Source organism: Macaca fascicularis, chromosome X, assembly GCF_037993035.2.
Source record: "Macaca fascicularis isolate 582-1 chromosome X, T2T-MFA8v1.1".
Taxonomy (NCBI): Eukaryota; Metazoa; Chordata; class Mammalia; order Primates; family Cercopithecidae; genus Macaca; species Macaca fascicularis.
In genome coordinates, this window is record NC_088395.1 from 3,551,297 (window position 1) to 3,695,475 (window position 144,179).

The 144,179-nt window shown below is 42.6% G+C and overlaps 1 protein-coding gene, 2 long non-coding RNA genes, 5 other non-coding genes and 2 pseudogenes across 9 annotated transcripts; 4 read left to right on the top strand and 6 right to left on the bottom strand.

Moving 5' to 3' along the window:
• Positions 1-5,786: 5,786 nt before the first annotated feature.
• On the bottom strand, positions 5,787-32,283 carry LOC141409473 (uncharacterized; annotated as a pseudogene).
• On the bottom strand, positions 12,987-13,060 carry TRNAI-GAU (transfer RNA isoleucine (anticodon GAU)). The gene has a single exon. It is a non-coding gene; the product is annotated as a tRNA-Ile (tRNA).
• Positions 13,393-13,466, bottom strand: TRNAM-CAU (transfer RNA methionine (anticodon CAU)). The gene has a single exon. It is a non-coding gene; the product is annotated as a tRNA-Ile (tRNA).
• On the bottom strand, positions 18,276-18,349 carry TRNAI-GAU (transfer RNA isoleucine (anticodon GAU)). The gene has a single exon. It is a non-coding gene; the product is annotated as a tRNA-Ile (tRNA).
• Positions 18,682-18,755, bottom strand: TRNAI-GAU (transfer RNA isoleucine (anticodon GAU)). Its single transcript has one exon. It is a non-coding gene; the product is annotated as a tRNA-Ile (tRNA).
• TRNAI-GAU (transfer RNA isoleucine (anticodon GAU)) lies at positions 19,081-19,154 on the bottom strand. Its single transcript has one exon. It is a non-coding gene; the product is annotated as a tRNA-Ile (tRNA).
• Positions 32,284-35,575: 3,292 nt separating the features above from the next.
• LOC135969079 (uncharacterized) lies at positions 35,576-92,272 on the top strand. 2 transcript variants are annotated; one of them, XR_012429958.1, is made up of 3 exons: positions 35,576-35,716; positions 48,774-48,889; positions 92,090-92,272. It is a non-coding gene; the product is annotated as an uncharacterized lncRNA (long non-coding RNA). The 2 variants fall into 2 exon arrangements; XR_012429957.1 differs by lacking the exon at positions 35,576-35,716 and adding an exon at positions 39,056-39,226.
• On the top strand, positions 50,233-51,524 carry LOC141409406 (uncharacterized). Its single transcript, XR_012429959.1, has 2 exons — positions 50,233-50,368; positions 51,376-51,524. It is a non-coding gene; the product is annotated as an uncharacterized lncRNA (long non-coding RNA).
• Positions 68,418-69,141, top strand: LOC102144034 (large ribosomal subunit protein eL24-like; annotated as a pseudogene).
• Positions 70,014-71,079, top strand: LOC135969352 (protein-S-isoprenylcysteine O-methyltransferase). The gene has a single exon (XM_065538844.2). The coding sequence runs from the start codon at positions 70,019-70,021 to the stop codon at positions 70,871-70,873; it is 855 nt and encodes a 284-aa protein (XP_065394916.1). The 5' UTR covers positions 70,014-70,018; the 3' UTR covers positions 70,874-71,079.
• Positions 92,273-144,179: the final 51,907 nt, after the last annotated feature.

Genomic DNA, 144,179 nt, shown 5'->3' on the forward strand with positions numbered 1-144,179 from the left:
GAGGGTTAGTGACCAAATGCGCAGGATATGTGTGTGTGCATGGAACACTGTCAGTGTGTGTGTGGCAAGTGTGTAGGCATGTGAGGACAGGCAGAAGTGTGTCAGTGTTGTGATGGGAGTGTGAATGTGTGCACAAGGGTGTGGAGTCAATGAGTGTATAGGAATGTGTGTTACCTATGAAGGCATGTAATGTGTCAGTGTGTGTGCGTGTGTGGGAATGAGCACTTGTGGGTGTGTCCATGTGTGTGCCAGTGGGTATATGTGAAAGCATGTAAGAGTGTGTCATGTGATGGTGTGTGTGGATGTGTGTATAAATGTGAGAGCATGTAAATGAGTGTATGAGTGTGCATATGTGAGGCTGTGTGTGAATGTGTGTAAGTGTATGTGCATGTGACAGTGGAAGTGTAGGGGTGTGATGCATGTGTGGGTGTGAGTGCCAGTGTATGAGTGTACGTGGTGTGGATCTGAGTGTGCACAGTGTAAAGGGCATGTGTACAAGTGTGCAAGGGCAAGTGTAAAGGGCATGAGTGCAAGTGTGTGTGAGGGTATGTGAATGAGTGGTCATGTGCATGCATGTGTGAGTGCACGCTCAAAAGCATGGATGGGTGCAAGCCTCCCCTACTAACTCCTGTGGTCAAAAGAGGATGTGTTTTCTGTGTTTCAACAATGTTTTAAGATTATGTACTGTATTTAATACGTCTTAAATACGTCTTAAATATTAATACGTCTTAATACTGCAGTGTTTTTCTCTGTTTAAAGCGCAGCAGGGGGCTGGGCGCAGTGGCTCACACCCGTAATCCCAGCACTTAGGGAGGCCGAGGCAAGTGGATCACTTGAGATCAGGAGTTCAAGACCAGCCTGGACAACATGGTGAAACCCCATCTCTACTAAAAATACAAAAACTAGCCGGGCATGGTAGTGGGTGTCTGTAAATCCCAGCTAATGGGGAGGCTGAGGATGGATAATCACTTGAGCTCAGGAGGCGGAGGTTGCAGTGAGCCGAGATTGCACCACTGCACTCCAGCCTGGGCAACAGAGCGAGACTCTATGCAAAAAAACCCAAAAAATCCAATGTAGCTAAAGGCAATTTGATAATAACAATGGCATCGACATGAGAATGGTGTCAGAAAAACCAAAAACAATAATGAAATGGCTCCTCTATAACCCATCCCCCAAAACCCACGTAGAGAAGAAGACAGGGCTGGGCGTGGTGGTTCATGCCTGTAATTCCCGCACTTTGAGAGGCCCAGAAGGAAGGATTGCTTGAGCCTGGGAAATCAAGGTACAGTGAGCTGTATTTGCCCCACTGTACTTCAGCCTGGGAGTCAGAGTGAAACCTTGTCTCAAAAACAAAAAGAAGAAAAGGATACCTGAGTTACTAACTCTGATCATCACTGAGTGCAAAGATTCTGGTATTCTGGTGTTTTCCATTTTCTTTTAGCTTATCTTCATTTTGAGTTTTCTGGAAGAGCATTTATTGCTTTTTTTTTTGAGATGGAGTCTCACTGTGTTGCCCAGGCTGGAGTGCAGTGGCGTGATCTCGGCTCACTGCAGCCTCCACCTCCCGGGTTCAACCAGTTTTCCTGCCTCAGCCTCCTGAGTAGTTGGGACTACAGGCGCATGCCACTTCGCCTGGCTAATTTTTTGTATCATTTTTAGTAGAGACAGAGTTTCATACTGTGTTAGCCAGGATGGTCTTGATCTCCTGACCTTGTGATCCACATGCCTTGGCCTCCCAAAGTGCTGGGATTATAGGCATGAACCACTGTGCCCGGCCACATTTATTGCTTTAAGAAAAAAAAATTTCACTTGATGGAAAAAAGCTAAAATGAGGTTGCCTAGAAAAGTATCATTACTAAAAACATTCTTCTTCTTTCATGGTTTTTTTTTTTTTTTTTTTTTTTTGAGACAGAGTCTCGTTCTGTTGCATACGCTGGAGTACAGTGGTACAATCTCAGCTCACTGCAACCTTCGCCTCCCAGGTTCAAATGAATTCTTGTGCCTCAGCCTCCTGTATAACTGGGATTAGAGGCATGCACCACCACGCCCGGCTAATTTTTGTATTAGGGTTTTGTCATGTTGGCCAGGCTGGTCTCGAACTCCTGACCTCGAGTGATCCACCAGCCTCAGCCTCCCAGAGTGCTGGGATTACAAGTGTAAGCCCCTGCACCTGGCCCTTGTTTTGGCTAACTCTATGAGTGAAACTCTTTCTGCCATGGGAGATTGTACCTTACCATTGTTTATTTCCAGGGTCTCCTGAGAACACAGACCAGAATTACTGAGGTAATCCTGGCACATTTTCTTAACCATTTTATGCGACTTTCAAATTCTTTATATGTAGCTGGGAAAAAAGGCTTTGCTAGATGATCTTTTTCAGCCTTTGTGAAGATAAAGATTAAGAAAAAAGTTTAAACCCGAGGCACTGATAAGGAAAATAAAGAAAACCTAAACAAAGTTTCAGTTCTCAGCCCCTGAGCAGCCACTTGGTGGGCGTTTCCTTCAGTCCCCAGTGAGCACCTACTGTGTGCTCTGTATGGCGCAGGGCAGGGAGGAGCAGGCCAAGAAACAAGCCTTGGGTCAGGGCCACAGAGGGCACAGTGAGCTCTCAGGACAGGGCGGGAAGGGAAGGCAGAAAGGCCCTGGGCACGGGCTGGGCTGTCAGCTCCCGAGGGGCGCACTGAGCCTGCATCCATGGGAAGTGTGAGGCACAGGCAGCCTGGACTGCAGCCTCAGAGCGGAGCAGAACCTGGGGTGGAAGAGGCCAGCTGGGGCGAGTGGGCACCAGGAGAGCTCAGGCTGGCCATTATTTGTGGCTGCCATTTCCATTTCCAAAAAAGTATGATTATTTCAGTTAACGGAGAAAAAGCACTGACAAAATTCAACACCCTTTCATGATTAAAAACACTCAACAAAGAATAGAGAAAACTACCTCAACATAATAAAAGTATATATGAAAAACCCACATCACACTCAATGGTGAAAAACTGAAAGCTTTTCCTCTAAAATCAGGAACAAGACAAGGATGCCTGCACTCATTACTTCTATTCAACACAATGCTGGAAGTTCTAGCCGGCACACTTAGTCAAGAAAAAGAAATAAAAGGCATCAAAATTGAAAAGAAAGAAGTAAAATTATCTCTATTTGCAGATAGGATTTTATAAGTAGAAATGCCTGAAGAGTGCGTGCACGCACACACACACACTGACACTCACACTCAGGAACTAATAAACGAGGCCAGGCACGGTGGCTCATGCCTATAATCCTAGCACTTTGGGAGGCAGAGGTGGGCGGATCACTTGAGGTCAGGAGTTCGAGACCAGCCTGGTCAACATGGCAAAACTCCATCTCTATAAAAAATACAAAAATTAGCCAGGCATGGTGGTGGGAGCCTGTGGTCCCAGCTACTTGGGAGGCTGAGGCACAAGAATCACTTGAACCCTGGAGGCAGAGGTTGCAGTGAGCCAAGATTGTGCCACTGCCCTCCAGCCTGGGTGACACAGCAAGAGAGTGAGACTCTGTCTCTTTTAAAAAAGAAAAAATAATAATAATTAAAAAAAAAACTAATAAATGAAATCAGCAATGTAGTAGCATACAAAGTAAATACACAGGTCAGGTGTGGTGGCTCACACCTGTAATCCCAGTACTTTGGGAGGCCGAGGTGAACGGATCACTTGAGGTCAGGAGTTCAAGACCAGCCTGGCCAACATGGTGAAATTCTGTTTCTACTAAAAATATAAAAAGTTACTGATGGTGTGTGACTGTAGTCCTAGCTACTCGGGAGGCTGAGGCAGGAGAATCACTTGAACCTGGGAGGCGGAGGTTGCAGTGAACTCAGACTGTGCCACTATACTCCAGCCTGGGCGACAGAGTGAGACTGGAAAAAAAAAATCAATACACAAAAATCAGCTGCATCTCTAAATACTAACAATGAATAGTCTGAAAAGGAACTAAAGAAAATGAAAATTCCACTTAAAATCTAGCAATTCCACTTCTGGATATATACTCCCAAAAACTGAAAGGAGGGTTTCAGGGAGGTAGTTGAACACCCATGTTCATAGCAGCATTATTCCGAATAGCCAAAAGGTGGAAGAACCTAAGTGTCCATTGATAGATGAATGAATACGCAAAATGTGGTATACGCACAACAGCGAGATTTTACTCAGCCTTGCAGAGGAAGGACATGCAGACACTTCCTGCAACATGAACCTTGAGGATATTGTGCTAAGTGAAATAAGCCAGTCACAGAAAGACAAATATTCTGTGATTCCACTTCTGTGAGGAAAGTAGCATAGTGAAAATCATAGAGACAGAAACTAGAATAGTGGCTGCCGGGGTTGCGGAAAAAGGGAATGGAGAGTTGGTGTTTATGGGGACAGTTTTAGTTTTCTTTTGTTTGTTTTTTCCCCCCTTACCCCACCTTGAAGCTCAGAGTTTTAGCTGTAGATGAAAAGAGTTCTGGAAATGTGTGGGGGTGATGGCTGTACAACATTGTGAATGTATTTAATACCCCTGAACCACACACTTCAATATGGCTAAGATGGTAAATGTTATGTGTATTTTATTACAATATTTTGGAAAAAAAATTTTGATGTGATAATGCAAACTTACAGCGACTCATACCTGCTTTACTGGGAGTTTCAGAAGGGGCAGGAGGGAGAGGACACGCTAAGCAGCCAGGGGCTACTGACACTCCAGAAGCACCCCCAGGGACTGCCTTTCTCAACATCACCCTCTGGAATGGCAGCGCCAGCCAAGAGCGCACTGCCATTGGTTTTCCTGACCAAACCTCAAGAAACAGCTGCGTTCCCATCAGATGTGCTCACTAAATCATGCCGACACACAGACACGCAGCTTCCAGCCTGTTCGGCAGCAGTGCAAACATGGGGGGTCTCAGATCCTCCACTAGAATGATTCTGGTCCTGCTTGAGCCTTCGCCTGAGTCCCCATCACACATTGTAAAGGTCAACTTAAGGATGATGGGCAGGCAGAGGCAGGAATAAGGACTGATACGGTTTGAATCCATCCCCACCCAATCTCACATTGGTTTAGCACCATCCCCTTGGTGCTGTTCTCATGAGAGCTGGTGGTTTAAAAGTGTGTGGTACCTACCCCAACCCCTTGTCCCTGCTGTGGCCATGTGATGTGCCTGCTCCCACTCTGCCTTCACCGTGACTGTTTGTGAAGCATCCCCAGAAGCTGAGCAGATGCCAGCACCATGCTTCCTGTACAGCCTGTGCAACTGTGAGCCAACTAAACCTCTTTTCTTTATAAAATACCCGGTCTCAGGTATTTCTTTATAACAGTGTGAGAATGGCCGGAAACACCACTCAGACGCAAACATTACCTGCAGGCCACCGCATGCTGACTGTCACCAAGCAGGAGCCGGCCCCTCCCTCATGCGGAGCCGCTGGCATGGACAGCCCCGGGGAGCTCAGGCCGAGCGTCCTTTCCGCCGTGCACCCCCGGACGGTGCTCTCATTGGCTTTCTCAGACAGCACCATCTCAGGGTCCAGCTGGCCATGGCCTGGATTAAGTTTAAAAGGCTGCGCCAGTCCCCACCTCCCTACATATGACTTTTTACAAGTCTGACACTTAAAGCTTTGGGACCTCAGGGAGCAGCTTGATAAGTCGAAGAGCACCTGCCTCTCCCTCTGATCTTCTTCCACGCTGAGTTCTGAATCATCATCAGAATCTGACAGATGACCGTCCGCCAAATCATCCCTTTTTATGAACTTATCTTTAGCTTTATACTTGGCAGGTCGAGATACCCGTCTCAATGTGTCTTCACTTTTAACGATGGTTTTAGTTTCTCAGTATGTTTTATATGCAAGTTGGAAATAAATAAATGTGCTGAACTGGATTAAACATGTTACAGCCGGCCGATTGGAGGCCGACAAAGGGGTCAACATGGAGCCCTGTCCATTTGGAGCCTTGAGGGCTGGGACTCTCTTTGCAGGGACCACCTGGAAGGCTGGCAGTGGTCTCTATACAAACCCCTGAGCAGGAGGCTGATGTAGGTCACTTAGGAAACATGACTGTAGCTCGGTTCTCACGAGGGGCCGTACCCTGAGCAGCTGAAGGCTGGTGATGTGGAGCCCCACCAGGTGGGAATTCCCCCAGGGCGGCTGGCTGTCTTGCAGATTGGGGCTGGATTGTGGCCAGTAGGGACGTTGGCCGTTCCTGACCTTTTGTTTCTCCAGACGTTACCTTGACACAAATGGCGTCTAGTTGCTTTCCTACAGAAAGACAAGTAAGGGAAAAGAAGCATTGTGCTTATCAACATGTCTGCAATTTTGCTCTCATAGTAAATCCATTATTGACATTTTTTTCTAAATTACATCTTAACATATACAATTTATGTAACGTGTTTGTATTAAGTGTTTTTCAGACCTTTCTGACCAGAAACCACAGTGATACAGGCTGGGTGCAGTGGCTCATGCCTGTAATCCCAGCACTTCGGGAGGCCAAGGTGGGCAGATCACTTGAGGTCAGGAGTTTGAGGCCAACGTGGTGAAACCCTTTCTCTATTAAGGATACAAAAATTAGCCAAGTGTGGTGGTGCACGCCTGTAATCCCAGCTACTTTGGAGGCTGAGGCATGAGAATCGCTTGAACCTCGAGGCGGAGGTTGCAGTGAGCCAAGATCGCGCCATTGCTCTCCAGCCTGGGTGACAGAGCAAGACTCCATCTCAGAAAACAAATAAAAAGTCCAGGCATGGTGGCTCACGCCCGTTATCCCAACACTTTGGGAGGCCGAGGAGGGTGGATCACTTGAGGCCAGGAGTTCGAGACCAGCCTGGCCAACATGGTGAAACCCCATCTCTACTAAAAATACAAAAGTTGGCCAGGTGTGGTGGCGTATTCCTGTACTCCCAGCTACTTGGGAGGCTGAGGCAGGATAATTGCTTGAGCCTGGGAGGCGGAGAGGCTGCAGTGAGCTGAGATCGTGCCACTGCATTCCAGCCTGGGCGATAGAGCTAAGCTCAGTCTCAAAAACAAAAAACCAAAAACAGACCACAGTGACACATTTTACATTACGACCTAGTACACATGAATATAAATATTTGCATACATAAACGAAGTGAGAAGTTGATGGAACTACTTAGCATTCCTATGTAAATGCCTGCTGATTGTATCTATTCTACGTCACTTTTTTTTCTTTTTTTTTTTTTTTGAGATAGGGTCTCATACTCAGTCGCCCAGACTGGAGTGCAGTGGCGTGATCTCAGCTCATGGCAACCTCCGCCCCCAGGTTCAAGTGATTCTCCTGCCTCTGCCTCCTGAGTAGCTGGGATTACAGGTGCCCGCCACTGTGCCTGGCTAAGTTTTATATTCTTAGTAGAGATAGGGGTTTCATCATGTTGGACGGGCTGGTGTCAAACTTCTGACCTCAAGTGATCCACCCGCTTCGGCCTCCCAAAGTGCTGGGATTACAGGTGTGAGCCACTGCACTTGGCCCTAATCTACATCACTTTTAAAAAAATGTTAGTCATAATCCACTAAGTTGGTTTCATGATGAATTAAGAGATAATAAAAGCCTTCTTAACAGTTTTACCCATGTGTTTTTGCTTGGAGTTTTCAGTACTCTAAAATCAGATGTAATTCATAATGTGGCCCCATGTTTTTAAAAAAGTTTCTAATGAAATTCTAGAAGCCACAAGAAAGCCATAAAGAACAATGTTACCCAGGATCCTCCTGCCCAACGTGCATGCCCGATTCTTCACCCTGTCCTGAACGTGCTGTTCAGCATTCTTACGCTTTTTAAATATTTACATGGCATATGCAGATATTTCTAAAAATATATAGTTCAGTTCTGAAATGCTTTAAAACTTTATAGAAATGATATCTCCTGCAACTTGATAGGGCTTTTTCAGGTTTCTTTACTCCATTTTGCTTTGTGAATTTTATCCTCATTGACATGTGTAGCTCTTGGGTTGATTTTCTCTGCAGTATGAGTACACCAATCTCCTATTGATGGACAGGTACTTTCCAACAGACTTTTTCTGCTCTAAAGTCTGCTCTGAATCTCCATGGATGTATGTGTGGACATGTGTCAGTTTCTCCAGGGGCACGTATCTAGGAGTAGGGCTGAATATCTTTTCTTGTTTTGAGAGAGGGTCTTCCTCTGTTGTCCAGGCTGGAGTGCAATGGCATGATCTCAGCTCACTGCAACCTCCACCTCCCAGGTACAAGTGATTCTCCTTCCGCAGCCTCCTGGGTAGCTGGGATTACAGACACATGCTACTACGCCTGGCTAATTTTTGTATTTTTAGTAGAGATGGGGTTTCACTATGTTGTCCAGGCTGGTCTCAAACTCCTGACCTCAACTGATTTGCCCCACTCAGCCTCCCGAAGTGTTGGAATTACAGGCATGAGCCACCGAGCCTGGCCGGGCTGAATATCTTCAACAACTTTTTACAAATATATCTAACAAAATTTCAAATACATGTGCTTTTTGACCCAGTAATTCCACTTCCTGGATTCCAAAATTTAAAAAAAACTCAGCCATAAAGATGTTATGTTCTACGAGGATCCAGGCAGCACTGTCTGTAATAGCAAAACACCTACCAAAGGGGAGAGCTACCTTCAACAACATCCCACAAATATTTATTGAGTACTGACCATGGGCATGAGACACTGCTACAGGTGTCAGGGAAACAGCTCTCATACAGCTCAGGGGAGAAGGTCGGGAAGCAAAAGAAACAAGGCTCCTGCCCTCACAGAGCAGAAATAATGAGCATTTTCCTCCACAGAGAAAAAGAGGCAAACCTCATCATCCAGAGCACGATTTCCCAACCAACATTTCAGAACATAATCCTTTGACATGAGTGGCTGGAGGATGCCCAGCAGCATCTCTGCCTCTACCCACTAGATGCCAGTAGTGATCCCAAGTCCTGACAAGATATTGCCAAGTGTCCTTTGTGGGGCAAAACTGCCCTCGGTTGAGAACCACTTATTTGGGACCACCAACTGGCTCTCTTTGGACTCAGCCTTCTGGTGTGACCCGAAAACAGTAGAAAGTCAATAAAAATGTCAAACAGGACAGAATAAAGACCGTCGCTGAGATCAGGCTGGAGTGTGTCTCTCGCCTGTCTCTTGTTATACACTAGTACAAATAACAGAGGTCACGTGTACCGAGCTGGCACCACAGCCCTGGGAGTCCCCATTTCTGGGCTACTTGTGAATCAAATGACAACTAGATTGTACATAATGTCTGTTTGATTTTACTAAGTCACATAGAATCTCTCTCTCTGGGCCAAACACATATCACACCTGTAATAGCAGTGCTTTGGGATGCTGAGGCGGGAGGATTGCTTGAGGCCAGGAGTTCAGGGCCAGCCTGGGCAACAGAGCAAGACCCTGTCCCTACAAAACATTAAAAACCAAAACCCAAAAAAAAAAAAAACAACCCGCAAAAAACAAACTCTCACTCTGTTGCCTCGGCTGGACTGCAGCGGCACGAAATTCTTGGCTCACTGAAACCTCCACCTCCCGAGTTCCAGTGATTTTCCTGACTTGGCCTTGCTGGTAGCTAGGCTTGCAGACATGCGCCACCACGACTGGCTAACTTTTGTATTTTTAAGTAGAGACAGGGTTTCACCATGTTGGCCAGACTGGCCTCAAATTCCTGATCTCAGGTGATGCACGCGCCTCAGCCTCCCAAAGTGCTGGGATTACAGCTGGGATTACAGGCGTCAGCCACCGTGCCCCACCTACAAAACATTTTAAAATTAGTCTTCATGGTACATGCCTGTAGCCCCAGCTGCTCCGGAGGCTGAGGGGGAAGGATCGTTTCAGTCTGGGAGTTTGAGGCTGTGCCGTAGTGAGGTATGATCAGTCCAGCCTGGGTGAGAAGGCAAGACTTTGTCTCAACAAAACTACAAAACAACAAAATACATATACACACAGACAACCTAAACCCTATTGTTTTAGGATAACCACAGCAGCAAAGCTGGCCTAATATTCATCCTCTATCCTGACTGGCTTACCCTGTGGGTATTATGCTTTGTGCTTGCTTGTGTGTTTATTTCATTCAGCGAACGTTTACTACATATTTCTGGATAAATACGTATACACCAGCCAAGACCTAGCCTCACCCTTGAGATGGTGGGAAGTTTCCCTGCCATGCCTTAGTCCTCGAAGACCTGCTGAATCAGATCTCCCGGGGCGGAGACCCCATCTGCCTTTCAAAAGCTCCACTGATTCTGAAGGCAGACAAGGTTCCCTATGGAATGCAGACAGGTGAGGCAGCCAGGAAAAATGTCATCATGGTACCACAGGTGCAATAAAGAGGCAGAGTGGCCCAGAGGTGGTGCGCTGCCCAGAAGCAGTGATCTCTGAGAGGCATTTTGAAGGCTGGGAATTGTTGCCAGGTAGGGCATTCTGAGTATAAAGAAAAACATGTAAATGCATGGATGCATGAAAAGGGGCAGGCATGTTGGATGGAACTGGACATTTCTAGGGGGTGGGAAGAGGGAGGATGGGGAGAGACACGGGCCTCCATCTGACCCAAGTGTGTACACTGGTCCGTGCTTCTGATCCACAGCAGGCCACTGGGCCTTCTGCTGTGGTTGCTGAAATGCACCCCACCACCTGCCCCAGAACCTGCCTCTCCTCTTCTGCATTTTCAACTCAGACTCACCCTTTCAAATCTAGTTCCGATACCGCTTCTTCCACAAAGCTGCTTCTGATCGCCTCAGCCAGAAACAGTCTCCCTTCCGCGAACTACATTTAGTTCTTCATCACTATCTTTAGCTTTCTGGCCTTGATTAGAAGGTATCTGGGTCGTGTTTTATCTCCTGTTAGTTCATAAGCTACTGAGGGGCAAAGTACACATCCAGTTTGCCTTCGTGGCCTCCATGACACAGCTGGGGCTGAAAAAGTATTAGCAGAATGTGCTACAAAGGTACATTATTGGAGGTAGAACTGATATCATCTCCATCAGATTAGCTACAGAATAAGTCCCATCGTGCTGCCTAACCCTGACTAAGTTTGCTTTTACTTTATGAAAAATATGTCATTTTTTGACTCCATTCCAAACCCAAAAAGCTGTGGTCACATTCAGCAGGGTGTGCTGGGGAGAACAAGGGCTCTGGAGAGCAGCCACACCTGAGGGACCTTGGGCAAAGCCACTCAACCTCCCTGAGCTTGTTTCCCACCTGCAAAATGCTGGCACGGAAACACTGCGGCAAGCTAAGCAACGCAGCACGGTGCCCGGCACAGAGCAGAGGCTCTGCAGATGGCTGTCCCGGGATGGCATCTTGCAGCCTTCTGACCCAGACCAAAGTCCAAGAAGGTCGAGTTACCCAAGGTCACACCTCTAGAGAGTGTGGCATCTGGGCAGGATCATACGCGTCTTCCTAAACCTTAGTAAGACAACTCTCCACTCTTGATGATCAACTGGATACGACCACCCCAGGCAGCTAAAAGCACGAGTGAAGTCAAAAAAACTCAGGAGTGAAGATGGCCGATTCTCTTCTCTAATGCATCGCTTCTAGTGGAAAAAGCTCTCTTCTTTTGGCAGTTTTGGGATGAGACTAATTTTATTTACAACCTCAGTACTGAAATGAGATGGAATTGTACAGGCGCCTTGTAGAACTGCTGGGTGGACAACGAGAATACCCACCCCAAAAGCATACTATCTGTATGCAAAAATAGAGAGACAGATAAGAAAATGCTGAGAAGCAGCAATGAAAAAAAAAATGCTGGGCTGTGGCACTCGCTGTGCCTCAGCCCTGAAAAGCTCAGTTGGTTCCTTTGAATTCATTCAGGTCTCAGCTGCGGTGTCTGGCCTAAGGGACCGCCCATTCTAAAGTGGCCCCGTCACACGCAGAACCTGCCTGATGTTCGTTCTTCGAGTGTGTTGAAGGCTGCACCTCCTGCATTTAGGTGGGAGTGCCGGATACCCCGTCTCTGAGCGCTCCACAAAGGCTGAACGAGTGGTCAAAAGCGTGTAAGAAGAGCCAGGCAGCACAGAGGAGCCCTGGGCAGGGCTGTGGAGGCAGAGAGGACACGACGGCGTCCCAGGCAGAGGGCCCAGCGTGAGCATCGGCTCATCAAGTGAGGCTCCTGCAGTGAAAACGCCAGGGTGGTGGCAGGTGGGGGCTGAACGCCGTCCCTAAGGAACTCAGCTTCGGGACACCCTAAGTCTTGACTGGGTCCAGATACTGGCCTCCCCGGCCAAGCAGCTAACCCCGCCGCGGGACCTCAGCCCCCTCCGGGCCTCAGTTTCCCCATGTCCCTCCCGGAGCCTCACCTGGGACAGCAGCAGGCGCGGTGGGCGAGGGGCCTCAGCGCCAGGGTCCCGCTGGAGGGCAACCTACTGGGCCTCGGAGGCAGCAGCTGCGCCTTCGTCACCTGCTTCAGGACCCGCCGCAGCTGCTCAGGGCCCAGCGGGGTCACATGTGCGATGCTGCCCTGGCCCAGAGAAGGCTGGCGGGTCCAGAGAGGTTCAAGAGATCCTGCAATTCGTTCCTACCCGGACGCTACTCACAGTATCTGAAAGGGGCATTTTTCAGAAACAGTTGTATAGAGTTCCTTGTGGGGTGGCGGTGAAAAAAAAAGCTAAAACCGTAGTGGATGCAGCAATTGAGCCCGCGACCTTGGTGTTATCAGCACCACGGTGTTACCAACTGAGCTAACCGACTGCCCGACCCAACACTGCCGCTGGAGCGTATAAAAGGGCTCCATGTTCGCGCCCGTCCACGAGTCATTCCTTGCCAAGCCCGCGCGCAGCTGGCTGCCTCCCACTTTCCCCAAGTTGCGGAGACACTGGTGAGGAGCCACCGCCCTAGCGCTGGCCGGGTTCCTCCCACTCTTCCCTGCCAGGGTGCCCTAAACAACCTCTGGGCCGAGACCGAGAGATCCCTCAATTCGCTCCCACCTGCAAGCGGCTCACAGTACTTGAAAGGCGCATTTTTCAGAAACAGTTGTGTAAAGAGTTCCTTGCGGGGTGGCGGCGGAAAAAAAAAAAACAACCTGAGACCATGGCCGGTGGGGGAATCGAGCCCACGACCTTGGCGTTATCAGCACCACGCTCTTACCAACTGAGCTAACCGACAGCTGATGCCATACCCCTACCGGAGCATATAAAAAGGCTCTACGTTCGCGCCCGTCCCCAAGCGATTCCCTACCAAACCTGCGTGCAGTTGGCTGCCTCTCACTTTCCCCGAGTTGGGGACTCTGGTGAGGAGCCACCACCCCAGTGCTGACCGGGTTCCTCCTGCTCTTCCCTGCCAGGCTGCCCTCGACAACCTCTGGGTGGAGACCAAGAGATCCCGCAGTTCGCTCCCACCCCCACGCAGCTCACAATACTTGAAAGGTGTATTTTCCACAAACAGTTATATAAAGAGTACCCTGTGGGGTGGCGGTGGGAAAAAAAAAGCTAAAATTGTGGCCGGTGCGGGAATCGAGCCCACGACCTTGGCGTTATCAGCACCACACTCTTACCAACTGAGCTAACAGACCACCTGACCAGGCAATGCCGCTGGAGCTTATAAAAGGGCTCCACATTCGCGTCCGTCCACGAGCGATTCCTTGCCAAGCCCGCGCGCCTCTGGCTGCCTCCCGCTTTCCTGGAGCTGCGGGGACTCTGGTGAGGACCCAACGCCCCAGCACTGGCCTGGTCCCTCCTGCTCTTCCCTGCCAGGTTGCCCTTGACAACCTCTGGGCCGAGTCCAAGAGATTCCACAAGTCGCTCCTGTCCGCATGGGGCTTACAGAACCTGAAAGGCACACTTTGAAAAAAAGTTGCATAAACAGTTCATGGGAAATAAACAAGAAACAAACAAACAAAAACCTGGGACTACGGCCGATGCGTGGATCAAGCCCACCACCATGGCATTATCAGCACCTAGCGCCCACCAACTGAGCTAACCGACCACCCGACCACCTGACCACCTAGTGTTGCCCCAGCGTCTAAAAGGGCTGCATGTTCGCGCCGGCCCGCGACTGACTCCTTACAGACCCCACGCCACTGGCTGCCTCCCGTGTGGCCCCAGCTGCGACTTTTGACCTCCTCACTGTCATCCCCATTGGGTGGATGCAGAAACTGACACCTAGGGGACTTCAAGGAGAAGGGAGGCGGCTTCCTACAGGGAACCGCACGCTTTCACAGGGAAAATGCAAATTGCACATGGGAGGTTTGGCTCTGCAGTGAGGTTTTCAAACATTCCAATTCAATGCTGTTTTTAACTCTGAAAATCCTGCGGCCTGGCAACTTCATGTATCAAGAGCCTTTTAGCATGGTTAAATCAAGCTCAGAAAACACAGAAAACCAAAGGCCAAAAGAACCACCGAATTCCCTATCGCCCAAAAAATAATGGCTGCAGGGGTCTTGACTTCCTTCTTGTCGATTGTTTTTTCTTTCACTGTCCACGTGTATTTCAATATATATACATGGAATCCTTGGGCCGGAAGCGGTGGCTCATGCCTGTAATCCCAGCACTCTGGGATAAATTAATAAAAGGAACCCAAAGTCTTGCTTGAAACAGTGTATTTTGTCTTTCTTTTTGCTTTTAATAGTCTATCATTAAGCATATGCCTAAATAATTGCAAATGTCATTTTAAATGATTCCTGGGTGTTTTGAGTGGACAAACTATAGCTATCTCTCCTTTTTTCTTTTACTTATTTATTTTTAAGTGTCGGAAAACTATTCATTTGCTGTTGCTTGTTAAGTGAGCACATGAATAAATCACATGGTACATGGTAGAAGAGTTGAAACAGACTCTGGGTTGACAACGATAGTATCTGTATGCGAAAATGAGAGACAGACAGAGAGAGAGAGAGAGGAGAGAGAGACAGAGAGAGACAGAGACAGACAGAGATAGAAAATGCTGAGAAGCAGCAATGAAGAGAAGAAAATGCTGGGCCGTGGCACTTGCTGTGCGCCTTAGACCTGAAAAGCTCCGTTGGTTCCTTTGAATTCATTCAGGTCTCAGCTGCGGTGTCTGGCCTAAGGGACCACTGACTCTAAAGCGGCCCCGTCACACCCAGAACCTACCTGATGTAGGTTCTTCCAGTGTGTTGAAGGCTGCACCTCCTGCATTTAGGTGGGAGTGCCGGATACCCCGTCTCTGAGCACTCCACAAAGGCTGAACGAGTGGTCAAAGGCGTTTAAGAAGAGCCAGGCAACACAGAGTGGCCCCGGGCAGGGCTGTGGAGGCAGAGAGGACACGATGGCGTCCCAGGCAGAGGGCCCAGCGTGAGCATCGGCTCATCAAGTGAGGCTCCTGCAGTGAAAACGCCAGGGTGGTGGCAGGTGGGGACTGAACGCCGTCCCTAAGGAACTCAGCTTCGGGAAGCCCTGAATCGTGACCGGGTCCGGATACTGGCCTCCCCAGCTAAGCAGCTAACCCCGCCGCATGGCCTCAGCCCCCTCTGGGCCTCAGTTTCCCCATGTCCCTCCCGGAGCCTTTGCTGGGGCGGCAGCAGGTGCGGCATGGGGGCTCGGCGCCAGTGTCCCGTTGGAAGTTAGCCTGCTGGGCCGAGGCGTCAGCAGCTGCGCCTTCATCACCTGCTTCGGGACCCGCCGCAGCTGCTCAGGGCCCAGCGGGGCCACATATGCGACGCTGCCCGGGCCCGGAGAAGGCTGGCCGCCGCATCCGCCATGGCGAACAAGGCGGGGACTCGAACCTGCGTCACTGGGCGATGACACTTCCAACATACCTCACCTGGTAAAGCGGCGGGCTAGGAGTGCCCGCAGGCCAAGACACCTTGGAAGGCGACCGTGCCCGGCCGGGAAGGTCCGGGAGCCAGCCCTGCCATCGCTGACAGCCACCGCGGCGCCTAGAGTTGATCAGCATAGCGGACTCACCTTATTTTCTCATTGCCTGTCACGGATGTGTTTAACACTCAGATGTCACCTCTGGAAGCTGTCCCGGATCTCCCAGGCGGAGGTCTTTGAGGTCCCAAAGTCCCTGGCCCTAAAGTTATCACATTATCCACGTGCTCTGATGTCATCATGCATCCCAATCAGCGGAGGATCCTGTCTGGACATGCGGAGTCCTGAGAGGGGGTGCAAAGTTTGAATTTTTAAGAAGAGTGCTTCCCAACTCCCCACATTATTCCCATGTCACCCTACTGTCTCTCTCCTCACCCACCCAGACTGCGTGTACCTTGAAGAGAGACATGATATGTTACTCATTCGGTGCCCAGCACAGGCCCTGCCCAGAACGCACGCTCAAGGCATGAAAGATGGACGGATGCATAGAAACCAATAAATGAATGAGTGAACGAATGAATGAACCCACCCTCTCCACATGTGCGTCCTAACCATCCAGCTCCACTGCCCCATCTTAGTCAGAATGATCGCCTGTCTTACAGGGTCCAGGCTCTGGGCACCCTCCCCATCGAGTCTTGTAGCTGCAGGTGTGTACACATGTCCCAGTTCCTCTCCCCAGGAAGGGTAGGAGGTCCAATGGTCAACAAACACATATTAAGCACCTGGTGGGTGAGTTGCCATTCCTGCCCTGTGGGGTACACAGGTCTAGGTGGCGAAACTGGCATTTGAAGCACAGTATGATGAGTACCATGAAGCCAGGAAAGGCTGGGGGGCCAGGCTGGTGTCAGAGAAAGTTGTAGAACATCATCATCATCGTCGTCATCAATATATTGAATTCACGATGCTCCCTGCTATTTTTTAATCATGAATTTCCTATTACGGGTATCTTACAGCATTTTTATTTATTTATTTATTTTTTGAGACAGGGTCTCACTCTGTTGTCCAGGCTGGAGTGCAGTGGCGCGATCTCAGCTCACTACAACCTTGATCCTCCAGGCTCAGGTGATCCTCCCACCTCAGCCCCTGGAATAGCTTGGACTACATGCATGTGCTCCATGCCCAGCTAATTTTGTGTTTTTTTTTTTTAGTAGAGAGAGGATCTCACCATGTTGCCTGGGCTGGTCTCCCAACTCCTGGGCTCAGATGATCCGCTTGCCTGGGCCTCCCAAAGTGCTGGCATTACAGGCATGAACCACTGCACCTGGCCCGAGTCAATCTTTCCTAGCTGCTTCCCAAGAAGGGATTTATGACAACTGAGTTCTTTTGAGATCTTTTGGAAGCTCTGCTTTTCAGCAGGTAAGAAATTTCAGCAATTCAAATGCCTTCTGCTCAAAATAATTTTCATGCCACCGTGGCACATTCTAAACCCCTTCAAGTTCAGGAAACTTGAGGGCAGCAACCTCCACCGACTCCTCCGTGCTCTGTCCCTTCATCTAACCCGGCACGACTATTACAAGATGTGACATCCAACTTGTGTACAGGCTTCTATTTTAGTTGTCAGCCTACCCAGGCTCTCCTAACTTTGCTTATAATAACAGCAGCGCCATCAGCTGGCATTTGTTGAGAACTTTTACTACACCCTGGCACTTACCAAGGTTTTAAGCCAGTAGTCTGTAGATTTTGAGCAGCTACTGATTTAGGTCAGAGCTGGTAGATGTTTCCACTGGAGAATTTTCAAAAACAGGTGGAGCCCCCGCTGGATCCTGACAGAAAACGGCACTGACCCTACACAACTGGCTTTGTTCAACTGAGCACACCTGAACATCCTGGAAACTTGAACCACCAGTGGGAAATTCATCCACTTGCTCTGGCTGCAAAATGCAGAACCAACAGGAAAAAATGTGAAGCCTAAGATGTCTCTGAAAAGAAACGAGGGGGAAAAAAAAAAGAGCAAGAGAAGGTTTCCAGAGGCTTCCACAACCACAACGCCTCTCTAAAAATATGGCAGTCATCTACTGGCTGGTCACTTTCTCCACGTGGCTTGGGATTTGTGTCTCACTTACCGTTTTGCTCCTCACCTAGAACGGTGCTGGACATGCCGCAGCCTTAGATACCATCTGTGGAATGCATTCATTCCAGACCTGGATTTACAATCCTAAGACTTCCCCGCAAGGCGACCAAGGGAACACGGTGACATATGGGAGCACCTGTCTTCACTGGGCGATTCCACAGCCTCAGGAACCGCGGGGATGGCAGCGGGTGGGGACTGAGGGCCAGAGATATGGATGGCTTTGGATGTCCTGAGTGCCCTGCAGGTGGCGGATGGTGCAGGGACTCGGGTGGGGGGGGGGGGACCGCCCCAGCGCATGCCCGGTACCTCCCGATCTCCCCAGTAGTCTGCCCTCCACAACCTCTGGGCGGGGAGTCCAAGAGATCCCGCAATTCGCTCCTACCCGGACGCTGCTCACAGTACCTGAATGGGCATTTTTCACAAACGGTTGTATAAAGAGTTCCTTGTGGGGTGGCGGCAGAAAAAAAAGGCTAAGATAAGACTATGGCCGGTGCGGGAATCGAGCCCGCGACCTTGGCGTTATCAGCACCACGCTCTTACCAACTGAGCTAACCGACCTCCTGACGCCACAGTGCCGCTGGAGCGTATAAAAAGGCTCCACGTTCGCGCCCCTCCACGAGCGATTCCTTGTGAAGCCAGCGCGCAGCTGGCTGCCTCCCGCTTTCCCCGAGTTGAGGACTCTGGTGAGGAGCCACTGCCCCAGCCCTGACCGGGTTCCTCCTGCTCTTCCCTGCCAGGCTGCCCTGGACAACCAATGGGCGGAGACGGAGAGATCCCGCAATTCGCTCCCACCTGCACGCCGCTCACAATACTTGAAAGGCGTATTTTCCACAAACAGTTATATAAAGAGTTCCTTGCGGGGTGGCAGCGGGGGGAAAAACGTAAGACCATGGCCGGTGCGGGAATCGAGCCCACGACCTTGGCGTTATCAGCACCACGCTCTTACCAACTGAGCTAACCGACCTCCTGACGCCATAATTCCGCTGGAGCATATAAGAGGGCTCCACGTTCGCGCCCGTCCACGAGCGATTCCTTGTGAAGCCAGCGCGCAGCTGGCTGCCTCCAGCTTTCCCCGAGTTGGGGACTCTGGTGAGGAGCCACCACCCCAGCGCTGACCGGGTTCCTCCCGCTCTTCCCTGCCAGGCTGCCCTCGACAACCCCTGGCCGGAGACGGAGAGATCCCGCAATTCGCTCCCACCTGCATGCCGCTCACAGTACTTGAAACGCGTATTTTTCACAGTTATATAAAGAGTTCCTTGCGGGGTGGCGAGAAAAAAATGCTAAAATTATGGCCGGTGCGGGAATCGAGCCCACGACTTTGGCGTTATCAGCACCACGCTCTTACCAACTGAGCTAACCGACCACCTGACGCCACGGTGCCGTTGGAGCTTATAAAAGGGCTCCACGTTCACGCCCGTCCACGAGCGATTCCTTGCCAAGCCCGCACGCCTCTGGCTGCCTGCTGCTTTCCTGGAGCTGCGGGGACTCTGGTGAGGAGCCATCGTCCCAGCGCTGGCCGGGTGCCTCCCACTCTTCCCTGCCAGGCTGCCCTCGACAACCTATAGAGTCCAAGAAATTCCGCAAGTCGCTCCTGCCTTCACGGGGCTTACAGAACCTGAAAAGCACATTTTGAAAAAGAGTTGCATAAACAGTTCATGGGAAAGAAACAAGAAACAAACAAACAAAAAACTGGGACTACGGCCGATGCGTGGATCAAGCCCACCACCATGGCATTATCAGCACCACGCGCCCACCAACTGAGCTAACCGACCACCCGACCACCTAGTGTTGCCCCAGCGTCTAAAAGGGCTGCATGTTCGCGCCGGCCCGCGACTGACTCCTTACAGACCCCACGCCACTGGCTGCCTCCCGTGTGGCCCCAGCTGCGACTTTTGACCTCCTCACTGTCATCCCCATTGGGTGGATGCAGAAACTGACACCTAGGGGACTTCAAGGAGAAGGGAGGCGGCTTCCTACAGGGAACCGCACGCTTTTCACAGGGAAAATGCAAATTGCACATGGGAGGTTTGGCTCTGCAGTGAGGTTTTCAAACATTCCAATTCAATGCTGTTTTTAACTCTGAAAATCCTGCGGCCTGGCAACTTCATGTATCAAGAGCCTTTTAGCATGGTTAAATCAAGCTCAGAAAACACAGAAAACCAAAGGCCAAAAGAACCACCGAATTCCCTATCGCCAAAAAATAACGGCTGCAGGGGGTCTTGACCTCCTTCTGGTTGATTTTTTTTTTCTTTCACTGTCCATGTGTATTTCAATATATATACATGGAATCCTTGGGCTGGGAGCAGTGGCTCATGCCTGTAATCCCAGCACTCCGGAATAAATTAATAAATTGATGGAATCCGAGGCCTTGCTTGAAACAGTGTATTTTGTCTTCCTTTTTGCACTTAGTAGTCTATCATTAAGCATATGCCTAAATAATTTCAAATGTCATTTTAAATGATTCCTGAGTGTTTTGAGTGGACAAACTATAGCTATCTCTCCTTTCATTTTTCGTCTTTTCTTTCAGTATTGGAAAATGTATTCATTTTGCTCTCAGTTGTAAACTGACAACATGAATGAATCATATGGAATAAGGTAGAAGGGTTGCAACAGCTGCTGGGTGGACAATGACAGTACCCACCGTAAAAGCATAGTATCTGTATGCAAAAATATATAGAGAGAGACAAAGAAAATGCTGAGAAGACAAACCACCACCGTGTCCACTACCCAGACTGTATGACCCAGGGGCATGCTGGTCTCTTAGAGGGCCTGACTATAGTATGCTGCTGTGGCCCTCCCACTCCAGGAACACAAGAAGGGACCACTAGCTTTCTAACACTGTACATTCTGCCCTGATTATTCCACTAAACTGCTTGGACTGATGTATCATCAGGGTTCCCTGTCACAAGCGGCAGAAACTGAATCTACCTGATTTCAAGTTTTTATATAAAGGATATTAGGCTAGTCAACCTACCACGAGCGAGGCTAGAGGACACTCGGTTAAGAAAAATGGACACTCAGTCAAGACATACCCATTCAGCCTGGCAGTGCCCTGGCCCCCAATTAGCTGTGAGTCAAAGAAACCTAATCCCTATCCTCATGGAGCTCACCGCACAGCAAAGCAGGCAGGTATTACAGTGAAGAGAGAAGTTTAGGTGTTGTGCTGGGAGGCTGGGCTAGTTTCCTGAAGTCTGGGACACGTACTGTGTGCAAAGGACAAGGATGGATGGATGAGCAGGCCAAAGGGGTGCAGCCCTCTCAGTGTACTGGTGGGGGTGCAGACATCCTTTCCATTTTGCTTACAGCTGAATGAACATTCAGAGCCTAGCACACTCTCTGGCATAGCATGCCTCCAATAGGTAAGAGTCATGCGTTTAAACCCGGCAGATCAAGTCATTTCTCTGTTCACACTCTCCCCTTTTGGACCAGCCCTAACAGGTCTGCCAAATTTAGCAAATAGAGATCAAGATGTCAAGTTAAAATTTAATTGCAGAAAAACAATGAAGCATTGTTTTAGTGTATGTCCCATGCCATATTTGGGCCATATTTATACTAAAAGAGTATCTGTGCTGTATCTGACCTCTTCCTGTTGGGAGCAGTCCTCATGTCCAAGTCTGACCTGTGGTGGGCTGTTCACCGGGACTTGAACCCCATAGGGCTTGCAAAAATGCCTCTGTAAAATGGTCATGGGCTCAGTGATTTCATGTATCACTCTGCTTTAAAGCTTTAATTGGCAAAGAGCCAAAAAAGTCCACAAATACTACATTTCTCCATGAAAAGTGTCCACAACAGTGTCTTCCTCTGAAAAAGGTGTGTCTTTTACATTTTAATGCAGGAAAGACTCCAGCAATAATGATCAGCAGAAAAAAAGATAAAAGAAAGAGACATTTTGCAGAAACAGATGCAGAAGACAGAGTGTAAGGTACACAGATGTGCTTTGGTCAAGGATAGGGCAAGGTAAACATCCTGCATGACTCGGCGAGTTTGGTGTGCAAGTGCATAACTCCACTTGTTATATAATCACAGCTATGTAGCCATAACATGGGAAGGCTCATCACCTGGCTCAGAGCCACTATTGTTTGCAAAAGGTATGACTGTCCTGCTGACACTGGGCATATGGAGGCACACCCAGAGAAAGAGAGAGATACAGCCAGAACTGCCCACCTTGCAGAGGGACATGGGGGAGCCAGAACACAGCACAGCTTGTGCCCACAGAAAGAGTCATGCGGCTGACCCTGTAGGGAAACTCAGCCATGCAGCTGTGCGTGGAACGACAGAAGCCATAGAGCTGAAGCAGACAGCCAAGACAGACACAGACAGTGTGAGAGAGCTGCTGATGAGAAAGCTAGTGTAAGAGAGCTGCTGAATAAAATATACTTCATCTGCCAACGGCCCTGAGTGTTCCTTCAGCTATCCACCCACTCCCCTCTGACCTCAACCTGACCCTGAACCTGACAGTCTTCCTCTAAAAAAGGAGTCTTTTTAATTTTAATGCTGCAGGAAAGACCCCAGCAATTGATGAGCAGTGGAAAAGAGACCATTTTGCTTAAACAGATGCAGAAGACAAGGGGTAAAGTGTTTAGGTCAGATCTGCCCCTCAGATAATGTATTTTAAGAAAAGTCAGTTTTGGGGCCAAGCATGGTGGCTCACGCCTGCAATCCCAGCACTTTGGGAGGCCGGCAAAGAGACAAAATGAAAGAGACATTTTGCTGAAACATGTGAGGAAGATGGACAAGGAGTAAAGTGTTTAAGTCAGTTTTGCCTGCCAGATTAGCTATTTTAAGAAAAGTCAGCTTTGGGGCCAAGCACAGTGGCTCACACCTGCAATCCCAGCACTTTGAGAGGTCGATGTAGTAGGATTGCTTGGGGCCAGGAGTTTGAGACCAGCCTGGGCAACACAGCAAGACCCAACCCTATTAAAAAATAATAATAGAAAGGGGGGGAAAAAAAAACCAGCGAGCAAACAAAATGAAAAGGTACAACTATGAATGGTAGGGATTTAAAGCCATTCTTCACAGAGGAAAATGAACCAAGCAGTGTCTCTTCATCCAGAGTCCTTCTGGAAGGTTCCAAGGGGTAGGGTTTGTGATATGATTAGCCCAGGACAGTTTTCCAGGGGGGATGAAGAGAAGAAGGAAGAGAGAGAGAAGGGAGTGGGTAAGGAGAGAGAGATGAAGAGACAGAGACAGGAAGGGAGAGACTTCAAAATAGAAGGAGGAAGGGAGGAGAGACAGAGAAAGAGGAACAGAGAGAGAGAAATAGAGATACGGAGAGAGATCCAAAGAGAGAAAGAGGGAGAGACATATAGACAGAAGAAATAGAGACAGGGGGAGGACGGACATGGTGGCTCACGCCTGTGATCCCAGCACTTTGGGAGGCCGAGGTGGGTGGATCATTTGAGGTCAAGAGTTCGAGACCAGCCTGGATAACATGGTGAAACCCCATCTCTACTAAAAAAACAAAACAAAACATACACACTCATACAAATTAGCTGGGTGTGGCAGTGCTCACCTGTAACCCCAGCAACTCAGGAGGCTGAGGCAGGAGAATCACTTGAACCTGGGAGGTGGAAGTTGCAGTGAGTTGAGGTCCCGCCACTGTACTCCAGCCTGGGCCTCAGAGTAAGACTTGTCTCAAAAACAAAACAAAAAAACTGTATCTGTTTCATCTACCAGTCACACTGTTTCATTTTCATTTTACTACCAGTAACATAAAATATTTCTCTATGGGCCAGAGACAGTAGATCACACCTGTAATCCCAGTGCTTTGGGATGCTGAGACGGGAGGATTGCTTGTGGCCAGGAGTTCAGGGCAGCCTGGGAAACATAGCGAGACCCTGTCTCCACAAAACATTTAAAAATTAGTCAGGCATAATGGTGCATGACTGTAGCCCCAGGTACTCTGGAGGCTAAGGCCGGAGGATCGTTTGTGCCTGGGAGTTCGACGCTGCCATGAGCTGTGATCAGTTCGGCCTGGGTGAGAAAGCAAGACTTCGTCTCAACAAAACCCCAAAACAACAACAAAATATGTATACACACAGACAGACAACCTAAACCCTATTGTTTTAGGATAACCACAGCAGCAAAGCTGGCCTAATATTCATCCTCTATCCTGACTGGCTTACCCTGTGGGTATTATGCTTTGTGCTTGCTTGTGTGTTTATTTCATTCAGCGAACGTTTACTACATATTTCTGGATAAATACGTATACACCAGCCAAGACCTAGCCTCACCCTTGAGATGGTGGGAAGTTTCCCTGCCATGCCTTAGTCCTCGAAGACCTGCTGAATCAGATCTCCCGGGGCGGAGACCCCATCTGCCTTTCAAAAGCTCCACTGATTCTGAAGGCAGACAAGGTTCCCTATGGAATGCAGACAGGTGAGGCAGCCAGGAAAAATGTCATCATGGTACCACAGGTGCAATAAAGAGGCAGAGTGGCCCAGAGGTGGTGCGCTGCCCAGAAGCAGTGATCTCTGAGAGGCATTTTGAAGGCTGGGAATTGTTGCCAGGTAGGGCATTCTGAGTATAAAGAAAAACATGTAAATGCATGGATGCATGAAAAGGGGCAGGCATGTTGGATGGAACTGGACATTTCTAGGGGGTGGGAAGAGGGAGGATGGGGAGAGACACGGGCCTCCATCTGACCCAAGTGTGTACACTGGTCCGTGCTTCTGATCCACAGCAGGCCACTGGGCCTTCTGCTGTGGTTGCTGAAATGCACCCCACCACCTGCCCCAGAACCTGCCTCTCCTCTTCTGCATTTTCAACTCAGACTCACCCTTTCAAATCTAGTTCCGATACCGCTTCTTCCACAAAGCTGCTTCTGATCGCCTCAGCCAGAAACAGTCTCCCTTCCGCGAACTACATTTAGTTCTTCATCACTATCTTTAGCTTTCTGGCCTTGATTAGAAGGTATCTGGGTCGTGTTTTATCTCCTGTTAGTTCATAAGCTACTGAGGGGCAAAGTACACATCCAGTTTGCCTTCGTGGCCTCCATGACACAGCTGGGGCTGAAAAAGTATTAGCAGAATGTGCTACAAAGGTACATTATTGGAGGTAGAACTGATATCATCTCCATCAGATTAGCTACAGAATAAGTCCCATCGTGCTGCCTAACCCTGACTAAGTTTGCTTTTACTTTATGAAAAATATGTCATTTTTTGACTCCATTCCAAACCCAAAAAGCTGTGGTCACATTCAGCAGGGTGTGCTGGGGAGAACAAGGGCTCTGGAGAGCAGCCACACCTGAGGGACCTTGGGCAAAGCCACTCAACCTCCCTGAGCTTGTTTCCCACCTGCAAAATGCTGGCACGGAAACACTGCGGCAAGCTAAGCAACGCAGCACGGTGCCCGGCACAGAGCAGAGGCTCTGCAGATGGCTGTCCCGGGATGGCATCTTGCAGCCTTCTGACCCAGACCAAAGTCCAAGAAGGTCGAGTTACCCAAGGTCACACCTCTAGAGAGTGTGGCATCTGGGCAGGATCATACGCGTCTTCCTAAACCTTAGTAAGACAACTCTCCACTCTTGATGATCAACTGGATACAACCACCCCAGGCAGCTAAAAGCACGAGTGAAGTCAAAAAAACTCAGGAGTGAAGATGGCCGATTCTCTTCTCTAATGCATCGCTTCTAGTGGAAAAAGCTCTCTTCTTTTGGCAGTTTTGGGATGAGACTAATTTTATTTACAACCCCAGCACTGAAATGACACGGAATTTTACAGATGCCATGTAGGACCTGTGGCTTCAGGTGCTATGCTACACCCTCTGGACTTGGGAGACCATGCTGTAGTTCCAAGTCCCCCAGCAGCTGAAAGCTGTGTGGCCCAGGAAGTAAACCTACTGAGAAACGATGTATTGTGTGTACACAGGGTGCTTTCACATATCCCAAACATTCAGTGTGTATTCAGGCACTGTGCTGGCCATTGTGGTTACAAATCAGTCATCACCACTCAGGGTGGTAAGTCCTGCAGTGAACTAGTATATTGTGCTTAACCATGTTCTTAGCCTGGGCTGCGGGCGCATTTTCACAAATAGTTGCATAAAGAGCTCATGGAATTAAAAAAAAAAAAAAAAAAAGGCTATGTGTGTGGCTGATGCGGGAACCGAGTCCACCACACCACATCAGCAACCACCTTAGGACCAGCACGGTGGCTCACGCCTGAAATCCCAGCAGTTTTGGAGGCCGAGGTCGACAGATCACAAGGTCAAAAGTTTGAGACCAGCTTGGCCAATATGGTGAAACCCCGTCTCTAGTAAAAATACAAAAAAAATTAGCTGCCTGGTGGCAGGCGCCTGTATTCCCAGCTACTTGGGAGGCTGAGGCAGGAGAATTGCATGAGAATTGCTTGAATATGGGAGGCAGAGGATGCAGTGAGCCAAGATCACGCCACTGCACTCCAGCCTGGGCAACAGAGCCAGACACCGTTTCAAAAACAAAACAGGAAGAAATAGAGACCAGGGAGGCTGGACACGGTGGCTAACACCTGTAATCCCAGCACTTTGGGAGGCCTAGGCAGGCGGATCATCTGAGGTCAGGAGTTGAAGACCAGCCTGGACAACATGGCGAAAGCCTACTGAAAGTCCAAAAATTAAATGGGCATGCTGGCAGGCGCCTGTAATCCCAGCAACTCAGGAGGCTGAGGTGGAAGAACTGCTTGAACTCGGGAGGCAGAGGTTGCAGTGAGCCGAGATCGCGCATTGCACTCCAGCCTGGGCAACAAGAGCAAGACTCCGTATCAAAAAAAAAAAATAAAGAAAGAAAAGAAAAAAAAATAGAGACAAGGAAAGACAGAAATAGAGAAACAGAAAATGATATGGTTTGGCCATGTCCCCACTGAAATCTCAACTTGAATTGTATCTCCCAGAATCCCTCGTGCTGTGAGAGGGGTCCAGGATAGGTAATTGAATCATGGTGGCCAGTCTTTCATGTGCTATTCTGGTGATAGTAAGTCTTACGAGATCTGATGGGTTTATCAGGGGTTTCCGCTTTTGCTTTCTCCTCATTCTCTCATGCTGTCACCATGTAAGAAGCGCCTTTCACCCGCTGCCATGATTACGAGACTTCCTCAGCCATGTGGAACTGTAAGTCAAATTAAACCTCCTTTTCTTCCCAGTCTTTTTTGTATCAGCAGCGTAAAAACAGACTAATACAGTTAATTGGTACCGGGAGTGGGGCATCGCTGAAAAGATACCCAACAATGTGGCAGCAACTTTGGAAACGGGTAATAGGCAGAGGTTGGAACAGTTTGGAGGGCTTAGAATAAGGCAGGAAAATGTGGAAATGTTTGGAACTTCCTAGAGACTTACTGAACGGCTTTGGCCAAAACGCTGATAGCGATATGACAATAAGGTCCAGGCTGAGGTGGTCTCAGATAGAGATGAGCAACTTCTTGGGAACTAGAGCAAAGGTGACTCTTGTTATGTTTTAGCGAAGAGACTGGCGGCATTTTGCCTCTGCCCTAGAGATTTGTGGAACTTTGAACTTGAGAGAGATGACTTAGGATATCTAGCGGAAGAAATTTCTAAGCAGCAAAGTATTCAAAATGTGCCTTGGGTGCTGTTGAAAGTATTCTGTTTTAAAAGGGATACAAGCATAAAAGTTCAGAAAATGTGCAGCCTGATGATGCAGTAGAAAAGAAAAATCCATTTTCTGGGGAGAAATTCAAGCCAGCTGCAGAAATTTGCATAAGTAGCAAAGAGCCTAATGTCACTCCCCAAGACCATGGGGTAAATATCTCCAGGCCCTGTCACAGACCTTCACAGCAGCCCCTCCCATCACAGGCCCAGAGGTCCAGGAGGAAAAAGTGGTTTTGTGGGCTAGGCCCAGGGTCTCTACGCTGTGTGCAGCCTAGGAACTTGGTGCCCTGTGTCCCAGCTGCTCCATCTGTGACTGAAAGGAGCCAATGTAGAGCTCGGGCTGTGGCTTCAGAGGGTGGAAGCCCCAAGTCTGGGCAGCTTCCATGTGGTGTTGAGCCTGCAGATGCACAGAAGTCAAGAACTGAGGTTTGAGAACCTCTGCCTAGATTTCAGAAGATGTATGGAAATGCCTGGATGTCCAGGCAAAAGTCTGTGGCGGGGCGAGGCCCTCATGGAGAACCTCTGCTAGCGCAGTGCAGAAGGAAAATGTGGGGTCGGAGGCCCCACACAGAGTCCCTACTGGGGCACTGCCTAATAGAGCTGTGAGAAGAGGACCACTGTCTTCCAAATCCCAGAAAAGTAGATCCACCAACAGCTTGCACCTTAGGCCTGGAAACACAACAGACACTCAATGTCAGCCCATGAAAGCAGCTGGGAGGGAGGTTGTAACCTGCAAAACCACAGGGGCGGAGCTGCCCAAGACCATAGGAATCCACCTCTTGCACCTGATTTGAGACCTGGAGTCAAAGGAGATCATGTTGGAGCTTTAAGATCTGACTGCCCTGCTGGACTTTGGACTTGAATGGGCCCTGTAACCCCTTTGTTTTGGCCTATTTCTCCCATTTGGAACAGCTGTATTGACCCAATACCTGTATCCCTATCGTATCTAAGAAGTAACTGGCTTGCTTTTGATTTTACAGGCTCATAGGTGGAAGGGACTTGCCTTGTCTGACTGTGGACTTTTGGGTTAATGCTGAAATGAGTTAAGTCTTTGGCGGGACTGTTGGGAAGGCACAATTGGTTTTGAAATGTGAGGACATGAGATTTGGAGGGGCCGGGGTGGAATTATATGGTTTGGCTGTGTCCCCACCGAAATGTCAACTTGAGTTGTATCTCCCAGAATACCCACGTGTTGCGGGAGGGACTCAGGGGGAGGTAATTGAATCATAGGGGCCAGTCTTTCCCGTGTTATTCTCATGATAGTGAGTAAGTCTCACGAGATCTGATGGGTTTTCAGGGGTTTCCGCTGTTACTTTCTCCTCATTCTCTCTTGCTGCTGCCATGTAAGAAGTACCCTTCGCCCTCCGCCATGATTATGGGACTTACCCAGCCATGTGGAACTGTAAGTCAAATTAAACCTCCTGGCCCAGCATGGTGGCTTATGCCTGTAATCTCAACACTTTGGGAGGATGAGGCGGGTGGATCACCTGAGGTCAGGAGTTCCAGACCAGCCTGGCCAACATGGTGAAACCCCGTCTCTACCAACAGTACAAAAATTAGCCAGGCGTTGGGGCACGCACCTGTAATCCCAGCTACTCAGGAGGCTGAGGCAGGAGAATTGCTTGAACCCGGGAGGTGGAGGTTGCAGTGAGCCTAGATCATGCCACTGCACTTCAGCCTGGGTGACAGGAGCAAGATTCCGTCTCAAAAAAAAAAAAAAAAAAAAAGAAATTCAACCTCCTTTTCTTCCAAGTCTAGGGTATGTCTTTGTCAGCAGCATAAAAACGACTAATACAGAGAGTAATGCACAGAGACACAGAAAGAGGGAAAGACAAAAAGAGAAACACAGAGAGGGAGACAGAGAGAATGAGATAGAAGGAGGAAGGGAGGGAGAGGAGAAAAAGAGAGGGCACTCTTCCCACTATCCTTCCAAAATCAGGGTTTCCTCGCAACCCCTTCCTCAAGGCCTAGGTGCCAAAGAGGTCACTGAAGGAAGCAGAGTCTCCTCTTCCTCAGCAGGCCTGAAGGTTCCTGGGCTATGCCCGCTGGTCTTCCTAAGCCAGAAGCTATGACCCTGAGCCATTGGGCTTCCCAGCCCAGCTTCCTCTTGTCCAGAACGAGAGGACAAACAGGAGTTAGAGGGTCTGAGAAGTCCTGTTCCAGCAACACCGCCCTGCCCTAAGAAGGCACAGGCTGACCACTGACAACTGTTTAAATCCAGCGCCCATGTCCGGTTGGGATATTCTGACCCACTCAGGGCTGCCCCATAAGCCAGCGCGTGTCCGGATCCCAGCGCACCGAGAACTCGAAACCTGTCAAGCTGCCCATTCGGGATTAAGTTCAAAGGCAGAGGACAAAGGACACGGATAAAGCGTCCAATACAAGAATTACCCATTTCAGACGCACAAGACGAAGAGCACAGGCGGTGTCAGGACATGTTAGGATGCGTCCCCAACTCCGCCGTCTTCATCCCCACAAAGCCACGGAACACCTATGCCCCGGAGCCCAGCTGCTCCTGCAGCCCCTGGAGGAATCTGTACATTTCCCGCCGAGGACCCTGCCGCTGGGCACTCGGGGAGGCTGGCCTGGGGGAGGCCCGCAGGGATCTTCGGATCCCGCGCCCGTGTCCCTGGGGCCGCTGCCTGGGAGGGCGCACGAGGTAGCCCAGGCGAGGTGACCCACAGGAAATCTGGTGACGTCGGACGGCCCAGGTCCCAGAGTGCTGTGTGTGCTGGGGGTGGAGGGTGGTCTGCGAGAGGAGCCGTCGGCGTTCCAGGGAAGGCACCCGGTCGGTCAGGGGTACTCGCCGGGGCTGGGGGGTGCGCTCCACTTCCCCGAGCGCCCCCCAGGGAGACCCAGGGCACAGGGGCAGCCCCGCGCTGGGATCCCGAGCCGGAGCGGCGGGGCAGGGCCCTCCCCAGGAGGCCGGCACCCGGGGCCCTTTGTCCTACGACAGCGTCCCGGCCGCGCCGCGCACCCCTATGGGCCGAGTCCCCGCGCACACTCACTCACCCACGGTGAACAGCGTGTAAAGTCCTGCAGGCGGTAGGCAGGCGGCTCCGGCGACCGCGCCTCGGGGCTGGGGCAGAGCGCGGGCGCCTAGTCGGGGGTGTCCTCCGCCACCGCCGCCTGGGCCAGCCCGGGCGCCTCCATGGGGACGCACTCAGGTTCATGGCACCGAGCCGGGCCGGAGGGCTCGGGGAGCCGGGCTTCTGGGGACGCAGCCTAGGAGGGCGGCGCGGCGGCATCAACTGAGGCTCCCTATGCGCGCCATGCGGCTTGTGGAGGCCAGGACTCGGCCCACGCGGCCCGGAGCCCCCAGGACGCCGAAGCGCCTTCCGTTACGCCCGCGGCCCGGCGCGGCTGACGGCGCGGCGGGGACAATGGCGGTGCGGCGCTCAGGGTACGAGCAGCAACGGCCCCACGTGGGAGCAGCCGCACGCCTCGGGGGGCGGGAACCGAGCGCCAGCTGGCGGCGGGGAAGGCGGAGGCCGCGGCCCGGGCTTGTAGAGCGAGGCAGGGGCCCTGCGCATTCCCAGTCTCGCGCCCGCTGCCTCCTCCAGCTCGGTAGCCGCGGGCGCGTTGAAGAGGCGAGCGGAAGCCGCCTGGGAGAGGCCTAGGGGCTGGGGGCGTCGCCTTCGCACCCGCTCCGCCCCTGCCGCGACCCAGCCCAGGAGCCGGAGACCTGGGCGTGCCCCGCCATCGTGGGCAGGCGCGGCGCTGGGGAGGTGCTCACGCCCCCTCCGCGCCCGAGGCGCCCCTCGGGTGGTACCCAGGACGACCTCTGACCGCGACCGAGCGCCCCGACCCTCTTAGGCGCAGAGGCGCACAGGTCCACACCCGGCTACTCAGGAGGGAGAAAACATTTTACAACCTATTCTCTCTTGTCTTTGAAGCCTGCTAGCTAAAAGCTTCATCTGCATGGTAAAACTTTGGTCTCCACCACCTCTTATCACAACCCAGACATTCCTTTCTGTTATCCCAGATCTTTAGATAAACTCAACCAATTGTCAACCAGAAAATGTTTAAATTCACCCACAGCCTGGAACCCCCCCTTCACCCACATCCCTCCCCCCTGCCCCCGGCCCGGCGCACCACTTCTACTTGTCTCTTTTCTGGACCAAACCAATGTATTTCTCAAATGTATTTGATTGCTGTCTCATGCCTCCCTAAAATGTATAAAACCAAGCTGCACCCCAACCACCTTGGACACATGTTCTCAGGACCTCCTGAGGGCTGTGTCATGGGCCATGGTCACTCGTATTTGGCTCAGAATAAATTTCTTCAAATATTTTACAGAGTTTGACTCTTTTTGTTAACACCTTTTCTTAGACAGCTACTACAATATGTTCTTCAGAAAAAGGATGGCGCAAACTGAGAACAAGTAAGACGTGGATGCAGAAAATTAGGAGATCCAGTGGAGGAGAGAAGTGCAGTTGGTGGCCAGGGTGACAGCCATTCACCAGGTTCTGTAGGCAAACAGTTCATGTTGGAGATGGGGTTCAAAAGATGCTCCCTGGATGGGGGAGCCATCCAGGAAGAAAGAGCAGGAATGAATGGACAAAAAGTGTGCGAGTTAGAAAAACTGATGAATTGAGGGGCACATGGCAGGCCTTTTGGAGCACTGGGATAAAATAATTTCAGGCACTAAGTAATTTGTATATAAAAAGAAGGCAGCCCAGTGCAGTGGCTAATGCCTGTAATCTCAGCAACTCCAGAGGCTGAGTTGGGAGGATCACTTGAGCTCAGCAGTTTGAGGCTGCAGTGAGCTATAATTGCACCACTGCATTCCAGCCTTCTAGCTTGGGTGACAGACCCTGTATCAAAAAAAAAAAAAAAAAAAAAAAAAAAAAAAAATCACTAACTCCAGGAAAAAGGAAAGAAAGAAGACATAATCATTATAGTCACTGGTTCATCTTTGAATATCATTGCAATTGTCATGCGCGTCCATTGAAGAGACCACCAAACAGGCTTCGTGTGAGCAACACGGTAGCTTATTTCACCTGGGCGCAGGCGGGCTGAATCGGAAAAGAGTCAGCGAAGGGAAATAAGGGTGGGGCCGTTTTATAGGATTTGGGTAGGTAAAGGAAAACTACAGTCAAAGGGGGGTTGTTCTCTGGCGGCAGGAGTGGGGGTTACAAGGTGCTCAGTAGGGGGGCTTTTTGAGCCAGGATGAGCCAGGAAGAGGAATTTCACAAGATAATATCATCGCTTAAGGCAAGGACCGGCCATTTTCACTTCTTTTGTGGTGGAATGTCATCAGTTAAGGCAGGCAGGGTATTTGCACTTCTTTTGTGATTCTTCAGTTACTTCAGGCCATCTGGGCGTATAAGTGCAAGTCACAGGGGAAGCGATGGCTTGGCTTGGGCTCAGAGGCCTGACAGCAATGGTCATTATAATGGAAACACTGATGATTTCTTAAACCAAATATTGTGACCTAAATGTTTAAGGAATGTGGTAGGAGGGAAAGGACATTTGTGATTGGATGGAAAGGCAGGCAGGAGAGTGTCACAGTCTGAGGGGTTCTACTTTCCTGCAGCCCCCCAAAAACCCAATGCACTGAGAACAGCAGATGTTGCAGCAAAGAGGGAGGTTAGTAATTGCAGGGACAGCTAATTGAGGAGAATAGGAGAGCTTTCTCAAATCTGTCTCCCTGAAAAGTTGGAAACTATGGTTTTTCAAGGTACTTTTGTGGGCAGAAGGCTGGGGAACTGCAACAATTGATTGGCTAGGGATGAAATGTCAGGGGTGTCTAAAACTGTCTTTGTGCAGGTGAGTTAGCTCCCAGGAGAGGGTATCTCAGGACCAGGTGGCATCTCTTGGTCTGCCAAAATGCTAAATCTGAAAAATATTTCAAAGACCATTGTTTAGGCTTTACAATAGTAATGTTATCTACAGGAGTAGTTTGGGAAGTTATACATCTTGTGATCACTGGTTACATGACTCTGGTGCAGTGGAAAACTTACAGGAAAACACACTAAGTGATGGCAGGTCATTGATTATGCCTATTCTTTAGCAAAGTTCAAGACCCTACAGTAATTCTAACCTTGTTTTCTGAATGTGGCTTTAATCTGCAGTCAAGGAGTGGGGTCAGTTTCCTTGCCTCAAAGTTTAACTCTCTCTCTCTCTCTCTCTCTCTCTCTCTCTCTCTCTGTGTGTGTATATAAATATATACACATTTATTTATTTATTTATTATTATTTTTTGAGACATGATCTTGCTCTGTTGTCCAGGTTGGAGTGCAGTGGTGTGATCTCGGTTCACTGCAGCCTCAACTTCCTGGGCTCAAGTGATCCTCTCACCTCAGCCTCCTGAGTAGCTGGGACTACAGGTACACACCACCATGCCTGGCTAATTTTTGTAAATTTTTTGTTGAGAAGGGGTTTCACTATGTTCCTGAGGCTGGTCTCCAATTCCTGGGCTCAAGCAATCCTCTCCTACCTCGGTCTCCCAAGGTGCTGGGTGGCACCACACCTGGCTTCAAAGTTTAACTATAAACTAACTTCCTTACACAGTTATCTTGGCTGCCACACTAGAATAAGCAAAAACAAAACAAAACAATGTAGCATGTGAGGTTTGAAGGAAAATAGAGTCAGTCACGTTAGATTTCTCACATTTCTTTTTTTTTTTTTTAGATGGAGTTTTGCTATTGTTGCCCAGACTGGAGTGCAATGGCGTGATCTCAGCTCATTGCAACCTCCGCCTCCTGGGTTTAAGTGATACTCCTGCCTCAGCCTCCCGAGTAGCTGGGATTACAGGCACCTGCCACCATGCCCGGCTAATTATTTTTTTCTTTTTTTTTAAATAGAGACAGGGTTGCACCATGTTGGCCAGCTGGTTTTGAACTCTGACCTCAAGTGATCTGCCCGCCTCAGCCTCCCAAAGTGCTAGGATTACAGGCGTGAGCCACCGCGCCTGGCCAAGATTTCTCACATTTCTTATAATTCTGCAATCTCAGTGTCAAGACCAAATCCTCAATAACCATAAGACATAAAATTGACAAATCTTGAAACTGTAGTATAAGAATATTACATAGGACCATGACTGGAAATATGAAAACAAACATTTAAAGGATTGAAATTGAATAGAGGCTGGGAATGGGACATTTTGATACAAGGAGGTTTTTTTTAAGTACTAACTTCTTCATATTTCCTTTACAATAATCTGCTGAAACTTTAAGAACATTTGGAAAAGAAGGTGTCACAGATGTTCCCTTCCAGGCAGACACATCTTCCCTTCTTTGGTTTTACTCCTCTTCTCTGGAGAGCTCATGGCAGAGCTTGGCACCATATGTATACTCATGGGGCACTGATGGCAGTGGACATTTGAGTGAGGCAGTTTTTGTTTTTTGCTTTTGGAGGGTGATTGTGAAGATAAAATGAAATAACCCACAAGGCAATGCCCATAATTCACAAGGTGCATAAACAGGGTGTCAGGAAATATTAGCTCAGTGGAGATTCTACATTCATCTTTTCCCTGAGAATGATAATGAGGAATGTCTAGTACTAAACTCAGAAAGAATCAAAACACAGGTGTATCTACCTATTCTTAGATACAGCAGAAGGGTGTTAATTTTTCTCTGTCCTGGAACAGAAGCAGATGCAGAGATGCAAGTGTTAGAAACTGCATGGTAAAATAAATACTCCATGCACTTGGAGTGGCCACATTGAGCAAATAAAAATTGTAATCAATTTAAATTTCAGATAAATAACACATTTTTAAAAGTTTTGAATTTTTATTCTATTTATTCTACTTTTTCATTTTTATTTTTTGAGACAGGGTCTCACTCTGTTGCCCAGGCTGGAGTACGGTGGGTGTGATCACAGCTCACTGCAGCCTCTACCTCTTCGGGTTCAGACGATCCCCACACCTCAGCCTCCTGAGTAGTTGGACTACAGGTGTGCACCATTTCACTCAGCTAATTTTTGTATTTTTGTAAAGACAGGGTTTCACCATGTTGCCTAGGCTGGTCTTGTACTCCTGGGATCAACAATCCCCCAACCTCAGCCTCCCAAAGTCCTAGGATTCCAGGTGTGAGCCACTGCACTTGGCCAAGTAACACATTTTTAAGTATCAGTATGCCCCATGTCATACTGGGGGCATATGGATACTAAAAAATTATTCAGTATTTATCTGAAATTCACATTTAATTGGTATTGTGTCTTTTATCTGGAAACCTTATAGATTGCTGAATTCGCAGCTGTCATGTCACCGTTTGTGGCTTAATGAAGGAATTCATTTGCCATTTACAAAAATTCACTACCCAGAAGGAGAAAGGGGATGCTGTTTGGAAGAACATGATGTCACTGCCAATGCTGAATTAACTTGGCGGTCTGAAATACATAATCTGTGAGTGTCAGTGTCTGGTTTTTTTGTTTGTTTTTTTTTTTTGTTTTTTGTTTTTTTTTTTTTGAGACAGAGTCTTGCTCAGTCATCCAGGCTGGAATGCAGTGGCACAATCTCTGTTCACTGCAACCTCTGCCTCCCGGGTTCAAGCGATCCTCCTGTCTCAGCCTCCCAAGTAGCTTGGACCACAGGTGTGCACCACCATGCCCAGATAAATTTTGTATGTTTAGTAGAGATAGGGTTTCACCATGTTGGCCAGACTGAGCCTTCAGAGGGAGTGTGTCTCAGCCCGCACATTGATTTCAGACTTCTGGTCTCTAGAAATGTGAGAACACACATTTATTGAGACCCATTCAGCATCTCGATTTATGGTACTTTGTTAAAACAGACCTAGGAAAATAATACTCCCAATCAGAAGGACAGAACAAACAAGTGAATTTTCAACACAACACAAAATTGGAGGTATGTACCTTCTTTAGCAGTAATTGTATATTAACTTGCTCTTCCAAAGTAGTGGTTTGGAGAATGGATAAGCCCAAGTGTCAAGGATGAAAATAATGGTCAATTGAACTTTAAATGGAATATAAACCAATTTCTGCCTGTCAATATAAAGGGTAATTATTTACTCTTCATGTTGATTTAATATTTGCTTTTATAAAATGAAAAAACATAGGTACACTCACGACTAGGGGCCCTAATCAATGATCATTTATCATGAGCATCTGATTTTCAACACATTATGAATCACATGGTGGTATAGTCAATGCGGCTCACAATAGTGGCTTTGAATCTGCATTGCCCCTGGCCATATGACCTCCAACATGTATTTTGAGGTTGGGGGAACAGGAAGAATATTTTTTACGGATTTTGTGTTTGATCCAATATGGCTGTTTTTGAAAGGGCTATGTGACCCTCTGTGGAAATAAAGTTGATTTATAGCTGAACTGGACAAGCTCTATCTATCTCTTGGAAATGCTAGAGGTATGGTCTTTGACCCCTGGTCAGTGGGTTTTATGAGATGTTGCTTAAAGTCTCATACTGGGCTTGGTAATTGTAGAATAGAGTGGTTCCATGCTTTGCATGGTGGGATAAGATTTCTTTCTCTAAATTTTTAATTTTAATTTTTAATCTTTGCAGATACATAGTAGGTGTATATATTTATGGGGTACATGAGTTGTTTTTGTTTTGTTTTTTGGTTTTTTTTTGAAACAGAGTCTGGCTCCGTCACCCAGGCTGGAGTGCAATAATGTGGCCTTAGCTCACTACAACCACTGACTCCTGGGTTCCAGCGATTCTCCTACCGCCTCCTGAGTAGCCGGGACTACAGGTGTGCACCATCATGCCAGGCTAATTCTTGTATTTTTAGTAGAAATGAGGTTTCGCCATGTTGGCCAGGCTGGTCTCGAACTCCTGGCCTCAAGTGATCCGCTGGCTTTGGCCTCCCAAAGTGCTGGAATTACATGCATGGGTCACCGTGCGCAGCCTTACATGAGATGTTTCGATACAGGCATGCAATGTGAAAGAAGCACATCATGGGGAATGGGGTATCCATCCCCTGAAGCATTTATCCTTTGAGCTACAAACAATTCAGTGACATTCTTTAAGTTCTTTTAAAATGTACAATTAAGAAATCCCTTGGTCAGGCTGGGTGGCTCAGGTCTGTAATACCAGCACTTTGGGAGGCCAAGGCTAGCAGATCACCTGAGGTCAGGATATCAAGATCAGCCTGGCCAACATGGTGAAACTCCATCTCTACTAAAAATACAAAAAATTAGTCGGACGTTGTTGCATGCACCTGTTGTCCCAGCTACTCAGTAGGAGGCTGAGGCAGGAGAATTGCTTGAACCCAGGAGGCAGAGGTTACAGTGAGCCGAGATCATGCCACAGCACTACAGCCTGGGAAACTCCATCTCAAAAAAAAAAAAAAAAAAAGAAATCCTTTGAGGGTCAATTTCTTTACTTATAGCTTGCAACTGGCCTAACCACTTGTGAAGTCAGTATGGTTTCACCATTTGTCCAACAATCTGGAAAGGTCTGCTTTTGAGCCCTCCTGAAGAAGCCAAGATTCTGCATACAGATCTAGGTGGTTCAATTCATGCATCAATACGAACCCTGGGAGCTTGCACAAGGGTGTCTCTGTACCCCAATGCTGGCCTGCACACACACTTTTTCTCTCTCTTGCTGTGCTGTGTCCTTCAGTGTTAAATAAAAGCTCTACCACTTCATACCCACTAGGATGGCTACGATTCACAAAATCCAGAAAATAGCAGGTGTCAGCCAGGATGTAGAGAAATGGGAATCTCTGTGCACTGTTGGTGAAAACGCCCAATGGTGCAGCCCCTGTGCAAAACAGTGTGGTGGTTTCTCCAATAATTAAACACAGAGTTGGCATAGGATCCAGCAATTCTACTTCTGGGTATATACTCAAAAGAATTGAAAGCAGGGTCTCAAAGAGATACTTGTAAACCTATGTCCGTAACAGCATTATTCACTGTAGCCAGGAGGTGGGAGCAACCCAAGTGTCTGTCAGCAGAGGAACGGATAAACGAAGTGTGGTCCATCCACACAGTGAGACACTGTTCAGCCTTAAAAAAGGAGGAAATTCTGACACATGCTACAACATAGATCAACCTTGAGGACATTATGCTAAGCAAAATAAGCCAGGCTCAAAAAGGCTAATACTCTATGAGTCCATTCATATGAGGTCCCTAGAGTCATCCAATACATAGAGACAGAAAGCAGAATGGTGGGTACTGGGCACTGGGGGAAAGGAACATGAGGAGTTAGTGTTTAATGGAGACAGAATTTCACTGAAGATATTTAAAAAGTTCCGGAGATAGGTGGTGGTGATGGTTGCATAACAGTGTGAATCCACTTAATGCCATTGAACCGTGCACTTAAAAATGGTGAAAATGGTGAGTTTTATATTATGTATATTTGACCAAGATAACAGACAGATAGGTAGATACACAGATGATAGATACATCATAGATGATAGATAGGTCATAGATAGGTGATGACGATACAAAAATACATAGATAAATGATAGGTGAGACAGATAGATGATAGATAGGTGATAGATGATAGGTAGATAGATAGATGACAGATGATAGATGGCTAGATGATAGGTAGGTAGATAGATACATAGATGGTAGATAGATGATAGATAAATAGAAAGATGATAGGTAGATGACAAGTAGATAGATGGATGATAGGTAGATTATACATAGATGATAGATGGGTAGATAGATGATACATAGGTAGATAGATAGCCTCCAGGACAGTGGGAGAATAAATGTCTGTTGTTTAAGCCCCCTAGCCTATGGTATTCTGTTATAGCAGCTTGAAATGGACTAAGACACCTCATAAGAAGAGATGAGGACACAGACACACACAGAGAGATGACTGTGTAAGGACAAAGGGAGAACACCGAGTCTACAAGCCAAGGAGAGTGGCCTCAGGAGGAACTAGCCCTGCCCACACCTTGATCTCAGACTTCCAACCTCCAGGATTGTAAGGAAATAAATTTCTGTTGTTTAAGCCCCTCAGTCTATGGTTCTTTGTTATGGCAACTCTAGCAAATGCATATACCTTCTCCATCCCCTCTCCTCTGATAAATACCAATATCTCAAGAGAACTGGGAGGCAGCTGTTGAAGAGAGCTGAGCCACAATGTTGAAAGTTACTGGGTCCCTGATTCAGGACTTGAAAGAGCATCACCAGCCAACCAGGAACACACACTTTGGGCTTAACAACAGCTATTTGTTAAACAAAACAAAACAAAACAAAAACTGAGATTTGGTGTTCATTCATCAGTTTAAGCAGCTTAGCATGGCCCTAACTAACAAAGCGTGTTTTACATAACAGGTACTTTGCCCACAGTCAAGTGCCTCAAGATCAAATGATGATGTGCTACACCTTTGCTGTACATTTCTTATCAACACACTCTTTCCTTGTGTCCTCTGAGAGTCAACTTCACTGCAGGGCTGCTGCTACCAGCTGCTGTGGTCATAGCCTTGGTGCTCTTGTCTAATAAATGAGGGTTCCCATTAAACTAGACTCCGGCTGTCTTTGACTTCCAGAATTGCTTTAGGAGAGTCTCTGTGGTCATTAATAAGGTGAGACCTTTTGGTTCCCAATGCAAAGAGGGAAGATAATTTATTTTCTACAGCATTTTTTCCCATAAAGCTCTATATTCCATTACATTTTAAAGGGCATTTCAACAAATGATGTATGAAATGGAGAGCAAAATCTGTATGGTTCTGCAATAAAGGGCATGCATAACTAGAGAACAACTCTGAAATGATATGGAAAAACAACAATCTACTTTTCTTTAAAAAAATTAAAGGCTTATGCTTCACATAAATTCATGTCGATTTTCCAGGCATTATGTGGTTATAATGTCTGAGGCATTGCATGGATTTACTGGTACCTAAAGTGTAGATTTATTCCTTTTTTTTTGGTTTATTTTATTTTATTTTTTTGAGATGGAGTCTCGCTTTGAGGCCCAGGCTGGAGTGCAGTGGCGAGATCTCGGCTCACTGCAAACTCCGCCTCCCAGGTTCATGCCATTCTCCTGCCTCAGCCTCCCCAGTAGCTGGGACTACAGGCGCCCGCCAATACACCCGGCTAATTTTTTGTATTTTTAGTAGAGACGGGGTTTCACCGTGTCAGCCAGGATGGTCTCCATCTCCTGACCTCATGATCCGCCCGCCTCAGCCTCCCAGAGTGCTGGAATTACAGGCGTGAACCACCGCGCCCGGCCAGATTTATTCTTAAGAAGGATGTAGCTCTACAATCTAGTCCAGTGAAAAGTCGGGCACTCACAAAGTTATGCAAGACAGGTTATGATGTGGGCTTAAGAAAGGTGTTGAGAGCTATGAGTAGAGATATAGAAGAAAAAAAGTGTAATATTTTCAAGAAAGAGTAATTAGTTTTTTTTTTATTGCTTTTTTATTTTGATGTTTTAGTCTTGTTTTTTTTTGAGACAGAGTCCAGCTCTGTTGCCCAGGATGGAGTGTAGTGGTGTGAGCATAGCTCACTGCCATCTTGAACCCCCAGGCTCAAGTGATCCTCTCACCTCAGTTTCCTGAATAGCTAGGACCACAGGCATGCACCATCATGCCTGGCTAATTTTTAAATATTCTGTAGAAACTGGGTCTCCCTATGTTACCCAGGCTGGTCTCCAACTCCTGGGCTCAAGTGATCCTCCTGCCTTGGCTTCCCAAAATGTTGAGATTACAGGCATGAGCCACTGTGTTAGGCCAACACTGTGGGTTTTTTTGTTTGTTTGTTTTTGTTTTTTTTTTGAGACGGAGTCTCGCTCTGTCACCCAGGCTGGAGTAGTGCAGTGGCCAGATCTCAGCTCCACTGCAAGCTCTGCCTCCCGGGTTTATGCCATTCTCCTGCCTCAGCCTCCCGAGTAGCTGGGACCACAGACGCCCACCACCTCGCCCGGCTAGTTTTTTTGTATTTTTTAGTAGAGACAGGGTTTCACCGTGTTAGCCAGGATGATCTCGATCTCCTGACCTCGTGATCCACCCGTCTCGGCCTCCCAGAGTGCTGGGATTACAGGCTTGAGCCACTGCACCCAGCCACCAACACTGTTTTTAATATATGACTTGTAAGGCAAGTTGGGGAGCATTCGTTCCTTATTAAGATGTACTGAGTTGAATAAAAGCCCCTCCAACCACCAACCCCCGAAAATATATGCCCAAGTACTAAACTCCAGAATTTGTGAATGCACACTAATTTGGATAAAGAGTATTTGCATGTAATTAAGGTAAGATTATTGAGATTAGATCACTCTAAATTACCCAGGTGGCCTTTAAATCCAATGACCAGTGAGTGTCCTTCTAAGAGACAGAAGAGGAGACACAGACACAGAGGAAAAGGTCACGTGGAGACAGAGGCAGAGACTGTAGTGATGTGGCCACAAGCCCAGGGACACCTGGAGCCACCAGGAGCTGAAAGAGGCAGGAAGGATCCTCTCTTAGAGCCTCCAGGGGGAGCAAACCCCTGCCCACACCTTGATCTCAGATTCCTGGTCTCCAATACTGGAAAAAAATAAACATCTGTTACTTTAAGCCATCCAAATTGTTGTTATTTGCTACAGCATCCATAAGAATTAAAACCTATAGGTATGAATTTTATGTTGCTGTCAAAAGGCTTCTTCTAGGATAAGTAGATATTTTACCTAGATAGCTGTAGCTTTTTCTCCTCTTCATTGGGATTGGAACTCAGTTGATGTCCTCCATCCTCCTATCTCAATATTGATTTTACTTACTCCTTAATCCTAACAATGAGCCTTTTTATATTGCTTAATTAAATATCAGTGTCTTTCTGGTCAACATGAGACCAAAAACCTTTTTACCTTGGGTCTGAGAAAGAGCAGTATTTCCCCTCGTCTTCCTCTTCCTCTTCTTCCTCCTCCTTCCTTCTTCTCCCTCTTTTTAGAGATGGAGTCTCTCTCTGTTGCCCAGGCTAGAGTGCAGTGGCATAATCCTAGCTCACTGCAACCTCAAACTCCTGGGCTCAAGTGATCTTCCGGCCTCAACCTGCTAAGTAAATGGGACCACACACGTGTGCCATTATGCCCTATTTTTTTTTTTTTTTTTTTACTTATTTGTAGAAATGAGGTCTCGCTATGTTGCCCAGGCTGGTCTCATACTTCTGGCCTCAAGTGTTCCTTCTCTTTGGCCTCCCAAAGCACTGGGATTACAGGTGTGAGCCACCATTCTTTGGCATGGTGGGGTATGCAGTAGGAGAGCAGCAGTGGTGGTAGTGTCTCCATACGGACTCTCACAAAAAGTGGTGTGGGCGGATATTGGATGCCTACTTATTTAGGGGCATCTAAATTCCTGTGCTAAATTAGAAAATAGTGGCAGCTCTTGAAAGGAGTGATGGCGTGAAGAAGAGATACCTGGACCAACCACCACACAACCCTTATAAATAATTGATACCCTTGGTTTTGATGCCACGTCCTCTTCCATAGTTATTGGTTGAAATGACACGTGATTCCAGGTGAGCTTTTCCAGATAAATTGCCCTGGAACTTCAGACTTTGTCGGGTAAATCGATGTGGAATTTCAGAATGGGCTGGAATGTCTAAGATGGGCATGTCCAATATTCAGCTCAGTGTGGGGAAACTGGTGGTGGCCAGGGCCGGTTGCAAGCTGACTTGTAGGGGTGACAGTTCACCTGAGAAACAAAAAGACATGCAAGTCCTGGTTGATAAGGAGTGATTTCACAGACAAATAGTGACCGTGGAAGTCAATGTTGAAAACACAAATAGATTCAGGGCATAAGGGTGCAGGTTTGTTACACGGATATATTGCCCAGTGGTGGGGATTGGCCTTCTCTCCCCCAAACAGTGAACATAATACCAGATAGGTAATTTCTCAACCCTCGTCCACTCCCACCTTCCCCCTTTTAAAGGTGTCCAGTGTCTGTTATTCCATTCTATAGGTCCATGTGTACCCATTTCTTTTAGCTCCCACTTATAAGTGAGAACATGTGGTATTTGATTTTCTGTTTCTAAGTTATCTCACTTCGGATATTGACCTGCAGCTCCATTTATGTTGCTGCAAAAGATATAGTTTCATTCTTTTTCATAGATGCATAGTACTCCTTGGTGTGTGTATACCACATTTTCTTCATCCAATGAACACTTAGATTCATTCCATGATTTTGCTATTGTGAATTGAGGTGCAATAAACATGTAAGTATAGGCATCTTTTTTGATAACTTATTTTCCTTTGCATAGATAATCATTAGTGGAGTTGCTGGGTCAAAGGAGTAGATCTATTTTTAGTTCTTTGGGAAATCTACATACTGTTTCCTACAGAGGTTGTACAATTTACTTCTTAGCAACAGTGTATAAGCGTTCCCTTCTCTCTGCACTCTTGCTATAACATTCATCTGTTGTTTTTGGAAGTCAATGTTTTTCTACAAGACCTTCATATTGGCAATAAATAAAAGTGATACCTTGGAAGAGAGGCTATTTCTGGACAGCCAGAGAGGGAAATGGGAATGGTCAGCAAACATACTGGGATTATAAGAGAGCTTTGTTATTTTGGTATGGCTTGAGTCCATAAATGGAGTAGCCTTTTAGTGGAACAAAATTTCCTCCATTATAATGGCAGTTGCCAGAGGCAATAACAGTGAAAGAGCCATTTAAAAAGTCAAAAACAGAGGAATCAGTTGACTAGAACCTTCAATGGCTTTGAGTCACTATGCCAGACAGCTCAATTATCTTATCTCTGCCGTGAAAAGCTGTCTTTTTCTTGTACTTACATCTGTTGAACAGAATCTCACATAAAACATGCCCTAATTACACAGTCCCTATTAGACACTACACCAGGGACTGCTTGGCTTTGATGGTGCCCAGATTCTCTGAAGTCTGCAGAAATCCACTGCGGGCAGAGGCATTTGGGTGGACCATGTTCCCAAGATTATCACTTTGTAAAATACGGCTCTTGGGAGAGCAAATTTGCATGTAGGATGTTCTGAGGAACCAGTGTCGTACTGCCATCCTAAGGCTCCCTTATGGCAATGCCCGAGTTATGTGTAATTACAGCAGCCATGGGTCTAGAGCTTAAGCCTCCTGCTTCCATGGAACCAATGCATTCAAAGGTTGTAAGGCACCTTTGAGATTTTCTAGGCTGGCGACCTGGTCCTATGTAGGAGAAAGATGAAGTCTAACAAAGCCAAGTGATTTTCAGCCACACAATGTGTACCTTGATCTGGGGTCAGGTTATTCAGCCTTCTACTACACCAAGTTTTAGAATACAGTTTTTATTAGGTGGGATTTAATTAATGTCACTGTTGTATAAAAGTAAAAATAAATATGTTACAGATGTAAAATATATAGATTATATATGTATCTCTAAACATAAGAGAAATAGATGGACAGATGGATAGATAGACAGATGGATAACTAGAAGATAGAAAATTACACACATACATTCATAAATACATATATACATAGATAGATGATTGACAGAGAGAACAATATAGGTAAATGTAGATAGATGATAGATGATAGAAAGATAGATAATAGGTAGATAGATGTTAGATGGAATAGATGACAGAGTAATGATAGGTAGATAGAATAGATAGATAATGAATAGATGATAGAAAGATAGATAGACAATAATAGGTAGGCAGATAGATGATAGGTGGAATAGATAGATGATGGATAGATGTATGGAATAGATGATAGATTATAGATGGAATGAACGGATAGATAGAATATAGTAATAGAATGCATCTACCTGAAAATACACAAGAGAAGAAAAAGAGATTGAGAGTTTTTCCACTCTATAACTTTGCGGCAAAGAAAATAGCATTAATGAAAAAGCAAAGAATGGGAAAATAAAAAATTTTTATTCAGAACCATCCTTCCAGCAAAAGAGAATGTAGGGCAAGCAAAATATTAAGCATTTTATACTCATTTGTGTAGGCTGTGGGAACTACTACGAAAAGGTGGATGTTGCATGTTTCAGTACTTTTGTTTGTTTGTTTTTGAGACAGACTCTCTCTCTGTTGCCCAGGTTGGAGTGCAATGGCACCATCTCAGCTCACTGCAACCTCCGCCTCCTGGGTTCAAGCGATTCTCCTGTCTCAGCCTCCTGAGTAGCTGAGATTACAGGTGCACGCTGCCACGCCCAGCTAATTTTTTGCACTTCAGTTAAAGATGGGGTTTCACCGTGTTGCCCAGGCTAGTCTTGAACCCCTGAGCTCAGGCAATCCACCTGCCTCGGCCTCCCAAAGTGCTGAGATTATAGGTGTAAGCCACCACGCCTGACCTCAGTACATTTTTAATATACACAGAGCTTTGCCACATTTTGGAGGGTTGCTTGCTATTGCAATTTCTGGATTTTTATTTTACTTTTTATGTTTGCGTCTCTCCCTTTTAGTTTGATGTAATGCAATTCAAGATATTTTCCTACTAAAATAAAATCTCAGCCTCTCTCCATTGCATAGGATGAAGCAGGCATCACGCAGGACAAGCTCACTGGCTGGATTCAGACGCTTGAAGGAGGCCTGGCGTGGTGGCTTATGCCTGTAATCCCAGCACTTTGGGAGGCTGAGGTGGGCAGATCACTTGAGGTCAGGAGTTTGAGACCAGCCTGGCTAACATGATAAAACTCTGTCTCTACCAAAAAAAGCCCCAAAAAACAAAATACAAAAATTAACTGAGTGTGATGGTGCGTGCCTGTAGTCCCAGCTACTCAGGAGGTTGAAGTGGGAGAATCCCTTGAACCTGGGAGGTGGAGGTTACAGTGAGCCGAGATCACGCCACTGCACTCCAGCCTGTGTGACAGAGACCCTGTCTCAAAAAAACAAAACAAAACAAACAAAAAACAAAAACAAAAACAAAACAGAAAAACAAACCCAAAACAGACCCTTGAGAAGTGAGCATTCTGCAGTGTTCCATTTGGGAGCTGGCTGTTCTGCTTCCTCCTAACATCCCAAAGGACAAAGGATGGCCCGAGCTCCCGGGTACCCTGGGTTTCCCAGTGAGAATTTCAGGGGTGGTGAGAGAAATGCAAATTGTCTCTGTAGAGCAGCAGATCCCAGAGCTTTTTTTTTTTTTTTTTGAGACGGAGTCTCGCTCTGTCACCCAGGCTGGAGTGCAGTGGCCGGATCTCAGCTCACTGCAAGCTCCGCCTCCCAGGTTTATGCCATTCTTCTGCCTCAGCCTCCCAAGTAGCTGGGACTACAGGCGCCCGCCACCGTGCCCGGCTAGTTTTTTGTATTTTTTAGTAGAGACGGGGTTTCACCGTGTTAGCCAGGATGGTCTCAATCTCCTGACCTTGTGATCCGCCTGTCTCAGCCTCCCAAAGTGCTGGGATTACAGGCTTGAGCCACCGCGCCCGGCCAAGATCCCAGAGCTTAAAGGCTTCTCTCTGTTCACAGATTGCTGCATGGGGATGAGAGGAAATAGAGGGTGAACAGATCTCCTGCTACTGCACAGGCCACTGTTGATTTCCCAGCTGGTGTTTGAAGGCTGTGCAAGGTGTTGGGTTGCAGCATGATGGAGACTCAGATCATTGTGAATCCATGACTGTGTGGCCGTTTGCATCACCTCAGCCTTACTGCAGATACTAGCCTTCATTTCCCTCTCCAGCTATGCATTGGTTTTCTGCCTACCACTTGGAATTTATGTTGACTCTGAGTCATCCGACTCTCACATGAGAAAGAACCAAATAATGACCTGTTATTTTAAAAGAATGTATCTGCATATGGCTTCTTGTCTGCTGAATGTTACATTAGGCCTTTATATTGAGTTTCAAATAAACCCCTGAATTAATTCTGCAGGCAAAGGCATTGATGTTAGCACTGTTTCATCACTTGAATGCATGTCATAACAGCATTTTAATGTGCTTACAGCAAGGAGGATGAGACCATATCAAGGATGCACTTGGTCGTTATTAAGGTTAAAAACACAAAGATAGCTGGGTGCGGTGGCTCACACCTGTAATCCCAGCACTTTGGGAGGCCGAGATGGGTGGATCACTTGAGTCCAGGAGTTTGAGACTAGCCTGGCCAACATGGCGAAACACTGTCTCTACAAAAAATACAAAAATTAGCCAGGTGTGGTGGTGCGTGCCTGTGGCCCCATACTCAAGAGACTAAGGTGGGTGGATCTCTGGAGCCGGGGAAGTCAAGGCTGCAGTAAGTGGAGATCATGCCATTGCACTCCAGCCTGGTTGACTGAGCGAGACTCTGTCTCAAAAAAAAAAAAAAAAAAAAAAGAAAGAAAGAAAGAAAGAAAAGAAAAAAAGAAATGTACAATAGATTATTGTAAACTACAGTCACTTGCTGATCTATTGAACACTATGTCTTTTTTCTTTTATCGAAGTGTATATTTGCAAAGTGGGAGGATTTTTTGAGCCCAGGAGCTCGAGACCAGCCTGGGCAACCTAGTGAGACCCTGTCTCTACAAAAAAAAGAAAAGCCAGCCTGGTATGGTGGCACACACCTGTAGTCCTAGCTACTGGGGAGGCTGAGGTAGGAGGATTACTCGAGTCCAGAAGTTCCAGGTTACTGTGAGCGATGATCACAGCACTGTACTCCAGAGAGAATCCTGTCTCCAAAAAATAAAACAAAAAACCTGGTATTTGTACCCATTAATCAAACTATTTTTATCTCCCTTCTCTGCCCCCTTCCCAGCCTCTGGTAGCCACCAATCTACTCTCTGTCTCCATGAGATCCAGGTTTTAAGCTCCCACCTGTGAGAACACGCAGTATTTTTCTTCTGTGCCTGGCTTATTTCACTTAACATAATGACCTCCAGCTCCATCCATCAGGCCTCCTTTGTCACGGAGGATTTATTTTAGGAAACTTGCAATTGTGAGTTCTTTCTCTACCTCTTTGAGATGCAAATCTTCTCCCAAATTTTCTTCTAGCCTCTTGCTAGTTTTGCAACCCAGGAATGTCTTTCTCAAGACCTCAGAGCCATCCCTTTAAAATGTAATTATTGAAGATGATACATCTGTCTCTCAGTCTTTGCAGAAGGGCAGGTTCCTAGTTTTGAAAAATTCCAATAAGCCAACACATAGCTTTACTGCATTTCCTAACCTCTTCCTTATGTCTCCAGTTCCTTCTCAGCATCTCACCCCAGCACTTAAAAACTCCAGCCTTTTGTTTCAACGAAGTGAAGCTCCTTCTCTCTTGCGTATTGCAGTAGTCCTGACTGAGGCCTTCCTTGAAGGGTTAACTTGTCTGGTGCAATGTTTTCTTTGACAATGTCCAGATCAAAGGATCCCACAGAAACACTGAGTATGATTTTCGCCTGAGAAAGGGGAGGGTGAGAAGATAGATTGGGAGGCAGCTGTGTAGGCAGGGGACTTGGCCACTCCCTAAAGCTCTCCCAGTCTCACCTGTGAGTGGAGTGCATCGGCAGCAGTTCTTCTCCCCCGAGGCTGGGGGATGGAATCAGTTAGACTATTGAGGGCATCCGGAAGGGCAGCTGCCTCAGGGTTAGTCCTCAGGGTAAGGTGGCCAATGGGTTTCTTTTGATCGACTGTTGACAACGTGTTTGTTGAATGGCAGCCTGCACTAGGCGAAGCTGAAGCCACAGAAGACACCGCAGTGGGAAAACCAGCATGAGCCGCTGCCCCAAGGAACCTCAAAGCGCAGGCAGAGGACCAGCCATCCCAGCCGCACAGGTAAAGTGTGTCACCTGTCAGGTGGGCTTGGGGTGAGCGGGGGTGTGTGTGTGCGCGCCAAGGGGTGTGTGTATGCGTGTGAACACATGTGAGTGTGACGGCTAGTGTGACTGCATGTGAGGGAGTGTGAACAAGCGTGCGAGGGTGTGTGTAAGTGTGTATGCAAATGAGAATATGTGTTTGTGAATGAGTGCATTTGAAAGCCCGTGTGTGTGTGTGTGTGTGTGTGTGTGTGTGTGGTCATGAGGGTTAGTGACCAAATGCGCAGGATATGTGAGTGTGCATGGAACACTGTCAGTGTGTGTGTGGCAAGTGTGTAGGTGTGTAAGGACAGGCAGAAGTGTGTCAGTGTTGTGATGATGGGAGTGTGAATGAGTGTATGGGTGTGCAGAAAGGTATGGAGTGAATGTGCATGGAAGTGTGTGTGTAAACTATGAAGTCATGTAATGTGTCAGCGTGTGAGTGTGCAGTGCATGTGTGTGGGAGGGTGAGCGTGTGAGTTAGTGTGACTGCTTGTGGGTGTGTTCATGACTGTGTGCCAATGGGTCTGAGTGTGAGAGTGTGGAAAAGTGTGTGGGTAGTGTGACAGTGTGTGTAGTGTGACATTGTGTGGCTGTGTGTCAGTGTTTATGAATGACAGCATGTGGAAGTATGCATGTGTATGTGTGAGTGTTGAGTATGTGTGAGTGTATAAGTGAGAGTGTGCATGTGTGAGGCTGAGTGTGTGAGTGTAACCGTATGAGGGTGTGAATGTGTGTAAGTGTATGCGTGTGCATGTGATGGTGTAAGTGTAGGGTTGTGATGCATGAGTGTGAGTGTGGGTGTGTTTTTCAGTGTATGACTGTGTATGTGTATTGTGTGTGGACCTGAGTGTGCTAGTGTGCAAGGGCAAGTGTAAAGGGCATGAGAATGCAAGTGTGTGTGTACATGAATGAGTGGGAGTGTGTGCATGGGAGTGAGTGCATGTGCCTGTGTGAGTGCACTCTCAAAAGCGTGGACGGGCGCAAGCCTCCCCCTCTAACTCCTGTTCCCTGCTGAAATAATCTTTCCCACCTCCTTCCCTGCCACCCCCACAGTGTACCCCATAAAAGCGCTGGCTTTCCTTCCCAGCACTCTGCCTTCTCCCCATTTCAGGCATCCCTGCACACCCGTTCCGTACAAGAAGGATGTACCTCTTCTCTGCATCCGTGGGTCCTGCACTCCAGGGGTAGCTCCCCACAGCTGGTCCACAGACCAATTGTCGCCTGGAGAGATGAAAGGGCTTACAACAGTGGGGACAGCTGGTGCCAGCCCCTAACCCTACTAAACTTCCATCGAGACCCTTACAGGGCTTTCCACTGGGAAACGTTGGGGAAAACCCAGGAACATTCAGAAGTGCAGCGACACCATGTCTTGGATGGCTTAGGAAGGATGCCGTTTATCCCGGGAGGCAGGATTGGGTGCTAGAAGTCTGGGCAGGGGGCTGTTTGAATAGCTGAGGTGAGAAAGTGGGGGGAAAAGTGACATAGCAGGTAAAATACAAGGTAAAATAAAGCATAGCCATCTGAAGAAACAATGTTGGACTATACTGGGCAGATTTAAAGATTATTCTGTGTGGGCAGTCATGTTATCTACCATGCCTCCCATTTTAAATTCATATTTTCTTAGAATGTTATTATTCTAACGTACATTTAACTATTTCCAAGCACAGAATTCGGTGGCATTTAGTACACAGCATGCATAATATTGTACAACCATCATGTCCATCTAGTCCCTGAACGTTTTTATCACCCTCAAAAAAGAATATCACCCCCATATTCAGCAAGCAAAAGTTAATTACTAAAAAAAAAGACAGGCATCAGAATTTTGAGCCCTAGTCCACACTTTTTGTTTTGTTTGTTTTTTGTTTTTTATTTTTTGAGACAGAGTGTCGCTCTCTCATCCAGGCTGGGGTGCAGTGGCGCGATCTTGGCTCACTCCAACCTCCACCTCCCGGGTTCAAGCGATTCTTGTGCCTCAGCCTCCTGAGTAGCTGGGACTACAGGCGCCCACCACCATCCCGGCTAATTTTTGTATTTTCAGTGGATATGGGGTTTTATCATGTTAACTAGGCTGTTCTTGAACTCCTGATCTGAGGTGATCCACCCGCCTCAGCCTCCCAAAGTGCTAAGATTACAGGCATGAGCTACCACACCCGGCCCACTCTTATTTTTGAAAAGCAATTCTTTATTTCATTTATTTTAAAAGGATCCTTTCTCTTCCCTCTGTTATGGTGATTTTTTTGTGTGGCTTAAATAGTAAATTGAACCCACTAGATGGCACCAAACACCAGCATTAAAAAAAAAACTTAACTCAGAAATCAGTGATTTTTGACACATTCTAGTGTTCTTTCTTAGACCTTCATGTGAGGTTTAGCTGGGGGGTGAAAATGCATGAATGGCAATGTTTTTGCAATGGAAGGAGCTATCTGGTGCAGAGAACTCATCTATGTAATTATTGCATCATAGGTCAACCAGGTGTTCTTAGAATGTGAGAAAAATACAATTTCCCCATCATTTCCAGGTGAGGTCAACCAAAGGTGAGTGAAACTGGCTCAGTCACCTGCTTGGGGCACTTCCAAGGTAAATGCTGCAGGCTCCCAGAGAAGAAAATCAAATACACAGGGATAATGAGACTGTGCAAATTAAAAAAAAATTCATAATCATAGTGGAATAGCTTAATATTTTTTTACAATGGAGGTATCCCTGTCTGAGCTATTATGAATAAAAATGCATGGTATCAGTGAACACATCTTTGTCTACAGGCTATTTCTATTTTTTTTCCTGGTTACATGTTTAGGTTCATATGCTGCACTGTTTTTCAAAAGTTGTTTCACTTTGCACCTGAGAATGTAGGAGGGTTGTAGCTGCTTTATATTCATTGCTTGTTATTGTCAAGCTTGAAAATGTTATTTGTGCTCGTGGTCATGAGTCTTTAATTTGCATTGCTCTGATCACTGATAATAGTGGGGATCTTTGTTTATATACCTATTGGCTTCGTGTGTGTGTGTGTGTGTGTGTGTGTGTGTGTGTGTGTGTGTATTATTGTTCTGTGAAGTATTCATATACTTTGTATATTTTGTCAGTAGTCTATTGGGTTGCTTGTCTTTTGTAATCGAGTTGTTTATATATTCTGAATATATAATAAATATATTTTATGTAATATTTTCTCCCAGTGTATGGCTTATCTTTTATTAATGATGTTGTTTGAAGAGAATTTTGAATTTTGATAAAGTCCACTTCATCAATTTTTAAAAATATTATGGTTCATGCTTTTTGTGTCCTATCTAAACAATCTTTTCTTTTCTTTTTTTTTTGGCAACCTCCACCTCCCGGGTTCAAGCAATTCTCCTGCCTCAGCCTCCCAAGGAGCTGGGATTAGGCTAATTTTTTTTTTTTTTTTTGCATTATTTTTGTAGAGACGGGGTTTCATCATTGTTTGCCAGGCTATTCTCAAACTCCTGACCTCAAGTAATCTGCCCGCCTCAGCCTCCCAGATTGCTGGGATTACAGGCATGAGCCACCACTGAGCCTTAAACAATCTTTTCTATACCAAATTCAAGAAGAGTTGTTCATGTGTTTTCAGCTAGATGCTTAATAGTTCAGCTTTTTCATTTAGGCCTATGATACATTTTGATACAACCTTCTAAATAGTGTGAAAAAAGGGTATTTTTTTAACTCCTAAAAGAATACTCAGTTATCCTTACACCATTTCTTGAAAAGCTTATTCTTTCCACATTGAGTCAATTGACCATGGATGTGTGGTTCTATTTTATATCATTGTTTTCCCTGTCTGTCCTACTGCCTCTGACACATGATATTGATACTGTTGCCTTCTAGTAAGTCTTGAACTTAAGAAGCATATGTACTCTAATTTTGTTGTTCTTTATCTAAATTACTTTGCTATTCTCGGTCCTTGGCATTTGCAGGTAAATTTTGGAGTTAGCTTGTCAATATAAAAAAAATCCTAATGAAACACTGATTTGCATTTTGTTGAATCAGTAGATCAAGTAAGAGGAAATTATCACCTTAACAATGCCAATACTTTCAAATAATAAAGATGATATATCTGTCTATGTATTGGTCTTCATAAATTTCTCTCATCAACATATATATTTAAAAAATTTCAGTGTTCAGGTGTTGCATAGATTTGCTAAATCTGTCTCTCAGTACTACTTGCTATTGTAAATGACATTTAACATAATTTGTTTTCCAACTTTTTGTTACTAGTATAATTTAACTTTTTTTTTTTTTGAGATGGAGTCTTGCTCAACATGTTGCCCAGGCTGGAGTGCAGTGGTGCGATCTCGGCTCACTGCAAGCTCCGCCTCCCAGGTTCACGCCATTCTCCTGCCTCAGCCTCCCAAGTAGCTGGGATTACAGGCGCCCGCCACCATGCCCGGCTAATTTTTTGTAGTTTTAGTAGAGACGGAGTTTTTTCACCATGTTAGCCAGAATGGTCTCCATCTCCTGACCTCATGATCTGCCTGCCTCGGCCTCCCAAAGCACTGGGATTACAGGCGTGAGCCACCATGCCTGGCCTAATTTAATTTTTAAAATGAGCAATGTATTCTGTGACCTTCTAAATCCACTTATTATTCTGGTAGCTTTTCTGCAGATACTAGACAATTTTCTACTTGCAAGATCATGTCATTATGAATACAAATATTTTACTTCATTCCAATACATGCCCTTCCTTCCTTCCTTCCTTCCTTCCTTCCTTCCTTCCTTCCTTCCTTCCTTCCTTCCTTCCTTCCTTCCTTCCTTCCTTCCTTCCTTCCACTGAATAGGATTCCCAGTAATATCTTTAACCTTTTTGTTTTACCCAAAAAGCTAGGCAGCTGCACCCTGCATTCGTGTTTCATCCTTGGTCTGCCTCAGTGATGAATGCTTCCTACAAATATGGCTGTCTCTGTGATTTCTCATTCAACACCATTTTCTCTTAATGTTGAATTTAGACTGGTTGCAGAGGAGCTCTTACCATGAGTCCATAGAACACTTTCCTCATTATTGCCAACAAGAAATATTTGTCTTGGACTTCTGGTTCCTCCTTCCACAGAGAACTGATTTTTCCTGGATATTAGAATTTGCAGCCAGGGTTATTTTCTCTGTCTTTTTTCACAGCCCTGTGTGGCTTCCACTGCTTGTGATTCTGAATATCTTCTATCTCTTATTCTCATAAAAAGGAAGTTAGTGTTTCTGTTTTTCACCTCTATTGTGTTTTTTGAAATGATTTCCAAGTAGAGGAGAGTTCAAGATGGACTTTATTACACCATTTCTAACCAGAAATATTTCTCTTAAATAAGCGTTGTAGTAACATGGTCTTGAGTCAGCTAGGAATAGTGGGTGAAGATGTAAAAAGACTTACACTGTTTCCATTTAGTAATGGGGCTGACTTGGTGACATAAGAGGATTTCTTGATGAAGAAGAAGAAAATCAGAAAGGTTGTATTTGTGAATTTCATATGCTAACTAGCTCTTTGTAACTTTTAGTAATATATGTTAATGTTTAAGCATAACATGTAGCTATTTTAACCATCAGGAATTTTAGAACTAGTTTTCTTCCTGAATTGTAGTAAAAATCAACTATTTATGGAATGGGAACCTTTGTCTAAATCAAAAAAAAAAAAAAAAAAAGAAAAATCAGCGATTTAAAACTAAAATAGTATTATTTTTGCCTCTTTTCAGTGATTTCTGGTCTCTTTTTGTAACTTTAAAAAATTGTACTGTCTCATCTGTGCTATTATATACTGCTGGTCGGTTCTTTGAATAGTTTTTAGATTCAGATTGAGAACTTACATTTTATGGAAAGTCTATTCCAAACTATTCATAAATGCAAAAGCGATGGAGAATAGAAATCATCATAATAGGACATTAAAATTATATTAATTTTCTGTTAAGTACTGAGTTTATGTTCTGTCTATATTGCAATAATATTTCTAAAATGAAAAATAAATAGTTTCAGGCCATTTTTGCTTTTTATTAAGCATGAGAGCCTACTCTGTCTTACACATTTTGAGGGAAAAAATTGCTTCTGCTGGCAAGCATTAGAAATGTGAATATTAAATTATTTATATTCAGTGAGGGTACAGTTGAATAATAGCACATTATATGGGATCATTTAAAAGTAAATGGAAAACATTATCTGAATACAAATATACAAATATATGCAAGTGGCATGCTATTGTGTTTCGGTTAAATAAACGCCCCTAGGAATTTTAAGAAAATGTGGGTTGCCAAATCAATTTGTGTTTGGATATTGAAAAGAACATAATAAGACCTAGAAGAGGGGGCACAGTTTTTTCAAGTTTTCAAAATTGTGTTTTCTTTCAGTTTGGTTATGTACAAATCCAGATTGCGTCTTGAAGAGAGGCTATTGTAAGTGTGTGTGGCGAGTGCGGTGGGTGGTGTGGGGTGGGACGCTCCCCATGGACACTCCCCATGGACTAATTTAGAGTTTAAAAATAAGGCAACATTTCCTCCCATTATTTTGGTCCATTTTAAAGGTTTTAATGCATTTTTAAATTTAATTATATTTGCTCTTCTGTTTGCCAGGCACCATGCGAGGTGCCGAGGATGCAAAATTGAATAGAGTCTTCCATCATGAGATTTCGAAACTAAAGAACACAGCAGGCAGACAGACAAATGAAAAGTCAGCAGTGGCTGAATGGTGATGTGTGTAACACACACATGTGATGTGTGATTGCTTGCAGACCATGCAGATTTGCATGCAATACCCAGGAAGCCCATCAAAATAAAAGGACCTGTGAAATGGAGTCACGCATTTTCTTTGTTTTTTACGTGTTATTTATTTCTTCAGTATTTCCAATACTCTCTCCTTCCTGTTTTTGCTTATTGCACTCTCTCCTTTTCATTCCTTCCTCCCTCCCTCCCCTCCTTGCTCCCTCCATGCCTCTCTCTCTCTCTCCCCTACCCCTTGTCTATCTTTGTACATACATATAGGGAAGTATGCATAAAACATATAATGGATTGAGTTTAAAGAATAATTTATAAAATTAACTTCCATTACCCAGGTTGAAAAACAAAACAAAAAATGCCAAACCAATAATGAAATGTTTAGTCATTCTATCTTTTGTATTATTTTATTGTCTATGTAAATATCCCTCAACAATACATTGTTTAGTTTTGCCTGTTTTTGAACTTCACATAAATGGTATCATAGGGCATATAGTTTTGTCTGACTTGGTTCTTTCACTATCATGATTTTGAAATGCATTCATGTCGATACATGTAAACGAAGTTTATTCATATTCATTGCAGTTTTATTGTGTGAATCTACCCTATTTTATTCATCGAGCCCAATGTTGATGAGGGCGTAGGTTGTTTTCAGTATTCTCTGGTCATGGGCAATGTGGGTATGAATATTTGCTCATGGGCTTTGGCCTTTTTTTTTAATTGCAGGACCCTAGAGAAAGAGCGTGTTCAAGTTTACTAGAAAATTCTCACTGATTCCAAGGTGGTTGTGGGACTATTTTATTCTCACCAAAAAAAATGTATATGAGAGCTTGACTGTTTTCTATTCATACCAATACTTGGTGCAGCCAGACTATTAATTTTTGCCATCTCTTGGCAAGCAATTTTTTTAAAATTTGCATTTCTCTCATTATTATTGAGGTTAAGCATTGTTTTATAGATAGTCTGGCCAATGTTTATTCAGTCTCTCAATAAGCGGGTGTGTTTTTCAAGTTTCTGGATGTTGTGACAAAACAATTTATAGTTTGTACAGATAGTTTTAAACATTTCTGCTTCCTTAAGTGGTCAAGAGATGTATCATATGCTTTTTATTAATTTGTATAAGTTTAAGAGGTACGGGTACAATTTTGTTATAGATATATTACCTACTGCCTTCTGGGCTTTCAGTGTATCCATCACCTGAATAATGCACATTGTATTCATGACAGAATTTCTCTTCCCTCACCCCCTTCCACTCTCCCACCCTTTGGAGTCTCCAATGTCTATTTTTCCACTCTCTATGTCCATGAGTGCACATTCTTTAGCTCCCACTACAAATGAGAACATCTGGCATTTAACTTTCCAAGTTATTTTACTTAAGATAATGGCCTTCAGTTCCATCCATGTTGTTGCAAAAGACATGATTTCATTTACTTTTAGGGCTGGATAGTATTCCACTGTGTAGATATACCGCATTTTCTTTTTCAATTTTTTTATTTTCATAGATTTTATTTATTTTATTTTATTATTATTATTTTTGTTGGATATGAAGGCTCATTCTGTTGCCCAGGCTGGAGTGCAGTGGCATGATCTCGGCTCACTGCAACCTCTGCCTCCTGGGTTCAAGCGATCTTCCTGCCTCAGTCTCCAGAATAGCTGAGACTACAGGCGTGAGTCACCATGCCTGGCTAATTTTGTACTTTTAGCAGAGAGGGGGTTTCACCATGTTGACCAAGCTGGTCTCAAATTCCTGACCTCAGATGATCCACCTGCCTCAGCCTCCCAAAGTATTGGGATTACAGGCGTGAGCCACTGCCCGGCCTGGCCTATGCTTTTCGACCAGCAAAAACAGCCAATGATTTCAACCCTTAGACAGGGCTCCACTCCAAGGAAGACTTCCTATTTCTGCCTGGCCAGTATTAAATCAAACAATAGCCCTCAGCAATTTAATAGGCAAATCACTCCTCTGCTATTAGCCAATCTATCATTTGAGAGATCAGCTATTATTCTGTTCTTGGAACGACTCAACTTTTGTAAAACACAGAAGGCTGTCCGTATACCATCCCAAAGCCACCTGTCAATTGGGTTAACTGATTAAGTGTCTTCTCTTTTTCTTCTTTCCTGGCCTGGCCCTAGCCAAGTGTCTTCTCAGACAATTGATTAGTGAAGTGTAAATATAAGTCATTCAGCTGACTCTTTCAATTGCCTTTTGAGAGTATCTTTTTAGAGTATGCAGATGGAGTTTGAAAATGATCTACTGAAGTTTTTGTTGCTATGAGGAAGAATATAAAAGGACAATGGCAACGCTTCACTTTCTTATTCTTTCTGATCCATTGGCTAAAAATTATCTTTTGAAAATTGTTTTTCAATTCCCTACCAGAATTGTAAAGCTTACTTACTTACTATATCTTGTATAACAGCCGCTCAAGTCCAGGCGTGGTGACTGATGCCTGTAATCCCAGCACTTTGGGAGGCTGAGGCAGGAGGATGGCTTGAGTTCAGGAGCTCAAGAGCAGCCTGGGCCACATAGTGAGATCCTATCTCTACAAAAATTTTTAAAAAGTTAGCCATATGTGGTGCTGTGTGCCTTTAGTCCCAACTACTCAGGAGGCTGATGGGGGAGGATTCCTTGAGCCCAGGAGTTCAGGGCTGCAGTGAGCTGTGATTGCACTGCTGCACTCCAGCCTGGGTGACAGTGTGAGATCCTGTACCTAAAACACAAAACAAAACAAACAACAAAACTCACTCAAAATGTTGCCAAAACCCAGATCAGTTTGGAAAGGGTGAAGATTTGTGTCTGTGGAGATGTTCTCAATAATGCATTTAGTGAAGCAACAGTCTCGTGGAAAGGAATGCAGGCATGAAAGAACACACTCTAGGTTCTGAAAGCATTTCTGGAAGTCACAACTGTGTTCGATCAAGAACAGCACCTATGAGTATACGGATAGCTCTAAGGAGATTACCTTGAAAGAGTCAAGATTCTTTATCTGTGTACTTTCACAGATTTAAATAAAACACGTGTATTTTAGAATCGTCAGTGTTGCCCTTAAATGTCATGCTTGGTACTCCCCAGTACTAGTAGTTTCTGCAGCTCTATGTGCAGAAAACACAGGTCTTAAAATGGAAGTTTTGGGGCTGGGTGCAAGTGGCTCACGCCCATAATCCCAGCACTTTGGGAGGCTGAAGCAGGAGGATGACTTGAGTCCGGGAGTTTGAGACCAGCCTGGGCAATATAGGGAGATCCTGTCTCTACAAAAAAAAATTTAAAAAATTAGCTGCATGTGGTGATGCACACCTGTAGTCTCAAGTACAGCTATGTGGAGGCTGAGATGGGAGGACTGCTTGCGTCCAGGAGGTTGAGGCTGAAGTGAGCCATGATCGTACCACTGCCCCCCAGCCAAAGCGATAGAGCAAGGCCCTGTCTCAAAAAAAGGAAGTTTAAACGAATACATTTCTGCATTCTTTTTATTCATCTCATACCACCAAATGGCAAATGCAGATGCTTCATTTTCTTTACTCAATCCTTCAATAAAAGCACGCTGGAGAATCAGATGCCTTTGTGTTCGTCAGTTTTGATTGGGGATAAATAAAACATTCTGGCCCCTCTATGCTCATTGCCCAAGAGTATTTGATGTATGGAATTTGCTTGAATTATTCTGAATTAATGACTTGCTTTTTTATGTACAAATATGTTGAGCATAGGTCTAAGCTAGGTAGTATAATTTTTTCTGGCCTCCTAAAAATTCAAAAGTTTTAAGAATATTTTTATTTTTTCTTGATTATGAAAATAACATGAATGCCCTTTGGAACTGGTGATCTCCTGGGGAAGATAAAGTTATATACTTATAAATAAATAATAACTCAGGTTCAAGGATCACATAAACTTTCTACAGAGAAAATAGCACGAGAAGTCAACACAAGACAAAATTGAGCTGTATCTATAAAGTATCAAAAGTCACTAAGTGAAAAAAGCCAATTATGAATGTTTAATCAATGTTTTAAAAATTTTCATTTTTTAGCCTGTACACCTGGCTTTCTTTCTCGTTTCACAAATTTGAGCAACTGTATATCTGTAGTACATAAATAACTGGGTGAGAAGCATAACTAGGCAATACAATATTATCTCCAACAATATTTTGACTGTTTTGCCAAGTAGAATGAGCACTTTCATGGCGTATAGTCATAGATCAATAATTTTTCTCTTTGCATTTAAAAGACATTCAAAGAAATTTAGATAGAGTGCATGAATAGAAGGCCTTAATATTTTCTCATTTTCCTACTTCTTGAGAACAACTTGTTAAACACTTGCACTGTATTGACCTTTAAAGATGCCCTTATGAGGGAGAAGTTTTTTGTTTTTTGTTTTCGAAAGGGTCTTGCTCTGTTGCTCAGGCTGGAGTGCAGCAGCACAATCACAGCTCACTGCAGCCTCCACCTCCTGGGCTCAAATGATCCTCCTGCCTTAGCCTCCTGAGTAGCTGGGTCTACAGACTGTGCTACCATGCCCGGCTAATTTATTTTATTTTATTTTACTTTTTGTAGAGGTGGGGTCTTGCTATGTTGTCCAGACTGGTCTCAAACTCCTAGGCTGAAGTGCTCCTCTAACCTCAGCCTCCCAGTGCTGGGATTACAGGCGTGAGCCACCTTACCCTGCCTGGAAGAAGTTAGATCCAAAGTTCCTTCAGGGAGGAATCCTTCTTCATTTTAAAGTTCTGTTTTCCCTTATTCCAGAGCCATGTATTAAAAAAATTAACATATCATTTTGCCTTTTGATTACCTGATTCTTCTGTTTGTCCCTTAGAATATTTTACCAGGCATATAACGATATATGGCAATAATTAGACTCCAACTATTTGCTATGAGAAGCAAATGTATTTATTCATTGGTGTTTAATCTTGGCATGAAAAGAAGCCAAAAGCCATAATTTAAGCAGTTAACACATGATTTATTGTTAAAGGGAGAAAGTCTAATGTTGTAAATTATTTCTCACGGCAAACTTAAAGTCCACATATGCTTAATCTTTTAAGAGTTAATCTTTTTCTTCCATTATTAAACATCAATGCACCTGAGCATTTTTTGTTTGTTTGTTTGTTTTGAGACAGGGTCTCTCTTTGTCACCCAGACTTGAATGCAGTGGCATTAGCATGGCTCACTGCAGCCTCAACCTCCTGGGCTGAATTGATCCTTCTGCCTCAGCCTCTCAAGTAGCTGCGACCACAGGTATGCACCACCACACCCGGCTAATTTAAATATATATATATATTTTGTAGAGATAGAGTCTTGCTATGTTGCCCAGGCTGCTCTTGAACTTCTGGGCTCAAGTGATCCTCCTGCCTCAGCCTCCCAAAGTGCTGGGATACCAGGCATGAGCCATCATGCCTAGCCTGCCTGGGCCTTTCTGAAAAACATCCCAGTTTTTCAGGAGAACAAAGAGGGTTTTCTCATTCTACCAACAATAGAACTTCTCTGAAGAGAAGTGGGTGCACTAGCAAGGTAGAATTGGTTCCAAATGATGGATGACTGCACGCTTGGCATTGACAGTGAGTCCTAGCCTTCTGACAGCTGCCTTGGCAATAACATCTATTGGCAGAGAATGTTTCACGGAAAGATACTGGACATGCGTCCCCTTTTCTGGTTCATAAAGAGTTCAGCATGAGGAACTATCAGTCAGAGAGAGAAAGAAGAAAATGGACACTTTCTTTTCCTGAGATGGAAATTTCATTGCTTAAATGATAAATATACTTACAGAACAGCCAAAGAGATGGTGCTTTAAAAGACATCAAAACTAAAGCCAATTCTCTTTTCTAAAGGAAGCATGATGTTGTAATATTTTGATGTGGCTGCTGTAATTGTGTGTGCAAGTACTTATACAAAGAGTGGGGACAGGACAATTTCTTAGGAAGCTGAAATTGTGAATTCGAGTGAGTCCTGACCCTGTCAGCCCAAGTTCAGATTTGAAATGTGGTGTTCACATGCCATTTCATTAAGCTCTTGAAATACATTGAAATTAATGATATAACATACATTTTGTTTAAAAAAAATGCTGTAAGCAGGGAAAAAAAATCAGAGGTGGTTACATGGATGACAAATGTTCTACACTGTAAATTTCTGGGAATTTGAAATCCATACAAAGTCAAACAGTCGGGTGCGGTGGCTCATACCTGTAATCCCAGCACTTTGGGAGGCCGAGGCTGAAGGATCATTTGAGGTCGGAAGTTCAAGACCAACCTGGCCAACATGGTAAAACCCCATCTCTACTAAAAACACAAAAATTAGCTGGAGGTGGTGGCAGACACCTGTAATCCTAGCTACTCGGGAGGCTGACGCAGGAGAATCATTTGAACTCAGGAGGCAGAGACTGCAGTGAACTGAGATCACACCACTGCACTCCAGCCTGGGCAACAGAACAAGACTCTATCTAAACAAAAAAACAAAACAAAAATCCCCCAAACCCAACCAAAAAAAGTTAAACGCCAAAACACTGAGAATATGTTGTTGTTGTTTTTTCCTATGAAACCAATGATGTATCACTTTGGGGCCTTTTACATTTCTTTTCCATCTGTTTTTCAACTTATAGTAATAATCAGATCATCTTTCATAATTCAGAGTCATAGATTTGTTATTTATGGACCTTTTTTGATATTAATTTGCAATGTCACAACATTTTTCAGCGTAGACTCTCAAAAACTGGCTATGAACATAGTATGATTCAAAATACATTTGCAGAATGGAGTTTCCATTTTTATGGTCCAAAACAATTTATTTGAAGGAAAGGGGACACATTTGTAATTGAGATGAGATAGATGAGGGCTTTGTCAACTTTCTAGGATAATACTTCATTATGGAGAAATTCATTGAAATTTCTAATACAGAGAAGTGTGATTTTCTACATGTGTATCTTTTGTTATTTAAATGGAAGAGATATGGGGATTATTTCACATTTATGAATTTTTAAAATTCAGGCCACAATGATGAAAGCAAGTGAACATGAGGACGATTTCATAATTAGGACTTGTAACTTTCCAGGAGCTAGACCAAAACAAATTTGAGTCAAACGTGGGGTTCAGTATCTCTCATAGTCACCTGTGTGCTGCCCTGAGTGGTAGCAGAGATGCAATAGAAATGAAAATATGAAAGAGGAAAGATAAGATGTGGCTAAGAGGATGGAGAAAATTAGAAACAAATCAAAGGACAGAGAGAAAGACAGTAGAGGGATAAGTTGAAAGGAGAAATTTTAAATCAGGCTGCCACAAAACACAACTTCTTCTTACGCTGTGAGCATGGAGAACTGTGATTTCCTAAGGAAGAAAATACCTTTATTTTCTGTGCATCATGGTCTACGCTGTGTTGACTATTTTGTGCAAACATGTTGTTCTGCCTTGAGGTAAAAGAGAACACAGACTAATAGCTTACAGGAAACAAATTCTCCCAGCAAAGTTATAACTGCTCTTAGCTTCTGCTTCTGCAGAGAGGCAGTGCTGAGTGCTGGAAAGAATCTAGGCCTGGGTTTTGGAAATTCTGGGCTCACAGTCTAACTCTATGATTTTGGGCTGTGTAAACTAAGAAGTATCTTCTGGGAGCCATTTCTTCAATAGTACAATGGAAGTGAAACACACACACACACACACACACACACACACACACACACACACAGAGAGAGAGACCAGAGAAAGAGAGAGAGAGAGAGAGAGAGAGAGAGAGAGGGAATTATTATTATTAGAGAAGTTTCTTAGCAAATATTTGAAGAATGAGTTTTGTTCAGTTAGCTGAATCATCCTCCACTGAATGGCTAAGCTCTAATTCTAGAAGAGTCTGTCTCTCTTTCTTTATTTTTTAAAATTATTTGAGACAGGGTATTGCTCTGCTGCCCAGGCTGGAACGCAATGGCGTGATCATGGCTCACTGTAGCCTCAACCTTCTGGACTCAAGCAATCCTCCCACCTCAGCCTCTTGAGTAGCTAGGACTATAGGCACACACCACCACACTCAGCTAATTTTAATTTTTTTTTTTTTTTTTTTTTTTTTTTAGAGATGAGGGTCTCACTTTGTTGCTTAGGTGGGTCTCAAACTCCTGCGCTCAAGCAGTCTTCCCACCTTGGCCTCCCAAAGTACTGGGATTATAGATTTCTTAATGTTTATTTTTGCTTCCTCCTAGAGCTGGGAGAGGAGACTTAACTACTAGAATTCTCATTGTGTTAGAACTATTGCCCTTCACCTGGTCATCTCTCCTTAAAATCCACTTACTATAGCTTTAGCAGTGGTGTGTCTTTAACATGTATGGCTGGGCGCAGTGGCTCATGCCTGTAATCCCAGCACTTTGAGAGGTCAAGGCAAGTGGATCCCCTGAGCTCAGGATCCACAGATTAAGACCAGTCTGGGCAACATGGTGAAACTCTGTCTCTACCCAAAATATAAAAATTAGCTGGGTGTGGTGGTGCGTACCTGTAGTCCCAGCTACTCGGGAGGCTGAAGTGGGATGATTGCTTGAACCCAGGAGGTCAAGGCTGCAGTGAGCTGAGATTGCACCACTGCACTCTAACCTGGGTGACAGAATGAGACCCCATCTCAAAACGAAACAAAACAAGTATGTCAGACCCCTGAGGTAAGGTCTCATTTTCTGGTGCAGGTTAGCCCAACAGTACTCAAAGCCTGTTCCATGAAGTAGCACCTCCAGTAGGACTGGAGAGCCCAAAAGATGCAAATTCTTGGATTTTCCCATTTGCCTACTAAATCAGAACCTCTGGGGTGGGGTTCAAGAATCCATGTGTTGTCAGGTCCTTCGGGTGATCCTTATGTGAACTAACGTTCGTGCAGCCAGGCTCTGCTGGAAAGTACATTGGACAGGCAGTCAAAATAGGGCTTTCCTTCTCACCCTGACTGACAATTAGCTTTGTGAAGGTCATTTCATCTCTTTACATCTTAGATTCCTCCATATACGCCCTGCTTTTTGATGGAGTGTCGAAGAGTGCAGAGACTGCATCATGGACAGCAGGACAACAGAAAACGCAGTGTGCTTGGTTTCACAGTGTGATGACTTAGGGAAGCTCGAACCATTATTTGGCTTTCTCTGTGTGGATTTGGGCAACACAGCTGGGCTACAAACATTTTCTTTGAAGAATAGTTTAAGGAGATGGCACTAGACCCAACTTCCTTCTCTGTTGGTTTTTGTATCTGCTGTGGTATGTTTTTTGGTTTTGGTGGGCAGCAGTGAGCATTAACTTGGACATAATGTGAAGAAAACTTCCAAATAATAAGTGCTCTTTCCGAGTGGAATAGTCTGTCTGCTGTCATGGGAGCTTTCAGGCTACATGGCCCATCCTCCAGGGTGAGGAGAGAGATTCTGGAACTAGGTGAGGCGCTAGAATTCATGGCTGTTAATACGTCTTCTGACCGTGAAATTTTTGTTCAAAAGCTGGTGACCTCATGACTACATGTAAATGCTTTGTGAATGAAAATAGTGTTACTGGAAGAAAAAAATTGGTTAAAGATGGTGAGAGGCCCCGTGTGGTGGCTCACATCTGTAATCCCAACACTTTGGATAGCTGTTGCGGGGGTCGCTTGAACCCAGGAGTTTGAGATCAGCCTGGGCAACATAGTGAGCCCCTGTCTCTACAACAAATATAAAAAATTAGCTGGGTGTGGTATGATGCAAGCCTGAAGTCCCAGCTGCTTGGGAGGCTGAGGTGGGAGGATTGCTTGAGCCCAGGAGGTTGAGGCTGCAGTGAGCCATCATCCTGCCACTGCACTCCAGCCTTGGTGGCAGAGCGAGACTCTGTCTCAAAAAAAAAAAAAAAGATGGTGGGAAAAACAAGCAGTTGAGTACTTCAAACAATGCTAATAAAACTGTTTAAAAGTTTATAAGAAAAAAGTAAGCTACTTTGAACATTCTGCAGGAATACAGCAAATATATTCTTATACTACTCATTAAAATACATTTGAGGCATCTGATGTCAACTTATTTTTCTCTTGACCTACCCTCAGGATGTGGAATAAACTTGATTGAACTCGGCTTATGATGGGATTAAGTTCTTCCCAAAGTACAGTGTAATACATTTCACTATAATTCCAAATTATTATTACAACAGTCACACCTTGACAAAACAAAAGAATTGGAGTTAATAAACATCCTAACTCTTGTTGTTAAGATTTTATCAGGTATTAATTTTTAAATTAAGTGTTAAATATTTATTAAGTATGAAGTAATGTTACATGTTAAATATTAAGTATTCAATATTTAAAATATTAATTATAATATTAACTTAAACAGCAGAATGAAGTTACACATTAGTTATGAATTTAAAATATTTCTTTGTGGATTTAATGTGTGCAAATGCAGATTCTTTTTTTTCTTTTTTTTTTTTTTTTGAGACAGAGTCTTGCTCTGTCACTCAGGCTGGAGTGCAGTGGTGGGATCTCAGCTCACTGCAACCTCTGCCTCCTGGGTTCAAGTGATTCTCCTGCCTCAGCCTCCTGGGTAACTGGGATTACACGCATGCACCGCCACGCCCAGCTAATTTTTGTATTTTTAGTAGAGATGGGGTTTCTCCATGTTGGCCAGGCTGGTCTTGAAGTCCTAACCTCAGGTGATTCACCCGCCTTGGCCACCTAAAGTGCTGGTATTACAGGCGTGAGCCACCATGCCTGGCCAGATTTTTTACATGGATATATTGTGTCATGGTGAAGTCTGGGCTTTTAGTGTAGACATCAGCAGAATAGTGCACATTGTATGCAGTAAGTAATTTCTGGAACTAAGTGAGGAGCTAGGATTAATGTACCTGAATACTGTACAAGATACACTCCCACCCCCACCTTTTCTAGTTTCCAATGTCCATTACTCCACTGTTTATGCCCATGTGTACACATTATTTAGCTCCCAGTTCTACATGAGAACATGCAGTATTTGACTTTCTGATTTTGAATAATTTCACTTAATAGGCTCCAATTCCATCTATGTTGCTGCAAAAGATATGATTTCATTCTTTTTTATGACTGAGTAGTATTTCATTGTGTGCGTGTAAATATATACAAAACATTTTCTTTATCCAGTCCAATGGACACCTAAGTTGATTCCATATCTTTGCTATTGTGAATAATGCTTCAATAAATATGGCAGTGCAGGTATCTTTGATGTAATGATTTCTTTTCCTTTGAGTGGATTGGATACTCAGTAGTGGGATTGCTGGATGGAATGGTAGTTCTATTTTAGAAATCTCTGTTCTGTTTTCCATAGAGGTTGAACTAATTTACATTCTCACCAGCAGAGTATAAGCCTTCCCTTTTCTCTGCATCCTCGCCAGCTTCTACTATTTTTTGACTTTTTAATCATAGCTGCTCTAACTGGTGTAAAATGGTGTCTCATTGTGGTTTTAATTTGCATCTATAATGATTAGTGTTAATCATCGATTTAAGCATACTCTGTTTTAGTTAGTTTTATATGTTTACATGTTAAATAAAAGCTGACATTCTGAACAGATCTTAAAGCAATGAGTTATCAGAAAGAATTATTTTAGTTTTGTTGAAGTCATGTCTATATTTGACTTCCAAACATACATAAACCTCAAATGTCCTATGGGAGATCGATTTGAAAGCTGTTGATAACAGAGGTGGTTTATATTCTTTGTTTCCTAAGTCACTGTAATTTTATAATGCTGATAAAATCTGCCCAACAGAGAAAAATAAAGTTTTGTGAATGCACCTCTGCATGTCCAACACAGAAATCAGTTTCCCTGTCCAAGACAAAATAGGAATCACAGAAACAGAGAAATTAAAATGTTTGGAAATCAAATTAGCATTACATATTCCTTGGTAAAATTGTGTCTACAAATATACACCAACATGGAATCACTAGTTATTTCTCTGTGACACACTGCCCCGAAACTTAGTGGCTAAAAAAAACAACTACTCGTTGTTAGCACGAGAGTGTCTGGTTTTGTAATTTGTACTGGGCTCAGCTGGGTGGCTTTTCTTGTCTTGCCTGGACTCCCTCATGATCTGTGGTCAGTTCACAGGTTGGCTGGGGGCTGGAGGGTCTAGGACAGACTCAGGCAAGGCGACAACTCATTTCAGCTTCTAGTGGTTTGAACAAATTCCAGTAGTTTGGTTCAGATTTGTACACATAGGACCCGGGCAGAGGTCCAAGAGCTGAAACATGCAAGATCTTGTGAAGCCCAGGTTTAAAACTGGCATGCTATCCCTTCTGCTGCATGTTGTTGACTAAAGAAAGACAATGCAGATTCACGGGGAGGGCTAATGCACTTCACTTGTTAATGGGAGGAGTAACAAAGTCATCTTACATAGGGAGGGGCTATGGCAGGTGGCCAGTTTGCAATGAACCACAAATAGTAAAATATACTATTGTTGAGTTCTCTAAAAGTATATTATATTTCATCTCAAAAAAAAAAGCAATCTAAGAGAAGTGTTGAAATCTCTCTAGAAAAGACCATATAGCTAGATTTTTAGGTTTTCATATTGATTATGATGATACTAAAAAAACTATTGGATTAACTTGGAAATTAACAAAGCACAGTACAGCTATTTTAATGGTGCACTTCCATTATTCATTATATAAAGTATTTAAATCCAGGAACAGATAGTAGGGATTGTCAAATAGAAGCACTTTGAGAGCCATACGGATGTGTCACTAAAGTATCACTTAACTCTAGCCCTTTAATAATGCACACTCATGTTTTTAAGGGAAAAGAGTGAAATAAAATAGAGCATGTAGCTTTCATATAAGGAGAGGGGGAATATAGAAATAGATTTTAACTCAATCAATTCAAGAGTAGGTAGCAAAGAAGAAAATGAAGAGCATTTGGTAAATGGAAGACACAAAATAAGCAGGAGAAAATAAGATCCAATATATCAGATATAAGAATAAATGGAGTTCTCTTTGCCATCTTTTCTCCTCCCTTGGAGATGCTGCCATGAATGTGGAGGTTTGCAGTTTCAGAGGGTACAAGATCTACCCCAGACACGGGAGGCGCTATGCCAGGACCAACGATGGGAAGGTTTTCCAGTGTCTTAAAGCAAAATGCGAGTTGGCGTTCCTTTCCAAGAGGAATCCTTGGCAGGTAAACTGGACTCTCCTCTACAGAAGGAAGCACAAAAAAGGACAATTGGAAGAAATTCAACAGAAAAGAACTGGCCAAACAAATTTCAGAGGGCCCTTACTGTTACAATCTCTCGCTGACATAATGGCCAAGAGGAATGAGAAAATTGACGTTAGAAAGGCTCAATGAGAACAAGCTATCGGGGCTCATAAAGAAGCAAAAAAGACTAAGCAAGCAGCTAAAAAGACTGCAATGGCTGCTGCTAAGACACCTATTAGGTTGGTGCAAAAGTAATTGCGTTTTTGCCAAAGGCAGCACCTGGGCAGACGATTGCAAAGCCTGTGGAAGTTTCAGCTCCCCAAGTTGGTGGAAAACGCTAAGCCAGCAGATCAGATTTTAAAGTAAAGATTGGACTATAACTCTAGGTTGTGCTGGAGATTTTATTCTCATTATAGGCATGTTGGGCCTCACATGATCATAGGCGAACTAATAAAGTTAAGAATATAAGAGGTACGTATTTTATTAAAAAGTCTATTTGCTTAGCTGGGGTGTGTCGAGCACATTTTGAAAACTTCTTTGTCTTAACTTTTTGTTTACAAGGCTGTAAGTACTAGGATGTTACATGGATTTGCCTGGCTCGGTGACAAATGCCTGCAGTCCCAACATTTGGGAGACCTAGGCAGGCAGATCGCCTGACCTCAGGAGTTCAAGACCAGCCTGGGCAACATGGCGAAACCCTGTCTCTACAAAAAGTACAAGCCCTGTTTCTACAAAAAATACAAAAAATATGAAAATGAACTGCAGGTGCATGGTGGCATGCACGTGTAGTTTCAGCTATTTAGAAGGCAGAGGTGGGAGGATCACATGAGCCCAGGAGGTAGAGGCTACAGTGAGTCAAGATTGCACCACTGCACTACAGCCTGGGTGGCAGTGAGACCCTGTCTCAAAAATGAAAAAAAAAAAAAAAAAAAGATGTACTTTTTAGACTATTTTCTAGTTAAATTACCTTTTCCCATGATAGACAAATTTAGTTTATATTGAGTTTGCCTTGTAGTTATTGGTATCTTGCTTATCATTTGCTAATAGGTGAGTCAAAGGTGCTTAAAACTATCAGCTGTATTAATCTGCTCTTGCTTACCAAAAATATGCCTAAATGAAAAGCACGCCTGCTTGAGTAAAGAGTAGCCTTAGCTAGACTCCTAGAGTAGTTTGTTGAGCTGGGGGTTTGCCAGAGCCATGCTACATTGCAAAAATATCTGAATAAACTGCTGATATTCAAGAGATATGTATATTGAAGATGTGATAAAATAGTAGTAATCAAAACCTACCTGTAAAGAATAGGCTTGTCCTGCTCGTCCGCCGCCGTGCGCCATGGCGGGCTGCGCGGCGCGGGCTCCGCCAGGCTCCGAGGCGCGTCTCAGCCTCGCTACCTTCCTGCTGGGCGCCTCGGTGCTCGCGCTGCCGCTCCTCACGCGCGCCGGCTTGCAGGGCCGCACCGGGTTGGCGCTCTACGTGGCCGGGCTCAACGCGCTGCTGCTGCTGCTCTATCGGCCGCCTCGCTACCAGATAGCCATCCGAGCTTGTTTCCTGGGGTTTGTGTTCGGCTGCGGCATGCTGCTAAGTTTTAGCCAGTCTTCTTGGAGTCACTTTGGCTGGTACATGTGCTCCCTGTCATTGTTCCACTATTCTGAATACTTGGTGACAGCAGTCAATAATCCCAAAAGTCTGTCCTTGGATTCCTTTCTCCTGAATCACAGCCTGGAGTATACAGTAGCCGCTCTTTCTTCTTGGTTAGAGTTCACACTTGAAAATATCTTTTGGCCAGAACTGAAGCAGATCACCTGGCTCAGTGTCACAGGGCTGCTGATGGTGGTCTTCGGAGAATGTCTGAGGAAGGCGGCCATGTTTACAGCTGGCTCCAATTTCAACCACGTGGTGCAGAATGAAAAATCAGATACACATACTCTGGTGACCAGCGGAGTGTACGCTTGGTTTCGGCATCCTTCTTACGTCGGGTGGTTTTACTGGAGTATTGGAACTCAGGTGATGCTGTGTAACCCCATCTGCGGCGTCAGCTATGCTCTGACGGTGTGGCGATTCTTCCGTGATCGAACAGAAGAAGAAGAAATCTCACTAATTCACTTTTTTGGAGAGGAGTACCTGGAGTATAAGAAGAGGGTGCCCACGGGCCTGCCTTTCATAAAGGGGGTCAAGGTGGACCTGTGACGGGCAGTGGCTCCGGTGACCTTGGGGCCTCCAGCCCCGTGCAGCCTGGGACAAAACTGTTTCTGGTTGGCCGCTGCAACATGGATTTTCTTAATCGTTTTACATCATTAGTCACTCTTCTGGAATGTCACTCAAGACCAAGCGGTCAGAAGGCCTGAGGACCCAAGGCCCCACTGGAGCAGTCTGTCCTTATGCCGAATCAAGGCAGAACATGAGTGAAAGACGAATAAGAGGCAAATCACAGCAATATTCCACAGCGCCCTCCAGAGTGACCTGGGGAGGACCGAGGCCACACGCCACTGCCCCCGAGGCCAGAGTGTAAGTAAGGGATAACCAGGACTCCCTGGGAGAGATGGACTCTGTCCTCAGCAACACTTCCACAGCAGAGCGGGGTAGCAGGTACCCCTTCTTATCAGCATTAAAAATGCATTTACAACCTTTCATTTAACCGAAAAAAAAAAAAAAAAAAAAAAAAAAAAAAAGAATAGGCTTGTCCTTCTACAGAAAGTAGATCGTTTTTAACCTGCCAGCCTGTGCCAAGCTGCAAGGATACAGCAGTGGACAAATCACAGTGCTCTTTTAGGAAACATCAGAACACTAGGTGAGGGTATAGTCAATGTCAACATTTTCCGCCATCCCCATTCTTTCCAAGGTGATAGAATTAATTTTTCATTCTAGTGCATGTTACATTCAGACAGTTAAGTGTTGCAGATAAAATGAGTAAGTCCCTTTGGGAACCTGAAAATGGAAACCATATGTAAAATCAATATAAGACATATGTAAAGCTGGGTGCAGTGGCTCATGCCTGTAATCCCAGTACTTTGGGAGGCTGAGGCAGGCGGATCAGTTGAGGTCAGAAGTTTAAGCCCAGCCTGGCCAACATGGTGAAACCTCTTCTCTACTAAAAATACAAAAATTAGCTGAATGTGGTGGCACGTGCCTTAATCCCAGCTACTCGGGAGGCTGAGGCAGAAGAATCACTTGAACCCGGAAGGTCAAGGTTGCAGTGAGCTGAGATCATGCCACTGCACTCCAGCCTGGGCAACAAAGGGAGACTCCATGCCCCCACTCCCCCTGTCAAAAAAAGAAAAAAAAATGTAAGGTAATACAGACTTTTGCTCATAAAAGCAAAATGTTAAGATTTTGCTTGGGGATAAAGCTCCCTTTTTTGGTATAGACAATATTAGGTTATATTTAGGAAATTACTGGGAAAATAAAATCATACCCAACTTGATAACTTTTGGATACTAAAATGTCCCCTTAAAAATAAATATATATATAAACAAATAAATGTGAATGGATTAAACTCACCTCTTAAGAGACAGATTTTTTCTAAGAGTGAACAAAAAAATAAAAATTTAAAGAGACACAAGTGAAGCATAAAAAACATAAAAGTTTGAAAATAAATATTAAAAACAGAGAAAATGACGCAAATAAAGCTGGCATAGTAATGTATGAGAAAAACCACTTCCAGGCAGAAATCATTACTGGGGATTACAGGACTCATTGCTCAAACAAAGGAACAATTTACTGGGAAAATATAATAATCTTTAACCTATATGAATCTAATAAAATTGCCCTAAAAGTACAAAGCAAATTGTCATAATTATAGAGAGAAATTAAAAGTCACGACTGTGTAAAAAATTTAATGCTCTCTTGAAATCTGTCAAACAGATTTTTTAAAAAAGAATAACACTGATATCAATACATAGATAATCAGGTTCTTTCCAAGCACAGAGACAAATGGTATAGGATTTGAACAATTAAAGCTACCCAGCATTGAGAATATATCTTTCCAAGTATATATGGCACATTTGCTTAAAGTCACTACCACACTATGTTAAATAGGGTTTTTCTTTTATGAATATTAAATGTGATTGAGATAGCATTCTTTAATTAAAATGCAAAAACAGAAATAATTTATAAGAAGTAGCCTTTTCCACCCACACATTTGGAAAGTAAAATCAAAATTCTAAATAATTCACTCATTAAATACTTAAAACTACAAACAAAATGACAAACTATTTAGCATAGCATCACGTGAAAGTAGCTTGTACCCAAATAGATAATTTGATAGTGAGAGGGAATGTATAACTTTAAATGCATATTCTAGAAAATAAGAACTACTGAAAGTTAATGAATTAAATATTCAACTCAAGAATTTTTAAAGCAGTGAACAAGAAAATCCACAAAAGATATCACAACAAAGCAAATTAATAAAAACAGAAATGAACAAAATACAACACAACAAACAGAAAATTAATAACACAGGAACAGAAAACCAAATACCACATGGGCTCACCTGTAAGTGGGAGCTAAACATTGGGTACTCAGGGACCCAAAGATGGGGACTATAGACACTGAGGGCTACTAGGGGGGAAGAGGCTAGGGGGTGTTGAAAAACTACCTATTGGGGCCGGGCGCGGTGGCTCACGCCTGTAATCCCAGCACTTTGGGAGGCCGAGGCGGGCGGATCACAAGGTCAGGAGATCGAGACCACGGTGAAACCCCGTCTCTACTAAAAATACAAAAAATTAGCCGGGCGCGGTTGTGGGTGCCTGTAGTCCCAGCTACTCGGGAGGCTGAGGCAGGAGAATGGCGTGAACCCGGGAGGCGGAGCTTGCAGTGAGCCGAGATCCGGCCACTGCACTCCAGCCTGGGCGACAGAGCGAGACTCCGTCTCAAAAAAAAAAAAAAAAAAAAAAAAAAAAAAAAAAAAAGAAAAACTACCTATTGGGTACAATGCTCACTTCCTGGGTGATGGGATCATTTGTACTCCAAACCTTAGTGACATGCCATTTACCCATGTAACAAATCTGCATCTGTATCCCCGAACCTAAAATAAAAGTTTAAAAAAAGATATACAGACAAAAGTAACAGGAAATTAAAACTTGAAAAAATAGAGTGGATAATTAAACCAAAAGCCAGTTTTAAAAAATTACTAATGAAATAGAAAAGTCTGGAAAGATTAAGCAAGAATATAAGAACGCTGAGACCAGTGAACAATATTAAATACAAACAGGGAGTTAAAACTAACAGATAAAGACAAACTGAACATCTTAGAATAGCAGGGGGAAAAAGGCAAATTTCAGTAGATTAAAAAAAATTGAAAGAGTATGTACTGTTTTAAGGATGACATTCAAACAAATTTCTTATTACATTGACTAAACTCTGTGCAATTGAAATATTTCATTACTCAAAGTAGAAAGGAATTATATTTAAGCATCTTAATTGGTGAACAGACTGCCAGAAATTTGAATGATCAACCTACACATCATTTCTAGCTTGAAGCATAATAAATGACTCAAAACAGATCCTGCTAATACATTTAGAGGATATGTTGTTTTTCAGTGTAAGTAGTAAAATAGTTTCATGGGAAATTTATGAGACCAGAAAATTATGTTCTACTTTGGAAAGATTACAAGGCTAAACTCTGTTGTGAGAATGACTGAGACATCCCTTCGTTCAATCTCTTAAAATTTTAACTGAGAAGTACATTGTAGTACATCTTTTCTCCAGATTGGCAACATTTTGTGTGCTTTAATGTGGGTAATAAAATGCCATTATTTAATAATGATGCCACAATCTTACGTTTTTTATATGGCTTAGCATTGTACAAAATGTGTTGACATGTTGAATCTGTTTACCCATTTAATTGATATGTAATTTGTCCACATGACCACTTGCTCCTTCTTCATCATCATATCTAACTATCTATATATTTTTTGAGGCAGGGTCTTGCTCTGTTGCTCAGGCTGGAGTGCAGTGGTGCACTCACAGCTGTCTTCAGCCTCTACCTCTCGGGCTCAAGTAATCCTCCTGCCAGAGTCTTCCAAGTGGCTGGAACTACAGGTGCATCATCATTTTATTTTTTTGTTTTTTGTGGAGACAGTATTTCACCATGTTACCCAGGCTGGTCTCCACCTTCTGGGCTCAAGAGATCCTCCTGCCTGGGCCTCCCAAGGTGCTGGGATCAAAGGTGTGAGCCACCATGCCTGGTCATATTAATATTATAATTTTTTTTTCCACAAATGTAAAATCTTAACATAATTAAGGGTGACTGACTTGCTCAAGGTCATATATCTAGAAAGCGTCTAAGTCAGGATTAACTTGAATCTCCTGACACATAGATTAGCATTATTTCCACTAGAAGTTTTCCCATTCTTGGTGTGAGGAGATATTAATCATTTCTTCATGTGTCTAGATCTGTCTAGGTTTTTTTTTTGGTGTGTGTGTGTGTGAGTGTATGTGTGTGGGTGTATTTGTGTGTGTATGTGTGTATATGTGTGTGTGTATGTGTGTGCGTATGTGACCCCTTGACTTATCATCCCCTGAAATCTCCAAAACGTAGATCTTGGGTGTTACGAAATATATAAGAACTTTGGTACTCGCTAACCAAAAATTGGAAGATGATGTTAATTTTTCCATCTTTACTATAAAATTCAGCAGTTCAACAGCAACAATAGCAACTGAATAAAGCTAAAAACTGGAGCGGTTAACTTCGTGAGCAAACTGGACTGCAGGCTTGTTATCAGTGGGTGGGTTGGTAGGTACCAGATGAAATATTGAATAAAAGCTATGGTCCAGAAGTCACAAATGGAAGGCACTGAAGACATTACCAAGCAGGGGTGATGGTTGGGCCCACACGACATGCACATCCATAAATAAATCAAGTTCAGCAGTCGTTCTCTCAGTCTTGTTACAAGATATGGTAGGTGGCCAATGTCAGTCCTGCTAGTATCCGGGCTCCAACAGAATACATTGGAAATCTCAATCTAGCTTCTTTAAAATGGAACCAATCCACTGCCTTCAAAAATCTCACCTCCAGGCCAAACACGATGGCACACACCTTTAATCCCAGCACTTTGGGAGGCCCAGGCAGGAGGATCGTTTGAGCCCAGGAGTTTGAGAAAAGTCTTGGCAACATAATGAGACCTTGTCTCTAAAGAAAAATACAAAAATTAGCCAAGTGTGGTGGTACACACTTGTAGTCCCAGTTACTCGGGAGGCTGAGGTGGGAGGATAGCTAGAGTTCAGGAGGTCTAAGTTGCACTGAGCCGAGATCACGCCACTGCACTCCAGCCTGCGAGACAGAGCAAAACCCTGTCAAAAAAAAAAAAAAAAAGAAAATTCCCAAATCTGAATGGACAAGGAGCTTGTATCAAATAATTTTTTTTTTTTTTTAGTAAATAGAATAGCCTTATGTTACAGAACACAAGGGTTATTGGGTTTCATTTTCTATGTCAAACCAAGCTTGGCTAAAAGAAACCTCAAAAGGCCACTTAATTCAGAGCTAGTACAGAAAGCACAACATTCAATAAACTCAGCAATGGTGAACATCAAATAATTTGCTGTGGCAATAAAAAAATTATTTTATTTAAAACTTTGAAGTTCACGGGTGCATGTGAATGTGACATAGGTAAACTTGTGTCATGTGGGTTTGCTGCCCAGATTATTTCATCACCTAGGTACTAAGCTTAGTACCCATTAGTTATTTTTCCTGATCCTCTCCCTCCTCCCTCCACCCTCTGAAAGGCCCCAGTGTGTGTTGCTCCCTTCTATGTGTCCATGTGTTCTCATAATTGATCTCCCACTTATCAGTGGGAACATGTGATCTTTGGTTTTGCTGTTCCTGCATTAGTTGGCTGAGGATAATGGCCTCCAGCCCCATCCATGTTCCTGCAAAGGACATGATCTTGTTCTTGTTTATGGCTGCAAAGTATTCTACGGTGTCTATGTACCACATTTGCTTTATCTAGTCCATGTTGATGGGCATTTAGGCTTATTCCCATTCAAATGCAATCATGGTGCTAACATAGTGCTATGAGATCTTGATATTTGCCAAAATATAAAATAGAACATGAGATGTTTTTGGAAAGAAATGCCTATTGTGGAGTGGGAGGCATTTATGTGAAGCCTTTTATGTGTGATAGTAGCCAAGACAGAGCTAAAAACAAATGTGTACTGTTACTTTCTCCATTAAAAGACAATGGTGCTATTGTATAAACAGAGAAGACCAAGTACCACTGATGGTTTGAGCTAGTTTAAATGGTTAGAAAAGTCAGAAGATGTAAATTAAAGTTTCGTTCTGGTCTTTCAAAACCTTCAGTAAACTGAAATCCTACTGAGCCATCCCACCCTTCTTACTGCTCACCCTAATACCATCTTCGGAATATACATCCTCTATCTTCTACTGTGATGTCTTTACATTGTATTCCTCTTCTGTTATTGTGTATCAAATATCTGGAAATGTACAAACTTATTTTTTTTGAGACAGGGTCTTGCTCTGTCAATTAGGCTGGAGTGCAGCGGCAAAATCACAGCTCACTGCAGCCTTGACCTCCCGAACTCACGTGATCTTCCTGCCCCAGCCTCCCAAGTAGCTGGGACTACAGGCATGTGGCACCATGCCTGGCTAATTTTTGTATTTCTTGTAAAAATGGGGTTTTGCCAAGTTGCCCAGGCTGGTCTCGAACTCCTGGACTCAAGCAATTCATCCACTTCAGCCTCCCAAAGTATTGGGATTGCAGGTGTGGGCCACCATGCCCCGCCAGGCTATGTCTTTTCTGGAAACCCAACTAAAGAAAGGATTGCATTCAAGCTCCCTTAGGTAGTCGGAAAAGTCCATTTACTGGGAAAAGTCCACTCTAGGAGCTTAGTGTAGTCCCCCACCGACAGTCAGCAAGAAAGCACAAGACTGAGGTCTCTGTTTTCCTGCTGACGTTGGCCAGGGACCACACTCAGTTCCTTCCTAGAGGCTGACCCCGGGTCCTTGCCCTGTGGACCCCTTCACAGGGAGTTTTAAGCATGGCTGTTTGCTTTTTCAAAGTCAGCAAGAGAAAGGCCAGAAAGAGAATCTCAATTAATTTGAATCTCTCCCTCAGGGAAGGCTTGAAACTGTTTATTTTTAAAGACTCACCTGATTAGGTGTGGCACACTCAAAATCATCTTAAAGTCATGACTCAAAGTTAGTTGATTAGAGACCTTAATCACACGTTCAAAATCTCTTTATTTGCCCATCAATGGTAGGCTGATGAAAGAAAATGTGGTATGTATACACCATGGAATACTATGCAGCCATAAAAAAGACTGAGCTAATGGCTTTTGCAGGAACATGAATGGAACTGGAGGCCATTATCCTTAGCAAATTAATGTAGGAACAGAAAGACAAATACTGCATGTTCTCACTTATATGTAGGAACTAAATGATGAGAACATGTGGATGCATAGTGAGGAACAACACACACACTGGGGCCTACTTGAGGGTGGAGGGTGGGAGGAAGAACGGGATCAGGACAAATAACTAATGGGTAGTAGGCTTAGAAACTGGGCGATGAAATAATCTGTATAACAAACCCCATGACACAAGTTTACCTACGTAACAAACCCTCACGTATGCCCCGAACCTAAAGTAAAAGTTTAAAAAAATAGCAAACATGCTCTTACCATGTGGCATCCCCCACCAAAAAAACCCAATAAAATCTCTTTACCTTTGCCATATAATATACCTTAATCAAAGGATTGACTAGCCCATTATATCCTTAGCATCCATAGCAGGAGGTAGAAATCGTGGGGAGCATCTTAAAAATTCTTCCGACCACTGCCCACCTCTGACCACTAATGGTATACATCCTTTCCAAACACAAAATGCATTCACATCCTTCAATCCTCCCAGGAGTCTCCTCTTACTCTTCTTGAAAGGACGTCACCCTCTATCTCTAAGTTGTTCTTGAGTCCCCAACTTACATTGGCTTCAATTTTTAAAAATTTTATTTTTCACAATAAATTGAGTCATGTATGATTTTCTCCCTCGCTGCTTTGAGGGTAGAAACATTCCTTGTGTTTCTTTGGCAGATCACAGAAACTAAAATGTAGCTCAGTAAAATTGTGTACAACTCACAAATACTTGTTCATCGACTGGACAATTTTGCAGGGTGAGACTGCAAAAATTAAGGGCCCCTAAAAATAATAAACTTAAGAGATGGAACAAATATGTAAGAAAGAGCCATGAAAACTAAATTCTCAAGTAATTCACAATGGCTGAAATGCTTAGGATATTATATTATTCTAATGCAGTCTAAAAAATTCTAATATGTATATTAATGATCTCATTATGATGTTGAGATTAATAGGTATATTAATGATATCAAGGTGAGGGAAAATTGTGAGCTATGTGAGATGTTCTTCAAGTATCAGCAACTTCATAGTTGAGATAATCCAATAGGGAGATACAGTTTTAAAAAGTCTCTTGAGATGGAGCGTTAAAATCTTTGATACAGAGAACAATTCTGCAAAACTGTGAATTAGAAACTCTCCACCCCTCTCTGTGGCATCTCCAGGTTGTTTTAATACATGTGCATTCACAAACAGCCAAAAAACAAACGAATATTTCACAGGGTTGATTAGTGTTTGCCTTCGATAAAAAGAAAAAAAAATGGGGAGCGATAGAGGGAGCTCTTGCCCTATGGAAGACAGATACCAAAGCAGTCCTGCATGGTTCTTTCCCACTTGGACAAAAATAAATAAATAAGAATGAAAAAAACCCCCGACAGTTAGAAAATAAGAGCTACTATTATTCTCAGTAACTGGATGATCACAGCCTGCCCTGCTGAGGTTGGCAAAGGCTCTGTGGGTTTGCTTTCCTGGAGCCGTAAGTGTTCAGGGAGCAAGCAGTGCAGGGCTGAGCTGCCCAAGTCAGCAGCCTAATTAATCTCGCAGGCTCACTGGGGACTTTTGGGTTTAATCATTAGCTGCAAGGGTGAAGCTGGACGCGTGTGTTCACGCTGAGGCAAAATGAGGGCCGAGCAAACAGGGGTAAGTGCATGGGTCTGCATGTGTCAGAGAAATGAGGAAGGAAAAGAACTTGGACATCCAATATCAAAGGCAAAACAAACCTGGCAGACCTGTTTCACCACCTTCCAATCAATACATCTTATCTATTCAAATTTTCTGCACGCTGCACCAACATTCGTTTGCTGATCAGATTCTAGAATGTGTGCACCTGTGCGTCAAAATGAAGGCATGGTCTTCCCCGCACTTTGGGGAAAAGGGCATCGTTGCCGTCAGACGCTTGATACAAAAGATTAGTTCTAGCCAAGTATTCAAAACTCTAGCAAGTGAATATAAATGCACTGTTTTTGTTTGTTCTTTGTGTTTTTATCCTTACATCTGGTGGGAAATTTTCTTGAGTAGCTTTTTTTTTTTTTTTTTTTTTTAAAAAAAACACAAACCAGTTTTATTGAGGTATAATTGATCTGCAAAAGAGGCACATATTTACTGTATACAATTTGATGAGTTTGGACATATGTGTGCACCCGTGTTACTGTTGGGACTGCTGTTGTGAAACCTCGGTTCTTGTCTTCTTAGTTTCAAAGAATTTAAATAACAGACACACAGCAAAGGAGATGCAGCATAGAATAATTTATTGCAAAGGAAAAAGAATATTTTGAAAGTTTGGTGCAGAATAGACAGTACACCCTGAGAGAGAGAAATTTCAGGGTGGGATTCTCATAAGGGTGAGAGAGTAATGATTATTCATAGAGAAACTCCCTTTATGGGAGTCTTACATGATGATTCATAAGGAGGTGGAAAGAAGTGTTGCTAGTAAGCATGTTCTGGGTGGTCCTCTGGGTGCACATGCGCAGTAGCCGTACATGCTTGTTCATGGACTGCAGGTCTCATTAGCATCTTATATCTCTACCCGCAGGTGTGCTTTTTACTATTAAAATGAGAAAAGGGTCAGTTTGAGTACAGGTAAAATAAAAATGCACGCGGTCTCTAGAAGGGAAAGTCCCTACTGAAGATAGCTTAGCTTGAATGAGCTCAATGACAATGCAAATGCTGAGGTTTATTGTGTTGACTGTACAGTCACCAGAGTTGCTGTGTCCCAAGGACACTGTCACTTTCTTTAATACTATCATCACTATCAAGATAAGAAACATATCCATTACCTCCAAAAGCTTTTTCTGTCCCTTTTTCTTTTTTGGATTTTTCTTGAGTGTGTGTGTATATATGTGAGGACTAAGCTCTGATTTCTTATCTTGCCCAAATTCCTATCTCAAGAGTCTGGGAGTCATGCCCTAAAAGCCATAAATTCTCATCAGATGAGTTTTATTTAACCCTATATATTGTGACTTACCTTCCAATCTGACTCTAGCATAATGTAACATGGCAAAGAAGAAAATAAAAATATTTTATCCCAAAACATGTTTCTTTGCCATATTTTGAAATGACCTTGCAAAGCCATCCTTTGTAGGGGAAAATGTGCATCTGTAAAGAATCTCTATTCACATAGCTAGATCTTTTTCTTCCAGGCACTCCTAATCCTGAAGAGATTAACTGAGAGTCTAGCACCTTTTAAAGGGTCTGAATAGGAAATGTTTGTCATCTATTATCTCTAAGGGCTGCCACTATGACACTTCAAAAGAACCTTGGTTTTCACAATCTTTTATCTTAACCTGAACATTTCCTTTCTATTGATCCCAGGTCTTTAGACAAACTTAACCAATTGTCAACCAGAAAATGTTTAAATTTACCTATAGCCTGGAAGCCCCCTACTTTGAATTGTCCTGCCTTTCTGGACCAAACCAATGTATTTCTCAAATGTATCTGATAGATGTCTCATGCCTCCCTAAAATATATAAAACCAAACTGTGCCCCAACCAGCTTGGGCACATGCTCTCAGGACCTCCTGAGGGCTGTGTCATGGGCCATGGTCACTCATATTTGGTTCAGAATAAATCCCTTCAAATACTTTACAGAGTTTGACTCTTTTTGCTGACAATGTGTGTGAGAAGAACACACAACATGAGATCTACTCCCCTCTTAACAAGTTTTTAAGTGTACAAAATACTGCATGATTCCATTTGTTGTGTTATAATATATGTTGGCTTTTGTTCATTGTTCCTGGCCCATAACTCCCATAACCCTGGTTACAGCCTTTTGTCATAATATTGGGTGTGTCAGGCCTCAAGGGCAGGGCTTTCACCTTCTCCTGCATTCCTTTCATTCTAATGTTCCCCTGCCTTTCTGAGCGTGGGTTTCAAGACCCTCCTGATACAGACAGGAAACAGGGAAATATTGGGTAGAAGAGGGCTGCTCCCTGGCAAAGGCGTCACCCTCAAACCTGGATACCTGCGGCCCTAACTGGGAACAAGCATTCCCGTTTTTGCACCCAAAAGTTGTCTTTTGGCCCACCACACCCATCTATCCTGTACCCATATAAACCCCAAACCCCTGGTTCCAGAAGGAGATGAGAGACAAACAGAAGAGCAGAAGAGTGGCAGAACGGTACGGCAGAGAGAAGAAAAGAAGCATCTGAAAGCTGAGAGGAGTTCAGCTGGGGATGGTCGGAGAGGAGATAGGCCACTGGGCAGCCAAACTCCAGGGAAGACCATCTTCCCACTCCATCTCCCCTTCCAGCTCCCCATCCATCTTGCTGAGAACCACCTCCACCACTCAGTACACCCCCCACACTCATCTTTTAAGTCCTTGTGTGACCTGATTGTTCTGGGATGCTGGACAAGAGCTCAGGATAAGGGAGGAGACCACCCCTCATATTGTCTTATGCCTAATTTCTGCCTCCAAAGAAAGGAGATGTAAAAACTAAAAGGCAGAAATGAAATCCACAAGAGACAACCCGGTGCCACACCCTGGGCCTGGTAGTTAAAGATTGACCCCTGACCTAATCAGTTATTTTAATAAGAAAAGTACTGTGAAGATCCCTGTCTGGTTCTGTTGCGTTCTAATTACGGGTGCACACAGCCCCTAGTCACTTACCCTCTGCTTGCTCAATCGATCATGACCATCTCACATGGACCACCTTAGAGTTATGAGCCCTTAAAAGGGACAGGAATTGCTCAATCGGGGAGCTCCGTTGTTGAAGACATGAGTCTTGCAGAAGCTCCTGGCGGAATAAAGCACTTCCTTCTTCAACTCAGTGTCTGAGGGGTTTTGTCTGCGGCTTGTCCTGCTACATTTCTTGGTTCCCTGACCAGGAAGCGAGGTAATTAACGAATGGTCAAGGCAGCCCCTTGGGTGGCTTAGGCCTGCCCTGTGGAGCAACCCTGTGGGGGACTCCGGCCAGCTTGAGTGACACAGATCCTGAGAGCACTCCCAGGTAGGCAATGGCCCCAGTGGAACTCCTTGCCAGAGCAGTGTGTGGCAGCCTCCCATGGAGGATCAATGCAGGGGCTGAGCATCAGGAAGCAACTGGCACTTGCAGTCTGGACATCTGAAACTTGGTAAGACTGGTCTTTGGAACTTGCCCACTCCATTTGAGTGGAAGCATAGCCTGATCACTCATAGCATGCCCATACTGGCACTTTGGTTTTTGTTTTTGACATGACTTGGATTGCTTGATACTTTGGTTTTGGTTTTGACCTGGCTTGGATTTCCTGATGCTCTGATTTTGGTTCTGATTCTGGTTTGGTGTAAACTGAAAAAGTGTGTGTGTGCCCTTTTTACCTGTTCTTTGTTTTGTGGGGTGTGTGTGGTGTGAGCATGGTGTTTTGTCTCAAGGAAACATGGGTTAGGCACAAAGTAAGCCCACTCCACTAGGAAGTATGTTGAAAAATTTCAAAAAGGGATTTAAGGGAGACTATGGAGTTACTATGACACCAGGAAAACTTAGAACTTTGTGTGAGATAGACTGGCTAGCATTAGAGGTGGGTTGGCCACCAGAAGGAAGCCTGGACAGGTCCCTTGTCTCGAAGGTATGGCACAGGGTAACCTGTGAGTCAGGGTACCCAGATCAGTTCCCATATATAGATCCTTGGTTACAGCTAGTTTTGGACCCCCCACAGTGGTTAAGAGGACAGGCAGCAGCAGTACTAGTAGCAAAGGGACAGTTAGTTAAGGAAGGTCCTCGCTCTACCTGCCGAGGGAAGTCAGCACCAGAAGTCCTGTCTGACCCAACATCAGAAGAATCATGGCAGGAACTGGTACCAGCAATACCCTCTCCTTATCAAGAGGAAGGGCTCCCAACTCCTGAGCCCACAGCACCTCCACCTCCACCAGATAGCCACACTCCTAGACCACCCACAGTAGACAAAAGAGGAAGTGAAGCTGCGGGACACACTCCTCCCTTGGCAGCTTGCTTACGGCCCAAGACTGGAATCCAAATGCCCCTGAGACAGCAGCAATATACTGGGGTAGATGAGGATGGACACGTGGTGGAAAGGCGTGCCTTTGTATATCAACCTTTCACCTCTGCTGACCTCCTCAATTGGAAAAATAACACCCCATCTTACACCGAAAAGCCTCAAGCTTTAATTGACTTGCTCCAAACTATTATACAGACTCATAATCCTACTTGGGCTGATTGCCACCAGCTGCTCATGTACCTCTTTAATACAGATGAAAGGTGAAGGGTGCTCTGGGCGGCAACTGAGTGGCTGGAGGAACATGTCCCAGCCGATTACCAAAACCCCCAAGAATATATAAGAATTCAGCTTCCAGGAACAGACCCCCAATGGGATGCAAATGAGGGACCAGACATGGAGAGGCTAAGACGGTACTGTGAGGCATTAATAGAAGGTCTAAAGAAAGGGGCTCAAAAGGCTACAAATATAAATACAGTTTCTGAGGTCATCCAAGGAAAAGAGGAGAGTCCAGTACAATTCTGTGAAAGTCTGTGTGAGGCTTACTGTATGTACACTCCTTTTGATCCAGATAGCCCTGAAAATCAGCGCATGATTAACATGGCCTTAGTTAGTCAAAGCATGGAAGATATCAGGAGAAAATTGCAGAAACAGGTTGGATTTGCGGGTATGAATACCTCACAGTTACTGGAAATAGCCAATCAAGTGTTTGTAAATAGAGATGCAACAAGCCACAGAGAAAGCCATAAGGAAGGCGAACACCAGGCCAGGCGAAACGCTGACTTACTGGCCATGGCCCTTAGGGGAATTCCCCTGAAAGGAGAGGGAAAGGGGGGTTCCGGGAAGAATACCCAGTCTAATTGCCCATGCTTGCAATGTAACCAATGCGCCTATTGTAAGAAAATAGGACATTGGAAAGATAAGTGTCCCCAATAGAAGGAAAAGCAAGGTGGTTCGGAACAAAATACCTCAGATAAAGACGAGGGAGCTTTGTTCAATCTGGCTGAAGGGCTATTGGACTGAAGGGTACTGGGCTTAAGCACCCCCAAGGAGCCCACAGTTAGGATTACAATTGGGGGCAAGGATATGAAGTTTTTGGTCGATACTGGTGCTGAACATTCAGTAGTGACCACCCCAGTCACCCCCTTATCCAAGAAAACCATTGATATAATTGGAGCAACAGGAGTTTTTTTTTTTTTTTTGAGACGAAGTCTCATGTCGAAGGCCCTGGCAGCAACAGCCCTGTTAGCACAAGAAGCAGATAAACTAACCCTTGGGCAAAACCTTAATACGAAGGCCCCCCGTGCTGTGGTAACCAAAGAACATCATTGGCTAACAAATGCTAGATTAACCAACTACCAAAGCTTGCTATGTGAAAATCCCTGCGTAACTATTGAAGTCTGTAACACCCTGAATCCCACCACCCTGCTCCCAGTATCAGAGAGCCCGGTCGAGCATAACTGTGTAGAGGTGTTGGACTCAGTTTATTCTAGCAGACCTGAGCTTCAGGACCAGCCATGGGCATCAGTAGACTGGGAGTTATACGTGGACGGGAGCAACTTCATTAGCCCACAAGGAGAAGGATGTGCAGGATATGCGGTGGTAACTTTGGATGCTGTCGTTGAAGCCAAACCGTTGCCACAGGGCACTTGAGCCCAGAAGGCTGAGCTCATTGCTTTGACTCGGTTTCTAGAACTCAGTGAAGGTAAGACGGTAAACATCTACACTGACTCTCGATATGCCTTTCTAACCCTCCTAGTGCATGGAGCATTATATAAGGAAAAGGGTCTGTTATACTCTGGGGGAAAGGACATAAAATATCAACAAGAAATTCTACAATTACTAGAGGAAGTGTGGAAACCTCAGAAGGTGGCAGTCACGCACTGCAGAGGACACCAGCGAGCCTCCATCTCAGTGGCCTTAGGAAACTCTCGAGCTGATTCAGAAGCTGGAAAAGCAGCGTCTACCCCTTACCCAGCATCGATAGCAGCCCCCTTACTCTCTCAAACACCTGACCTGGTACCTACCTATTCTAAGGAAGAAAAAGACTTCTTCCATGCAGAAGGGGGGCAAGTAATAAAAGGATAGATCAGACTGCCAGATGGGAGGGTAGCTGTGCCGCAGTTGCTGGGAGCCACAATTGTATTGGTCATGCATGAAATCACTCATCAAGGGCAAGAATCACTTGAAAAATTAGGCCGGTACTTCCACATCTCACACTTGCCGGCCCTTACCAAAGCAGTAGCACAATGGTGCGTTACTTGCCGACAGCACAATGAGAGGCAAGGCCCCACTTTTCTGCCCAGCATACAAGCTTATGGAGCAGCTCCTTTTGAGGATCTTCAGGTGGATTTCACAGAAATGCCAAAATGTAGGCCGGGCGCGGTGGCTCAAGCCTGTAATCCCAGCACTTTGGGAGGCCGAGACGGGTGGATCACGAGGTCAGGAGATCGAGACCATCCTGGCTAACGCGGTGAAACCCTGTCTCTACTAAAAAAATACAAAAAAACTAGCCGGGCGAGGTGGCGGGCGCCTGTAGTCCCAGCTACTCGGGAGGCTGAGGCAGGAGAATGGCGTAAACCCGGGAGGCGGAGCTTGCAGTGAGCTGAGATCCGGCCACTGCACTCCAGCCTGGGCCACAGAGCGAGACTCCGTCTCAAAAACAACAACAACAACAAAAAAAGAAATGCCAAAATGTGGAGGTAGCAAGTATTTGCTGGTTCTTGTGTGTACTTACTCTGGGTGGGTGGAGGCTTATCCAACATGAACTGAAAAGGCCTACGAGGTAACCAGTATGCTTCTCCAAGATCTTATTCCTAGGTTTGGACTGCCCTTATGAATCAGCTCAGATAACGGGCCGGCGTTTGTGGCTGACTTGGTACAGAAGACAGCAAAGGCATTAGGAATCACTTGGAAGCTACATGCCGCCTACCGACCTCAGAGTTCCGGAAAGGTGGAGCGAATGAATTGGACTATCACAAATCATTTAGGGAAAGTATGTCAGGAAACAGGATTAAAGTGGATACAGGCCCTTCCTATAGTATTGTTTAAAATTAGATGCACTCCTTCTAAGAAACAGGATACTCCCCTTATGAAATACTGTATCATAGGCCTCCTCCTATACTGCGGGGGCTTCCAGGCACTCCCTTAGTGTTAGGTGAAATCGAATTACAGCGACAACTACAGGCTTTAGGAAAAATTACACAAACATTCTCAACTTAGGTAAATGAGAGGTGTCCCATCAGCTTATTCTCCCCAGTTCACCCCTTCTCTCCAGGTGATTGCGTGTGGATCAAGGACTGGAAGGTAGCACCTTTGCGGCCACGGTGGAAACGACCTCAGACCGTCATCCTGACCACTCCCACGGCTGTAAAGGTAGAAGGAATCCCAGCCTGGATCCACCACAGCCGTGTGAAACCTGCAGCCGAGGAAACCTGGGAGGCAAAACGGAGCCCAGACAACCCCTGCAAAGTGACTCTGAGGAGGACGACAAGCCCTGCTCCAGTCACACCCAGAAGCTGACTGGTCTACGCATGGCCGAAGCGTGAGGAGGATCATCGTGGGACTCATTTTCCTTATAATTTGGACTTGTAAACACTTCCACTGATTTTCCCTGCATGGAGGACTGCTCTCAGTGTATACATCAGGTTACCGAAGTAGGGCAAAAAGTTAAAACAATCTTTCTGTTCTATAGTTACTATGAATGCCTAGGAATTTTAAAAGGAACATGTTTATATAATGACACTTAGTACAAGGTATGTAGCCCAGGAAACGATCTACCAGATGAGTGTTATGACCCCTCTGAGCCTCCCAGGTCCACAGTTTTTGAAGTAAGATTAAGGACTGAAGACTGGTGGGGACTCATACATGATACAAGTAAAGTATTAGCCAGAACAGAAGAAAAAGGGGTGCCCAAACACATAATCTTGAAATCTGATGCTTGTACTGTCATTAATAGCAATAAGTTAGGAAGGGAATGTGGCTCTTTTAGTTGGGAAAAGGCTATATGACTGAAAATAAGTACATTTGTCATGAATTAAGACTGTGTGGAAATGAATGTGGATACTGGTCTTGTGCCATTTGGGTCACTTGGATAAAAAATGAGAAGAGTCCAGTCCACCTTCAGAAAGGAAAAAATGGCCCTTCCTGCACTAAGGGACAATGTAACCCCTTAGAGCTAGTCATAACCAATCTCCTTGATCCTTGCTGGAAAAAAGGGGAGCGTGTGACCTTAGGAATCGATGGGGCTGGACTGGATCCTTGAGTAAGTATCTTAGTTTGAGGAGAAGTTTACAAATGCTCTCCTGAGCCAGTGTTTCAAACTTTCTATGATGAACTAAATGTCCCCCCCCCGCCCAGTACCAGAAATTCCAGGAAAAACAAGAAATTTGTTTTTGCAATTAGCCAAGCATGTAGCACAGTCTCTCGATGTCACTTCATGTTATGTATGTGGCAGAACTGTAATAGGAGATCAATGGCCATAGGAAGCCCGAGAATTAGTACCTACAGACCCAGTTCCTGATGAATTCCTGGCTCAAAAGAATCATCCTGATAATTTCTGGGTCCTAAAAGCCTCAATTATTGGACAATATTGCATAGCTAGAGAAGGAAAAGAGTTCACTCACCCCATAGGATGACTTAGTTGTCTGGGACAGAAACTGTATAATGGTACCACAAAAACAGTCATTTGGTGGAGTTCAAATCACACAGAGAGGAATCCATTTAGTAAGTTCCCAAAGTTGCAAACCGTGTGGACCCACCCAGAGTCCCACTGGGACTGGACAGCCCTCACTGGATTATACTGGATATGTGGGCATAGAGCTTATGCCAAATTACCTGACCAGTGGGCAGGTAGTTGTGTTATTGACACTATTAAACCATCTTTTTTCCCACTGCCTATAAAGACAGGCGAACTCTTGGGCTTCCCTGTCTATGCTTCCCATGAAAAGAGAAGCATAGCTATAGAAAATTGGAAAGATGATGAATGGCCCCCTGAGAGAATCATACAATATTACAGGTCTGCTACTTGGGCACAAGGTGGCTCATGGAGATACTGGACCCCCATTTGCATGATCAACCAAATCATACGGTTATAAGCTGTGTTAGAAATCATCACTAATAAAACTGGCAGAGCCTTGACTATTCTGGCCTGGCAAGAAACTCAGATGAGAAATTCTGTCTATCAAAATAGATTGGCTCTCAACTACTTGCTAGCAGCTGAAGGAGGGATCTGTGGGAAATTTAACCTTACTAATTGCTGTCTACACATAGATGATCAAGGGCAAGTAGTTGAAGACATAGAGATATGACAAAACTGGCACATGTGCCCATGCATGTGTGGCATGGATTTGATCCTGGGGCCATGTTTGGAAAATGGTCCCCAGTGCTAGGAGGATTTAAAACTCTTATAATAGGAGTTATAATAGTAATAGAACCTGCTTACTGCTGCCTTGTTTGCTACCTGTACTTCCTCAAATGATAAAAAGCTTCATCGCTACCTTAGTTTACCAAAATGCTTCAGTGCAAGTGTACTATATGAATCACTATCGATCTGTCTTGCAAGAAGACATGGGTAGTGAGAATGAAAGTGAGAACTCCCACTATTGAGTGAGAGTCTCAAAGGGGGGGAATAATAACATCCCTCATGTTGTCTTATGCCCAATTTCTGCCTCCAAAGAAAGAAGAAGTAAAAACTATAAGGCAGAAATGAAATCCACAAGCAGACAGCCCGGCGCCACACCGTGGGCCTGGTAGTTAAAGATCTACCCCTGACCTAATTGGTTATGTTATCTATAGATTACAGACATTGTATAGAAAAGCACTGTGAAAATCCCTGTCCTGTTCTGTTCCATTCTAATTACTGGTGCATGCAGCCCCCAGTCACGTACCCCCTGCTTGCTCAGTCAGTGACGACCCTCTCATCTCTCTCATGCGGACCCCCTTAGAGTTGTGAGCCCTTAAAAGGGACAGGAATTACTCACTCAAGGAGCTCAGTTGTTGGAGACGTGAGTCTTGCCAAAGCACGCGGTCGAATAAAGCCCTTCTTTAACTCAGTGCCTGAGGGGTTTTGTCTGCGGCTTGTCCTGCTACAGGGATACAGAAAGCTGTCACACTGGCCTTCCATCCTTGCAAAAAGGCAGAGGGTCCACTGAGCTGGTTAACAGGTTAACCTAAGCCATCCGCAGATGGCAAGGCTAAAAGAGCACACTGTAACACACGCCCACTTGGGCCCCTGCACCTGTCCATCTGTGTGCTCCCTCTCTTGTCAGGAGTTTGAGTAGCAGCAGCGATTAAACAGATGAACCACATCCCTGTCGCATGTCCTGTGAAGGGGGTCAGGAAACTCTCCATTTCACTCTCATGAGAGAGTCCCACTCTATTCCTTGAGGGAGAAAATGCTGATGTCATGAAGCTTCAATAAAACCCCAAGATGACAAGGTTCAGGGAGCTTCCAGAGAGCTGAACATGTGTAGGTTCCTGGAGGGTGGTGCCACAGGGAGGGCATGGAAGCTCTGTGCCTGTTCCCCTGCCATCAAGAAAAGTCCAAATATGTAAAATATTTGAAAAGATTTATTCTGAGCCAAATATGAGTGACCATGGCCTATGACACAGCCCCAGGATATCAAGAGAACATGTGCCCAAGGTGATCGAGATACAGCTTGATTTTATACATTTTAGGGAGGCATGAGACTTCAATCAAATACGTTTAAGAAACACATTGGTTTCATCTGGAAGGGCAGGACAGCTCAAAGTGGGAGAGGACCTTCCAGGTCATAGGTAGATTTAAATTTTTTCTGATTGGCAATTGGTTGAAAGAGTTATTATCAATAGAAAGGAATGTCTGGGTTAAAATAAGGGGCTGTGGAGACCAAGGTTTTATTGCGCAGATGAAGCCTCCAGGTAGCAGACTTCAGAGAGAATAGATTGTAAATGTTTCTTATCAGATGTAAGGTCTGTCTGTGTGGATGTTAATGCTGGAGGGGTAGAATTAGGCATGTCCAACCCCAACTTCCCATCATGGTTTCAAATAGTCTTTTGGGTTACATTTCAGAGTCCCCTGACCCAGGAGAAAGTCCATTCAGATGGTTGGGGGGCCTCAGAATTTTATTTTTGGTTCCCACCCCCAAATCTTGCCCTACACGTCCTCTTCTGTATCATTTGCAACAGTGTTTATAATAAACCAGTAAGTGTAATTAAGCATTTCCTTGAGTTCTGTCAGCTGCTCCAGCAAATTCATTGAACCCAAAGAGGGGTTTGCAGGAACCCCAACTCTAAGGTGGTCAGCCAGAAGTTCTAGAAGCCCAGACTTGTGACTAATGTGTGTAGGGGGGCAGTCTTGGGAACAGAGCCCTCACCCTGTGAGATCTGATGCTCTCTATCTCTGGGTAGATGGTTTTGGAACGGAACTGGAGGACACCTGGCTGGTGTCCACTGCTTGGTGTTTGGGGGAAAAACCCCCACACATTTGGTCACAGAAGTCTTCTGTGTTGGTGATTTTTTGTGGTGTGAGAGTAGAGGGAAGACACAGTTTGAGGTGAGTTTTTGCCTATCTACCATTCATATGAGGTATCTAAAACAAACTTAGAGAAGCAGAAAACAGAATGGTCGTTGCTAGGAAAGGCGAAGAGAGGGAAAAGGGAGATACTGATCGACAGTTCAGTTACTTGAGATGAGTAAGTTCTAGAGATCTGCTGTATGTCACAGTGCCTAGAGTTAACAATATGGTTTTATGCACTCTTGAGCAACTCGGAAGAAGTGACTGATCATGCTTTTGGCCTTGCAAGGAAAAATCGTGGTAGAAAGCAAAAATCCCTTGACATGCTTTTCAACAACTCAAGATGCTATTTAAAAGCTTTGAACATTAATAGATAGTTGTAAAGCCTTAACCTTTTATGAGAGTGGTTTTATGTCTTTCAAATGAAAAGGAGCACATTTCATTGTATTTTAGCTTCATTTTTGTCCTGTAGTAGCTGAATATTCAGAATTTCTCAGATTTTCGTCATCTGGTGCGTAGAAGCTGGTAGATTTTTTTCTTTTTATCCTTCATGTTTCCCTTTGATAGCCCAGATGTGTACATCTAAAACTCAAAAAAGTTTATTTTATTTTTTTCCCTTAGGTGGGATTTATCTTCTTGAAGATGACTTCCTGACCTCGGACACATAGAAGGCTGCTGAAGGCAATGGTGGATCCTTGCATTTCAAACAAAATCACATTCAATTTTTTGAGAGCTGCTGGCCTGGGTGGTGTTAAATTGTGTCATTTAGTATTAAAGAAACACGATAAAACTTTCAAAGACCGATCATGTGTCTCGGCTGTTTACTGTGGAAAGGTAGGAAATTGGCTAGAGCAAAAGCTATCCATGTGAAAAATAAGGATTTGAGGTGCCTCAGACAACCACGGAGATAGAACCCACGGTTTAAATTGGTATTTGTGTGTCTATATTTAGAGGCATAAAAAAATAAACAGATGTGGATTTATCAAATGAACCCAAGCGAGGCCAGGTCAAAGGAAATTTCCAGGAGAAACTCCACACATTAAATTTCTCTTTCTAATACGAAATGACAACACACTTAAACAAAGAACAGGCTGTACCAACACGGGTATTTTATCTCTAAAGGGGAGAAAAAGTCTTGACACCATTTTCTGTCTTCTCTTTATAGTTGGTTTCACTATTTGGGCTACAGTAAAAATAATGATTCAGGAGAGAATTTCCTTTCTCTCTTTCTCTTTCTTTCTTTCTTTCTTTCTTTCTTTCTTTCTTTCTTTCTTTCTTTCTTTCTTTCTTTCTTTTTTCTTTCTTTCTTTCTTCTTTCTTTCTTTCTTTCTTTCTTTCTTTCTTCTTTCTCTCTTTCTCTCTTTCTTTCTCTCTTTCTTTCTTTCTTTCTTTCTTTTTTTCTCTCTTTCTCTGTTTTCTCTCTTTCTCTCCCTCTCTCTCTTCTCTTTCTTTTCTTTCTTTCTCTTTCTTTCTTTCTCTCTCTTTCTTTCTTTCTTTCTCTCTTTCTTTTTCTTCTTTCTTTTGTCTTACACTGTCATCCAAGCTGGAGAGCAGTGGTGTGATCATAGCTCACTGCAGCCTTGAACTCCTGGGCTCAAGATCCTCCCATTTCAGCCTCCCAAGTAGCTGGGACTACAGGAGTGCACCACCAAGCCTAGCTAATTTTTAAATCTTTTTGTAGAGATGGGGTCTCTGTATGTTGCCCAGGCTGGTCTCAAACTCCTGGCTTCAAAGGATACTCCCACCTGGGTCTCCTAAAGTGTTGGAGTTGCAGGCATCAGCCCATCATGCCAGGCAGGAGAAATTTTTTATAAGAGCCAATATATTTTGGGTTAGGTGTTGCAATACCATATACTGACAATTTCCAAGTCTATATATGTTTTGGTTTAAGGAGTAAAACATAGTTAATACACATTCATCTTGCATTAGTACCTGAAAGTGATTTTAATCGGCAAGAAGACTAGTTTATATTTTCTTTTTCTTTTTCTTTTTTTTGAGACAGAGTCTCACTCTGTCACCTAGGCTGGAGTGCAGTGGCACTATCTCGGCTCACTGCAACTTCCATCTCCCGGGTTCAAGTGATTCTCCTGTCTCAGCCTCCCGAGTAGCTGGGACTACAGGCGCATGCCACCACGCCCAGCTAATTTTTTGTATTTTTAGTAGAGATGGGGTTTCACCGCGTTAGCCAGGATAGTCTCGATCTCCTGACCTCGTGATCTGCCAGCCTCGGCCTCCCAGAGTGCTGGGATTACAGGCATGAGCCACTGTGCCTGGCCCTATATTTTCAATATGTGGATGACCCTTGAACAATGTGGGGATTAGGGGCACTGACCCGCCCACTCAGTCAAAAACCCATGTATTACTTTTAACTCCCCCAAAACTTAACTGCTAATAAACTGCTGAAGACTAGAAGCCTTACAATGACATTAACAGTCAACTAACACATATTTTATATGTTATATGTATTATATACTGTGTTGTTACAATAAAGTAAGCTAGAGAAAAGGAAATATTATTAAGAAAATAATAAAGAAGAGGAAATATATTTACCATTCGTCAAGTAGAAGTGAATCATCGTAAATGTCTTCATCTTGTCGCCTTCACGTTGAGGAGGCTGAGGAGGAGAAGGAAGAGGAGGGATTGGTTTTGCTGTCTAAGGGATGTCTAAAGTCAGGAATCACCAGATGTTGGAGAAGATGCAGAGAAATATGGACGTGTTTACATTGTTGGTGGGAGTGTAAATTAGTCCAACCATTGTGGAAGACAGCGTGGCGATTTCTCAAGGATCTAGAATTAGAAATAACATTTGACCCAGTAATCCCATTACTGAGTATATACCCAAAGGATTATAAATCATTCTACTGTAAAGACACATGCACACGTATGTTTATTGTGGCACTATTCCCAGTAGCAAAGACTTGGAACCAACCCAAATGTGCATCAATGATAGACTGATTAAAGAAAATGTGGCACATGTACACCGTGGAATACTATACTGCCATACAAAAAGATGAGTTCATGTCTTTTGCAGGGACATGGATGAAGCTGGAAACCATCATTCTTAGCAAACTATCACAAGAACAGAAAACCAAACACTGCATGTTCTCATTCATGAGTGGGAGTTGAACAATGAGAACACATGGACACAGGAGGGGAACATCACACACCGGGGCCTGTCGGGAGGTGGAGGGCTAGGGGAGGAGCATTAGGAGAAATACCTAAGGCAGATGATGGGTTGATGGGTGCAGCAAACCACCATGACATGTGTATACCTATGTAACAAAACTGCACATTCTGCACATGTGCAGAACTTAAAGTAAAATAAATAAATAAATAAATAAATAAATAAATAAATAGGAAGAGCTTCCATGTATTACATTGGCTACTTCTTAACCTTGCCTTGGTATTTTTGAAGTACTTAAAATTTGAACCAAAATGTTGCTTGACTTATTATTATTATTATTTGAGACAATGTGTCACTCTGTCACCCAGGCTGGAGTGCAGTGGCGCCATCACAGCTCACTGCAGCCTTGACCAGGTTTGGGTTCAGGTGATCCTCCTAACTCAGCCTTCCAAGTAGCTGGGACTACATGTGCACACCACCACATCTGGCTGATGTTTGAGTTTTTTTTCTAAAGATGGGGGCCTCGCCATGTTGCCCAGGCTGGTCTAGAATTCCTGACCTCAAGCCATCCATCTGCCTCAGCCTCCCAAAGTGCTGGGATTACAAACGTGAGCCACTGCGCCTGGCCTGGACTTATTTTTAATCTGTGATGATAGACTATCAGCCATCTCAAATCCTTTATGAAGTTTGATATAGGACATACATGATGTTATAATGTTCAAACTAGTAGACAGCCATGTAGGCTGCAGGAGAGTCTATGCCTGAAGAACTCCTGCTTTGGTGGATCAGGGTATTTTTGTTCTATCAGGCCCTTCCTTGAAGCTGATGCCTGGCCATCATCTCTATGTGGTTTGGTGTCGATGATCTTTGTGCTGCACACACACACTGTGCTGGACCCAGTCCATTTGATTTTTGACTATGCTGTTGTGATTATTAATTTTAGGCATCAACTTTAGCTTTCTGAGGGATGCTCAGATGGCTGGTGGGAAGGACATTGTTACCAGTTGTGCACCTGGGAGAGGGTTTCTGGAAGAGACTGGCCTTTGAATATGTGGACTGAGGAAGGCAGACCCACTCTCAGCAATGTGGGTGGGCATGATTCAGTCAGTACAGGGCCCGAGGTAGAACAAAACAACAGAGGAAAGGTGAATTTACTCTCTCTCTGGAGCTGGGACATCCATCTTCTCCTGCCCTCAGACATCAGAACTTCAGATTATCAGGAGAGAGAGCCTTTACATCTGGAACTGACACTAGTAACCTCCCAATAATCTGGGGATAACCTCCAGATTATTATTATAGTGTAACCTCCCAAGGCCCTTGACCTTGGACTGAGAGTTACACTGTGGGCTCCCTGGTTCTCAGCCTTCAGAAACAGCTGGAATTACAACACCAGCTTCTCTCTTTCTCTGACTTGCATATGGCAAGGCTTGGGACCTCTCAACCTCTGTAATAACTTCAGTCCATTCCCATAATAAATCTCTCTCTCTCTCTCTCTCTCTATCTATCCTTTCATCTACCACATCCATCTATCCATCCTGTCTATTATCCCTCTATGTGTTTATTATCTATCTCTATTATTTATCATCTGTCTACTATCTATCCATCATCTGTCCATTATCTACCTATCTATCTCACTCATGTATCTATCATCTATCTATATTCATAATCATCATCTATCATATCTATCACCTGTCACATCTATCAATCTTCTATCTGTCAATCATCTATCTATTATTTTTCTTTTCTTTTCTTTCTTTTCTTTTTTTTTTTTTTGAGACAGCGTCTCCCTCTGTCGCCCAGGCTGGAATGCAGTGGTGCAATATTGGCTCACTACAGCCTTCACCTCCTGGGTTCAAGTAATCCTCCTGTCTCAGCCTCCCGAGGAGCTGGGATTGCAGGCGCACACCATCATGCCCAGCTAATTTTTGTATTTTTAATAGAGATGGGGTTTCACTATGTTGGCCAGGCTGGTCTCAAACTCCTAGTCTCTAGTGATCCCCCTGCCTCAGCCTCCTAAAGTGCTGGGATTACAGGTGTGAGCCACCACGCCCAACCTCTATTTTTCTTAATGGTTCTGTTTCTCTGGATAATTCTGGCCAGGGAATTGAACAGTTTGTGCCAAATTTATCTACTCAGATGCATAAATGGAGATGGAGCAGCACATGTAGGTAGTCGTGTTACAGAGATAGATTTCTTTGGCAGGATATTTTGGTGTGTATGAATATGAGTTGGGCAGAGAGTATCAAATTCCCTCTTCTTGTATTGAAGAATTATGACTGTAGGCATGTATAATTTGCAAAAATTATTTTGCAAATTTTTATCACTCTAAAAGGGTGATCTGCCTATCCAACATTGTTGATAGCACATTGTTGATTGTGGTTATAAGGCATCTCTTCTCATCCTTCCTTCTTTCTTCCTCCCTTTTCAAAACCATGATAAGGAATTTCAGCTGGTCAGCACCAAGGTAGAACTTACATGTTGATGAGGGTGTGTAGAATGTGTCTTTGAGTATCCGGAATGGTGGGATATGTACTACAAATTTCTGACTTGAAGTTTGGGGAAATGTCTTGATCTGCAAGAAGTTCCCACTTCTGGGTATTTACCCAAAGGAAAAGAAAAATAATTTAAAGAAGACACTTGCATTCGTATGTTTATCACAGCACTATTCACAATAGCAAAAATATAGAATCAACCTAAGTGTCCATCAACAGAGGACTGGATAAAGAAAATGTGGTATAGCTACACCATGGAATACTATACAGTCATAAAAAAGAGTAAAATAAGAGTAAAATATTGTCTTGTAGTAACACGGATGGAGCTGGAGGCCATTATCCTAATTGAAATAACTCAGAAACAGAAAGACAAATACTCCACGTTCTCACTTATAAGTGGGAGCTAAACAAAGTGTAGGTATGGACACAGAGAGTGGAATAATGGACACTAGGGACTCAGAAGTGTGGAAGTGGGTAGGGGCTGAGAAATTACCTACTGGGCACAGTGCTCACTATTTGGTTGATGGGTTCACTAAAAGCCCAGACTTCACTACTACAAAATATGTGCATGTAAGTAACCTGCACTTGTACCCCTAAATATAGAAAACTTAAAAAGTTCTTAAAATAAAGGAAAATAGGGCTGGGCATGGTGGCTCACACCTGTAATCCCAGCATTTTGGGAGGCCCAGGCGGGTGGATCACGAGGTCAAGAGATCAAGACCATCCTGGCCAACATGGTGAAACTCCGTCTCTACTAAAAATATAAAAATTAGCTGGGCGTGGTGGCGTGCACCTGTATTCCCAGCTACTCAGGAGGCTGAGGCAGGAGAATCGCTTGAACCCGGGAGGCAGAGGTTGCAGTGAGCCGAGATTGCACCACTGCACTCCTGCCTGATGACAGAGCGAGACTCCGTCTTAAAATAAAATAAAATAAAATAAAATAAAATAAAGAAAAATAAAGAGTTGAAAAAGATGTATTGGAAGTCTCCTGCAGCCTTTACTTTCTGATGTTTTATGATTCCATAATCAATGAGTAGTTGTCAGAAGTTCATCAATGATGTGATGATTATTCACTTCGAAGCTGACATGGTGTGCAGGTTCCTGCCTGTTCTGGATGAGGCATTAGGGCTGCTGCCACCTGCTGTCAGGAGGACTTGACGGAAGGGTCATGAAAACAACTTTACTATTGAACTCATCAGTGCCTAAGGAGAAATATGAATCTTCCCCAGAAGTCAAATAGGAAAGATGCTTAGGGTATCTGTAGTTTTTACTCAGCTGTGCCTTGCTCCCCTTACAACAAGAAGATCTTTCTGTTGGCTTCAAAGGACTTCAAAAGCTTCAAAGAAGCCACACATGAGTGGGATCACAGATTCCAAAACAGTGATTATGTTCTTAATATTAAATGTTCAAATTCACAACGTATCACAGGATTGCAAGTCAAACAATGAGGTAACGTTTCTGCTCTATGGAATTGCAAAGAATCAAAAACCGTCTGATAAAGAGACGTCTGTGAGGAGTGAGGGTTTTAAGTGAAATGACCACAAATCAATGACATTTGGTGATCAGGCCAGTTTACAAACCAGTATTAATCACCCGTGAGTTAATTGGTTGACTCACTCTTTTGGTTGATTTATATGACCGCACATTCATCTTTTGGTGCAAAATGAGTCATGATATTATTGATTTTATTTGAAAAGGAGTGCTGGCAGCTGAATTTACAATAAGCATTCCTCGGGGAAATATTTCTCAAAGGCAGCATTTCTAGTTTCAAAATACTGAGATTTCAAACAGGAGAAGATTTAAGTGTGTGCACCATATTTTCATTGGTTTGATGACCATGACGTTGAAAAGGAGGGTATTAGAAAGACGAAAAGCAACGTGGGACCTCTCCTGTGAAAATGCTGTGGGCTTCTGTAGAGTTGAGGATGTGCAGGGCATGGGGAGCAGGGCAGGAGCATTCTATAGCCACAGGGCCATGTCTCCATGGGATGCTTCCCTAGCCCAGACTCTTTTCTTCATGCCTTTATTCCAACTGACTTTGCATTCTAGTGGATAAAGCTTAGCTGTGACTCTCGTAATTATGTAAGGTCAGAGAAGTTCTTCTTGTTGGACTACTATTTCCAAAGATCTCCTTCCCAAGGGCTCTCGCCCCTAGGAAGCCTCCCCTTTCATAGGGAAGGAGGTCTTGATGGCACCATGAGGTTGAATGGGTGCAAAAGAAGAGGCACTGAGACACGGGAAGAGGGTTTCATTGCTTGCAAATATGTATCCCTATACATAATATAGGTTCAAATATTTCAACATATACATTTCATAGATTTACGTCACTCCATTATGTATTAAGTATATTATAAATATATTCAATATACTTTTATATTAATAACATATCTACTATATGTGTATTTTGGCATCATATCCAAAATATATACTATATATTATATATGATAAATCATAGTAATATAATATAATTATAATAATGCAATAGTTATATAACATAACATAATATGCAACATTATAATAAAATATATTGTATCATGTATTATATAACATGTAATAACATAGTAATCATTATATGATGTATGGTATAATCACAATATAATATAACAGTACAATTGCAATGTAATAATATAGTATTTATAACTTATATATTATGAGATATATTAATTATATTAATTATAACATAATATATTATATATTATATAATTTATTATATTTTATTTATATAAGTTATTCTATTATATAATTATATATTATCTTATTAATTAAGATATATATAATATATGTTATAATTATATCTCACAATATAGGATACATATTTTGTACATTACATTTTATATAATTTATATAATTTTATATAATATATAATACATTATATTTTATTTATATACTATATTATATTTTATATAATAATTCATATATTATATAAATATGTTTTATTTATGTAATAATACTTTAATATATCATATGAAACTATTATATATTTTATTTACATAATAGTTTATAATAACATATATATTTTTGATATACACATAATATAATAATTATAACATAACAATACACTTATTTATTCATTTCCTCATTGATTTATTTATTTGTTTACTTATTTATTATTATTTTTAGAGATGGAGACTCACTGTATTCCCCAAACTGGTCTGGAACTCCTGGCCTCAAATTGTCCTCCTGCCTTGTCCTACCAAAGCGTCGGGATTACAGGTGTGTGTCACTTTGCCCAGCCTAAGGTATAATTAGTAATTATAATATAATTAATTATATGATATAATTAATTAATATATCTAATTAATTAACACACTAGGGTTAATATAATATAATTAATTATAATATAATATATAATGTACATATATATATAAAATTCATAATGTTCATCTTTTGAGTGGTGCATTTACAGCACTTCCAGCATGGTCCTTCATTTTATTCTGCTATTTCTGGTCACAGCTGAGAATGCAGTCTCTGCCTCCGTCTCCACATGGTCTTCTCTTCTGTGTCTAGGTCTCTTCTTCTGTCTCTTAGAAGGATCCCTGTCATGGCATTTAGGGCCCATCCTCATCTAGGATGATCTCATCTCAAGAGCCTTCTCCTAATTATACCTGCGAAGACTGTGTTTCAAAAGTATAAGGTACCATTTACAGGTTCGGAACTGTAGGACATGAACATGTTTTGGAGTCACCATTCAACCCATTGCAGTTGTACCCAGTTCCTTCTGGAGGCTCTAGGGAAGGCTCCTTCCTGCCTCTCCTAGCTCCTGGGGGCTCCAGACATCCCTGGGCTTGTGGCCGCATCACTCCAGTCTCTGCCTCTCTACCTCATCTCAAGATTTTTCCCTTAATGGCATCTGCAAAGACCTCATTTCCAAATAAGGTCCAGTTCCCAGGTTCTGGGGGCTAGGATGCAGATATAGCTTTTGAGGGGACTATAGTTCAATCCACTTCAATTGTAACCAGTTTCCTCCGGAGGCTCTAGAGGAGGGTCCTTCTTGCTTCTCCCAGCTCCTGGGGACTGCAGGCGTCCCTGGGCTTGTGGCTGCATCACTCTAGTCTCTGCCTCCATCTCCAACAGGGCCTCCTCCCCTCTGTGTCCTATCCTCTTTTTATAAGGACAGCAGTCACCCTAAATTCAAGACGATCTCATCTCAAGATCCTTAACTAATTACATCTGCAAAAACCCTATTTCCGAACAAGATCACATTCCCAGGTTGCAGGAAGACATGAATTTTTGTGTGGTCACTCTCCAACTCACCACATCCTCTCCACCTCTGGTACAACACGTATTTTTTCTTGCTGGTTCTCTTTTCAGAAAAGAGTAATTTGTATTTGTTCCATACCACAGCACTAAACACAGTGTCTAACCTGGAGTTTGACTTTAATAAAAGTGTGTTGATCAGTTAAATGTAGTTCAGTTTACGACTACAATTCAAAAAAGAACTGAAAGTGAATTTATTTAGAATTGCATGGTATCATTTTTGCGACTCTGAAGGGATTGATAGTTTTTTTCTGTTTCGTCTCTTAGAGACTAGAAGCAATGACACCTCAGCACTGAAGAGTTCACCTGCTGTCCATGTCTTGGTTTCTAATTATTATTTCCCACTGAAAGGAACCATGGCTTCTTAGAGAAATGCCTAATATTATAGTTAATGCCTTTATAAGATAAAGAACTATGTAGACAGGACTGAGTCAGGGAAGGCCCAAGATAGTCGCAGATATCTTTTTAATCCAAAAATTAAGAAACTGCTCAAATGTCTGATCAAGACATTGAAAAGATACATGGGCCACCTTGAAAGGGCTTTAAACACACAAATATGGGACAAGTTGAGGAATAGAATTACTAAGGACAGTTATGCCTATTGAATACAATAAGAGCCCACAAGTCCATACTGATCATACATTGATCAATCCCTACACAAACACATAAGTAAATGTGAAGACTCCGTAGAAAAAAATGTAGAAAAATGACAGAATTGAAAATCACTATTTTGTATTTATCATGGTCAAAGTTGATTCTGGCAAGGTTCATCAATGGATGCTAAAATCTGGAGATGAGTGGAGTTTGATGAGGAACAGGACAGTTGCATAAGCTCAAAGTATTTTGCGCAAGTTATTAATTACGTAATGAAATTTGTAAGTATGCAGGGAGAAATGGGACAACGCTTTGACCGAGTGACTAAAGTTAGCGTAACTGATGTAGAGAAGATGGACAACAGGTGCCTCCGTATATGAATGATACCTGGGCAAGAACTCAGCCTACCTTGTGTGTCTTCCAGCCCAGATTTCATAACCGGATCTCATCACAAGGAAGCAAGTTGCAATCCCAACATTCTCTAAGATAAAGGCCTGTGGATAGAATTTCAAAAGAAGGTGAACATTCTGAATGTCAAGGTGAGGCTGAGGTGCTGTCCCAGATGAAGGAAGAATAAAGACCTGTGATCACTAAATGCAGTCTTTGGCTCTGGATTGGATCCTGTGGCCAGAAACAAACAAAAACACAAAAAAGCTACAGAACACGTTATTTGGGCAACGAATGAAATCAGGATATGGGTTGTACAGAGATAAAATATTGTACGAACATTCAATTTCTTGAATTTGGTAATTTTCTTTTTTTTTTGTTGACCTTCAACAGTTGTACATATCTTTTAGGGTACATGTGATGGTTTGGTTTCTGTGTACAGTGTGTAATGATCAAGTCAGAATAACTGGAGTATTCATCATCTCAAGTATTTACCACTTTTTGTGTTGGAAACATTGCAAATTTTCTCTTCTAGCTATTTTGAAAAATACAATAAATTATCATTAATCATAATTTCCCTACTGTACTATTGAACACTAGAACTTATTCCTTCTAACTGTATTTTTTCTAACTATAATTTTCCTGTGTTTAGGAGAATATCCTTGTTCTTAGGAAATAGACATTGAATTATTAACGTAATAAAGGTCTACGTGCACATATTTGTGTATACAATCAGAGAGTGATAAAGCAACTCCTGCAAAATGTTAAAAATTGATTAATCTAGGTAAAAAGTGTATCGCAATTCTTTGCAACTTTTAAATTTTTGAACTTACTTCAAAATTTAAAAGTTCAAAAAAGTTTTTTTTTTTACTTTTTATTATTTTAATTAACATTAAAAAATATATATAATTGAAATAGAGGTCTCACCATGTTGCCCAGGCTGGTTTTGAACTCCTGGGCTCAAGCAATCCACCTGCCTTGGTCTCCCAAAGTGCTGGGATTAGAGGCGTGAGCCACCACAACTGCCTTCAACAAATTTTTGAAAACATTTTAAATAGTTTTGAAAATGTTTTAAAGCGCTGAAATAAATTTACCGTAGGGTAGACACTTCAGCTCAGTGGCTAACAGTCTTTTTTTGTAAAGTGTCAGGTAGTAAACTTTTTGGGCTTTGTGGGACACACTGTTTTTGTCACAACTACTTAACTTTGATGTTGTAGCATGAAAGTAGCCATAGACTATACACAAACAAATGTGCATCGGTGTGTGCTAATAAAATGTTATGTAGGGACACTGGAAGTTGAATTTCACACAGTTTTTACGTGCATGAACCATTATTCTTCTTTTGTTTTTTTAAAACCATTTGAGGCCAGGCATGGTGGCTTACACCTGTAATTCCAGTACTTTGGGAGATCCAGTCAGCAAGATCACTTTAGCCCAGGAATTCGAGACCAGGCTGGGAACATGGTGAAACCCCATCTCTACTAAAAGAAAAATACAAAAAATTAGCTGGGCATGGTAGTGCACCTGTAGTCCTAGCTGCTCAGGAGGCTGAGGCAGGAGGATAGCTTGAGCCAGGGAAGCAGAGGTTGCAGTAAGTTATGAACATGCCACTGCACTCCAGCCTGGGCAACAGAGCAAGACCCTGTTTAAAAAAAACGTTTGAAATGTAAGTCTTTTCTTAGCTTGTGGGTAATTTGGTAATTTTCTTTTTTTTGTTGACCTTCAATAGTTGTACATAAAATAAATTTAAATATTTTTAAATTTAAAATAAACCAGGGACTATATTTGGCTGTACAGATGGATACATACGTAGGTAGATAGATAGATAAATGAAATAGATAGATAGATGATAGGCAGATAGAATAGCTATATAGATGATAGATCAATAGATAGATGGAATAGATTGAAAGATAGATACATAGATAGATGACAGATAGATATATAAAATAGCTAGATAGTTGATAAATAGATAGATGGATGGACTAGATAGACGATAGATGGAATATCTGGATAGATGATAGATAGATAGATACATCAATAGATGATAGGCAGAATAGACAGACAGGCAGATAGATAGATGGAATAGATAGATTAATAAATTGATAGATAATAGATTGATAGATTGATAGACAATAGATAGATATCGTTTACTGACCCTTAATTTTGAGGAAAAGTTTTTGGAATAAGTTTTATTCATCAAAATTTAAAAACTCTGCTTGTTTTATTATTATTTTGCACAACTCAGGATGGGAATGATGGTCTTATAGGATGTTTGGTAAGCTGGACTTTTTGTGGCTGACTCTACCCACTCACTCTCTAATTCTGCACACAGAACTGATGACTTTTTTCCTTTATCATAAGAGCTATCTCCTAATGAAATCACTGGCATTGCAGCTTTGCATTGGCCAGTTAGGACTGACTTTCATTTGCAGTATGTAAAACTTATAAATGTCAAGACCTCCCTTGCTTCCTCAATGTGTAACTAGTAATGCACACATGAATAATAAAATCGTCCATTATGCCAAGCAACCTTTGAATCACATTGCTCTTTGGACTCCTGTTGCCCCTTGGAAATGGAATTTCCACTTTTACCAGGAAAATCATGTATGTGATGCTCCTTCATGTGACTTGGAGACTTCTGTTTTTTTTTTTTTTTTTTTTTTTTTTTTTTAATTGAGATGGAATCTTTCTTACTCTGTTGCTCAGGCTGGAGTGCAGTGGCACAATCTTGGTTCACTGCAACCTCCGTCTCCCGGGTTCGAGTGATTCTCCTGCCTCAGCCTCTTGAGTAGCTGGGACTACAGATGGCCAGGTGGCCACCACCATGCCCGGTTAACTTTTTGTAGTTTTAGTAGAGACGGGGTTTCACTGCATTGGCCAGGCTGGTCTCGAACTCCTCACCTCAGGTGATTCACCCACCTTGGCCTCCCAAAGTGCTGGGATTACAGGCGTGAGCCACCGTGCCTGGCCCTAGACTTCTGTTTTAATAATGAATGATGACCATTATGTGTGACCAGAGTTGGATTTGAAGGGGATAACAAGAATACATGTGGAGAGATGAATTGCAGACAGGCAATCCTTCCTAATTGGCCATGGGCTTCCCCTTTGCCTTGCATGAAGGTGCACTTACTGACAATACTCTCATAGGCTAGAGGGGTCTTGTAATCCACTTAGAATCCGTGCAAGATCCTGCAGAGCCAATGCATTCTATTTCTCTACATTTTAAATTTTTAATAGAAAGACACTTTGTGGTTTAAGACAATGAGTTGCATTGGCTTCATTTCTCAAAGCTGAAAATGCACAGTGCGTTGCCCCGTGGTCTTGCTTCTGTAATTGGGTCTGTCTCAAAACAAACAGAGCTGAGCAGCATCAAATGTTACTACAACTGAGCGGGTTTCCCTTTACAGGTGCACGCTTATTGTTTAGTTTCCTCTCTCAAAATATTTCTCCATCTCTGTTATTTGTCAAAAATATATACAGAAAAGGATCACTGGGGAATTGAACTTCAAAAGAACAAACAAGGTAGATCTGAGTTTTTATGGCATCTGCCACCCTGAAGGCGCTGGAGAAGGATTGCGGCCACAGGTAGTGTCACGCTGGTATTCTGTGAGGTCGCTTTGTCACAGAGTGTAGGGGCACCATTTCTTCTTTAATTCATTTGTCAAAACTGCATCCAATTGTTTCACCAATGCAGCCAATAAACCAACTCTTTCTTTTCTCCTCTTATTTCTATTTTAAATATTTTTCTGAATAAATAGCTTGATGGAAAAATTCACAGCAGGAGATGGCTATTTAAATATAGAACAGAGAGATGCAGGTAATTCTATATGAATTTATGGCAACAGCTAATTTAATAGTCTAGAAGATTTAATACATTCACATGATTTGAAAGTATTATTTTAAAAGTTAAGGCACTAATTTCCTTGAGTAAATTTTCCCTTCCTTCCCTTCCTTCCTTCCTTCTTTCCTTTCTTCCTTCCTTCCTTCCTTCCTTCCTTCCTTCCTCCCCCTTCCCTCTTTCCTTCCTTTTTTCCTTCCTTCCTTTCTTCCTTCTTTCCTTTCCTTCTTTTTCTTCCTTCCTTCCTTTCTTCCTTCTTTCCTTTCCTTCTTTTTCTTCCTTCCTTCCTTTCTTCCTCCCTCCCTCCCTTCCTTTCCTTTCCTTTCCCTTCCTTCCTTCCTTCTCCCTTCCCTTCCCTTCCCCTTCCTTCCTTCCTTCCTTCCTTCCTTCCTTCCTTCCTTCCTTCCTTCCTTCCTTCCTTCCTTCCCTCCCTCCCTCCCTCCCTCCCTCCCTCCCTCCCTCCCTCTCTCTCTCTCTCTCTCTCTCTCTCTCTCTCTCTCTTTCTTTCTTTCTTTCTTTCTTTCTTTCTTTCTTTCTTTCTTTCTTTCTTTCTTTCTTTCTTTCTTTCCTACTTTCTTGGCAGGGTCTTACTGTCATCCAGGCTGGAGTGCAGTGGTGTGATCACAACTCATTGCAGCCTTGAACTCCTGGGCTCAAGCGATCCTCCCCACTCAGCCTCCTGAGTAGCTGGGATTATAGGTGCACACTTCAACGTCCAGCTAATTTTTTGTAGAGATGGGGTCTCGATATGTTGCCCAGGTTGGTTTTGAACTCCTGGGCTCAAGCAATCTGCCTGTCTCAGCCTCTCAAAGTGCTAGGATTACAGGTGTGAGCCATGGCACCCAGGCTCTGTAGGTAAAATTGCAACATGAAAATACATATTCAAATATAGACAACTATTCTTTATGTTAATGAAGAGAAATGGAGCTGCAGATGTTACAGCATGGTTAATTAAACGTTATTTTGATTTTATCTTTATTAATACTTCAATTAATGATTTGTTCCTCATGGAATATTTTCCCTTTAATTTAATTAATTTTACTTTATAAGTAATAATTGTTTTCATCCTCTGAGGAAACAGCTATTAATTAGACAAGAGAGGGGCATAGGTATCCTACACCTGGAAACGTGAAGTGGGGAATTCTTTGGCGATAAAGAAATAGCTGTTTGTTTAAAAAGTTATTTTATTTTCCCAGTTTTTATAGAGACAGGGTCTTGTGATCTTGCCCAGGCTGATCTCAAACTCTTGGCTTCAAGCAATCCTCCCACCTTAGCCTCCCAAAGCACTGAGATTACAGGCATGAGCCACAAAGAATAGTTTTCTTTGCAAACTGCTCAGTAAAAAACAGGTTCAGCTCAAAATATGAAGTTCTCCTAGAAGGAAATTCAAGATACTAAGCTGTATGTTTATGGTGTCTTCCCATCAAACAATGAACAGAGAAACAAAAGACAATGTATTTGAAATAAAATATATTTTCAAGTCTTCATATATTCCTTAACTCTTGAGTGGTAAAGATTACTTTGTGATTGGAGTAGAAGAATTTCCCTCTCCTCCGTGTCTTCTCTAGTTTTCTAAGGCTGAAGTAATTCACATAAGAGAAATGACCTCTGAAGAGGAATATTGTTGCGGTTTCCTGGAAGGGGTTGGTCACAGACAACTCCAGCATAACACCTCATACGTATGGCCAGAGCAATGAATACAAAGGCTATAGGCATCATCCCAACCCCTTAATAGGATGCAGTGATTGGACAAGGATGACACCGGCACAAGAAATGTCTAGCTGCACTTGGGGAGGGATTGATGGTCATAGCCAGTATCTGTGGAATGCTTTAACTATTACCAGACACTGGCACCCACTTCCTGGTTCATCCTGACCACACATGTGTGTGGTGGCTGTGCCTGGATCCCATTTACAGACGAGGCATCTGAGTTATGGAAGGTTGTGTTAGATGCCCAGGAACATACAGATGAACACAGCGAGAACTGAAGTCAGGTCTTTGGATTCCTTGTCTAACCAAGTGTTAAGACAAAGGTAAGAAATTTGGAACAGTTTTAGGGGCACTAAAAAGCACTCTCCTTATGTTTACACTATTTTAATGTTACTCTCAACAAAATGGCTTTGCAGCTGGCCTCTTCAACCTACTCTGTCTCTTTCTCTTTCCTCTCTCCCTTCTGTCCTTCTCTCCCTCCCTCCTCCTTTTTCCTTCTGCTCTCTTTCCCTCCTTCTTTCTTTCCCTTACTTTCCCTTTCTTTCTTTCTCTCTCTTTCTTTCTTTCTTTCTTTCTTTCTTTCTTTCTTTCTTTCTTTCTTTCTCTCTCTTTCTTTCTTCTTTCTTTTCCTTCCATCTTCCTTCCTTCCCTCTCTTTCTCCCACCTTCCCTCCCTCCTTCCTTCCTTTCTTTCCTTCTTTCTTTTCCAGTCTTCTTTCTTCTTTCTTCCTTTTTTCTTTCCTTTTTCCTCCCTTCCTCTCTATTTCTTTCCTTCATTTCTTTCTTTTTTCTTCCATGCTTCTTCCCTCCCTCCCTCTCTCCCTCCTTTTGTTCTTTATTCTTTTCCACCCCTCTTTTTTCTTTCTTGTTTCTTTTCTCCTTTCTTTCCTTCTTTATTTCTTCCTTCCCCTCTTTCTGCTCTCTCTGCCCTTCCTTCCTTTCTTGCTCTTCTTTCTTTCCATCTTCTCCTTCCTTCCTTCTTTCCTTCCTTCCTTCCTTCCTTCCTTCCTTCCTTCCTTCCTTCCCTCCTTTCTTCCTGTTAAATAATAGCTTTATTGAAATTTAATCATCATACCGTAAAAATCATCTGTTAAAGTATACTGTTGAATGGTTTTTAGTGTATTCACAGTTGTGCATTCATCACCCCTATCTAATTTTAGAACATTTTCATCACTTCGTATAGAAATCCCTTACTTGTTAGCAGAGAAGATATTTGTTTATGGGATGTTAGGAGGTAGGTCCTCCCAAGTGGTGGGAATGACTAGAGTGAAGGACTCTGTGAGCACTCCTAGGGTGAGCACTCCTAGGGTGCTTTGGAAAGAGCAGACAGAGTGTCTAGGGTACACAGTGATGTTTCAGGCATTCTAAGCTTTAGATTTTGGGGATAATTAAATTGCATCAGGGAGAATGAACAATGCCTCCTGTGTAAAGGCATAACGCCCACCTGAGGGCCAAGTGTTTTGGCTTACACCTATAATCCCAATACTTTGGGAGGTCGAGGCAGGAGGATTGCTTGAGACCAGCAGTTCAAGACCAGACTGGGCAACATAACCAGACCTCTCTACAAAAAATTAAAAACCTTAGCTGCCACATGGTGTGGTGGCATGTGTCTTTAGTCCCAGCTATTTGGGAGGCTGAGGTGGGAGGATCACTTGAACCCAGGAGTACAAGGGTGCAGTGAGCTATGACTGCAGCACTGCACTCTAGCCTGGGTGACAGAGTGAGACCCTGCCTCTGAAAACATCCACATAAATAGGTAATATTATAAAATAACTTATAGATCACAACTACAGTATCAATTGGGCACAATGGAGATAATGACATTAAGTTCTACCCCTGAGGACTGCTTTACTTCCTTGTTTTGACTGTTCAAGTTGTTTTGGTCATTAGGTCTATCTCATTAGGGTTGTAGAGTCAAATGATGATGTGTTAAAGACACATGGATTATTTATCCTCTGTGTGGTTGAGACCTGCATGCAAAATTAGGTTCATTTGTTTCATTTTACTTTGTTTTAATCATTGCTTTTTATAAAAAATGAATTTTTTTTTTTTAAATTTTGAGGGAATGGTACATTTACATTCAGTGGTAGGAAACGATACATAGAGGTTGCCTGTACCTTCCATCCTAATTCCCAAATGGTGGCATTTTGCATAACTGTTGTACAGTGTCGCAACCAGAAAAGTGACACTGATACAATCCATTGACCTTATTCATATTCCATCAGTTTCACTGGTAATAATTTTTATGTGTTTGTGTGTCTTTATGTCTTTACAGTTTTACTACTTAGAGACTCATATAATTACCACTACAATCAAGAAACAGGGCAGTTGCATTATGAGGGTCTCTCATATTGCCTTTTGATAACCAACCCCCAACACCTTCCTTTGTTTTTAATTACATTCTGTCATTTACTTTTCAAAATAGCCACACACCCCAACATTGTGGTTTTACAGGCAAAACAAATAGCAGAATTAACTCCTTTTTAATTTGAATCCAAGTAACTTATTTCCCAGTTTTACTTGGTCTACCTCATATATTGTTAAGTAGTCTACGTTCAGTAGAATCCAGGAAGTATTTGTTCAGTGTTTTTTTTTTTTTTTTTTTTTTTTTTTTTTTTTTGAGACGAAGTCTTGCTCTGTCACCCAGGCTGGAGTGCAATGATGTGATCATAGCTCACTGCATCTTCAAATTCCTGGGCTCAAGCGATCCTCCTGCTTCAGCCTCCCAAGAAGCTGAGACCACAGGCATGCAGCACCGCGGCCGGCTAATTTTTAAATTTTCAGTAGAGATGAGGTATTGCTATATTGACCAGGCTGGTCATGAACTCCTAACCTCAAGCAATTCTCCCACCTTTGCACCCAAAGTGCTGGGACTACAGGTGTGAGCCATTGTGCCCAGACTATTCAGTATTTTTGTGTACCAACACTTTACAGGGAATTGTGGAAGACAGATTTAAGAAATCAAAAAACTTAAAAAATATCTGAGAAAATAAAACTTGCTTGTATGAAACTAAATATTTTGGTATTATGGGCCAATCATGACTATCAATGGCAATAAAAAGCATTATCCATATCACATATCTACGGGCTATGTTCCAATCTTGTCATGCAGTTGAAACATAATTTACTTATTTATGTCCTATTTCTTTTACACCGTCATTTCTCAGTCTCCATGGAAAATTGGTTCTAGGACTCCTCATGCGTATCAAAATTTGAAGATGCTCAAGTTTCTTTTATAAAATGACATGATATTTGCATACAACCTATGCACATCCTCTTGTATACTTTAAGTCATCTCTAGATTCCTTAAAATACCAAACACAATGTAAAAGCTACTGTATTGTTTAGGGATTAGTGACAAGAAAAAGAAAAGTCTATACATGCTCAGTACAGACCCCCTTTTTTTTTTCTGAATATTTTTGATCCCAGGTTGGTCGAATTCACAGATATGGAACCCTGGAATACAAAGGTCTGACTATACATCAGGTATGGTTGAACTTGAGGCAATGAACAACAGAAGTCAGAAGGAATAAGATGGAAAGGCAATAAATGGACAATAAATTCTGCTCTGCTTTTTCTCTGATCCACTACAATGGAAACCAGCCTCACTAGTAAAAGAATAGTACAAATGAATATCCATAGAAATCTTTAAAATGTTTACAAATCACCTCTGTGTCAATTTGTAATTTAATCTTTTTTAGGGAAAAATATAGATATGTTTTACTTTAAGTTCTGGGATACATGTGCAGAACATGCAGATTTGTTGCACAGGTATACACGTGCCATGGTGGTTTGCTGCACTTATCAACCCATCATCTAGGTTTTAAGCCCCACATACATTAGCTATTTGTCCTAATGCTATCCCTCCCCTTCCCCCCCACCCCCTGACAGGCCTCGGTGTGTGATGTTCCCCTCCCTGCGTCCATGCGTTCTCATTGTTCAACTCCCACTTATGAGTGAGAACATGCGGTGTTTGGTTTTCTGTTCCTGTGTTTGTTTGCTGAGAATGATGGCTTCCAGATTCATCCATGTCCCTGCAAAAGACATAAACTCATTCTTTTTTATGGCTGCATAGTATTCCATGGTGTGTATGTGCCACATTTTCTTTATCCAGTCTATCATTGATGGGCATTTGGGTTGGTTCCAAGTCTTTGCTATTGTAGATAGTGGTGCAATAAATTTATAGCAAAGTGATTTATAATCCTTTGAGTATATACCCAGTAATGGAATTGCTAGGTCAAATGGTATTTCTGGTTCTAGATCCTTAAGGAATTGCCACACTCTCTTCCACAGTGGTTCAACTAATTTACGCTCCCACCAACAGTGTAAAAACCTCCAGCACCATTTAGATCTTAATTCCGAATGGCAAGCAGGTAGGCTGCCAACTTAGAGGAGAGCATTGCCAGGGGATATGGTACTGCTTTTGGAATAGGATTAAAGTAGAAAAATGCAGTACAGCAAAATTTGGCTACCCCTGCTCCCAGAATGGAAGTGTTTATGTCTTCATACAGCAACACGGAATCACAGTGCTATAAAACATACAGTGCTTGATTCACACGTTCTGCACAGAGTGTGAGGGTGTTTATCACAATTAGACTGATCACTGGGGAAGGAGTGAGGAATCGTGTGGGATGCCGTAAAACCCATTCACATCCTGCCCCTGTATGGAAGCAGTGTCAACAATGTGAAAGCATCAGAGACCTTGCTGGATGCATTTTGGGGTATCGAGTGTAATCCCTTGAACATGGTGTACATCTGACATGAAAATCTGGATGCTACCTTCCTGCAGAAGGATGCATTACCGTTTGGCAAATGTGGTTGTTTTCTCCTGCACTCTCACTCCCTTACTTTTCATCATCTAGCTGAGGAAGCAGTTCTTCTCTTTTCCCTTACTTATTTCAATTCCCAATCATGTCAATGAACCCAGGCCAAGTGGAAACAATAAAAACATCAGTGGAAGAAGTAAGAATATAAAGGAATATAAAGATGAACTGCTGCTTGAGGATTGATGGTTGTCTTTGTAGGGCCTAGTGTTCTCTGTCCTCTAGCCCTTTGAAAGAAAAACACCCCTTATCACTTGCCAGTTGGCTAAAGGGAGTTTTCTTTCTGTGGGTTCTCTTGAGTATATCATCAGTGTGTAGAAAATAAACACGAAGGGAAAAACATTTCCTTTTTTTTTGTTTTTGGAGTCAGGGTCTTACTTTGTCACCCAGGCCGGAGTGCAGTGGTGCAATCATGGCTTACTGCAGCCCCAATCTCCTAGGCTGAAGAGATCCTCCTATCTCAGCCTCTTGAGTAGCTGGGATTACAGGTGTGCACCGTTATGCCTGGCTATTTTTTTTTTTTCCTGTAGAGATGGCAGGGTGGGGGGTGGGGGGACTGTGGATGGGGGGCAGATTGATCTCGAACTCCTGGCCTCAAGTGATCCTCAGACCTCGGCCTCAATGTGCTGAGATTATAGGCATGAGCCACTGCACCCGCCGAAGAAAACATTTCCTAAAATAGACTCATGAAGCACCTAGAATACCTCGTTCACTCCTTTTGTCATAGCCTGTCACCTTGGCTACTGTTTCTGCTGAAAGAAAGTTGTAAGCCAAAGTCCTGTTCTGTATTCGTGAGAGAGATGGTGGTAACAACTGAAGGCATTGCTGTTGATGTGCCCTTCAGAAAGATGATGGCTCATTGAGTAAGGGATTTGTTGATAGTTCATGAGTAGCATAGGTATCAACCAGGGTTGAGACCATGGAGCTGTCCAAGGTCCTACTCTCCATCCACTGTAAAAACCCCACCCGGGGCTCCAAAACATTCCTAGGATAGGAGAGAAGGCATGAGGGATTCCACCTGTAAGCCCACAGGTGGACTGGCATTTGGAAGACTTCACATCTTCCTTCTATCCCAAGGTACTGAAATGGAATAAGATAGTTTTGTCCCCAGAGTGCAACACAGCATGATGAAAGACACAAATGCCCTATTAGTTGGGGAAAGTTGGAAAGATTTTACAAAGTACACAAAGCTTGAAATGGGTGTAGAAGTATCACCAGGATTTTATTTTTTTGTTAATAACACTTTCTCTTCTCTAAGAAATTGTATTCTTTTTTGTTTTTGTTTTAAATTTCAACTTTTATTTTAGATGCAGGGAGTACATATGCAGATTTGTTACACGGGAATATTGAGTGATGCTGAGGTTTGGAGTATGGATCCCGATACCCTGGTAGTGAGCATGGTACCTGATAAGTTGTTTTTCCATTTCTGCCCCCCAGTCACACTCTAGTATTCCACAATATTTATTTTTCCCATAGTTATATCAATGTGTGCTCAATGCTTACTTCCCACTTATAAGAAAGAACGTGCAGTATTGGGTTTTGTGTTCCTGCATTAATTCGCTTAGGAAAATAGCTTCCAGCTGTATCCATGTTGCTGCAAAGGACATGATTTCATTCTTTTTTATGGCTGTGTAGTATTCCATGGCATATATGTACCACATTTTTTAATCCAGTCTACCATCAATGGGTACCTGGGTTGGTTCCATGTCTTTGTTATTGTGAATATTGCAGCAATGAACATACAAATGCATGTGTGTTTTTGGTAGAATGATTTATTTTCTTTGGGGTAGATACCCAGTAATGGAATTGCCTAGTTGAATGGTAGCTCTGTTTTAACATCTTTGAGAAATCTCCAAACTGCTTTCCACAGTGGCTGAACTAATCTACATTCACACTAACGTTGTATAAGCATTCCCTTTTCACCATAGCCTCACCAGCATCTGTTGTTTTTTGACTTTTTGATAATAGCCATCCTGACTGGTGTGAGATGGCATCTCATTGTGGTTTTTGATTTGCATTTCTCTAATGATTAGTGATGCCAAGCATTTTTTTCGTGTGTTTGTTGTCCACTTGTATGTCTTCTTTGGAGAAGTGTCTGTTCATGTCCTTTGCACATTTTTAAATGGAGTTATTTGTTTTGTGCTTGTTAATTTAAATTCCCTATAGATTTTGGATATTAGGTCTTTGTTGGAGGCATAGTTTGTGAATATGTTCTCCCATTCTGTAGAATGATGGCTAGAATTTTGACTGATAAAAAATTAGATATATTTTTGGCAAAGCAAGAAATACATGAAGTTAGGATCTGTTAAATTATACCTATGTTTTAGAAAATGGCATATATATATAGTATCATTAGTAGAACATCTTTAGTTCACATTTTTTCCCTTCTTAAATATCAGCAATGTTTCTTGAATATTTACTGTTGATTGGAAATGCCATGAGTATTTCTAAAATGCATTAACTTCTTCTCTTTACTTATTATTATTTTGTCATATGCATTTGTGTTCTGTTTAATTATTTTTAATTTTTTCATTTTTAAATCACTTTAGATTTACAAAAAAAGTTACAAAGATGGTACAGAGAATTCTAGTATTCCCTTTGCACAGCTTCCCCTAACATTGCTGTTTCAAATAACTACAGGAAAATTATTGAAACTAGGAAATTAACACTGTTGTCACACTGACAACTAATCCACAGGCGTTCAGATTTCTCTGATTGTCCCGCTAATGTGGTTTTTCTGTTTTAATGTCCTTCCATGACCCACCTTGCATTCACTGTCATGCATCCACAGTGGATTTCCATCCGGGCCTTGTCCTTAGTTTTTGTCTCTGATGACCTTGAACTTTTGGAAGGATACAGACCAGTTATTTTGCATAATAGCCTCTGATTTGTCTTTGTCTGATGTTTACCCATCAGATTAGGTTGAGGTTACACTTATTTGGCTGGAATACCACAGAGGTGATGTTGAGGTCTTCTCAGAGCATCATACCAATGATGTTGATATGTCTCATTATTGGTGATAACTTTATTTGGTTAAATGTGGTACCTGCTCGGCTGCTTCATTGAAGCTACTATTTTCTCATTTGCAACTAGTAGGTACCCTGTGGTTACTTTGAGACTATGCAAGTGTTTTGTTTCTCCTCATACAGCCAACTGTTTCGTTTAGCCTCTGTGGGCAACTCTTGCCTGAAATAAAGATTATGATTTTCTGGTTCCACCATTCCTTCTGTATTTATCCACTGGAACTCTACTTTCATGGAGAGGTTTACGTTCTTCCTTATTCATTTATACATTCAATTAATTATTTGCATCACCATGGACTGAGGAATAACCACTTTTTAATGAGTATAATTTCTAACTATTAGTATTTATTTTCTAATAGTATTTATTTATTTTCTTGTTCCAGTTTTCCCAGCTTCCAAGCTCCCAATGTGTCTTTCCTTCTCTACATTCTTTTTAAAAAACTGAGATAAATGTAAGTGTTATTTATACCCGGTTGAATTTACACAATTAAAAAATGATACACAATTGATGTATGTATTTTCCTTCTCTACATTCTTTTTAAAAAAATGAGATAAATATAAGTGTTATTTATACCTGGTTGAATTTACATAATTTAAAAATGATACACAATTGATGTATGTATTTTGGGGATACGTGTGATAATTTAAATCATTCTATCGTAAAGACACATGCACGTGAGTGTTCATTGCAGCACTATTCACAATGGCAAAGACATGGAGTCAAGCCAAATTCCCATTAATGGTGGAGTGGATAATGAAAATGTGGTACATATACATCATGGAATATTATGCAGCCATAAAAAATGATATCATGTCCTTTGTAGGGTCATGGGTGGAGCTGGAGGCCATTATCTTCAGCAAATTAACACAGGAACAGAAAACCAAATACCACATGTTGTCACTTATAAGTGGGAGCTAAAAGATGAGAACGCATTGACACATAGAGGAGAACAATATACACTGGGGCCTACTTGAGAGTGAAGGTTGGGAGGAGGGAGAGGGTCAGGAAAAATAATTAATGTGTACTAGTCTTAATACTTGGGTGATAACCTGTGCAGGTACCCCTGAACTTAAAATAAAAGCAAAAAAAAAATACCTTCTCTACATTCATAAAAATAATACAACATTGCTTAACCTGTTTCTCTTTGTGGCTGTGATTACAAAGTGAGAAGACTGAAGTAGGTGTCATTACAGCAACAGTCTTTGTGGCACCTAAGGGCTGTTTCAGCAAACATGAATGCTTTCAGACCTTGTTGTTTTAATAATTTTTTGAATGACTGTGTTCCCTCTTTCTCCTCATTCTTTTCTTAGTCATTAAATTTCATGACTGTCAAGCCTCCCCGCCATAGTTCATCTTTGTTCTGATTTTATGTGTTATTGTCTGATAAAGGTATGAGGCTAACAGCCCCATTTCCTCTAAGGTAAAAGTCATAGGCTTGTGATAGATTGCTTGGACCACTACTGCTTTGTTCGGTCCTTTGCCTGGATTTGGTTGTGCCACATCACATCAGAGACCCGGCCAAGACAGAGTTCTCCTCTGTAGGATACTTCCTTTCTGGTTTCTGCCTTTCCAATAACTTGAAATATGTAGACAACGTGTCACTTAGAGAGTTATATGCCAGCATTGCACACTCAAATCATTTAATCAGAACTAAAAAGAGTTGAAGTAACAGATTGTATCATGAATAGAAAACAAACAGAAAGTTTCCGCTAGATTAAAAAAAGGCAAAAGAGCTTAGACACCTATTCCAGCAGTAATGTTCCACAATACTTGAAAATACGATGCTCTACTGAACGTGCCCATAAACAGCACAGAGCTACATGGTATTTGGAAGCAGACCTTCGGATGGGATAAAAATGATCTCTCACCTACCCCAGGTGGTGAAGGAAACATCTCAAATAGCAGTTGTAATCTGCTAGGCCACAGTGGAGGGAAGAAATTAGGTATGTGCCTAGGTACGATGACCTTTCTTGCTTTCTGTACCATGCTACATATTTCCTACCAATGCAGTGGGGAAAATATTTGCAATATCTATATTATTTATTATTATATAAAGATAAATAATATTTATATTGTTTATTATATTATTAATTAATCAATAATTATTTTACTAATTATGATTACATATTTACATAATTATATAATGTATGGAATACATATAGAATATATAGAATAGAATATATGATAATCTATAGAATAGACTATATTATAATACATAGAGAATAGTATATATATTCTCTATTAGAATTCTATTAGAATAGAATATATATGAAAATATATATAATAGAATATATTAGCATATATTATATTATGTATAATACAATATATTATTAGATAGAATATATTAGAATATTATATATTATGTAGGATATAGAATATTATGTAATATATTCTATTAGAATGTTACATAACACATATTGTATTCTATTATATATTGATATATAAAAATAAGTATATAAAGTATACAAATATTGTCTGGGCATGGTGGCTCATGCCTGTAATCCCAACACTTTGGGAGGCTGAGGTAGGAGGATCACGAGGTCAGGAGATCGAGACCAGCCTGGCCAACATGGTGAAATCTCATCTTTACGAAAAATACAAAGATTAGCCAGGCGTGATGGCACGCACCTGTAGTCCCAGCTACTTAGGAGGCTGAGGCAGGAGAATTACTTGAACCCAGGAGGCGGAGGCTGCAGTGAGCCAAGATCGCGCCATTGCACTCCAGCCTGGGTGACAAAGTGAGACTCTGTCTCAAAAGAAAAAAACCTACCATATATTATACATGTATAACGTATAATATATAATGTATAATGTATATTACATATGAAATAAAATTTTATATACAATATGCATTATACATATTTTAATATATATTTTATATAATATACATTATTTTTGTTATATTATGTGTTTTATATCTACTTTATATACTTTAAATATGTATTATATATTTAAAAACATAGTTTGTATATTTAATATATATTTTAAATATATATTACATATGAAAATACATGGTATGTATATTTAATATATATTTTAATATATAATATATATTTAATGTCTGTATTATTTATATGGATATCTATGTAAAATCAGCCTTAAATAGATATCTATATAAAATCAGGCAGCCTCCAGAACATAGACCTATAGCATACCCTTAGGAAGGGATTAGGACTATCTCTTTTTTAAAATGTAATTTTATTTTAGATTCAGGGGCTACATGTGTAGGTTTGTTACATGGGTATATTGCCTTATGATGGGGGATTTGGGCTTCTAGCGTACCCATTACCCAAATAGTGAACATTGTACCTAACAGGTAATTTTTCAACTCTTGCCCCCCTCTAACCCTACCCCCTTTTGGAGTCCCCAGTGTCTATCGTCTTTATGTCCATGAGTACCCAATGTTTAGCTCTTACTCATGAGTGAGAATATGCAATATTTGACTTTCTGTTTCTGAATTAGTTCACTTAGGATAACAGCCTCCAGCTGCATTCACGTTGCTGCAAAAGACATGATTTTGTTCTTTATTATGGCTGCATAGTATTCCATGTGGTAGATGTACTACATTTTCTATACCCCATCCACTGCTGATGGACCCTTAGGTTGATTCCATATCTTTGCCATTGTGAATAGTGCTGCGATGAACATGGGGGGGTGCAGGTATCTGTTTGATATACTGATTTCCCTTCCTTTAGAGAAATACCCAGTAGTGGGATTACTATTTTAGCTCTTTGAGAAATCTCCATACTGTTTTCCACAGAGATAGTATGAATTTATATTCCCACCAGCAGTGCATAAATGTTCACTTTTCTAACATTGGTTGTTTTTTGAATTTTTAATAATAACCATACTGACTGGTGTGCGATGGTATCTCATTGTGGTTTTAATTTGCATTTCTTTGATGATTAGTGATATTGAGTATTTTTCATATATTTGTTGGCCGCTTGCTTGTCTTCTTTTGAGAAATGTCTGTTCATGTCCTGGGATGAGGGCAATTTCCTGAGAGCAGGATTTTGTTTACCAAATGGCTGTCCTGCTGATTTCTTATTGCAAGGCTCCTGGCTAAACTCAGAGTGGATATAAATTGTTGACAATCACACCCTTCGTAAATTAAGAAACCAAATTTCAAGTATTTTAGAGGCCACTCTAATGAGGCTCCCTGGAAGAAAAATAAACTTGAAAGATGAGCACAGATTTTATTTGTTTGCATGATGACTTTCATTGCTCATGTGATTAATAAAGATTTCAGGAGTGAGTGGATTATTCAAACAACTAAAGGAAGTTAATGAACAACAGATACTCAAGGGCATGTGACATCGAAAAGGATTAGCACTTTATGATGTTATTTTTGTCTCAGTGAGACAGAAGATAAATGACAAGGGTGATTCCTCGGTGATAGGAGTATTTGTTAAGCAAAATGCCTTAACAATGCAGTATTGTTTTTTTAAACTGACATTTCCCCAAGTTAAACTTTAACATACTTTGGTATGTGTGGTTGTACTCCATGCACCATGTTTAATAAATCACAATGAGACTAGATAGTGGAACAAATTAAACCACATAACAATACTTAGGTTAACTGCCTGTAAAATCTTACAGAAACAAAGGAGAACAATTGCTCACACAATACTATCACTGTGAAAATAACACTCCTGTACAATTTTTATAACTTTGTTTGCTCCTATGTTAACTCATTCATTTAAGAAATGGTCACGAATGCGGACTTGGCTGTATATTGATTTTACTACTGAATAAAACACAATATCTGCTATAGCAGAATGGAGATGCATCACCTGGATTTAACTTTGCAGAAGGACTTGCTACTCAGGGTTGACTTCAGCTGCAGAGAGCTACATTTTCTGAGGTCCTGCTTTTCCCAGGACAGCTGCATTAAGTGACAGGATCCAGGCTACAGGGAACTGGCCAGTTTGGTTCAACCCAAGGTACTCTGATAGTCACACACTTCAGAGTTTAATGACAGGCTAGAAGAAATTTTGGTGGATCTGCAATGCTATTCAATGCTATTTGACTTCTTTCTCTGCCCAATCATGCTTCCTTTCACACGAATGATCCTTAGTACTTATCTTGCACATCCAAATCTATCTCAGCATTGACTTTTGGAGAAGCCCACCTGTGAGAGTTGATACCTGCAGATGTCTGAAATAAAGCAACAGGATGGTGCTCAGAAGGTGGATTCTTTACCACCTGGTGGGAAGGAGAACTCCACTGCTATGGTAGGTGGTGCAGAGGTAGTCCCTGGTGCAAAGTTATGGTTCAGTTTTGACAAAACACCCACTGGTAGCAACTTTTGATGGTGTAATGTTGGAAGAGACTGCATGAGCAGGCCATGATTCAACTGACGTTTGAGAGGGATGGAGAAAATGGTAGCTATGGCCATAATGACATTGCATGAATAATATTAAATACCATGATGTGCTACAGAAAAATAAGGAACAGCTGAGAGACTAATGGTCAATTGGAAGCCACCTACAAAAAAAGAGCTGCTCTTTGGTGGCAAACAAAGAAGTTCTCCTTTTTGCTAAGAGGAGTCAGAAAAGCCAAGACCACCTCAAAGATCCAACAGTGCAACTGGCTGAACATCAAAGAAAGTTAAATGCCCCAATCAAAGCCCATCTCTAAGACCAAGGTCAGGGTAATGGTTGTGAAGACTTGGGACTCTGGCACATGAGATAGAGACCTTTGGGTGAATTGCCTGCCCAGACTTGCCTGAAATTTCTGAACCTGCACAAGGAGCCAATTTCACCAGTAAGAGCTGGATGTCCCTCTGTGATAGAAGACAAGGTAGAGGTTGCTTCCACACAAGGCAACAGGTGCCCCCTAAGGCTATGTCTCTGCCTCTCCTTTTGATCTTCAGGGCACACATCATGCAGATCAGAGGGCCACATGCATGAAGATCAGACAGGCATGGACATGTGTGTGGAGCAAATTGTGTGGACATCTAACAAGAATTTTTCAGCCTGTGCCAGTAAAAGGAATCATGATAGAAAACAAAGAGGCTGAGAACAAGCACTCTTTTCAACGATAATCACAGGCCTTTCTTTGTTTCCAAGTCTGAGCTTGTTTTCAGGACTGGAACCTAATAGTTGAAGAGATACTGGGGTCCCTGGGAAGACACCCTACCATTAAAAAGAAAAAAGAAATTGGACCATTGGAAGATCACATCAAATTATTATATTGATAACAGCAGATTGATCAGGCAGGATGTGCAAGAGGTGGTCAGCATACTGGGAACCTTGGTAAAATATGTTTTGTGGAGTGTGTAAGGATTCAAGGGTCTGCTATACCAGGAAAAAAATTTTAGGCTTTCAGGCGTCCTATCTGAGGTAGAAAACAAACTGTTGCTTCTTGTATATCTCACCATGTAAAAGGCAGCACAACACCTGGTAGCCCTTTTTGGGTTTTGGAAATAACACAGAAACAGAGGTTGTAATCTTATGCCTTGACCCATGTACTGGGTGACAAAGTAGGTGGCCAGTTTATGGGGACTCACAGCAGATAAGAGCTCTGAAATTGTCCAGTCTTTGATGAAAATAACCCTGTCACTTAGGTAAAATAATCTGGCAAACCCTATGGTGTTGGAGGTGTCAGTGGAGGGAAAGGATGCTATGTAGAGTCTATGGCAATCCATGTTGGGAGAGTCACAATACAAGTGTCTAGGGTTGTTGAGCAAGGCCTCACCATTCGCAGGAGAGATACACATTATTTGAATTAGTTTGTTCAAGCTTCCTTAATGGAGGACAGCAGAACGGGTGGCTCAAAGAACACACACTTATTTTCTCACAGTCCTGGAAACCAGAAGTCCAAGACCAAGGTGTCAGCAGGGTTTACTCCTCCTAAGGCTTCTGTCCTTTATTGTAAGGCAGCCGTCATCTTCCTGTGTCCTCCCATGGTCATGTGTGTGTGTGTCTGTGTCCTAATCACCTTGTCTTATAAGGAAACACTACTCACATTGGATTAGGGTCCACCCATATGACCTAATTTTACCTTCACCACCTCTGTAAAGACCCCATCTCCAAACACAGTCACATTCTGAAGTCCTGGGTATTAGGGAACTTCAGCATATAAATTTGGTGTGTGACACAATTCAGTCCAGCACACAATTTAGGGCTCATCTCCCGATGTGGCAATGCACTCTGGTAGATACCAGGCATTTCACTGGCGAGTGTCAAGTGGCCATGAGTTCAGACCACTCAGCAAGAGCTGGGGTCTGTCAGACACGCTGATGCCCAAGGTCATGTTGATTCAGCAACAATCCATTTGAAGCTGGAAGTGGTGCCCCTGAGCTTGGATATGATCAGGGCCAGATGTCATACGTAAGTTGCATGAGGAGGTGGCCCAGATCTTCATGTGACTTTCCCCGAATAAGGCATAAATGCTCATCCCTCTACTCACAGCAAATGGCTGTTTGGGGTAGGAGCACTCTATGACCAACTGAAAAAGAGGAAGAAGCTCAAGCTCATTTTTTTTTGCATGGATGGTTTTGGTGGGAAGTAAGAATGTACAATAGCTGCACTACATCCTTACCCAAGAGTGGGCTTAAAAAAAGCAGAGGAGAAAAAAAGATTCTCCCAGTTGGCGAGCCTTCAGGCAGATCACCTGATCATCCACCTAGTGCAGAGAGAAGTCCTGAGGTTGGAATATATATGGACTCAGGGGTAGCTGAGAATAACCTGGCTGACTCATGAGAAGCATGGAAGAAAAGAGATTAAAGGATGCATTGGGACTTTACTTATACTTAAGAGAGACCTGGGTATCTGGAGTACAGATATGTATAAACATGTAGGAATACCACAAAATGTACAGATCTTTGCATCATGCATGAATGTCCACCAATGAGTATCTACCAGAAAATGTTAGTCCTGCATCTGAAGTCATACTGGAGCCTTTTGAACTTAAAATTGTCCGATTTTATGGCTCTAAGATACAAAGTTATCCGAGTAGGTTTCCAGACTTTCTTCCCTTAGTGTTATCTTCACCCTGGTCATTCTTGCTTCTTCACGCATCTTCATATGTCAAACACTACACACACACACACACACACACACTCACACACCCTATAGACATTAAATTAAATGCCCCAACTCTCTACTCCTTAAGCATTCTGCTACCATCTATTCACCAACATTTTGTTCCCTCACAGGATGACTTTAATATGAAGGGATGATGGAGAATCTTTACAGACCATGGTGGAGGTGACCAGAGATAGCTACAGATGCAGAGATAGTGTGAGAGTAGGGCAATAATAAGACTGTGGGGGTATTAGCAATTATGTAGTCCATGGTATTTGGCAATAAATATTGGTATCTGTTCTACTCTACCAACCAGATGACTCTAGCACTGATTTTGGCTGTGGCTCAGCTATTTATTGATCTTAATTCCTCTCCCTTTTCATGACAATTTTTTGAGCTATCAGTACTTCTCAACTGGGATGATTTTTCTCCTGAGGGGACATTTGACAATATCTGAAGACATTTTTTTGTTCGTCACAACTGGTCGAGTAGGAAGAAAAAGTCTTCTACTGTCCTCTTCTGGATAAATATCCTATAATGCATAGAACAGCTTCTTACAATAAAGAATTGTGTAGACCAAATGTCAATCGGGTTGACGTTCAGGAACCCTGTTCCTTATTATTTCATCCATGCCTTTCAGTTTAAATTAGCTGGAGTTGGTTTTGACTGATTGCTACAGTGGCCATAATGGATGCAGGTAATTTACACTTCAATGTCATTTGCATTTAAAGGTGCCATTTAACCCTGAATATAAATGTCTCTCTCAAGTGTTCTCCAAAGTTTAAGAAAGGATCCCTAAGTTATGACTTGCTTCTCCTGCTGTTCACAATAACACAACAAAACCTGTGAAAGATTCACCTACTTTTTCTCCTTCTACACCTGTCCTACCTTGGAGGATCCACTGGGAGCTTTAACTATCCTTAAAAAGTTTCAGAACCTGGTCTATGGACCAGAGAAAATGATTGTGGAGCAGATTCCCACACACAGCATCGATGTTGATTAATTGAACATTTATAATCAGCAGAGTACCCAGCACTGAAAAAACAGCTCATCAATTAGTGCAACTAATCACCAGGCCATTGGTGAGATAACTTCATGGTCCAGTGAATGATAAGCTTGTATTGACATGCATTGTAATTGTTGTTTGTTGTCTTTTTTGGTCAATAGGAGTCATCTGCTCTTGGAAGTTTATTGCAGTTCTGATGTTGAAGGACACTGTGCCAAGTGACTGCACAGAGGGCCTGGTGTACTGCCCTTGTCTAGATATGTGCTACCAGGAAGTCCAAGAAGTTAATGCCTTATGGAACTAATCTTTAACTAATAGAAGAAGCAAGTGAATAATTTATTGCTGCTTTCTTCCATTCCAAAGGTGCAATGCCAACGCATGTTGTATGCATCTTAGTGGCGTTTTCCTGTAGGTGGCCAACTAGCAGCACCCAGGGCCATCAGTTCATAGACTCTACCACATTTTTTGTCCTACTCTTCTTGCTCCTTACTCCTGTCTCTGGGTTTGAACCCCTAATAATGGATTTGTATGTACACATCCACTGCCTTTAATGCTGCTGTCTGGGGAAAAGCACAGGCATATCCCTGTAATTTCTATCTGGGCACACTCAGTAAATGTCCACCATTTACCTCAAACCAGAAACAGGAGCCATAATTGACATTTCTCTTTCCCTCTCACCTCTCAAAACATCTGATTTAGCCTCCAATTTCTGTTGGGTTAGTCTTGATCTCTCTTGAGTTCATTCCATTCTTTATGTTTCCACAGCCATTGATTAATGTCCATACAAACATTACATTGCCATAATTGCTACCACAGAATCCCAGAGCTGGAAACCAATTCTATTCTCGGTTGTCATTATAATGCATTTCTGAGATTGAGAGACACCATCTTCTTATGCCTACAGTGACCAGTCATCTTCAGTTGCTCAGGTCTAAGATGTTCTGAGGATGTGGGCATTCAGTTCTAAAACTGAAGAGCCCCAGGAAAACCAAGATAAGCTGGTCACTCTTTTTCTTAGGAAGCCTACAGTGGCTTCCATGAATGTTTGAGTGAGCATCAAATTTCTTAGTCCTGCCACCAAAACTTTCAACTTACTTTCTGATTTAACCTGTGGACATATTTTCGTGACTCATTTTGCTTCAAGAATTAAAATTATTGTGTTTTCTCAAACAGGTCACACTTAACTGACTGGTTCTTCATTACTTTGAATGCTTTTTCCCACATTTTCACCAATTAAATGACTCTTTCCATGAAAGATTTTAAGTTGATGGAGAAGTTTAGGGGTTCCCATGATAACTGTTGCACACATATATTTTAGCCTTTATCCATTTTAGACTAATCTTTGACCCATGTTTCATCCGCTCCTTTTAGATGGTGAGTTTCTTGAAAGCGGGGACTCAACTTTTTCAATTACTATGGTTTGAGTGTTTTTGTGTCTTCCAAAATTCATGTTGAAAGTTAATCCATAATGCAATGGTATTAAGATACAGGGTCTTTTGAGGTGATGAGGTCATGAAGGCTCTGCCCTCACAAATGGGATTAGTGCCCTTATAAAAGGGCTTGAGGGAATCTTCTTGGCCCTTTTTGCCCTTTTTGCCCTTCTTCCATTTAAGAACAGTGTTCCTCTCTTCTTGGATGTGAGAATGCAGAAAGAAGGCACCATCTTGGAAGCGGAGAGTGAAATCTCATCAGAAACTGAATCTGCTTGCACCTGGAGCTTGGACTTCACAACCCCTAGAACTCTGAGAAATAACTTTCTATTATTTATAAATAAGGTATTTTGTTATAGCAGCTGAAACAGATTGAAACTCTAACTTTAAATATTTTATGTTATTATGCATGGTATATTGTAAAGTATATCGCACGGTGAGATATATATATATGTTACAGTATGTGATGATATACTGGGTTTGTGTTCTGTCTTCTGTACAAGAACTTATATAACTCATCTGTGTAGAGTTCTTGGCACTTAAAAACCCTCAGTGAGGATTTATAATTGGATTAAATAATGCCACCAGCGCTCAGGAAGTGGCCCAACCATTTCCAGGCATTTTGTGAAGAAGAAACTCATGAATAATTGAGAGAATGAGAGAAAGAATGTTCTCTCCTTTCAGAAATTCTCGAACACACTAGTGTGTTCTGAGAAATCAAAACTTGCATCTAATTCACAAAATAAAGAACAATGTGGTTGTTCCCATACTTGTGATTCTCTACTTCATTCTTCTCTTTGTAAGTCCAATCTATTTTGGGTAGACTCTGAGCAACTTCAGGCCTGTTGTCTCTCCAACTAGGCAAGTCTTTTCACATATATTGAGATTTATTTTCTTAAAGCTATGTGAGGGGATTGGAGCCTGAATTATATTTTGCAAAATAGTTCTGGTGACAATTTATTTCGTGAGAACTGTCATAGGATGGCCTAAATGTATGCTTTTAAGGAATAATCACAAAAAGCATAACTCAATATTTACACACATTTCTGCACAGTGATGATGGCATAACTGCATTAAATAATCATTTTGTCATGTAAATGCTATCACCTTCCCAATATCATCAGCATATTATGTATCATGCTGATGTAAACTGGAGATCAAGGATTGTGGTCTGTGGGTCATTCCAAGACACAGTGAGCCTCGCCAGTTGTCCAACATGGGCTTCTACTTGTCATATTCATCTCCTAAAACATAAAAAAAAAATACCATTCTGCTTTTCACATTACCCACCCGTGTCTTGTGTGACGGCAAACTCCTTGGGCCTTTTTCTGGCAGCCTGTGAAACCTTTAAATATGGTGTGATATGATTTGGCTCTGTATCCCACCCCAAATCTCATGTCTACTTGTAATCCCCTGTGTTGGAGGAGGGGTCTGGTGGGAGGTGATTAGAGCATGGGGGTGGAATTTCCCCTTGCTGTTCTCATGATAGTGTGTGAGTTCTCAAAAGATCTCATTGTTTAAAATTTTGTGACACCTTCTCCTTTTCTTCTTCCTTCTTTTCTAGCCGTGAAAGATGTGCCCATGTCCTCTTCATCTTCTACCACAATTGTAAGATTCCTGAGGCCCTCTCAGCCATGCTTTCTGTATGGTCTGTGGAACCATGAGCCAATTAAACCTTCTTTTTAAAAATAAATTGCCCAGTCTGAGGTATTTCTTTATGGCAATGCGAGAATGGACTAATATATGGTGGGAAGGCACATACTTTCAGACTCCAGGAGAAGGACTCAGATAAAACCTGTGGCAATCACCAATGTTTCTTGCAAGACTGATTCAGACATTATCTCATATAACATACATGACAGGAGAGAAAGAGATGAAAAAATGAGTTTTATTCATTCAATTGGACTCCTGCGACTTCATTAATTATATGTAGTATGTGGATATAATGATTAATTCTTATTTTCCAATGAAGCAATGGAGAGGCACATTTACTCCATCCATCACTCTTCCTAGTCTCCATTACATCCTTCTTCTAGGGAAGAATTTGTCTTAAACTTTTACTTGCCATTATCCATACCATTCGCTCTTTTATTGACGGCCACGGAGACCATTAGGAACAAATGACATCTATCGGGAAGTTGTCATCCACATTTGGCTGTTTTTCTGCCTCACTTATTTTTTAAGACACTTTTCAGTAGATTAATGGATCCAAACCCTCATTTCAATTATTTTTATTATGCCTGGCTACTGCTTGCTCCCATTAAAAATGAGAGCATGCAGTTCATTTAAGGATTCAATATTCCTGTTAAGCAGTAATTCACACTGGTTTCTCTATTACCACTCCACCAACTCATGGGATTTTTTTGATTTATGGACGTACTTGCTGTTGGAACTCAGCCTCTGTCTGCTGAACTCTGTGTGTATCATGGGAACTTTCCCTCGAAACGCTTAATAATTACTAATGAAGTTTTCTCCAGTTTGTTTAGCTGCATCCACTGTGATTATCAGAGTGAACTCAATACAAAATGAGAAATTTTAATGCATTTCTATGGGAGTAACTTTTTGCTTGCAGTGGTACCAACAGCAGCCAATTCCTACCGATAGAGTTGGCATAGTCAACCACTGACATACATTCCATGAATTTGGACTTTCAATTGAGACCTATTTTCCTGGAATTTTTGGTAATATTTTTGCTCTTTTTACTTAATGAGTTATTTCTGAGAAAAGGTAGTATCATTTTGAAAATATTTATTGAGGGATATAAGTGATAGTCACATCAAATGTATGTCAATTTTCTATGCTATGTAATCAATGACTACAGACACAGCTGCCTAAAACATTCATTTATTAATAAATACTCATTTATTAGCTCACAGTTTTGCAGGTCAGAACACCAGCATGGTGTGGATGGATCCCCTGCTCACGGTCTCACAAAGCTGAAATCAAAGTGTTGACTAGGCTGAATTTTTCCCTAGAAGTTTTGGGGAAATACACACCTCCAAGCTCAATCTTTTTATTGGAAAATCTCAGTTCCTTGTGGTTGTAGGACTGGGGTCCCTGTGTTTTTGCTGGCTGTCCACTGTCTTTTTCAGATAGTCTCCTCAATCCCTAAGCCAATAACAACACATTAAATCCTGGTCCTACTTCACATCTCCAACTTCCTATTTTGCTATTAGCCAGAGAAAATTGCTTTCAAATGCTCATAGCTCAACTGCATAGTGTGTCTGTCTTGTCTTTAGGTTAACTGATTTTGGGACTTTAATAACATCTGCAAAATACCTTCACCACAGCACCTACATTAGTGTTTGATTGGATAATCTGTGTGTAGGTCAAGGGGCAGGAATCTTAGGAGCCATTTTTTAATCCTTCTTACCACCCTTGGTATTATTTTCTTGGGACTCCCCAGCTCTAACTGTCCAAGAACCTAATGATTTATTTATTCTCAAGAGTTTACTTCTGTTGTTTCAAAAATATTAGTTGAAAGCAAAATTGGAGAGAATCTGCCACCCTCGGCAGCTGATGTTGCTGATGCTCCCATTGAAGAAAAAGTAGCAACTGAACTGAGTGTAGGACAAAATATTAATATTCTGCAAAAAGGAACACTCAGGAGCCATTGAAAAACCTGATTCCCTGGGATGCACATGGAAGAGTTTATATTTAAAGTAAATAAGACAATACGAGGTTTATATTATATTTAAGTCCAAAGCTTCAGACAGACTTCTTGGGGAGGATCGCTGTGTGGTTATAATCTCATTGTCCGGTTATTGGGATCATATCTGGATAATGCAGCTGACATTCAGATTCACTTGGGTCCACACTGTTCACAGTCAGCACTCGGGGTCCTCATTTGGGAGGCTTTGTAGAGTTCAGATTAGGTAATGGATGTGTGTGCCTCATTGACATTCTTGCTACTTTAATGTGTGGTTCTTTTTTTTTTTTTTCTTTGCTAGAGCCACTAACTGGCTTACTGGAAGCCTTAAAAATGGTCATAGTATCTTGCACAACATTGCTTCTAACCAAGGAACCCATGCTAGATAATGGGTTATTGCAGATGAGAATCACTGCTCTTGTTGTGTGATATCCAACACCCAGAAGCAGCTGGCCTTATAGAATAGTAGAATGACCTAATATACTTCACTCGTACCTCCAGTTAAATTGATGCTTTCAATATAAAGTGCTGCCTGTAAGATTAAGAATATTCTTTGAACCAAGTCAATATATGATGCAGTTCTTCTTTTAGCTAGAATGCATGAGTCAGGGAACTAAGTAATAGAATTGAAGATGGAACATCTCACAGATACTCAATGACCTCCTTCTACAATTTTTGCCTCATGTCCCCATTGCACAGAAAACTTAATATCCAATGAAGGAATTCTAGCGCCAAGAGATTAATAGTCTTGCTGAATTTGGATCTTAGGCTAGCAGCTGGTCATTGCAACTCATGAGGTCATTGGGTAGACAGGCACATAACAGAATTTTGCTTTTAGCCAGTATGCTCAACACATGCATTCATTCATGACTAATGGCCCCACCTATCTCTTTTCCAGCTGCCACTGTGGTGACCAGCTTTGCATGTGCTCAGGCTGAAATGTGGGGTTCTTGGAAACTGATTCAGCTGAGTCCATATGATGCTTGCCCACTCCTGGTCTTTTATTTATCAAATTCAGGAGAGAATACTAGTTTTAAATAAGAAAAATATGCCCCAGGGTGATACCTTTCTGCTCCTCTCCACATCAAAGACGTTGACTGAATTTTACAAAACAATTGTGTGACTACAAGGAATTATTTATGTAGGCAACATAGGTATCTTTTCACTGTTAAAAAATATTGAATGGATATATTTTATTTTTAAGAATTGATTAATAACATAATATAATGCTGTAATTTATTTTTATTTTATTTATAATGATTCTATTTATAAATAATGCCAATCTTTAAAAAATAACTGATGGCCAATAGATGTCCTCTGTCTTCTTTCACCCATTCTAAGACAATAATTTTGTACCTGATCTCATTTGAATCTCAAACTGTGCTTAAAAAGGTTTATTTTTATGCTATAGGGGGAAAAAAAAGGCTGGGCGCTGTGGCTCATGCCTGAAATCCTAGCACTTTGGGAGGCCAAGGCGGGCAGACTGCCTGAGCTCAGGAGTTCAAGACCAGCCTGGGCAACATGGAGAAAGCCCATCTCTACTAAAATACAAAAAATTAACCAGGTGTGGCGGTGTGCGCCTGTAGTCCCAGTTACTTGGGAGGCTGAGTCAGGAGAATTCCTTGACCCTGCCAGGCAGAAGTTGCAGTGAGCTGAGATCGTACCACTGCACTCCAGCCTGGGTGATAGAGCGAGACTCTGTCTCAAAAAAAAAAAAAAAAAAAAAAAAAAAGAAACAAATTTAGACGCATAAAAGGGCTCCATAGCCAACTGTTATGACATATTGTAATACATAGTTACCATTTCACACACACTACTTATACATCAGGAACTTGGCCCATGCACAGTATCCTGTGTTATTAATGCAATTACAGTCTCCAACAGAATTTACAAAGGAAGAAATAGCACCCCAGAGAGAGCTGAGCCCCTAAAAGTAAACTCTAACCAGAATGATACTGAAATATAGTAAGAAAAAAGAGGAATTACCCTTCTCCAATGGGTAGGCCAGTTCTATTTCAGGGTTTTGTAACCTTGGCATGATTGATATTTTGGTTTAGACTAAGCTTGTCCAACCCACTTTATTTTGTTGTTGTTCTGTTCTGCTTTGTTTTAGGCTTTTAGCAGCCTGAAGCCATGGATTTTAGTTTCTGTCTCTAGTGATGAGCGGAAAAGAGAGATGAGGAAGGGGCTTTACCGGCCCAGCCAGAAACAGAAACTAAAAACCCATGACTATATTCTCTCCCTTAGACACCCCTGGACTCTACCCTCTAGACCATTCTCTGCTGTGGGGGCTCAGAAGTGCCCCACAGGCTGCGAGTACGTGGTAGGAGATTGAGCAGTATCCCTCACCTCATACCTGTAGGTGTCAGTTCCAACTCCTCAACTGTAACGACCGGACATGTCTTCAGACACTGCCAAATGTCCCCCAGTGGGTAGAATTATCCCTTTTGAAGGCCACTGCTCTGCATAAAAACCACGAAACTTGGAAATTATCTAAAATATGTCGTTTGCAATATCCATTGCCTTAACTCCATAATAATGTACACTAAAAAGGCTAGATCAATATGACACCCAAGTCAAAGAATATGAGTCCTCCATGACATTCAAACAAAGATTAGGTTCCAGAAAAATATCTCTTCTGATAACACTCATAGCTTAGCCCTCCTTAGAAGTGAAAAAAAGCTCAAATTTTGTCATGTCTTCCAGCATTGATAGAGCTCAAACCCTGAAAATGAATTCTCTACTTCTTAAAGGGCGCTATTTCCTGACTCCTAAAGTTCTCCAGGAGAATGGTCTCAGTACCACAAATCTATGAAATCCTGCAATATTGTAGAAGCCCTCTTACTGTAATTCCATTAAGAAACCCCTTTCTCTCACTCAGAAACTACCAGAAATATACAATACCCAGTATCCACTTTACTTTTTGAAAACTCATGCTAGAAGACAAAATTCTAAAGAAAGATACTTAGATTAAATGATGCTTGGGTGCCATGTCAATCTGGTGTTTTCAGAGTACACTGTCTTGGAGTGAGGGGGCTGGATATTGCAAAGGGAATTAGATTAAATATTTCAAATTATGATAAAGTGATAAATATGTCTTTCAAACCATAGACATAATTTACCAGAGAGGCAGTGTTCTTTATTCTACTGGCGAGTTTTAAGCTTTACTTTAGCATTTATTGTTTCCTCTACTCAACTCAATGATAAGCTTGTTGAGGGTAGAAAGCCCACAGGTTAAACTTATGTTACTCTCTATTAGTCAGAGTTCCCCAGAGAAACAAAACCAAAATGTTGGAAGAATAGACAGACAGACAGACAGACAGACAGATAGATAAAATAACTAGTTAGCTAGATGATAGGTAGACTGATGATACATAGATGATAGATGGATACACAGATGATAGATAGATAATATATAGAGAGAGAGAGAAAAAGAGAGAGAAAGAGAGAGAGAGACAGAGAGTGAGAGAATGGAGATTTATTATAGGAATTAGCTGAGAAGTCCCATGACCTGCCACCTGCAAGCTGGAGACCCAGGAAGCTGGTGGCGCACTTCAGTCTGTGTCTAAAGGCCTGAGAACCAGGCATGGCTGCTGGCATAAGTCCTGGAATCTGAGAACCTGACAACCAAGAGCTCTGAGTCCAAGGGCAAGAGAAAATGGATGTCCCAGCTCAAGAAGAGAGTGAATTTGTCTTTGTTCAACATTTTTGTTTCCATTCAGGCCTTCAATGGATTGAATTACACCCACCTACATAGGTGAGGGTATCTTCTTTCTTCAGTCTACTGATTCGACTTCTAATCTCTCCTGGAACATTCTCACAGAAACACCTAGAAATAGTGTTTACTAGCTATCTGGGCATCCCTGAGCCCAGTCAAGTTGACACATGAAATTATCCATCACATCCACACTGGGTAGGACACACATATGGAGGAAATGTCTGTCTGTGGTTTCCAAAAGAACATGACAATATTGTTGGAACATGTTGCAATGACAGTTACTCCTTGATATTCCTGCATTGTTAAGAGTTTTGTAGTATCTCTTAGGGATACCTTCAATTCTGTCTTCCTCGAGCAGATGTTTATCTTTATTTCTTACCCATAGACAAAATCGTCTAAGATCAGGAAAATTTTCTTTCTTGCTGAATGTAGCCACACAGTTAAGATGCTGCAGGCTTTTACAAACAAGTCATTTGTAATGGAAATATTTCCATGGTCTCAATTAATATGCAGAGATCAGTGTAATTAATAATCCATTATCATGAAACTGTGTGGCCCAGCTGGAGGTCTGGAATGGAACCAGAGCAGTGGTTTCTTCTGAATGTAATATTTTGATGGCATCTACCTGTTTCTTTATAAATTACACTTTCCTCAGGATTGCAAATATTCTGCTACCCATGAAGTTCTCTGGAAAACATAAATTTGCAGGAGGTTTTGTTAATCTTATTTTTGCTTCTTGAAATAGTTTTGGCCAGGTTGAATGATGGAGGGTATCTTATTTTAGCACTGCGTTCTACCAGATATAGATTTTTCATGAGCCATACAAAGAGAGGAAATTATTATATCATGCAGATATTGGCCCTAATTCATTTAGGCACCCATCAACAAAACATTTTTGAGTTGCGGTGGTAAATTTTACCACTATCAGAGAAACAAGAATTAATGGGAAATCTATGAAAAAATGGCTAATAACAAGCACAGACAACAGATGACATTTCTTTTCTTTTTTGCCCTTCCCTTCCTTTCTTCTTTTTTGCCCCCTCCCTCCCTCCCCCTCCCTCCTCCTTTCCTCCCCTCCTTCATTCCTTCCCTCCTTCCTTCCTTCTCCTTCCTGCTCCTCCTTCCTCATTTCATTTTTCTGATATCCACTATGTGCTTGACATATACTTGGCATCAGGGGAAAATAAACAAGATAAGCAAAACAATTTTTAACTTCATAGAAGAGAATTCAAGGTAAAGACAGGATCATTATTATTCTGATTGTCATATTAGTTAATCCATTTTACTGTATCTCGTTTGAGGATCTGATTTAAAAATACTGCAAATGTCATCAATTCCTGATTAGAAATGGTGCCCTCTAAGTGGACAAACTAGCTTTATCAAATACATTTACACTCTTATCAAACGTATCCACAATCTTATCAAATTAATCTACACTCTTCGTGTGAGGTTTTTCAACTATTTGCATTATCATTCAAGTCAGATTTAGTTACAATGCCTGCAAGAATATTATTAAAAACCCTGGAAAATACCCAGAAATATAAGTCTATATACACTATGTTTTTATCTGTGTTGTACGATTTGGTCATTAAAATTTAGTTGCTACATATTCATGGACAGGAAAATTATTATATGTCTACTCAGTTTTTTGCCTCAAACCTTCCCAATGGGATCAAAACCACAAAACAGTAGAAACAAAAATGAATGTATTTGATTTTTCTCCTCCAAAATATTTTGGGTTTTAAGGTATGAATTTATGATTTTATATAATTTTACCCTGTGTCTGAAAGAGTACTTTCTTGTACCTTAGTTCAGCAAGTCTTTAGAAAAACAACAGTAACATCTCAATGCTTCTTAAAAATGTGGGAAAAAGCTATATTTTTGTGAATTCGATTTCAACTGTGTAGGTGGAATACAGTTGAGATTGCTACCTTTGATCTCTCAGAATCAGATAACATTTACAGTCAACAGACATTTCCTGATGTCATCTTTGTTTGCCAGTGGCACTATTTTATATTTATATGATTTTTGTCTGCACCAATAAGACAAAGACTCTTGGGATGTGGGTAAAAAGGTCCTTAGACACTTACACTCCAGGTTCATCTTGAAAATTTAGTCTGTAGTCAACTTCAGAGGGTCACATTGTTGACCTCCAGGGGCTTCCCTGTGTGGGCAGCTCATTGGCATCTGTGCATTGGCTACAGTTGAATATTATTTTCCTCTTTTAAAAATGTTACCAAGGTACATTACATTGTTAGACTTGCTGATACCGAACGAGCTGTTTGCATTTTTAAGGAAGAATGTTTAATTAATATTTTAATTTCTTTATTTGATATTTGTCTGGTCAAAGGTTTATTTCATATATCTTAATTTATAAAGTTAAAACATGATAATGAATGATATTTTAATGAATATTAAATTATATTAATGTTTTATTTTATACGTTTCTGGAAGTAATGTAATTTGTCCAAACTTTTAAATACTTTGGAATGGAGTTCACAGTGTTCTTGTCTAATCTTTACAATCTCCACTGAATCTTTGGTTATTTACTTTTCTGGGCTTAATATTATTTATCTCTCTCTCTCTGTCCTCTCTCTTTTGCTCTCTTTCTATTCACATCATGTTTCTTTTCCTCTCTCCTACTCTCCTTTAAAGTGGTTTGTCTAGTTCATGATATTTTCCCCAAAGAATCAAAATCAAATATTGGTACGCTTTGTTTACTCCAATTTCTTATGGATTTTTAATTCTGAAAACACACACAGTAGATCACTACTTTTGATGTACAACTTTCGTACAGAAAAGTGCACAATATTAAGTTTACAATGGAATAAAGGTTTATATTTTTATACATTTTTACTTACACATACACCTGTGTCCTCACCACCTGTATCAAGATATAAAATATTCCCAGAAGTCCAGAAAACTGCTCCCTGTTTTCAGTCAGTACTCACAATGTTTAGCCCTGTTCTGACATCTATTACCACCATAGATATTGTTTTGGAACTTTATGTAAATAGAATTTCATAGTATAAACTCTAATATGTCTGATTCTCTTCAGTTGATGCTATGGCTGTGAGATTCATACATGCTGTGCTATAAGCAGCAGCTCATTGCTTTGATTGATGTGTATAGAATTACATTTACTATTCATTTTCCTTCACATTTTGACAAGTGGCTCTCTCCAGTTTTACCTCTTGATTTGAGTACTTATTACATTTGTTTTCATTTTTGAGACATCCACTTTGGCCTAGATATTTATTTCGAGGAATTGCAATAGTTGTATCTGCCATGTTTTGTGGTGTAGAATTTTTTGATGTTTTCTTATAATTTCCCTTGTGATTTCACTAACTTATCAAGAAATGCAATGTTTTTAGCTTCCAACCATATCATACGTTTTGTTTTGTTTCATTTTTTCCATTTTTGATTCCTAATATAAGTACATTATGGTCAGAGAACAGGATCTATGTAAGTGCATTTCAGACTTTAATATATTTATGAAACTCTCAGGGATTTGCTTAAAAACACAGATTCTAACTCAGTCATTCTAAGATGGGAGCTAAGATTTTGCATTTTTAGAAAATTATGGCTCTCACGCCTGTAGTCCCAGCACTTTGGGAGGCTGAGGCAGGTGGATCCCTTAAGCCCAGGAGTTTGAGACCAGCCTGGGTAACATGGCACATCCGTACAAAAAATACGAAAATTAACTGGGCGTAGTGGTGAGAGCCTGTAGTCTCAACTACTCCAGAAGCTGAGACAGGAGGATTGCTTGAGCCCAGGAGGTTCAGTCTGCAGTGAGCAAAGATTGTGTCACTGCACTTCAGTCTGGGTGACAAAGTGAGATCCTGTAAAAGAAGAAGAAGAAGAAGAAGAAGAAGGAGAAGAAGAAGAAGAAGAAGAAGAGGAAGAAGAGCAACAACAACAACAAAAGAAGAAAAGAAGAAGAGGAAGAAGAAGAAAAAAAGAAGAAGAGGAAGAAGAAGAAGAAGCAGCAGCAGAAGAAGAAGCAGAAGAAGAAGAAGAAAAAATAATAATAATAAGAAGAAGACGAAGAAGAAAAGAAGAAGAAGAGAAGAACAAGAAGATTCTAAGGTGACATGAAGCCTGCCGGAATACTTCAAGTAGCCAAGATACATATATTAATATTTCCTTTGGAACCAAACATATATTCAACTTTTGAAACTGGGCCAGGTGATTTAGGAAATTATGTGGAATATATATAATACACTCTCCATTTCTTAGATCTAGGGCTTTTAACATCTCTGTTAGATCAAGGTTGTAATGAAGGAAGATCCTCAGATTCTTGGCATGAGGAACTGAGTTGATGAAAGCTGCTGTTTACGAAGCTGGAGAGGACAGAAGTGAAGAAAATACAGGCTTTGGGCCAGGTGCGGTGGCTCACACCTATAACCCCAGCACTTTGGGAGGCCAAGGTGGGCGGATCACCTGAGCTCAGGAGCTCAAGACCAACCTGGCCAACATGGTGAAACCCTGTCTCCACTAAAATGCAAAAATTAGCTGGGCATGGTGGTGGGCCCCTGTAATCACAGCTACTCTGGAGGCTGAGGCAGGAGGATCACTTGAACCCGGGAGGCGGAGGTTGCAGTAAACCAAGATCGTGCCATTGTACTCCAGCCTGGGCAACAAAAGTGAAACTCCCTCTCAAAAAAAAAAAAAAAAAAAAATACAGGCTTTGTGTGAGCTACCAAGTGGTGCAGGGATAGCCACATGCCGAGTTCAAGTGTGCAAATGTACAGCTAAGACACGTCAGAACTGCAGGTGTGGGTGGGGAACAGATATCAATATATACAGGATAATTATGTAATCATTTAGGGACAAAGTTTAGATGGGAAGCACTAGCAATTAGAAGTAAAGTAAGAAGGCAGGTTGCCAAGAAGGAGACTTGGACAGAGTCTAACAGAGGTGTTAGACAAGGAGGTACATTTCACATTCAGTAGGCTGAGAGCTCAGAACGCTTCCAGGAGGAGGGAGACACCATATGAGTCCAATACTGTGGCAAAGCTCAAGCCAGATCAGCACAGAAAGATAGTTGGCTTTGACAGTATGGAGGTAATTGCTGACATTGATAAGGCCAACTTCATTAGAGAGGCATCCCTGAATGTAAGATAGAACAAGGTTCAAGATCAAGGTCAGGTAGGTTGCGGGTAAGATCAATGGCAGGTAAGGGAGGAAAACCAGTGCCTGTGGACAACTCATCTCTGTAAGTCAGTTCAGGCTTCTATGACAAAACGCTAAGGATTGGGTGACTTATAAACAACAGAGATTTGTTGCTTACAGATCTAGAGGCTGGAAATCCAAGATCAAGGTGTGGCAGGTCCAGAGTCTGGTATGGACTCACTTCTTGGTTAATAGACAATGCCTTCTTGCTACTTCCTCACATGGTGGAAGGGATGAGAGAGCTCTCTGGGGTCCCTTTCATAAGAGAAATAATCTTATTGATGAGGCTCCACCTTCATGATCTCATCACCTCCCGAAAGCTCACCTGCTAAGATCATAACCTTGGTGGTTAGCTTTCAACACATGAATTTTGGGGACACATAAACGTTCAGACCATAGCACCATATGAAATGCTTTATGAGAAGATAAAGAAATGGAACGGTATCTAGGTGAAATGTGGCATCTAAACTTCCATTGTTGTGGTTTTGTGACTGCTTTGAGATGAGAGACACATGTGTAAATTTATGGAATGACCCATCAGAGAGATCCTCGGAATCAGGGGAGAGGACTTATGTGAAGAAGAGAAGCCCTCAATAAGGCAGGCGTTGGTGGGATGCAGAGCACAGAAACAAGGGCTTCTCTTGGAGTATAGTCCAGATGCTTCTTCCAGGTTGGGAGGCAGAGAGGAAGGTAGCAACATTGTTTCCAGTTTTGGAGACACAGCTTTATTTTCCCTTTGAATATGTAGCAAGGTCATAAGCTGAAATTGAAAGAATCTTTGGGTTAGAGGATGAGAGAGGGTTGTGAAGGGACAAAAATAGAAAAGGCAATGTATTAGGTATGTGAGTTCACTAGGCCTCCAGCAACAAAGCCCCATAGACTAGGTGGCTTAAACAACAGACATTTATTCTCTCTTTATCTTGGAGGCTACAAGTCTGAGATCAAGGTGTCAGAAGGGTTGGTTCCTTCTGGGAAGGAGAATCTACTCCATCTACTCTATATCTCTGTTCTCTCTTCAGGTGGTTCTTGAAAATTTTTGATGGTCTTTGGCTTGTAGATATGAAACCATCCCTGTAAACTTTATAAAACTAGCCAGGGAAGAAAGGAGGGGGAGAAACAAAAGTAAACCAAGCTTGTAGCATGCTCAGCATTAATCATTAGATCAGCTTGCTTTCTGACTCTCTACCTCATAGTTGTTTGCCTATTATCATATACACCCTGTCACAAGATTATAGTTTCCCTTAACTGTTCTAAAGATAACAACTTGAACATTATAAAATGTCAAGCTTTCCCCTTGAAATATTCCTTCAGGTCCAACATACCAGTGAAACGACTGACACCAGCTGGTCTGAAAGATCCCACAAGGAACTCGCTCACCAAAGCATGCAGTTTCCATGTTCTGATAGTTGAATCCCCCTTATCCTGACCAATCAACAACCTTAATTCTCCAGCCCTTTACCCTCCATGATCCTCTTAAAAATCTCAACCCAGAGGTCCTCAAGAAGACATATTTGAAAGTCTCCTCCCAAATCCTTGCTTGGCTGCCCTGCATAATTAAGCTCTTTCTCTACTGCAAACCATGCTGTCTCAGTGTATCGGTATGTCACTGTGCAGTGGGCATGTAAACCTGGTGGTCTTGCCTCAGATACATCACCCCAATTTCCGGTTTCACTTAACATGGCGTTCTCTCTGTGTAGCATGACAAACGGAGTGGATGATGCTGCCATTTATGAAGATAGAGAGAACAGAAGTGGAGAAAATACAGGCTTACATGTGTGTGTCCAAATTTCACATTTTTAAATTAAAAAAATTTTATTTTATTTTATTTTATTTATTTATTTTTTAGATGGAGTTTTGCTCTGTTGCCCAGGCTGGAGTGCAGTGGTGCGATCTTGGCTCACTGTAACCTCCGCCTCCCAAGTTCAAGCAATTCTCTACCTCAGCCTCCCGAGTAGCTGGGATTACAGGTGCCCACCACTACGCCTGGCTTATTTTTTGTATTTTTATTAGAGATGAGGTTCCACCATCTTGGCCAGGCTGATTTTGAACTCCTGACCTCATGATTCACCTGCCTTGGCCTCCCAAACTGCTGGGATTATAGGCATGAGCCACTGTGCCTGGCCCAAATTTCATATTTTAACAAAAATATCAGTTATATTAGATTGAGGCCCACCCTAATGACCTCATCGTAACTTAATTTATATCTTTAATTATACTAATTTCAAATATAATCACCTCGTGAGTGATCTTATTTCACTAGGATTTGCTATGGACTGTTCATATTTTCCCTACCTCCCTAATGTGTTGGCACTTGGAGATGGGGCTTTTGAGAGGCTTTTAGGTTCAGATGAGGTCATGAGGATAGGGTTCTCGGGATGGGAGTAGTGTCCTTTTCAGAATAGGAAGAGGAACCAGAACTAACTTAATGATTTGTATCTTTAATGACACTAATTTCAAATAAAGTCACATTCTGAGGTACTAGGGGGCTGTTATAGACTGTATCCACTTTAATTTCGTATATTAAATCCCCAATCACCAATGTGTTGGCCTTTAGAAATGGGGCTTTTAGGAGGCAATTAGGGTTAGATGAGGTCATAAGAATAGAGTCCTTAGAGTGGGACTAGTGTACACCATTTGACCCAGCAATCCTATTATGGAAATGTACACCAAGGAAAATATATTATTATACCGAAAAATCAATTGCACTCACATGTTCATTACAACACTACTCACAATAGCAAAGACATGGAATCAATTAAGGTGCTCATCAAAGGTAGACTGGATAAAGAAAATGTGATACATATACACCACAGAATACTATGTAGCCATAAGAAGAATAAAACCATGTCCTTTGCAGGAACATGGATGCTGTTGGAGGCCATTGTTCTAAGTGAATTAACACGGAAACAGAAAGACAAATACCACATGTTCTCTCTTGTAAGTGGAAGCTAAGCATTGGGTACTCACGGACACAAAGAAGAAAATAATAGACACTGGGGACTACTGTGGAAGGAAGGAATAGGAAGGGCAAGAGTTGAAAAACTACGTATTGGGTGTTATGCTCACTACTTGGCTGTAATATACCTTGTAACAAACCTGCACATGTACACCCTGTATCTAAAATAAAAGTTGAATTAACAAAAAAAAAAAAAAAAAAAAAAGAAAGAAAAAAAAAGAGGAAGAGAAATCAGAGCTCTCCTCTCTCCACCATGTGAGGACACAGTGAGAAGGCACCACCTATAAACCAGGAAGTGAGTCCTCACCAGGAACCAAATCTGTCATGCTGAGATGCTGAATTTCCAGCCTCCAGAACTGTAAGAAATAAGTGTCTGTTACACATGCACACGTATGCTTATTGCAGCACCATTCACAATAGCCAAGACTTGGAATCAACCCAAATGTCCATCAATGATAGATTGGATAAAGAAAATGTGACACGTATACTATGCAGCCATAAAAAAAGATGAGTTCATGTCCTTTGCAGGAACATGGATGAAGCTGGAAACCATCATTCTCAGCAAACGAACACAGGAACAGAAAACCAAACACTGCATGTTCTCACTCATAACTGGGAGTTGAACAATGAGAACACATGGACACAGGGAGGGGAACATCACACACCAGGGCCTGTTGAGGGGTAGGTGGCTGGGGGGGGGATAGCATTAGGAGAAATACCTAATATAGGTGATGGGTTGATGGGTGCAGCAAACCACCATGGCACGTGTATAACTACATGTTCTGCTCCTGTATCTCAGAACTTAAAGAATAATAATAAAAAAAGAAATAAGTGTCTGTTGTTTAAGCCCCCAGATTATGATAATTTAATATAGAAGCCCAAGCTGACTCATATAGATTAGGATCTCAATATATCAGTGTTAGGGAACACAATTCAACCCATAACATGGGGAAAGGGTCTTTGAATTTCTCATAAGCACCCATGGAATTGCTGTAAAAAATTTGTGGAGACAACTATTATATTGGTTGGATCATTTTATTTTTGCAATGTCTGGTCACTTACCTGCTGATGAATAAAATGTGAGAGTTAATATTTGGGTTGTAGTATGTACACAGAAGAATGAGAAAAGCCAGTGGGTTGAGATGGCAAGCAAGGTGTGACTAAAATGTACATCACAGAATTTGACCTGTGAAACATGGAAATCCATACAGATGGAAGTGTGAATAATGGGGAGGAGGTCAGTTGAGGACAAAATAAGTGTAAATCTGTTGTGGGTTGAATTGTGTGCCTGAAAAAGATATGTTTAAGTCCTAATCCCACAGTACTTAAGAATGTGACCTTATTTGGAAATCTTGTCTTTATAAATGTCATCAAGTTAAGACAAAGTCATTAGGTTGGGCTTTAATCCAATGTGAATAGGAGAAGAGACCCTGAGAAAGACATGATCACAGGGAAAATGATGTAAACACAGGCACACGGAGGAGAAGTTCATGTCATGGCAGAGACAGAGATTGGAGTAATGCATCTACAAGCCAAGGAACACCAAGGATCTTTTCTAGAGCCTTCAGAGGGAGAATCGTTCTGCTGATACCTTAACTTTGCACTGACCTCTACAACTTGAGAGAACCCATTTCTGTTGTCCCAAGCCATGAAATTTGTGTTACTTTGTTATGAGAGCCACAGGAAATTTAAAGTTTGCAAAATGCTTTTCCAGATTCTTTGAGCCTCACAGCAACTGCCAGGAACAGGAGGTAGTGTCTTAGTTCATTTGTGTTGCTATAAAGGAATACTTGAGGCTGAGTAACTTATTTTAAAAAAGAGGTTGATTTAGCTCACATTTCTGCAGGCTGAACAGGAAGCATGGCACCAACATCTACATTGGATGAGTGCTTCAGGCTGCATCCACTCGTGGTAGAAGAAGAAGAGGAGATACTATTACTGAATTTGGCACAGAGCCCATTGAGAGGATTTGGTTAACAGATGCATACCTGCCTGCTATAGCTTAGATATTTCACCCTCCAAACCTCATGTTGAAATTGTTTCCCAGTGTTAGAGGTGGGACCTGGTGGGAGATGTTTGGGTCATGGGAGTGAATTCTTCAAAAATGGTTTGGTGCTATCCTCATAATAATGAGCTCTCATTCTGTTAGTTCCTGCAAGAGCTGGTTGTTAAAAGAGCCTGGCATCTACCTCCTCTCTCTCTTGCTTCCTCCCTCACTATGTGCTCTGCACTTGCTGGCTCCCCTCCCCTTCTGCCATGTGTGGACACTTCCTGAGACCCTCACCAGAAGCAGATGCTGGTGCTATGCTTCTTGTACAGCCTGCAGAAGTGAGAGCCGAATAAACTTCTTTTATTTATGAATTATGCAGTCTCTTGCATTTCTCTATAGCACGAATGGACTAAGACATTGCCTTAAGTTCCTGGAGATTGTTTTGAGGCTCGCAGAAGAATTTGGAAAAACATTTTGCTAACTGTAAAGTATTCCATGCATGTGAATAA

Coding starts and splice junctions, on each gene's coding strand:
- LOC135969352 (XM_065538844.2), top strand. CDS start 70,019: ATGGCGGGCTGCGCGGCGCGGGCTCCGCCAGGCTCCGAGGCGCGTCTC.